General features: G+C 40.5%; 5 protein-coding genes across 5 annotated transcripts in view; 2 read left to right on the forward strand and 3 right to left on the reverse strand.

The window, feature by feature from the left end:
- The first annotated feature begins 3,531 nt into the window (after positions 1-3,531).
- LOC121864686 (proteoglycan 4-like) lies at positions 3,532-6,288 on the forward strand. Its single transcript, XM_042363844.1, has 7 exons — positions 3,532-3,641; positions 3,793-3,998; positions 4,152-4,653; positions 4,747-4,842; positions 5,141-5,233; positions 5,520-5,881; positions 6,029-6,288. Exons 1-7 carry the CDS (start codon positions 3,532-3,534, stop codon positions 6,286-6,288), a joined length of 1,629 nt encoding a protein of 542 aa, XP_042219778.1.
- Positions 6,289-6,928: 640 nt separating this feature from the next.
- LOC121864687 (activating signal cointegrator 1 complex subunit 2 homolog) lies at positions 6,929-8,453 on the forward strand. Its single transcript, XM_042363845.1, has 3 exons — positions 6,929-7,041; positions 7,265-7,379; positions 7,695-8,453. The coding sequence occupies exons 1-3, from the start codon at positions 6,929-6,931 to the stop codon at positions 8,451-8,453; spliced, it is 987 nt and encodes a 328-aa protein (XP_042219779.1).
- A 19,642-nt stretch (positions 8,454-28,095) lies between these two features.
- On the reverse strand, positions 28,096-51,109 carry LOC121864621. The gene is made up of 11 exons (XM_042363716.1): positions 50,987-51,109; positions 50,216-50,417; positions 49,474-49,618; positions 48,028-48,148; positions 47,631-47,761; positions 47,276-47,344; positions 44,897-45,020; positions 38,294-38,518; positions 34,352-34,471; positions 33,183-33,295; positions 28,096-29,186 (listed from the first exon to the last, which is right to left on the reverse strand). Exons 3-11 carry the CDS (start codon positions 49,510-49,512, stop codon positions 28,713-28,715), a joined length of 1,416 nt encoding a protein of 471 aa, XP_042219650.1. The 5' UTR covers positions 49,513-49,618; positions 50,216-50,417; positions 50,987-51,109; the 3' UTR covers positions 28,096-28,712.
- A 2,613-nt stretch (positions 51,110-53,722) lies between these two features.
- On the reverse strand, positions 53,723-69,422 carry LOC121864622 (SMC5-SMC6 complex localization factor protein 1-like). Its single transcript, XM_042363717.1, has 7 exons — positions 69,339-69,422; positions 66,591-66,828; positions 65,624-65,828; positions 62,972-63,128; positions 60,634-60,709; positions 57,494-57,594; positions 53,723-54,861 (listed from the first exon to the last, which is right to left on the reverse strand). Exons 1-7 carry the CDS (start codon positions 69,348-69,350, stop codon positions 54,637-54,639), a joined length of 1,014 nt encoding a protein of 337 aa, XP_042219651.1. The 5' UTR covers positions 69,351-69,422; the 3' UTR covers positions 53,723-54,636.
- Positions 69,423-135,984: 66,562 nt separating this feature from the next.
- The window catches only part of LOC121864689 (motor neuron and pancreas homeobox protein 1-like), a 10,892-nt gene continuing 9,376 nt past the window's right edge, over positions 135,985-137,500 (reverse strand). Inside the window, exon 3 of the mRNA XM_042363846.1 lies at positions 135,985-137,118. Coding sequence (XP_042219780.1) covers positions 136,630-137,118 — 489 coding nt within the window. The 3' untranslated portion in view covers positions 135,985-136,629. The remainder of the gene's footprint in view (positions 137,119-137,500) is intronic.

Here is a 137,500-nt window from a genome sequence, read left to right on the forward strand (position 1 = left end):
TTCACGGTCTCCTACAGAGAGCACGTTCCCACGATCTCCTACAGACACCAAGTTCCTGATCTCCTACAGAGATCAGTTCCCCGGTCTCCTAAGAGAGCACGTTCACGATCTCTACAGAGACCAAGTTCCCACGGTCTCCTACAGAGAGACACGTTCCCAGGTCTCCTACAGACACTAAGTTCCCACGGTCTCCTACAAGACACTAAGTTCCACAGTCTCCTACAGAGAGCAGTTCCACGGTCTCCTACAGAGAGCACGTTCCCACGGTCTCCTACAGAAAGCAAGTTCCCACGATCTCCTACACACTAAGTTCCATGATCTCCGGTGAGGGAGTTCCCACGGTCTCTACAGAGAGCACGTTCCACGATCTCCTAAAGACACCAAGTTCCCAGTCTCCTACAGAGCAAGTTCCACGGTCTCCTACAGAGAGCACGATGATCCACAGAGAGCACGTTCCCACGGTCTCCTACAGAAAGCAAGCCCACGATCTCCTACACACACTAAGTTCCTGATCTCCGGTGAGGAGTTCCCACGATCTACAGAGCAAGTTCACGATCTCCGACACTAAGTTCCCACGGTCTCCTAAAGAGCAAGTTCCCACGATCTCCTACACAGAGAACATTTCCCACGGTCCTCCTACAAGCAAGTTCCCGATCTCCTACAGACACCAAGTCCCACGGTCTCCTACAGAGGCAAGTTCCACGGTCTCCTACAGAGAGCAAGTTCCCACGGTCTCCTACAGAAAACAAGTTCCCGATCTCCTACAAAGCACTAATTTCCCGATCTCCAGAGAGAGTTCCCACGGTCTCCTACAGAGAGCAAGTTCCACGGTCTCCTACAGGCACAAGCTCCACGGTCTCCTACAGAGACAAGTTCACGATCTCCTACAGGCACTAAGTTCCCATGATCTCCGGTGAGGAGTTCACGGTCTCCTACAGGAAACAAGTCCCACGGTCTCCTACAGAGAGCAAGTTCCCGATCTCCTACAGACACTAAGTTCATGGTCTCCTACAGAGCAAGTTCCCACGATCTCCTACAGACACTCAAGTTCCCGGTCTCCTACAGACACTAAGTCCCCAGGGTCTCCTACAGAGAGCAAGTTCCCGTCTCCTACAGGCACTAAGTTCCCATGATCTCTGGTGAGGAGTTCCCCGGTCTCCTACAGAGAGCAAGTTCCCACGGTCTCCTACAGACACTAAGTTCCCACAGTCTCCTACAGAGAGCAAGTTCCCCGATCCCTACAGAGAGCAAGTTCCTACGATCCCTACAGACACTAAGTCCCCACGGTCTCCTATAGACACCAAGTTCCCACGGTCTCCTACAGACACTAAGTTCCCACAGTCTCCTCAGGAAGCAAGTTCCCACGATCCTACAGAGAGCAAGTTCCTGATCCCCTACAGACACTAAGTCCCCACGGTCTCCTATAGACACCAAGTTCCCCACGGTCTCCTACAGAAACAAGTCCCCACGGTCTCCTACAGAGAGCAAGTTCCCACGGTCTCCTACAGAGCACGTTCCCACGGTCTCCTACAGAGAAATTCCCAATACCTACAGACTGAAGTCCCCATGATCTCCGGTGAGGTTCCCAGCTCTCCTACAGAGAGCAAGTTCCACGGTCTCCTACAGAGAGCAAGTTCCCACGGTCTCCTACAGAAGCAAGTTCTGATCTCCTACAGACACTAAGTTCCATGATCTCCGGTAGAGGTTCCATGGTCTCCTACAGAGAGCAAGTTCCACGATCTCCTACAGGCCCTAAGTTCCCGATCTCAGTGAGGTTACGGTCTCTACAGAGAGCACGTTCCCAGTCTCCTATAGACACTAAGTTCCCACAGTCTCCTACAGAGAGCAAGTTCCACGATCTCCTACAGGCACTAAGTTCCCATGATCTCCAAGTTCACCTGTCTCCTACAGAGCAAGTTCCCGATCTCCTACAGACACTAAGTTCCCACAGTCTCCTACAGAGCAAGTTCCCACGATCTCCTACAGGCACTAAGTTCCCATGATCTCCGGTGAGGGTTCCACCTGTCTCCTCCAGAGAGCAAGTTCCAGATCTCCTACAGACACTAAGTTCCTGATCTCCTACAGAGAAAGTTCACGATCTCCTACAGGCACTAAGTTCCCATGATCTCCGGTGAGGGGTTCCCAGTCTCCTACAGAGAGCAAGTTCCCACGGTCTCCTACAGAGAGAAGTTCCACGGTCTCCCAGAAAGCAAGTTCCCACGATCTCCTACAGGCACTAAGTTCCCATGATCTCCGGTGAGGGAGTTCCACAGTCTCCTACAGAGAGCAAGTTCCCACGATCTCCTACAGGCACTAAGTTCCCATGATCTCCCGGTGAGAGTCCCCACGGTCTCCTACAGAGAGCACATTCCCCGATCTCCTAGAACACTAAGTCCCCAGGGTCTCCTACAGAGCAAGTTCCCAGTCTCCTACAGAGAGCAAGTTCCCACGGTCTCCCACAGAAAGCAAGTTCCCACGATCTCCTACAGGCACCTAAGTTCCATGATCTCCGGTGAGGAGTCCCCCGGTCTCCTACAGAGAGCACGTTCCCACGATCTCCACAGACCTAAGTCCCCAGGGTCTCCTACAGAGAGCAAGTTCCACGGTCTCCTACAGAGAGCAAGTTCCCCGGTCTCCCACAGAAAGCAAGTTCCCGATCCCCTACAGGCACTAAGTTCCCATGATCTCGGTGAGGGAGTTCCCACGGTCTCCTACAGAGAGCAAGTTCCCACGGTCTCCTACAGACACTAAGTTCCATGATCTCCGGTGACGGAGTTCCACAGTCTCTACAGAGAGCAAGTTCCCACAGTCTCCTACAGACACTAGTTCCCATAGTCTCCGGTGACGGAGTTCCACGGTCTCCTACAGAAGCAAGTTCCCCAGTCTCCTACAGACACTAAGTTCACGATACCCTACAGACACGAAGTCCCCATGATCTCCGGTAGAGGAGTTCCCAGTCTCCTACAGAGAGCAAGTTCCCACGGTCTCCTACAGAAACAGAAGTTCCACGGTCTCCTACAGACACTAAGTTCCCATGATCTCCCGGTGACGGAGTTCCCACGGTCTCCCACAGAGAGCAAGTTCCCCCAGTCTCCTACAGACACTAAGTTCCCACGATACCCTACAGACACTAAGTCATGATCTCCGGTGAGGGAGTTCCCAGTCTCCTACAGAGCAAGTTCCCACGGTCTCCTACAGAGCAAGTTCCCACGGTCTCCCACAGAAAGCAAGTTCCACGATCTCCTACAGGCACTAAGTTCCCCGATACCCTACACACCCTAAACTCCAGTCTCGTGAGGGAGTTCCCAGTCTCCTACAGAGAACAGTTCCACGGTCTCCTACAGAACAGAAGTTCCCACGGTCTCCCACAGAAACAAGTTCCCACGATCTCCTACAGACACTAAGTTCGATACCCTACACACACTAAGTTCCCATGATCTCCGGTGAGGGAGTTCCCAGTCTCCTACAGAGCAAGTTCCCACGGTCTCCTACAGAGAGCAAGTTCCGGTCTCCTACAGACACTAAGTTCCCATGATCTCCGGTGACGGAGGTTCCACAGTCTCCTACAGAGAGCAAGTTCCCCAATCTCTACAGACACTAGTTCCCGATACCCTACAGACACTAAGTCCCCATGATCTCCGGTGAGGGGTTGTCTCCTACAGAGAGCAAGTTCCACGGTCTCCTACAGAGACAAGTTCCCACGGTCTCCCACAGAAAGCAAGTTCCCACGATCTCCTACAGGCACTAAGTTCCCATGATCTCCGGTGAGGGAGTCCCCACGGTCTCCTACAGAGAGCATTCACGATCTCCTACAGACACTAAGTTCCCAGATCTCCTACAGAGCAAGTTCCCACGATCCCTACAGACACTAAGCCCCACGGTCTCCTACAGAGCACGTTCCCTGATCTCTCCTACAGAGAGCAAGTTCCCCGATCCCCTACAGACACTAAGCCCCACGGTCTCCTACAGAGAGCAAGTTCCCCGGTCTCCCACAGAAAGCAAGTTCCCGGCCTCCTACAAAGAGCAAGTTCCCACGATCCTATAGACACCAAGTTCCCGGTCTCCTACAGACACTAAGTCCCCAGGGTCTCCTACAGAGAGCAAGTTCCCACGATCTCCCACAGAAAGCAAGTTCCCACGATCTCCTACAGGCATTAAGTTCCCATCATCTCCGGTGAGGGAGTTCCCTGATCTCCAGAGAGCAAGTTCCTACGATCCTACAGACACTAAGTTCCACGGTCTCCTACAGAGCACGTTCCCTGATCTCCTACAGAGCAAGTTCCCACGATACCCTACAGACACTAAGTTCCATTATCTCGGTGAGGAGTTCCCACGGTCTCCTAGAGAGAGAAGTTCCCCGGTCTCCTACAGAGAGCAAGTTCCACGGTCTCCTAAGAGCAAGTTCCTACGATCCCCTACAAGCACTAAGTCCCAGGGTCTCCTACAGAAAGCAAGTTTCCACGATCTCCCACAGAAAGCAAGTTCCCACGATCTCCTACAGGCACTAAGTTCCATTATCTCCGGTGAGGAGTTCCCACGGTCTCCTACAGACACTAAGTCCCCAGGGTCTCCTAGAGAGCACGTTCCCACGATCTCCAGAAAGCAAGTTCCCCGGTCTCCTACAGAAGCAGTTCCCACAGTCTCCTACAGAGAGCAAGTTCCCCGGTCTCCTACAGAGAGCAAGTTCCACGATCCTTGGCACTAAGTTCCCATTATCTCGGTGAGAGTTCCTACGATCCCCTACAGACCTAGGTCCCCAGGGTCTCCTAGAGCACGTTCCCAGTCTCCTACAGAGAGCAAGTTCCCCAATACCCTACAGACACGAAGTCCCCATGATCTCCGGTGAGGTTCCCACGGTCTCCACAGAAAGCAAGTTCCCGATCTCCTACAGGCACTAAGTTCCCATGATCTCCGGTGAGCAAGTTCCACGGTCTCCCACAAGCAAGTTCCCACGATCTCCTACAGACTAAGTTCCCACAGTCTCCTACAAGAGCAAGTTCCCACGATACCTACAGACACAGAAGTCCCCATGATCTCGGTGAGGGAGTTCCCACAGTCTCCCACAACAAGTTCCCACGATCTCCTACAGGCACTAAGTTCCCATGATCTCCGGTGAGCAAGTTCCCACAGTCTCCCACAGAAAGCAAGTTCCACGATCCTACAGACCTCGCCCCACACTTCTACAGAGCAAGTTCCCCGATCTCCTACACACACTAAGTTCCCATGATCTCCGGTGAGGGGTTCCACGGTCTCCTACAGAGAGCACGTTCCCACGGTCTCCTACAGAGCACGTTCCCCTGATCTCTACAGAGAGCAAGTTCCCACGATACCCTACAGACACGAAGTCCCCACGGTCTCCTACAGAGAGCAAGCCACGGTCTCCACAGATAGCAAGTTCCCACGATCTCCTACAGACAATAAGTTCCCATGATCTCCGGTGAGAGTTCCTGATCTCCTACAGAGAGCACGTTCCCACGATCTCCTACAGACACTAAATCCCCATGATCTCCGGTGAGGAGTTCCCAGTCTCTCAGAGAGCAAGTTCCCGGCCTCCTACAAAACAAGTTCCCACGATCTCCTAGACACCAAGTTCCCACGGTCCTGACACCTAAGTTCCCCAGTCTCCTACAGAGAGCAAGTTCCCCGATCCCCTACAGAGAAAGTTCCCACGATCCCCTACAGAGCAAGTTCCACAGTCTCCTACAGAAAGCAAGTTCCCCACAGTCTCCTACAGAAAGCAAGTTCCCACAGTCTCCTACAGAAGCAAGTTCACAGTCCTCTACAGAAAGCAAGTTCCCCAGTCTCCTACAGAAAGCAAGTTCCCACAGTCTCCTACAGAAAGCAAGTTCCCATGATCTCAGTGAGGTTCCCATGATCTCCAGTGAGGGGTTCCAGTCTCCTGAGAGGAGTTTCACGGCCTCCTACAAGGCAAGTTCCCACGATCTCCTAGACACCAAGTTCCCACGGTCTCCTACAGACACTAAGTTCCCAGTCTCCTACAGAGAGCAAGTTCCCCGATCCCCTACAGAAAGTTCACGATCCCCTACAGAGCAAGTTCCCACAGTCTCCTACAGAAAGCAAGTTCCCCAGTCTCCTACAGAAAGCAAGTTCCTGATCTCCTACAGAAAGCAATTCCTGATCTCCTACAGAAAGCAAGTTCATGATCTCCGGTGGGGAGTTCCCATGATCTCCAGTGAGGGAGTTCCAGTCTCCTACAGAGAGTTTCGGCCTCCTACAAGGGAGCACGTTCCCACGGTCTCCTACAGAAAGCAGTTCCCCAGTCCCTGACACTTAGTCCCCATGATCTCCGGTGAGGAGTTCCCGGCCTCCTACAGAGCACGTTCCCGGTCTCCTATAAGCAAGTTCCCATGATCTCCTAGACACCAAGTTCCCATGATCTCCGGTGAGGGAGTTCGCAGGGTCTCCTACTGGGAGCAAGTTCCCAGTCTCCTACTGAGTGCAAGTTCCCACGGTCACGCAGAGAGGTGCTGCCACGGTGTCTGCAGATGCTGCTCCCACGGTGTTCTGCGGAAGAGATGCCCTGCAGACAATACCACAGGTTGAAAGAATCTACAAACTAACCACAAAGAGGTGCTCACGATGTCCTGCAGAGGTGCCACCACGGTGTCCTGCGGAGGTGCCACCACGGTGTCTGCGGAGGTGCCACCACGGTGTCCTGCAGAATAGCTGCTCCCATGGTGTCCTGCGGAAAGAAGTACCCTGCAGACCTACCACAGGTTGAAAAAATCTACAAACTAACCACAAGGAGTGCTCCACGATGTCCTGCGGAGTGCCACCACGGTGTCCTGCAGGTGCCACCACGGTGTCCTGCAGATAGCTGCTCCCCATGGTGTCCTGCGGAAGAAGTACCCTGCAGACCTACACAGGTTGAAAGAATCTACAAACTAACCACAAGAGTGCTCCCACGATGTCCTGCGGAGGTGCCACCACGGTGTCCTGCGGAGGTGCCACCACGGTGTCCTGCGGAGTGCCACCACGGTGTCCTGCAGAGAGAGGTGCTCCCATGGTGTCCTGCGGAAGGTGCTCCCATTCACCAACCTGAAATAAAGAATCCAGGAAAATGTGAAGTTATAAACTGCACTGCAGTTACTCCCACAGTGACCTGGAGGTGCTCCACGGTGTCCTGCAGAGGTGTTCCCGGTGCCCTGGGAGGTTCTCCCGGTGTCCTGCGGAGGAGGTGCTCCCATTCACCAACCTGAAAATAAAGAATCAATGAAAATGTAAGTTATAAACTGCACTGCAGAGCTACTCACGGTGACCTGCGGAGAGGTGCTCCCAGTGACCTGTGGTGGTACTCCCACGGTGTCCTGCAAAGTGCTCCCACGGTGTCCTGTGGAGAGGTGCTCCCCGGTCCTGCGGTGAGAGGTGGTCCCATTCCCAGCAATCTTAAAATAAGCAATGGATGAAAATGTGAAGTTATGAACGGCACCATTTCATTAAAAATTACACAAAATTCTGGAAAGAAAACTAACTAGTCACTATAAAAGCACACACAAAAAAAAGGCAGGCCAGGCCAGAAGACCCAAAGTAGGTCCAGCCACAAGACCCAAAGTAGGCCTGCACAAGACCAAAGCAGGCCCAGCCACAAGACCCAAAGTAAGCCCAACCACAAGACCCAAACAGGCCCAGCCACAAGACCCCAAAAGCAGGCCCAGCCACAAGACCCAAAGTAGGCCCAGCCACAAGACCAAAGCAGGCCAGCCACAAGACCCAACAGGCTCAACCAGGAGACCCAAAGCAGATCCAGCCACAAGACCCAAAGCAGGTGCAGGCATAAGACCCAAAGCAGGCCCAGCCAGCAAGACAAAACAGGCCCAGCACCGCAAGACCCAAAGCAGGCCCAAACCAAAGACCCAAAGCAGGGCCCAACCAGGAGACCCAAAGCAGGCCCAACCAGGGGCCGTCAGGCCCAACTAGGAGACCCAAAAGCAGGCCCAGTCACAAGACCCAAAGCAGGGGCCCAGCCACAAGACCCAAAGCAGGCCCAGCCGCAAGACCCAAGCAGTCTCAACAGCAGAGGACCAAAGCAGGCCCAAGCAGGAGACCCCAAAGCAGGCTCAACTAGGGAGACCCAAAGCAGGCCCAGTCACAAGACCCAAAGCAGGCCCAGCCAGCAAGACCCAAAGCAGTCTCAACCAGCAGAGAACCCAAAGCAGGCCCAACCAGCAGAAGACCCAAGACAGGCCCAACCAGCAGAAAACCCAAAGCAGGCCCAACCAGCAGGGGACCCAAAGCAGGCCCAACCAGCAGAGACCCAAAACAGGCCCAACCAGCAGAAGTCCCAAAACAGGCCCAACCAGCAGAGAACCCAAAGCAGGCCCAACATGAAGACTAAAGCAGGCCCAACCAGCAGAAGACCCAAAGCAGGCCCAACCGCCAGGACCCAAAAGCAGGCCCAACCACCACCAAGACCAAAAGCAGGCCCAACATGAGACCCAAGCAGGTCCAACCAGCAAGGCAAAAGGGCCAACCAGCAGAGGACCCAAAGCAGGCCCAACCAGCAGAAGACAAAGCAGGCCCAACCAGCAGAAGACCCAAAAGCAGGCCCAACCAGCAGAAGACCCAAAGCAGGCCCAACCAGCAGAAGACCCAAAGCAGGCTCAACCAGCAGAAGACCCAAAAGCAGGCCAACCACAGGGACCCAAAGCAAGGCCCAACACCAGAGACCCCAAAGCAGGCCCAACATGAAGACCCAGCAGGCCCAACATGAAGACCCAAAGCAGGCCAACCAGCAGAAGACTCAAAACAGGCCCAACCAGCAGAAGACCTAAAGCAGTCCCAACCAGAGGACCCAAAACAGGCCCAACAACCAGATGACCCAAAGGTGCAGCAGTAAAAAAAATCACGTACTGAAAAACGCTAAGTACTACACTGATCCCACCTTGGAATTAATGGCTTCTGTTCAGCAGCCGGGCGAGTACTTCCGATACTGGTGGCCATGCAGATACACGATTCCTGTAAATAAATAAACCAATCTTAATGTGGATAATACAATTTAAACTTGGAATTTCTTAGCATCCATAACTATGTTCATGTGAGGCGGACGTACTTATAAATTAACCCGGGACGTGGCGTGCTGAAAATGGTCTGGACCTGCGCAGTTCTATGGAAACGTTAATGACAGCTTGAGGAGTGCTGAGATTACCTTCCCCATTAAAGATTAAGTTTGGTTATCTTTTGATCTAACTCCACAGGCCCAGAACATTTTCAGCACCTGTATATCACCACATGGCACTAGATCTTGTCTGGTTCACATTTCTTCAGTTTACGAAAAGAAAATGAACGCTAGTTTATATGGATTTTCCCCATACAGTACTGAGGCTCTAAAATGTACGTTATTTTCTTCTATCGCGAATATGTACGAGTGTCAATGCTTGTACGAGCATAAAGAAAATGAAATTAATAAAAAGGTCGAAGATAATTCAAGCTACAAATCCTTCCAAATGAATACTCTAAAATGTAAGTCAGTTTGTCCATCACAAACATGTACTAGTCTCAATACTTCTACAGACGTAAACAAAAATTCAAATTAAAAATTCTAAATAATTGAAGCAACAATTCAATTCATGAATAGTTTAGCTACCACTTATTTTCGTCCTCGTCAACCGTCACCCACTGAACTTCCTCTAAGTGGCTAAGTAAAATTCACTTTTTTTATAACTACCAGCTTCACACGCCATTTAGTTCACCTATATAAAAAATGTCAATTAATTCCAAAGATTTATGCTGGAATTGATGAAAATGGGATAAATACAATAGCGAAAAAGCGGTTCACTTGCAGAGCCTACCCTAGACCGCCAAGCGGCAAGTGCCACCCACTGGGCGGAGTGTCAGCCAGACGCGAGAAGCGAAAAGGGCGGGAAAATTATAATCTACAAATATGTACATATCTCAAGACAATTTGATCAGTTAAATATTAAATCAATTTGATAAAGTATTTTGAAAATAAGTACGAAAGAAAGAAAAAATACGGAACCATAACTTTTGGCAAGTAAATTAACCACAGACACTAATACATTTTGCTGGTCGAGCAAGAATCTCGGTGGAGAGAGAAACGCCAGCCATTACTCTGGTGTTTCATTATCATCGTTGACTTATCTTTTAAGTTATTAGCAAAAAACTGAAACATGCCTTGACATTTTGGCGCCAATTTCTCCAACTGTCAGTGCAGAGAAATTGGCGCCAAATAACTCCACAGAGAGGAACATCAGCTCATGTCCAAAAAATTCACTAAAATTAACTCGTGCGTATAATTTTTGCCCCATACAAACAAAGCTCTAAAGTGTTACGTTACTTTCGCCTATAACAAACAAGTGTCTCAATATTGTACGGGCGTAAATTTCCTTCAAACATTAAATGCCGAATGATAATTGACCGTTGTCATTTTTTCGGATACTTAGAAATTTCAAATAAAAAATTCTACTCAATTGAAGCACAATTCATTTCACATGAATAGTTTAACTACTTATCTTCGTCCTCGTCAACCGTCACCCACTGAACTTCCACTAATGGGTAGAATTTGTATAAGTGCACCTAACTGTTAGAAAGTCAAAATATATTTCTAGTGTATTTAGATAGGTTATGACCTACATTTCCGTTGGAAATTGGCCGGGTTTTTTTTTTTTTTTGGGGCGTTTTCAGAAGAAAAAAATAATGGCTAAGCAAATACGAAATACAAAAAAATGAAAAAACATAACAGCCTGGCTGACCTGACCTGACCTAACCTAACTGACTCTCACCATATGATGGAATCACTTATTTCATACCTTATTGGCCTGGTTCTCCTTCGCCGTTGGATTACCCCAATGCCACATATGTTGGGCGACGATATTTGCATTCGTTCTTGCACTTAGGACACTTTACTGAGGTCGGGAGAACGCCATGAGATCAAAAATGCTAGTTTCTTCGTTTTTCCACAAAAACTCGCAATTAGCTCCGTATAATTGAAGTGACACCCATCGCAAATTCCATTGTCGGAAAAGAATTTGAATTTCTAAATATGACCCAAAATAAAATCGTTTGATTGGGCCACAAATACCGCGAATTAAACCCAAATCATTTTAATTGGTTGCAAAAAAAACGCTTTTGATTGAGCCGTGTGACGTGCAGGAACGCATGCGCGTTATGATTTATGAAGGAGACACACAGCGTGGGAGGTGGTAGGCAATAATGGCGGATTAATGGAAGAAAAAAAGAAAATTTTGGATAAGCTATCTCCGTTATTAAACATTTACGACGGTAATGTAATAGATGAAAATAATCTTATAATTAGACGTCTTATTCGAATATAATAGATTAGTGGTAGAAATGTCGGGTGCGGAAATACAATACCAAATTATTATGTTTATAACTACCAGCTCCCCATTAGCCTTTTTTTTACGGAGATTAGCCCACTCGGGCACAACACTGACCCACATCAGTGCCTGGGGTGGAGAATATAATAATAATAATAATAATACAGTAATAAATGTAATATTGAAAATTAATATCTCGGTTATCCTTAATTTCCGGTGAAAATATATAGAAGTCTTAGAATTGTCTAAACATTAAGAAATACATATTAATAACGGCGAAAAAAAGACCGGTGTAAGACTATAAATTCACCATAATCATTAATAAAAATTATTAATAAATATTAATAAAAAATAAAAATTAAAATTTATAAAATAAAAATACCATAAATACAAAAAAACGAGAGCAAGAAACGATATTACAATATAAATATATATATATATATATAATATATATATTATATATATATATATATATATATTATATATATATATATATATATATATATATATATATATATATATATATATATATATATAATATATATATATATTATATATTATATATATATATATATATATATATATATATATATATATATATATATATATATAATTTTAGTGTTGTCAGTAGTAAGAAACAATTGAGACCCTTGTAAATGAGGCAGAGTCAGATCAGCAACCTGAGACTTGGTCACAATTTTTGTGATGCCTCGAGTTTTGAAACAGTACTTAATTCCCCAAATTTGTTGGAATTGATCAAAATAAAAAATCCAAATTGTAGGAAAGCAGCTCACCTGCACTGCCCATCGCAGACCGCCAAGCAACCAGTGCCGCCCAGTCAGCCAGACGCGGGAAGCGAAATAGGCGGGAATTTCATTTACAAATGTGTACGTATCTCAAGACAATTTGATCAGTTGAATATTAAAAATCGATGTAATAAAGTATTTTGAAAATAAGTTTACGAAAGGAAAATACGATAACCATTTCTGGCGTCAAGTAAGAATTAACCACGAACGTCAAGAATTGACCACAAACGCTAAGTTTTATAATATATATATATCATATATATATATATATATATATATATATATATATATATATATATACAGTATATATAAATATATATATATATATTTATATAACTGTGTATATATATATATATATATATATATATATATATATATATATATATATATATATATATATATATATATATATATATATATATATATATATATATATATATATATAAAAATAATAAATAATATATAATAATAAAAAAAAAAAAAAAATATATATATATATATATATATATATATATATAAATTTTGATAGTTTCTTTTAAACTTACAAAATTAAAGCTACGTCAATATTATTCGACGAGGGAGCAAGTAGGAGCTAGCGGTGGGCGAGCGCGGTGTGTAGACCCCGTAGACTGCGTCACTCAGCGCGAAAAGTCAGTCGCAGTAAGACGCAGTGCCCGCCATTGCTCTGGTGTTTCACTCCACCCTTGACTTATCTCTGATGTTATAAACTCTAGTTCATATGATTTTCCTCCATACAATACCGAGGCTCTAAAATAATTGTATGGGCGTAAATTTCTAGAACATGAAATACCGAATGTTAATTGACCGGGGTTTTTTCAGATTAGAAAATTAATAAAAAAGTCTAGAAAAATTTAAGCCATAATTCATTTCACATGAATAGTTTAACTACCACTTATCTTCGTCCTCGTCAACCGTCACCCACTGAACTTCCACTAAGTGGCTAAGTTAAATTCAAGTTTTTATTTTAATAACTACCAGCTTCACCATTTAGTCATCTAGTTTTAAAACAAGTAAATTAATTCCAAAGATTTCTGCTAGAATTGATAAAAATTAAATACAATGAAAAAGCGGTTCACCTGCAACGCGTACTTTGACCGCTGACGCCCACTGAGCAGGGAGTCAGCCAGAAGGCAGGAAATTTTTAATTTACAAATATGTACTGTACATATTTCCGGACAATTTGATCAGTTGAATATTAAAATCGATGTAATAAAGTATTTTGAAAATAAGTTTACAAAAGGAAAAAATGCAACCATTTCTGGTAAAGTAGAATTAACCACTATCGTGAATAGACAAACGCTAATATATATATATAAATATATATATATATATAATCAAATAAATTTTGAGTTTCATTTAACTTACAAAAATAATACGCTTTTCAATATTATTCAACGTGAGTGGGAGCAGGTATGGGGCCAGCGAGGAGGGCGGAGCACGGTGTGTGGACCCTGTAGATTGCGTCACTAAGCGCGGGAAGACCCAGTCTCGCAGTAAAATGTAGTGCCCGCTGTTGTTACCCTTGACTTATCTCTGATGTTATAAACTCTAGTTCATATGATTTTCCTCCATACAATACCGAGGCTCTAAAATGATTGTATGGGCGTAAATTTCCTTCTAGAACATGAAATACCGGTGTCAATCGACCTTTTTTATAATTTAGAAAATTCAATAAAAAGTCTAGAAATTTAAGCCACAATTCATTTCACATGAATAGTTTAGCTATCACTTATCTTCGTCCTCGTCAACCGTCACCCACCGAACTTCCTCAAAGTGGCTAAGTTAAATTCACGATTTTTTTTTTTATATATCTACCAGCTTTACACCCCATTTAGTTCACCTTGTTATAAAACATGTCAATTAATTTCAAAGATTTATGCTGGAATTGATAAAAAATGGGAAAAATACAATAGAGAAAGCAGTTCACTTGCAGCGCCTACTCTTGACCGCCGAATAACCAGTGCCGCTCACTGGTCCAGATGCGGGAAGCGAAAAAGGCGGGAAAATTATCATCTACAAATATGTACATGCGTCAAGACAATTTCATCAGTTACATATTAAATATCAATTTGATAAAGTATTTTGAAAATAAGTTTACGAAAGAAAAAAAAATACTGGAACCATAACTTTTGGCGCCAAGTAAGAATTAACCACAGACGCTTAATACATTTTGCTGGTCGAGCAAGAATCTCGGTGGAGAGCAACGCCAGCCATTACTCTGGTGTTTCATTATCATCGTTGACTTATCTTTTAAGTTATTAGCAAAACTGAAACGCATGCCTTACCCCGGCGTGACATTTTGGCGCCAATTTCTCTCAACTGTCCAGTGCAGAGAAATTGGCGCCAAAAACCATGGCTCCACTTGAGAGGAACATCAGCTCATGTCCAGAACATTCACTAAAATTAACTCTAGTGCGTATAATTTTTGCCCCATACAAAACCAAGGATCTAAAGTGTTAAGTTATTTTCGCCTATAACAAACAAGTGTCTCAATGATTGTACGGGCGTAAATTTCCTTCAAGAACATTAAATGCCGAATGATAAATGACCGTCTAATTTTTTTTTCGGATATGGCTTAGAAATTTCAAATAAAAAAATTATAAGTAATTTAAGCCACAATTCATTTCACACGAATAGTTTAGCTACCACTTATCTTCGTCCTCGTCAACCGTCACCCACGGAACTTCCACTAAGTGGCTAAGTTAAATTCACGTTTTTATTTTAATAACTACCAGCTTCACACTACATTTAGTCACCTAGAGTTTTAAATCATGTAAATTAATTCCAAAAATTTCTGCTAGAAATTATAAAAAATTGGAAAAATACAATGAGAAAGCGGTTCACCTGCAATGCCTACCCTTGACCGCCCAGCGACTAGGGCAGTCAGCCACACTCGAGAAGCGAAATAGGCGGGAAATTTCTCATTTACAAATATGTACTGTACATGTTTCCAGACAATTTGATCAGTTGAATATTAAAAATTTATGTAATAAAGTATTTTGAAAATAAGTTTACGAAAGGAAAAAATACGATAACCATTTCTGGCGTCAAGTAAGAATTAACCACTAACGTCAAGAATTGACCACAAACGCTAAATTATATATATATATATATATATTCCATATAAATCCACAATGAAAACGTGGATAAGATAAATCTTGATAAAATCACACGGAAAATGGAAACAACGAATACCTTAGCTTTCGTCTTTATTCAAGACATCTTCAGAGCAACTGAAAGATGTCTTGAATGAACAAAATTTCCATATCAATATATATATATATATATATATATATATATATATATATATATATATATATATATATATATATATATATATATACATATACCTAGATCACGCACCTACAGTGATTTACTTGCATATATATATATATATATATATATATATATATATATATGTATGTATATATATATATATATATATATATATAAATTTTGATAGTTTCATTTAACTTACAAAAATAATCGGCTTTTCAATATTCAACGTGAGTGGGAGCGAGCGGTGGGTGGAGCGCGGTGTGGACCCCGTAGATTGTGTCACTCAGCGTGGGAAAACTCAGTCTCTCGCAGTAAAACGCAGTGCCCGCGTTGCTCTGGTGTTTTACTCCACCCTTGACTTATCTCTGTTATAAACTCTAGTTCATATGATTTTCCTCCATACAATACCGAGGCTCTAAAATGATTGCATGGGCGTAAATTTCCTTCTAGAACATGAAAACCGGTGTTAATTGACCGGTTTTTTTTTCAGATATAGTTTAGAAAATACAATAAAGTCTAGAAAATTTAAGCCACAATTCATTTCACATGAATAGTTTAGCTACCACTTATCTTCGTCCTCGTCAACCGTCACCCACCGAACTGATCTGGTCTGACTTTCTGCCTCATTTACACACAATTGCAGGGTCTTAATTGTTTCTCTATTTACACAACACACATACTGTATATCGTTTCTCCCTCTTGATTTACTTTTTCATTTTTGTATTTATGGTTATCATTATTATTTTTTTAGATTTTTTTTATTAATTATTATGATTATAGTTATTATATTTTCGCCCCCAGATCCTGATGTGGGACCAGTTACTTGCGCCCGGGTGGGCTAATCCCCGTAAAAAAAAAATTACGTATATTTTATATAAATACCAGCTTCACATCCCATTTAGAGACCTATAGTTTTAAAACATGTAAATAAATTCCCAATATTTATGCTGGAATTGATAAAAATGGATACAAAATCAAAAAGTTACAAGCGGCCTCACCTGCTGCGGCCACCCTTGACCGCTTCTCCTCGCCGAGTGACTTGTGCGGCTCGTGCCACGGTCACTGTCAGTGGCGGGAGTCCCGGAAAATGTATCATATACAAATATGTACGTATCTCAAGAAATGTTGATCAGTTATATATTAAAAATCAATTTAAATAAAATATTTTGATAACTTGGAAACAAGTTTACTTAATTAGATATAAAAAAACTCAATTAAATGAATATGATAAAAAATGAACCATGATATCAGTCGCCAACGTAATCGTTAATATATACTAATAACAGGGGTACCTAGTGACAGCTTCCTCTATCAAGGAATAAACAATTGAAATTGAATTATACTAATAACAATATATTTTGCTAATTTCATTGAACGCTGTCTCATTGTCATTTAACTTATATTTTTAAAATTAATTGTCAAACTTAAAATGGCCAAATTCTCTCGTGTCAAGTTATGAGAAATTGGCGCCAAATTCACGGTAAAACGATGACACTGAACACATAAACAAATAATGTGGCCCACCTTGATACTACGGCTATATATGCGGCCCACCTTAATACTACAGCTTTATATGTGGCCCACCTTAATACTACTATATATGTGGCCTACCCTGACATTACTACCATAATGTGGCCTACCCTGACATTACTACCATAATGTGGCCTACCCTGACATTACTACCATAATGTGGCCACCTTGACATTACTACCATAATGTGGCCTACCCTGACATTACTACCATAATGTGGCCTACCTTGACATTACTACCATAATGTGGCCTACCCTGACATTACTACCATAATGTGGCCTACCTTGACATTACTACCATAATGTGGCCTACCCTGACATTACTACCATAATGTGGCCTACCCTGACATTACTACCATAATGTGGCCTACCCTGACATTACTACCATAATGTAGCCCACCTTGATACTACGGCTATATGTGGTCCACCTTAATATTATGGCTATATATGTGGCCCACCTAGATACTATTACAGTATATATGTGACCCACCTTGATACTACTATATATATGGCCCACCCAGACATTATTGTCATAAATGTGGCCCACCTTAATACTACGGCTATATATGTGGCCCATCTTAATTCTACGGCTATATATGTGGCCCACCTTAATACTACAGCTTTATATGTGGCCTACCCTGACATTACTACCATAATGTGGCCTACCCTGACATTACTACCATAATGTGGCCTACCTTGACATTACTACCATAATGTGGCCTACCCTGACATTACTACCATAATGTGGCCCACCTTGATACTATGGCTATATATGTGGCCCACCCAGACATTATTGCTATATATGTGGCCCACCTTAATACTACGGTATATATGTGGCCCACCCGGATATTATTGCTATATATGTGGCCCACCTTGATACTACGGCTAAATATTATATATATATATATATATATATATATATATATATATATATATATATATATATATATATATATATATATATATATATATGTGTGTGTGTGTGTGTACATGATGCGGATCTGTGCAGCATCTCTGAATGGGGAGGTATAAAATTGGTTAAATTCAAGAGTAATAAAACTCAATATTTACCAATTACACCTTTCCAAATTAGATGATCTCCCACCAATCACATTTCAGGACACAATCATTCTGCCAAATTCTAAAATGGATATGCTAGGCCTGACCATTTCCTCTAATATGTCATGGAAGCCACACATCCTGAACATTGCTAAAGTTGCCTCCCGAAAGTTGGGAATGCTGTACAGATGCCACAGCTACTTCACTCCTGAGCAGTTGTTTCAAGTACTGTACGTACATAAGGGATTCATTCGCCCTAACTTGGAGTACTGCTCTCATATCTGGGGTGGCTCTTCCTCTGTCCAACTGTTAGATAGGGTGGAATCAAAGTCATTTCGTCTTATTAACTTTCCTCCTGTAGTCAGGGCCGGCGCTACCCACTAGGCGAACTAGGCGATCGCCTAGGGCGCCAACATCTGGGGGCGCCACAAATTCAGGGCAAACTTGGATAAAATTAAAAATGAAGGGAAAACTGTGGTGGACACTGTGGTGGAGCCGTGGAGGGTCGGAGCAGGATGTTAGAAGGGTGGGGGGTCGGAGGGAGGCGAGGGTAGGTAGACGGTAGCCGACTGTGTTTTCTTTTTTAATATTATTCGTTAACCCCCCGGAGGGACTAACCCGGGTCCTTATCTTTGGCGGCCTGGAGAACTGTCGAGCAGTGACCTGAAGGCTGACATCTGAGGAACCCTTCTCCCAACCCCACCATCCCCTCCCCTCCCTTACTGCCAGGGCGGCTGAGCCGCCCCTTCCCTGTCTTTGTCGGGATGAGGCAAGGTTACCTGACCTCTGAAGTTTACGTCAAGGATTTATTGACTTAATGTAATAACAATAATTGGTTATTTGCATGGGTGAAGTAATAAAGCCACAAGATGAAAACAATGTAGTAATGGGTTACTGTACCTACATTAGCTTATCAAAACTTTCAAGGGGGTGCACATCCAAAGGCTTGCCTAGGGCGCCAAATCATCTTGCACCGGCCCTGCCTGTAGTTGATAATCTTTCTTCCCTTCCTCTTCACTGCAATGTCGCTATTTTACAGGTACTTTAACGGGCAATGTGCGGTGGATCTGGCATCCTGTGTACCTCAGGCAAGTCCATAGGCTCGTAACACTCGTCTTGCCCACGGTGCGGTGCCCACCATTTCTCTGTGAATGTCGGTCACACTAGAATAACCTGTTATAGTACACCCTTCTTTCCTCACACCACTAAACTATGGAATGCTCTGCCTTCTTCTGTGTTTCCATACTCGTACAATGTCTCACTTCAAAAAGCTGGTTTTCCGACATCTTCCAGCATTAATATAACCCTTTTCTTCTCTATTTTTAATTTCTTTCTGTTCTTATTTTTTCGCCCCCAAGGCTCCGTTGTGGGTCGTTCGACCTGTGCCCGGGTGGGCTAAAAAAAAAATCACTATGTGCACACAACACAAAAGTACTGTGAATATGGTTATATAATATACAGTAGTTGTTCTATATTGCACAACAACTATACTATGTACCAGTGGGCTGCTTTGAAATATACATTAGTTTGCTGAATGAAGGAGATCCTGTTTTTGATAGTGTATACATATTTTTATTAGTACTACAACAGAATTAACACATAATCACTACACTCAAGAGAACACAAATGAAGTAATTTAAGTACGACTGAGTGGAAATTTCCCCTACAACTACAACTGCCATTTGTCGCTGACTAGTCGATCCCTTTTTGGGTTACCCAGCCAATGCCTTGTGGTCTAAGGTCGGCTACTAGCGACGCCCGACAAAGTGCAGGTCAGCCATCAAGCCACGCCTACCTCCGCTAGATAAGCTCTCAACCTCGTTGTGACCTCCCTTCTTCTACCTGAGCCCAGCAGCACGCAACACCTCCTCCGAGCAAGCTCCTCACCAACCAGCTCTCTCTACTCCACGCTTGTAACCACGCTGCAACTTCCCAGCACCAAGCTGCACTGCACATCCAATACAATATATATATACAGAGAGTGCATTGTGAGTTTCCTTTCTCCAACCCATCCTGAGTGTGAGACAACATCACGAAACCCCACACGACCTCGGATTATCAGCAACGTAAATTGCTGTACAGAATGTTTAGATCAGAAACAGAGAGAATAATGAATAATAAAGTGAGAGAACCTATTTTGATGGTGCTAACACAGTCCAGACAGAAATAAGCAGAGAAGAGTCATAATCTCTCACTTTTTTAGAAACTGAATTCATGTCTATTGCTGAATATTTCCCCTTTCTAAGCCATTTAACACATAACCAAACCTCACCTTCCTTACCCTAATCTAACAGCATTACCTACACCAATCTTCCCAATCCAAATCTAACATCCTAACCTAACCATCTCTATCCTACCTTAATCTAACCTAACCTACCCTAATGTTTCAAGTAGTGTTGCAGTGTTTGATCATCATGTGAAATAAGTTGGGGTCACTAATCTTTTTAAGTGATCAGATATTAGTGCACTTTTACTTGCATACTGTACTCACAGTGTATTGTATTAGCAAAGTTCAGGTTGCTAGGTACTACAGTGGCTATTTATTATGTAAGCGTAAATTAACATAATTTGTTTTCCCCCATTTTGTTGTTTTACATGGATTGCATGAAAATTGGTACTCCAAACTTATTTTTTGAGTGATTAAACATATCAATGTTACCTGAAGGTTGGGTTGGGGTAGGATGGGTTAGGCTAGACAAGGTTGGGTTAGGTTATGTTATAAGTTAGATAGGACTGGGTTAGGGTGTTTAATCATCAGGTGAAATAAGCTGAACTACTAATCCTCATTTGATCTCTCTGTACTAAAGTAATTTGTTAAAAAACAAAGGTAAAATAAAATGTAATGATCATTTGATAGTCTATTTTATCCATTAGGGGAAAAATATTGACAAAAATGTACAATACAGTATATTAACATGGCTGAACAAAAGTTACACATATCAAAGGAAAGAACACAAAAGGAATATTACACAGTACTGTACATGTATACATAATTCTCCTGTACTATACAGTATAATGGGAAATATGAATTATGAATGCAAAAATTATATTGTTATACGTTGAATAAGCACAGTGTGGTGTGGACATTATTGAAATACTGTACGGTAGTTGGAAAATGGTGATGATGATGATGGTACAAAGACTGGATGTGTAGCAAGGGAAAAACAGTGTGTGATCAGAAAGGAAGATGCACGTTTGCATATACAGTGGGGTATGCTATAACGAACGGATTCTACTACGAATATTCCTATAACGAACGATTTTACCTATCAAATTGAGAATGCTATAACGAACGCAACTCCTACAACGAACGCGGATGAATACGGGACTATTTCGTCTGGCGCATGAATATTGTTGTACCGCGGCTCACAGCAAGAGCGTCGGGCGCCATATTGGTTCATTGTGTAGTCAGTGCACCACTGAACTTGTTGAAATTTCGTCTTTTGATGTGGAAATTCGTGTTATTTTTATAACTATTTTGTTATACAAGTGTACAATTATAACACTGAATCGTCAAAAGCAAGTGAGAAAGCTAATAACCCTTAAAACTAAGAAAGAAATTATAAATAAACAGACAAAGTACCTGTAAGACAGTCACCAAAGAGGGCTAGGAAGGATGACTCCTCTCCCTCCACCTCTTCTCCATAATGCTCTCCTCCCCCCTCCTCCTCTGCCTCCTGTCCTGTATGCTGAACAACACTAAGGTAAGATAAAATACCGTATTTTTTACAATTTCCACAGAAATTTTTCAGTGTTAAGTGGTTGTATTTGGGGGCCTGGAACGGATTAATCCTATAACGAACGAATGCTATAACGAACGAGGTTCTAGAACCAATTAGATTCGTTATAGCATACCCCACTGTACAGGTAGTTCTGCTATAACGCAATAATTGTGCTCTTGTAAAATATCATGTTATAGAAAATCGCGTAATAGAAATAACAGGGCTTATGGAGAAAATAGGGTTAGGTGCAGATTACTCGAAATCGAAAAAATTTAGTAATTAGCCTAAAACAAAGGATAGCACAGTCTAAATAAATGTTACATTCATATCTAATAATGAAATCATACAGTAAATGTAACACTTTACTTGATGGGGGAGAAGGGTGATTTTGAGGTTGATAAAATCGAGCTTCTCTTCAAGTGTTATATCCTTTCTTTTACGATCATCACCGGGAATTCTATCACCAGAACGCTTCTTGTTGATATTCTTCTTTACTATATTCACAGTTAATACTGTACCACAAAATTGGTGAAATAGTAAGCAAAAATCGCGTTATAGCAAACAAGTGTTCGCGTTATACAAATATCGTTCCTAATTCATAAATCGCGTTAGAGCAAATTCGCGTTATCAAAACACGCGTTATAGCAGAACTCACTGTACTGTATATACCAGGTAATACCAGGTAAGTGTTTGGTTTTTTTGTAAGAGGCAATCTAATGGTAATATAACCTAATCTAACTTACTCTAATCCCTCCAAGGAACATTTGGCTGTTTAACTCATCAGGGGAAATAAGCTTGGCATGCTAATCTTCAATATGTTCCGTGAGTAGCTTTAGGAGAAGGGATATCTTGGGAGTGGGTGGGGCATCAATGAATAAGGAAGTGAGTACAGTAGCAGATAAAATCACAGAATAGAGGTCCAGAAAGTAATAGGTGCATTGAGATACATCTAGAGTAAGAGAACCACATCAAATGAGACAAAGATGTGCATGTATAGGAGTCTTTGAGCTGTTATTACTACAAGACTAGGAAGAATGATCTTTAGTTAAATAAAAAATAAGCAAATAAAAAACAACAGAAATGATGTAACTGGGAGTAATGTGTCATTTGAATAGGATGTAAATAATAAGAAATGTAAAGTGAGAGAAATTAAATGAAAAAATATTTTGCATGTAGTTATAATCTTTTGAGAGTAGGGGAAAGAAAAGATTTTTATATTTTTTTTTCCTAATGTGGGTCAGTGACCTGTGCCCAGGTGTATGTGTGTGTTATCTCTTGGTTTTAGACATCTCACAGTATAACAGGAATAGGCTTGTAAGTAAAATTAATCTTTGTACTATTCATAATACTGTACAGTAAATTCATATCTTACACATACAATATACTTCTCTGGCATGACATACTGATACATCAAGTCAGATGTATCTGGCAACAAATGTATAAAAAGACAAAATGGATCACCTGAGGCTTAGACACCCAATTTATTTCACCTGATTCTATTTATGAAATGTCTGGTGGAAACCGAAGTGTCCGAAGTGTCAGAAATACCCTTGCAAGACATCATGACTCTACCTAAAGATGTTCCCTTCAATTTAAGACCAAGTGTAAAATACATAATTGGTCAATTTGATCTACTGTATAATTACTGTAGTCTGTATTGTACTGTAATTAACCACCACTACATATGAGGAGCTCCGGACCATAATCTGCTAAGTGCCAAATAGAAAATGGAGGAAAATGCTCAGGGAGGAATGTGTGACATACAACAGTCTTTTCAGACTTACCAAGGGGAGAGAGGAGAGGTTAGGGAATACATTGCAATATATTACACATTTCAGTGACATATGGCTCTTAGCAGGTTATGGTCCGGAGCTCCTCATATACTATACTACAATCTATATGCACAGCTTTGCACAACAGTTCTATAATATTCACCTTCTATAAAGTACAATATAACTACTAGTAGTACAGCAGTACAATGATCTGTACTATGATCTATAACCACAATTCTACTTTGATCTATAACAACAATGTACCATACTATGATCTAAAACCAACACTTTACACTATATAATTTACTGAATATATCATTTTGTACACAGACTGTAGCCATTACTATGTACAGTATTCTTTACTTTTAAAGTTGATGAATTCCAGTTTTGAACACAGAGGGAGTCACAACTTAATGCCTTATACGGTATACAGTCTTGAAATGTGCAACATTAAATTAAATGACACACACACACACACAAAAAAAAAGGAAAAAATAATGTAAATTAAGATTTTTGATCGTGGGAAAATGTATTTACCTCATACAATGATGAAAAAAATCAATTAGGGTCAAACAAACTGTTGAATATTCATGAATGAGGCGAAAATTACTTAAGGTCATCATCATCATTTTGCAGCCACTAATGGCAGTTCTCCATGCTGCTGTAGTCTCTTCTTTTGAGGTTCTTATCTCCGAGGTAATTTCTTACAATCTCTTCCTCTGTTATTCTTGGACTACCATACTTCTCCCCGCCAAATTCACTCGTGCCATCTCACTTTGCCTCTACACATTACATTGTTCATCTATCTTATCATTCTCATTTCACCTCACTCAAGCCTACATACAGTATGTCATCCCCTTTAACTGCCATTGTTTTACTACCATATAACCTCACACTGCTTCTGCTGGATGTGTAAATCTTTACTTTCACACGAAGAGAAGGTCCTCTTGCCATCAGTAGAAGTACTGTAGCAGCTCCCTAACCTTCCTCTGGCCACTTCAGACTTATGCAATTGAGCTAGCTTCAGCACTATTGATTTCACCCAGGTGTCAGAACACACTGACACAGTCCAGGGGTATATCCCCAATACTGACTTTCTCCAACCTTGCTAAGATCACATGATTACCTGCACATAATGTGCACTTTCACTGCTCATTTTTTAGTTACTGCCAACACCTTTCTTTCAGACAACGCATGACCATTTTCCACTTTCCACCACAGGTTCTTCGCCCACACCACAGGTACTTTTGTTTTTGCCACATTCATTGTCATACCCTTTCACTCTATTCCATCATTACATCTTTATTAAAACAATTATTTTAGTGTTCACCACAAGGAAATTAAAAATGTTGAAGTAAAAAGCAAAAGTTTGACAACTTGTCTTGAAGTGTTTAAATTCCTGGTTAGCAGCTTTAACAAACAACAAAAAATTTCAAAAAAACTTATTAAGAATAAGATAAAGTGACTTCTCTGTCAAGAAGCTGTAGCCTGACTCACCCAGCAGTCCAAACACAGCAGATGAGAGAGCAAAATGCACACCCTTGCTCCTATACTGTACACAGCATTACAGTAATGATGTCACAGACATAAAGCTTATTTCACCTTAAAAAATCGTCAATACTAGCTGGTTTGCAAAGATAATAAGGTTTTATTTAACTTCCTTTGTTATTTAATAAGAAATAAGAGAATTACAAAATATAAATTGCTTATGGCTATCTGTTGGCATGGTGAGCTCAGCGACTTTGTTACTGCCCGGCACTTCATACTGTACTTCATATTTTCTTAACATACTGTACATACTGAAATTGTTGTTTGCCTTTACTTCCTTTGTTAAATGTGCAACAACTAGACAATCTACTATCTTTAACAGGAAAAACAAAATAGCTCAAAAAACATTGTCAGAATAAAAACTACAGTAATGTACAGTACTGTACTGTAGTCTGAGTCATTTGGTACAATGCATCATTTAAGAGCTCGAGGAACTGGGAATTCCGGCTAACGGGGAGATTTACCCGGTATGTTAATTTAGAACTACTGTACAGTACTTCAATATTTTATCTCTTTTGGTAATTATGTAATGTTTTTCTGCAAAGCGTGACCAAAAAATTCCCCCTGAAAACAATCGCCATTCACATCGTTTTGCCTTATACAGTACATTGTATCATGTTTTCAAGGAACACATCCATCATGTAAATATAGGAGCTACTGAAATGTGTCGATAAAGACATGGTGGAGGGAATAAGAAATGTGACTAGCTCTGGGCAATGGATGGATGAGCCTCAAATACAGGCAGTCCCCAATTTATGAAGATTCCATATATGAAAACCTGAATATATATATACAGTACAGTATAGTCTCGATTTACGCGGTTGGTCATTTATGCGGCACCTGGCCAGACCAGCAATTATTAGTTACATGGTACATCCCATCATTTACGCGCGAAGCGGCGCAGGCAGGGTGCGCACTAGGTCGCCCAGTCAACAAAACATTACCGAGTTCTTCACCCGCCACCCACCACAGCCAGCCCAAGTCAGTGATAGTGAGGATATGGACTTTGAGGGGTTTGACAAAGAGGCCCTGCAAGCCTGTGGTGGATAGTGATACAGGTGAGGGCCAATAATCTGCCCTCTGCCTCGGAACCAACCCCCCATCCCCATGTGCTCAGCCATCTCTTCTACTAATGTAAGTGTTAAAAACCTAATATTATTGATATTTCTCTTAAAAATTAATTGTGTGTGCATTCCATCATAAAATTAAGATGTTGTTTTTACTACAACGTATGTATTGTGTCGGAAAAAGGGTAGTCTGGGGGTCGGCCCAGTCTCTATTTCAATTAATCCCATATGTTCTGTTATTTCGTTTACGAGTTTCTCGTTTTACGAGGACCTCCACAGGTTTAATTGACCGCGTAAACTGAGACTATATTGTACTGTAGTTAGATTAGGTTGAACTCCATATTACCATTGACCCTGTATTCACAATCTTGTAAGACATCTAAATTCACTTAGCTGCTTGTTAACTGAAGTTCATATTTTTTTTTTCTTTTTTACATAGAATAGTCTAGTAGAATATAAAATCTTTACAATATAAATACTGTACATTTATTTTATTAATGAATTGATTTACACACAGAAAAATAGTACAGAATCCTGTAGTACAATATTCTTATTTACATGTACAGGTAGACCCCAAATTATGAATGCCTGATCTTAGCATTGACTGCAGTAATATCTCCATTAGCCAGAATCCCTCTTAACCAGAACTCTCCGATAGCCAGAATTGAAATTTTCTCAGAAAATCGTTCCAAAAGCCGATTGTTTCTGGAAAATTCCGGCTTTGGTACCAATTATCCGAGGTGTACATTTTCTGAAAAATTCTGAGAAATTTTTCCCAGAAAATTCCGGGGATGAGGGATATTTTTCCGGGTTTGAGAAATGATGTAATGCACAATTTCTGGAACTTTCGAAATTTTTCCGATATACAGAAAATACCGGGGATGAGGGATTTTTTCCGGCTTTGTGAGAGTTGTCTCGTTAACCGGAAATCTCTCATTCCCGGATGTGTTCTGCACCAATTGTTCCGGCTAACAGAGATATCACTTTCACAATAGCTTTACTCAGACTTATTGTTTTCATGAACACTAAGTTAAATAGGCCTTCAGAGCCATTTTACTGTGTTTCAAGGAATATTTTTTTCATGGAATAGTATCTTCCAATATATGATGAAAATTCTGTAAGCAGAAAAAATAAGTTTAAATCATTTTTTTTTATTCAGAAATGGTTTTCAAAAACAAAACCCTTTTGTTATAATGGGGTCTATCTGTATATACAGGTACATAACTTTACCCACGCTTTACCATATAGCAAACCAGGCATGTATGACTGCATTAACTAAAGTTAAAAATTTATACAGTACAGTACTGTATACAAGAATACCCAGGTTATCGCAAGGGATGCTTTCCTAAAAATCATTGCGAATAACAAATTTGCAAATATCGGGGCAATTTGACCCCATGAGAATTAATATAAATATGGGGGATACATATTCAGCCAGCAACTTTCACCACATATTTATCAATATACAGTATAGGTAAAGCTCTATTTCCGATATCCCAATCTACGATAATTCGTGTTAACGATGCTGATATATTAATACCGCTTCCCTCACATGCCCAATCATATAGATTTTTTTTTTAAATACATATACTTATTTAACCAATATTTTAGATAAATTATTCAGGAGTATTTTAGTACAAAAATGGTGTTTTTAACTCAATTAAATTTTTTTTATAGACTCGGGTATCAACATTTCTTATGCTTTTTCATAATAGAAACGAGTCACCCATCATTATTTTGTGTCAAAATATTTTGTTTAACGAACTTTTATTGGAAACATCTAATAGAGAATTTATTCAGAATCATTATGGTGTCAAATTCATCTCTCTAACACAATTAGAAAAGATACTGTAAACAAAAGTTTATAAAGGACATTTTCTTGCTAGGGTAAAGGAGGTGGTGGTGGGATTGAGTGACAGAGGGAGGGGGTGGGGAAGTTTCCCTTGGAGGGAGAAACTGACCACACAGGCACCCCACCTGCAAGGGTCTGTCCCTCCATAAATATATTTGGTACTTAACTTTCATCTTTATTCAAGATATCTTCAGGTCATGAGACCCTCTAATCCCCCACCCTGACAAAGGGTGACCTGACATTGCATGAGACCTCTAATCCCCCACCCCACCCCCAAATTTGAAATTGTCTGGCAAGCATTTTGCTCATCATCTCTAAGGCCAAGATGAAGGATACACCTCCAGTACCCAGTCCTTAAACTCCCTAAAATCTGTGTGGGACTCAGGTTGATGTCTCCACTCCACCTTAAGAGCTGCGTCTAGCCCACCCAGTTTGAAATATTACAGTAGGGTATCATAATTTTTCACCTGCAAATAAGTAGGGAATGCTTTGCAAATATTGAATAGGACGTTAAAATGCCAATTGCGGATAAGCAGGGTTGCGAATAGTGAGGTACTCCTGTATAGGAAAATTGGTAAGGAGGATAAATTATTATTTCTGTTTTAATCACAAAATTCACACAAAAAAGTTTGATGAGAATATACTTGATTAATTCATTCTTTATGAACTAAACATTGTACTGGAAGGAAGTTAATGGTTCTATAAAATAAACAGCAGGTACACAAGCCCTTAATCATAAAACTCATGAAAATAAAAGCTGTAATCTTTCTAGGAAATCTGATTTTTCCTCAGCAGAAAGTTGTCTTTTCTTCTGCTCCTGACACATCAGTATGTTTAATTTTACCGATTGGAATATTTTGTTTATGAGAGCACTTTCCAAGTCAGAAGGCGGTTTAATTTGAGAAAACAAAGGAATGGTTCTAATGTATGAGGAACCTTGAGTTCTGTTATCAGCTGTGGCCTCACCAGCACTACTGGTGTCTGATTCCAAGCATTTTTCTTCTGCTAGACGTCTCTTTTGGGCTTTATAAAGTTCTTTTTCTATTGCAATTTGAATAAACCTGGAGCCAGACACTTCCATAAAGCAGTTAGCAAAAGTAACAATGAAGTTCATGTGACTATCATGGCTGGAGAAGAACCTGTTGGGGATGTTAAGACCACAACTGATAATTGGTAGTTTAATATAAGTCTGGTAGTTCTCATCTCCTTGGGCAATCTATTGGAAGAAAAATAGACATAAAATAAATGTAACGTGATTGACAGGAAACAATAATTTTCATGTGCTACCTGTGAATGAAAACCAGGAGTACTTTGTACAGTAAAAGTCCAAAAATCCGAATGCCAGAAATCCAGACAACCCGAGAATCCGTACTTTTCGAAACTTTTTTTTTTTTTTAATTTAGCGGGCTCTTGTGTGTATGTGCGCATGCGTGAATGCCAGAGCTGCACAGCGACAACAAGCGACCATGCGGTCGCCACTTTAAAACGAGCAATCAAACTGTGACAACATATGTAATTTTGAGTCCTACTCTTTCCATTTACACAGTGCTGTACAAGCCCATAATAATGGCTCCTAAAGTAGATAAACTTCGTTGTGTGAAGAGAAAGAAGAACACGTTGAAATTGAATGACAAACTTGAAATAATTAAGACACTAGATCGTGGTGTGAGCAATACTGTTCCAATGGAAACATACGACATTGGAAAGACTACAATTTATGATATATAAAAGGCAAAGAATAAAATTCTAGTATTCACAGCTTTTTCTTTAAAACTGCTCGTCTTGATAAGTGAAGCATGCTATATTTGCTACTGAATAGACTATAAAAATGTACCTGTTCATCTCTTCTTTATTCCTCCTTAAATTTGAATTTTAAAAGTACTGCCTGAGAATCAGGAAAATCCGAAAATCCGGACTGACCCAATCCCCAAGCAGTTCGGATTTTTGGACTTCTACTGTACAAAAAAGAATATCCTTAAAGTTTTCATTTTTTTTTTTTGAGATAAACCCACCCCACCATTCCTTCTGAATTACTAATATTCTACTGTAACACAAAGGCCCTAGAAGACTGGAAAAATTTTTAGTGACACACACAAAAACTAGGATATATTAAAAGGCCATAACACAGGTTACTATTGAAATAAGACTCAATATTGAATGTTAGTGAGTGAGTTAGTGAGAGACTGGTAAATGTTGGTGAGTGAGTTAGTGACAGACTGGTAAATGTTGGTGAGTGAGTTAGTGACAGACTGGTGAATGTTGGTGAGTGAGTTAGTGGCAGACTGGTGAATGTTGGTGAGTGAGTTAGTGACAGACTGGTAAATGTTGGTGAGTGAGTTAGTGACAGACTGATGAATGTTGGTGAGTGAGTTAGTAACAGACTGGTGAATGTTGGTGAGTGAGTTAGTGACAGACTGATGAATGTTGGTGAGTGAGTTAGTGACAGACTGATGAATGTTGGTGAGTGAGTTAGTGGCAGACTGGTGAATGTTGGTGAGTGAGTTAGTGACAGACTGGTAAATGTTGGTGAGTGAGTTAGTGACAGACTGATGAATGTTGGTGAGTGAGTTAGTAACAGACTGGTGAATGTTGGTGAGTGAGTTAGTGACAAACTGGTGAATGTTGGTGAGTGAGTTAGTAACAGACTGGTGAATGTTGGTGAGTGAGTTAGTGACAGACTGATGAATGTTGGTGAGTGAGTTAGTAACAGACTGGTGAATGTTGGTGAGTGAGTTAGTGACAGACTGGTGATGTTGGTGAGTGAGTTAGTAACAGACTGGTGAATGTTGGAGAGTGAGTTAGTGACAGACTGGTGAATGTTGGTGAGTGAGTTAGTGACAGACTGATGAATGTTGGTGAGTGAGTTAGTGACAGACTGGTGAATGTTGGTGAGTGATTAGTGACAGACTGGTGAATGTTGGTGAGTGAGTTAGTGACAGACTGGTGAATGTTGGTGAGTGAGTTAATGTTAGACTGGTGAATGTTGGTGAGTGAGTTAATGTTAGACTGGTGAATGTTGGTGAGTTAGTGACAGACTGATGAATGTTGGTGAGTGAGTTAGTGACAGACTGGTGAATGTTAGTGAGTAAGTGAATCATCATTAACTGAAGTATGAAATCGTATGTTAAGACTGAAGGGAAGAAACAAACAAGTTAGTTGCGTCAACCATTCCAGTGAAACACCCACTGGGTAAGCCTGTCTTTGCCAGAGAGTCTGATATATTTAGTGCACAACACTCTCTCGATGCTGATGGTGTTTTCATTGTAAGGAGACTTCTTACCAAATGGAATCAGAGTTGGATTAAGATTCAATCCCATCTGGTTGGGTGGTTTTCTCATGATCTGGGACTCCAAAGTACTATGTTCAAAACCAAATACAGTAATACAGAACACAAGCAAGAATACAGATACAGCAAAACCTGGATAAATTGGACTTCAGTATATCGGAATTCACTTTTTCAGACTCTGAGATGCTTTGGTTACCAGTAATACTAATAAAAAAAATAAAATAAAAAAAAGGGGGGAGGGGGAGACATTAACAAAAAAATATCTTCGGATATGAACAACACTTACTCAATACTGTACAGTGGTCTAATCAGATTTGCTTTAGGCCTACTGAGAACGAAGACACTTGAGTACGTAAGTAGGCTGGGGCTGATCAGGTGTTGCCACATTCAGCAGGTTTATTTATTTATTTATTTATTATTATATTTTCATATAATTGGCCTCTTATGGTTAATGGTTCATCATGATTAATATAATATCTTTAATAATAGAGAAAAATACAATACAGAAGATATTGGAAGCATAATGTGTTGTCTATGGTAGACCCTGCTGCCACATGGCATCACGAAAATTGTGACCAAGTCCCAGGTTGCTGATCTGACTTTCTGCCTCATTTACACACAATTGCAGGGTCTCAATTGTTTCTCACTTTTGATCTTTTTTTATTTTTGTATTTCATTATGGTTCTTTATTAATATTTATATTAATATTATTATTATTATTATTACATTTTTGCCCCCCAGGCCCCGATGTGGGTCAGTGACCTGTGCCCGGGTGGGCTAATCCCTGTAAAAAAAAAAATTAAATAAATAAAATATAAATAAATAATAAAAAAAATTGTAATATGACTTGAAAATAAAAGGGGAAGCTGTATCAGTAGGTTATTTTTTCAAGATGCATTCATGTGAGAGCTTTCAGCAGACTAGCTTACAATAGGGGTCACTATAACACACTGTATAGTATTAGATATGAAGATACCTTCTTAAAAATGTCATTTACTACCTTTGAGTGTTGTATGATGACTCAATTTGGCGACTTGTACACTAAGACAAATGATTGATGAAAAAACCAGGGTATATGCAGATAGATAATACTTTACAGTACAATATTACTTATTAAGTGATGATAAATACACTACAATAGTATTTATTAAGTGATGAAAAATACACTACAATAGTATTCATTAAGTGATGATAAATACACTACAGTAATATATATTGAATGGTGACAAATACACTGCAATAGTATTTATTAAGTGATGAAAAATACACGACTATACTGTACTAATTTACTAAGTGTTGAAGACAGACATTGTGGTAAGCCAATCAGCTGTTTGCCCTTTGCAAACAAATGACTCATGGTGTTCAGTGTGGGATTCTTTTTTTCAGGAAAGCTGATTCCTTTATGATAATATATTATCAACTTGGCACCAAATGATCCTAAATTATATGAGAATTATGGAAGAAAGGGGGAAGCCACCCACCCATGCCACACCCCTTCCCCTCTGCCAGCTGCTCCCAGATAAACACTCATCTTCCACACACAATATACTCCTTCTGTTTCATATTTTTTTTATTGTTGATGCAATATTCTTTTAATAACCTTGTTATACACTTAAAGACCTTAGTTGTTGAAGTTCAGTAATAACATAACAACAACTGATTTTGTTTAAACAGTTCAGATAAGCAGTGTTATCTCCAACTCCCCCCCTCCCCTGCGCCCCATATATTAGCTTTTTTTGGACTTTCGCATTTTTCAGACTGGGGTCTGCCCTAATTAGTCCGATTTATCGAGGTTCTGCTGTAATATGCTCCTGCAGTATCTGAAACAAATTTGGCTTATCTGAAGAACATGATGAATGCATTACTTTTTTTAAACTTTTACAAAATAATGTTCATGTGAAATAACAAAAAAAAATTTAGTCTTACCGAGATTGGAGATTTTTCCTGGTAAGATCTCAACAAGTGTCGCATTTCATTATTACTCGCAAAGTCCCTGGGAGTTTTACCATCTTTTGTTTCAAGTTTTAGTAAGCCAGCACCTGTAAGTTATTATATGTCACTTAACATCCTTAACAAATAAATAAACAAAAAGATCATTCATCTATTACTTCTACTCATTACAACTTAGCCATTTAACCTCTAACCACATGTGTACAGGACCCCCTCTGTGCTGAATAAAATTGTCCAGCCACCATCCCAACCGCTAACTTCTACAGATAGTAATGGTCACTATCCCGACAGCTAACTTCCACAGATGATGGTCACTGCCCCTACATCTGTAGTATTCTCTCTATATATCTAATATACTATAGGACTAGCCGTGTGGCTGTCTGTCTGTCTGTCTGTCTGTTCTGGACAGCCGAAACGGCACAATCGTTTTTCATCAAACTTGGTGGAAAAATTGCAAAAAATTCGTAGAATGGAACAAACCTGGTCCCATGTTGATGGTTTCTTTAGGAAGGCATTAATTAACCATTTTATTTACGATGGAAAACGATGCAAGTCTACGGACTTGGTGACCCCTTATTAACCATGCAAGTAGACTTGGCGCACCCTCATTCGCTGTACGCTAGCCAAGCATGAGCGTTCGAACTTTCACTGGGCACGAAGGTGCCCGCGATCACTTGTCTTCTCTATAAGCACCTTCATCACCCTAGCCATCACTATTCACAATCATTTCCCATAATGTTGTCACCTTCATCACCCTAGCCATCACTATTCACAATCATTTCCCATAATGTTGTCACCTTCATCATCCTAGCCATCACTATTCACAATCATTTCCCATAATGTTGTCACCTTCATCACCCTAGCCATCACTATTAACTATCATTCCCCAGCAATAAATGGATTACATGGTTTGCATCTGTTTGATTGTTTTTTTGTTTTGTTTTTGGTATATCTTTTCCATCTATATTTTACTGAATACCTCCATTTAAATAAACTTTATCTGAAAACCATCTACTTTCATATTTGACAAGCTCTTTCTTTTGATGTACAACCACTAAAAAATTATTCGGCACCCGTGTCATATTGTATCATGCCATAAGGGTGCCGAATAATTGTTTAGTGGGTGTACATTTCCAAACTCTTACCTCCATAGTCCAGAAGTAACTTGACTGTGCTGAAATGGTTGTACTGCACTGCATCATGCAATGGAGTTCTTTTGTCTTCTCCACCCCTAGCATGGGTGTTCAAGGTGTGGGTATGCCGAACTGAAAGCAAGATTATATATTGTAAAAATAAAAATTATCAGCAGAGAAATTTGACTGCTCTGGAAAAAAGACTGTGAAGGCACTTTGTAAGGAGCATATACAGTACAGTATCTCAAAAAAGTATCTGCCAGGATGAGTCCAATTACATACGAAATGCTACATGCAACTCGTGGTGATATGGGAGAGTTGGTATGTGTGGCTCTCTGGTATACTGATCCTACTACATTTGGTAATCAAACATCACATTGTTTAAGCTGAAATAAATACACATTGTATTACTTATGTTAAACTACATATCAGAGTTAATGCATGTCCTTCCCTGCTGCCACATGGCATCACGAAAATTGTGACCATGTCCCAGGTTGCTGTTCTGACTTTCTGCCTCATTTACACACAATTGCAGGGTCTCAATTGTTTCTCTTACTTTGACAACACAACACCCATATATCATTTCTCACTCTTGATATATATTTTTTTTTATGACTCATTATTATTATTATTATTATTATTATTATTATTATTATTTTAACAAATTAATAATTTTTATGATTACTATTATTTTACTTTATTAAAATTTTTATTATTATTTTTATTTTTTTATTAATTTTATTACGGTACTATTATTATTATTATCATCATATCATAATTGTTATTATTATATTTTTACCCCCCCCCAGGCCTCGATGTGGGTCATTAAAAATTACCTGTGCCCAGGTGGGTTACCTAATGCCCATTAAAAAAAAAAAAAAAAAAAACGGAATTCTACGTTTCCGGAACTTTCCTATAGCCTGAATTGATGCACAATTTCTGAAACATTCCAAGAAAATCTCTCCAAACCTTTCTGCTCCAGGGCTGGGGACAAAGGTTTCAGGAGTTCCGAAAAATTGCATCATACTCTGCCGCATACCCACGTGCTGGGTGCATGGGTTGGCTAATTCACATTCTGCTGCCATTGTAGAAGGTTGTTCCATTGCTAGCTGCTGTTTTTGCATACAATTTGTGCCATGCAGTACTGTACATACTTTGTTATTGTACCAGGACACAATATGCCAGGAACAGAGAGTTAAAACATAAACCTAACCTAGCCTAAATGCCCTATATACTTCCTCTTCTGTATAACCCATAAATGATGGCTAGCATTTTAAGTAGAGTATATATTGTCTTTAATGGGGATAGTGTACAGTGGTCTTTTCAGATTTGATCTAGGCCTAACGATAGCTAATAAATGATATGACACTTGATGTGTGGGACTGGCCGTGCCACAATCAAAAGTTTGTTTTTATTTTGATTATTATACATTATTCTCTTATTATCGGTCTATTATGGTTATGTTTCATCATAAATAACATACAGTATTAAAGAGAAAATATGATACAGTGGTATATAATTTGACTTCAAAATAAAAGACAAGCTGAATAACAAGGGAAGAGGTTCCCTAACCAATAACCTTCTCCCCATGTTTTGGAGGTGAGGGGTGGGACTGGCCTTGCTGTATTTGATAGTTTTTACTCATATGATCAGCCTCTTAAGATGCATGTTTCTTCATAAATAATATAATATATTATTTGTCATATGATTTCAAAATAAAAGGACAAACTGTATCAGAAGGTAATATCCTGCCAACTGCCATCAAGGCCAGCTTTCAACCTGAATATTATTTAGTCATTATTACATTCTAGTATGATCAGCCTCTTATGGTGTACGAATCAATGGAAATAACATTAAGTCTTCAATAAAATATAATAAATAATTTGTATTTTGACTAGAGAATAAAAGGATACAGTACATTGTATTAAAGGTGACGTCACACTTTATCATTCTCTTCTTCCCCTCACAACATAATAACCTAACAAAAAAATTAATTATGAGAGAAGTCATTTATTATGTCTGCAGATGGCTGTATTTCTCCAGTAACCATATAGAACAGATTTATAGGCATGGGACATTAACATAATGAGAGCATGCATGTGTTGACAGGCCTGCTGAATCTAAAATTTTCCATTAGCCCACAGAAAGTTCCACTAGCCCATAACTGTTTTTGAAATGTGTGGAGATACTGTAGCTCTTAAAACTCTTAATGGCAGAAACAGCGGCAAAAGCATCAGCCAGTCCTTCAGCCAGCTGGCTGAGGTGAGGAATGACGACTCAACGTGAAGTCAACAGTTCAAGACTGGTGAATAACAGTCTCAATTTATGTTTACATTCCTTAATTAATACTATTTATACTTGCTTTATAATTGTTTGTTTTCTTCCTTGCTTGACAGTCTGAACAGCAGAGATATATCAAAGGTGGAAGGGAGTTTTTGGGGGATGGCTGGTCCCAAACCTCCCGAATTAGTTCAATTATTATGGGCTTAATTGCTTCAAAAACTGTTGATTCACTATCCATTGATTTTTCACAGTTCACATATGTGTCAGTTATCAGGATATACATTACCTGTACCGTATACAGTACAGTAGTAGTACAGGTAAACTTCAAATTATGATGGGGTTACGTTCCTGAAAACCCCATTGCAAATCAAGTTCATTCTAATATGGGGTTAATGGAATATGTTCCCAGCCAATCCGACACACAAACGTATCACCAAAAAAATTCCTACACTAATAAAATAAATAGAAAAAAATTAAACAACATTCACCACATCATTTAGAGCTAGGCTGGCCACTTCACAATATCAAGCTTCACCTCCAGAGACAAGGATTTCCTGGGCGCCTTGGCCTTCCCAGACGCAGGTGTCTCAATAACACGCTTGCTAGACATTTTTACAGTTACACTACTCACTTCAGTCACAAAAACAGAGCAAAAGCACTTCCCATTAAGAAAAAAGACTGCAATCTGAATATTAGTGATGTCCTCTCACCTTAAGAAAAAAAAAACACACAAATGACAACTTAACAAAAATGATAATGGCCAACACAGCTCAAATTATATTCATGCAAAAATCACATAGTCACCAAAACAGAGTACAATCTGAACATCAGTGATATCCTCACTATAAGGGAAAAATAAAATAAAAACCAACTGTTGATAAGTTACAATAATGATACTTACAGACCGATAATCATTGAGTTACACGATCACAGGCAGATGCATCACCATGAAACACAGCGCAGGACTGTAGTGTGCCGGGTGACCACATAGTGAAGCGTGGGTAGAAGACACTGTGGCTAACAAGTGCAGCAAGAGATGCGTTCCCTATTCCACATGTCATTGAGTTGGGCCGTACGATGGCCATCGCTAATGTGAATTTTTTTTTCTATCTTAAATAGGAAGGTGGTCTTAAAACATCACCATTGTTAAAGCAAAATATTGTAAACACAGATCATAAATTGAGGTTCACCTGTATTGCATAAATTATTTTGTTTACTCACAATACAGTATATTATACATATACAGAGGTGTTTGTGTAAATAAATATAGCTCATAGTCTGTCTGTGCAAGATGCGTAGTTTAGACTCTCGGAAAACTTTTCCCATTGCAGTAGGGTCAGGATATATCGCGAGATAGGGTCCAAAGAAGGCTAAGTCTACCATGTGGTGTATCCATACTAACCCTAACAAGCCATCAAGTCCTTGGGACCCATTTTTCACATTTTATTATATACAAAAGTAAGATTGTTTATAAAGTCAAGAAAGCAGTACACCTATCAAAGGTAGGTAAGAAGATCATGCAGTTTTAGTTCTTAATCATACATGGAGCTGACAAAAAGAATTTCCTGCGGAGAAAAATTATTTACCGAGTGAGAAATTGATTAAGATAAGTGTAAGAAACAAAAAAAACAGTGACAGTCATGAAGATGAACAAAATACAGTGACTCATACCTCGCCTCACATAGGAGTAAAGACTGTTTTTTTGCCCAAGATTATCGCTACAGTTATAAGTCAGTAGCATCTTCACACATTCATCATAACCACGTATGGCTGCTTCATGCAAGGCTGTCCAACCTAGGTTATCACTCAGGTTGATGTCAATGCCAGGCACAGCAAGAAGGTCGAGCATCCGATCCACATTGTTCTTAATGCAAGCCCGAATGAGGGGTGTTTCTCCTGTTAGGTAAAAGTTGATGTTGGTTGGAGTTTGCTTATAAAAAACAAAAACAAAAGTGGGGGTGCAAGCAAACAGTTTGAATTTCAGTAACTGCAACAAGAATTACAATAAATATTTACACTCATAAAATAAACAGAAACAAACAAGACATCTTAACACACTTGGGATCTTCATAAGCTTTTATGGCTGAACTTCACACATACTGTATATATATATATATATATATATATATATATATATATATATATATATATATATATATATATATATATATATATATATATATATATATATATATATATATATATATATATATATATAAAACAGTATATGGATATGAAGATCCCAAGGGTGTTAAAAAGTTAGGCAGGTGAGGTGGGGTAAGAGTTTGTTCATGTTGGCTGTTACAAGTACTGTCCTGTATAAATGAAGCATCCTTTCACTAAGACCTTTTTAAACATGGGGTACTGTACTTGAAAACTTTATATCATCTTCATGTAGATAACATGCAGTATTCAGATATAACTTTGAAAATTATATGCATACAGGTGGTCCCTGACTTATGAAGCTTCAGTTTATGAAAAATCAAAATTAAAAAATAATGTAGTAGCTCCATGCTTTGATCAATGAATGAAAATCCCAAAGTTATGAAAAATAAAAGTAATTTTCTCTTAGTACCCAGTCCAATAATAAAGATGACATGCTAAATTAATGAAGTTTTTACCAAGATGTTTACTTATTTCACTGACTCATTTCAAATTCAATAATACTCACAATGTGTAAAAGTCTACAAAGAAGCTTTCAATGAATCATAGTCTCCTTCAATCACCATATAATTTACTCCTCAAACTAACTGAAGACAAATAGACTCGGCTCCACCAGTATAGTCACTGAGCCAGTTGCCTCATTGTCCAATTTCTCCTCCATTACATAGGAAATTAAATAAAAGAAAAATTACCTGTACAGTGGTCCCTCAATTAACGAACGGTCCAATTAACGAAATTTTGGTTAACAAATTAGCTCCCATAAGGACTTTCAGTTTGAATAACGAACAAAACTTCAATTAACGAAAGCCTTATGAGAAACACGTTTTGTTGTGCGCATCAGCTGATCGGCCATTCCGCCAATATAGTAATCAGTTCTATGTTTACATTCGTTTCCAGTGAAGTAAATATCAAGAAAGTTGGTCTCTTGAATATTTCTGCATTTTTTATATTAAAATTATTGGTCATTCTGAAATTTAGTTAACATCTTGATAATATAGACAGTACATGTACAGGAACAGTTTTTGTGCACCCATCAGCTGATTGAATCACCGAACAACGCTTCTCAGATTAACTTTGTTTACAGTGGAGTGAACATCGAGTTTGTTGGCCTCTTTAATATTTTTTTGCATTTTTACATTAAAATTATTGGCCATTCTGAAATTTAGTTAACGTATTGATAATATACAGTGCAGATATTATTATGAAACATGAAAAAGGCATTAGAACCAATGCACTGTGTAAAGAATATGGCATGTCATCATCGACTGCCTCTACATTCAGCAGTTTGATATGTAAACATAGCTGCCGGAAATATGACATACACACCTCAAAGTAAGTTAAAATACAGTACAGTACTGTATTCTATTGTTTTTATATTTATTATTGTACAGTACAGTACAGTACTGTATTTAGTTTATATTTAATGTTTAGTTAATTCTATTACCGGTATACAGTACTTTGTAGTATACTTTTTCTGTGAGTTGGAACCAATTACCCAATATCCCATTGAAATAATAGATTCAGTTAACGAACGACTCTGTGGAACGAATTGTGTTCGTTAACCGAGGGACCACTGTATTCTTAAATTTCATATGCTAATTACTTAATGAAGAATGAAGGTGCATAGTTGTAAGGAAAAATGTTCATTATTGGTTAAATATTCACTCCACTGACCCCCCCTCCGAGAACAAATATTCACCCTCTTATCTCATGAATAGACTGTACAATTGCAAAGCTCCTGTGTATTAACTAAAAAATATACGTAAACCATCTTTGACATATCCACCACAATGCCTGGGGGCAGGAACTACATCAACAACCATGAGATACATGGTAGCCAAGGCTGGCCAGCTAAATGCAACGCACCAGCAATTATATACATATGAACCCCACAATCACTAGGACTCACAGACTTTGTAGGCATAGGGCAAGTGAAGTGGCAGCCTCCTCACTCTCAAGCCCACTAATAATTTGTTACTTAAATTTTAGTGTTAATATTGTTATGCTCTTCCTTTTAGAGGCACACAAATGTATATGAGCAACTGGGTGAATGAGTGAAAGACCAATGGATACTATAAACATGACATACAGACTGATTTCAGCATAGATGAGCACCAAATACCTTGTACTCCTGCCCCCACTGTGCACTGCACACCTACTGTACAATGCAAAAAAAAAAAAAAAAAAAAAAAAAAAAAGCTGAAAAACTAAATGTGATACAGTATTGCAAAGATATTCACCCAGAAGGATTAGAATACTGAATATGCAGTACAGTACTGTATACACTGATGTTTATGGCTCTTTGCAGCAACAACCATCTAATTAAACTAAAATCATTCCTTCCTTCTTCATATGGTGTGTAAATACCTCAAACTGTGCCAACAGCAGAACAAATTCTTACCAGTTATCTTGACCTTTGGCCTAACTTGTACAAAAATAAATGACCATACTGGACAGGGTGTTTTGGAAATACTGTACATTTAATAATTCTTAGGGTGTATTCCTGAGACTTACTTACATAAAGATAAGTGACTCCATGAATATAGTGTTAATACCTCACAGTTTTGGAGTTATAACACATGACAGTTGGGGATGGAATGTTAAAAATCGAAGGAGTATAAATGAAATATCCAGCGTTGCTAGAACAATTAACGGTATTTACAATTATAAGTTCAGAGTTCTGGACATAAAAAGATGCAGTGACACATACAGTACAGTCAATGTCAGGAATTCGTGATGCTGTACTGTACTGTATTGTATAGTCAGGCCAGAGGTTGAGCAGGTCGTTCCACCCGTATTTGACGGACTTGTCGCTGTGCCAAACCTTCCCACCAATACACACAGGTACACCACTGATTTTCCAGCACCCTTGGTTCCAAAGCCTTGCCAGATTATCTGGTTTTGCCGGACCAAGGAGGTTATGTAATAATAATTTAACAATACACTCAAATGTACTGTTACACTCGACTAAAAATTTTATCTCTTGTGCAAACTGTGTGATGTTTATAGTCAAATTAATCACTATATTACAGGGATTCCAGCAATGTAATTTATATTCTGCTACGTCTAGTCTGCGATATTTTATAAGATAAAAACTTTAAGCCTAAACTGCCTTCACCCTGGCTGTGAGGAAGGGGGGTGAGTGTTGACAGCTGTCAAGGAGGGGAGATAACAAAGTGTGTAGTTATCAAAACAAATGGAGTTTTAGTTTTTCCCTTATAAAATGTCACTGAATTGACCTGGCAGTATATAATTTGTATTGCTGTAATTCTTGTAAGATAGTGATTATTTGAATATAAACATCACATAGTTTGCACTAGACATAACATTTTTAGTAATTAACTCATTACAGGTTTACCCTTAGGACAATTATTTCTTTTCCTTTTTTCACAATATATATATCTAGGATGGTGCGTGCATGTAAATGACAAAAAATAAATGAAGAAAGTTACATATATCTTCCCAAAAATATGAGTTAAAAAACTTGTACAGAAATGTACTACACTAGACTAAAATTTCTATCTCTTGTGCAAACTACCCGGTATGTGATGTTTATACTCAAATTAACCACTATCTTACAAGGATTCCAGCAATGCAATTTATATTCTGCTATGTCTAGTCAGCTACATTTCATAAGATAAAAACTTTAAGCCTAAAACTAGCTTCACCCAGGCTGGGAGGGAGGGAGGGAAGTTAAATGCCCTCTCATAATTTTGTCCGGACTAAAGGAGGTGCCGGACCATCAGTTCCCGGAAAACATGTGTTGTATCTGTACTGTACTTGAATCATCTAACAAGCATTGTGAGGGACACTACTGTTTGAGTTAATGTAAGAGGTTTATACATTGTAATTGTGAATGATCATTCAGATTACTGAATACTTACAAAAATCAATAGGCATTACTTTCAGCAAATATTATTTACAAACTTCTAACAGCGGTGGTTTGAGGCAATGAACTGCTACTCCTCACAACAAGGTCGGCCCTAGGCATAGGCGGACTAGGCGACGACCTCGGGTCCGAAGCATCAAGAAGCCCCCTGATGCCTCCTTCAGTAATAAAGTTCAAAAGCGCTGAGGCTGGGTGCAAATTTTTCAGTTATCTGCCATGTTAAATACTGTACCCTATAACAAATATTTGCTCCTAATAAAGCATTACACTACTACCCAATGACATAATGCTATACAAAATTATTACATGTTTCCGTTTCCTCGAATGTAAAGACATTCCATTTCTGTTGTTTGAAACTAGTCAGTGCTATTTTTGTATTTAGTGCAAACATTTAGATCAATCTTTAATTAATAACATGGGGAAAGGGCTGACTAGAATGATGGTGTCCATTAACCTAATATTCATCCCAAATTAAACATTGTCATACACTATTCACTTATAAAGCTTGGACAATACTCCTCATAATTTTGGAAATCATTGCTGATGTTATATGTTTGATGAAAATTCTTTTTTTTAAAGGGAAGAGATGTAATACCCAGTGCCAGTATTCTGATAAGTAAACAGTATATTGTCGCAAAATTTACGGTAGATTTCTAGTATGCAGTGCATGATGAGGAGCTCATCCTAGCAGCAATGGATATTACATTTATACTGTCCAGATTTTATCACATTCCAAACCAAGTTGTCGTGATATGTTATAAATCACTAACTATGGAGTATTGACACTGGTCATGAAGTAATTTATCATTATGTATGTCTCAGGAATACAGCCCCGGATTTATGAAATGTATTTCCAAAACACCCTGTGTGACTGGACGTCCTTCAAACCAGGTGACACATATACAGCATTATGCAGCTCACTAAACCCACATACTAAGGCTGTAAGATGACAGTGTGTGTGTGTGTGTGTGTGTGTGTGTGTGATGCTAGGCTGATATATGTACTGACAGAGTGATGCTAGGCTGATGTATGTACTGACAGTGTGTGATGCTAGGCTGATATATGTACTGACAGAGTGTGATGCTAGGCTGATGTATGTACTAACAGAGTGATGCTAGGCTGATGTATGTACTAACAGAGTGTGATGCTAGGCTGATGTATGTACTAACAGAGTGTGATGCTAGGCTGATGTATGTACTGACAGTGTGTGATGCTAGGCTGATGTATGTACTAACAGAGTGATGCTAGGCTGATGTATGTACTAACAGAGTGTGATGCTAGGCTGATGTATGTACTGACAGTGTGATGCAGGCTGATGTATGTGACTGCTAGGCTGATGTATGTACTAACAGAGTGATGCTAGGCTGATGTATGTACTGACAGAGTGTGATGCTAGGCTGATGTATGTACTGACAGTGTGTGATGCTAGGCTGATGTATGTACTGACAGAGTGTGTAGGCTGATGTACTAACAGAGTGATGCTAGGCTGATGTATGTACTAACAGAGTGTGATGGCTGATGTATGTACTGACAGTGTGTGATGCTAGGCTGATATATGTACTGACAGAGTGATGCTAGGCTGATGTATGTACTGACAGTGTGTGATGCTAGGCTGATATATGTACTGACAGAGTGTGATGCTAGGCTGATGTATGTACTAACAGAGTGATGCTAGGCTGATGTATGTACTAACAGAGTGTGATGCTAGGCTGATGTATGTACTAACAGAGTGTGATGCTAGGCTGATGTATGTACTGACAGTGTGTGATGCTAGGCTGATGTATGTACTAACAGAGTGATGCTAGGCTGATGTATGTACTAACAGAGTGTGATGCTAGGCTGATGTATGTACTGACAGTGTGTGATGCTAGGCTCATATATACACCAACAGGGGTGAACCAGATTATCATCATTAGGCTCATCTTGGAAGGGAACACACTATCAAAAGTTTCACAACACACGAGAATGCCAGCTACCATGAATGATAACAAACAAGGGACAATTTCTGTTACTCTTGAACCTGGCTTCCCTGCACTGTTGTGGAAAAAGGCTTGATAGAATGAGAGAAAAAAAAAAAAAAAAATTGGGTCAATGTTTGCAAAGTAGCCTAAAAATGTACCATAAAACAGCAAGCAATAAGAAGTACAAATACAGGAGTCATGTGGTTATGTGTGGACTGACCAGCATTCGATTTCAACACTGCTTCAATATGACAACCTTACCCAACGGGTTTTTTTTATTGATGATTTTAGCACTGAAACGTGTCTTGCGTGTCTTGCGAGATGAAGCTGATGACCAAGACTTTGTGGACACAAATGATGAATGTTCTTTACAATGGAGCAAATTCTGAAAATATGTAGAATATTAAAACACACAAGAGGATAAGAGGCGGCATTGTTGTCAGTGTTTACACCCATAATGTCAGTTATCCACCTGAAACTGGAGAAAATAAGACCCTGGGTGTTGTTGTAAAATTAATGTAAAAAATATATATGTTTTAATTAATGTTATTTAATGTACAGTACAGTAGAAGTAACCACTGATATTAAAGAAAAAGTGAAACTGATAGTGGAACGCCAAAGTATACGTGCGCATTCGAGGAAACATAGTTATTTATCTTAAGAATACACTGTATGTACAAAAGATTCATTATTGTTTATTAATGAATATGTATTTGATTGAATTTATGTTTATATATGTGAAATGAACAATACAATTCATTAATAATATGTAGAATATTAAAACACATCAGGAGACAAGACGGCATTGTTTTCGTGAGTGACGATGGTTCTACATAAGAAACTGAAGAAAATAAGACCCTGGTTGTAGCTGTAGTGAACTTAATTTAAAAAAATTGAATACCTGTATGTGTTATTTAATGTTGATAAACAGATCACTAGAAGTAGCTAACCACTAATGGTAAAGAAATAGAGACGATTGCGAACGCTAATGTATGAACAGTAAGTGCATACATGTGAAAACATATTGTCATTTCTCTACATATGAATATGAAAGCAACACTTATTTACTGTTCATATATGTTCTAAATAATATTTACGAATGTAAAATAAAAATTCTACTCACCAATGGTAAAGTCTAAAACATAAGGACAGCCAATGAATATTGTGCGAGTTTTTACTCAGATGACGAAGTCATCAGGTTCAACTCTGGCTGAAACTGTAGCTTTCCATAAAGCTGTTGCTGAAACTGTTACTGAACCTGAATTTGGTGTAGCTGCTTATGATGCTGAATTTGATGGTGTAGCTGAAGTTGATGGTTTAGGCCTTCGAATAATAAAACTGTTGAAAGAACCTTGCACAGCTGCTTTCTTTTCTCATTATACTTCTTTATGTAGAGGTCATTTGCATTTATTTAAATTTTAATGCTTTGTCCTGTTAATGGATCAACTTCAGAAAATATGTTCATTGCTTGCTACATATAATATCCACAGACCTCTCACCTTTTTCATATCGTTTTAACACACCTAGTTTCTCGGCTAAGCTGGTATACACTTTTTATTAGCTTTTGAAACAACACTACTATCACTTACTCATGTTGAATAGAGATGCAAATATGCTGTAGGAAACCTGAGAAAGTTTTTCTCCTGTTCCTGTTCCAGATGCGTGAAAACAAAAGGCTCGCCAAGCTCCGACCGTTGTTTACCACTCATTAGCAAGGCAGCTTCTTTGCGAAAGGCGCTCTTATTTTTTTTACAGTAATTTTTTTTTATAATACATATCAGGATTTAGTTATTATTGAAATGTAATTTTATTTTGTTTTTATTATGTTTTGGTCGTAAATACGAATGAAATAAGGACGTAAATTGAATTGTGTCCTAAATTAACTAGGGTTTTAAATATGAAAAGTTGTGTCGAACCGTTGTTATCGGAGGCTTTACTGTATTTTTTTTATTACAGTACTATTATTATTATTATTATTTTTATCATCATAATTATTATCTTATTATATTCCCCCCCCCCCACCCCCAGGCCTTGATGTGGGTCATTAAAATTGACCAGTGGTCAGGTGGGCTGATGCCTCTAAAAAAATAAAAAAATAAATAAATAAATTAAATAAAAAAATTAATAAATAAATAAATAAAAATAAATAAAATGCTGTAAATGTAGGAAAAATCAATGTATTCACAGACTGCTTCACTCATATTCTGTTAAATGCCAAGAAACATAAACATGTTACTTTAAAAAGTATTATGGTGGATTTATTTAAAAAATGGGAAAAAGACTGTGATTGTAAACTGAAAATATCGTACGGTGGATGTGACGATAAACTGTTTCACTGTCCGTGCTAATGCGATCGATATAAACATTACTTTTGGGTCAGGTAGGATATAAATTTTTGTGGATTGGCCTGCGGAAAAATACCTAAATCATAATGCGGTCCATGACTGAGGAAACTTTGCCCGTGCTTGCATTACAGTATAAGCTGTTTTATATTTCATGATGGTAGATTCATGCAATTAACTTACAAAACACTATTTTCTGGTGATAAAATTTTATTAATATGAAGCATAAAACCCATGGATATCAAGTAAGAATCTGTAGTTGTCCTTTAAGAAACCAACATGAGGACAGCTAACCAACCTGTTTAATAGGTGTTGACTGTTTGTTCTCAGCCTCTTGACTTACACCCACTGCATAACTGTAGTCCAGCTAAAACAAATGATATAAAAACTCAATGATTTCTTAACTCAACTGCCAAGTCACTATATACCTCAAATATGTTAACTGGTCTTATGAAAAAAAAAATATACAATTTGGGGAAAAAGTGTACAATATATGAGCTAAAAAAAATTGTAATTTAATGGAGTAAAAGCTCCAGAAAACGTGTGCAGTTTATTTTCTCAAGATACTGATGGTGATGACGATTCACTTGTACATTCTAAATTTCACACGGCAAATGAATATCATACCAAAGAAAGAAATTTATGTTACTTACTATATCCCCAAGAGTGATTTCCTGGTTGCTAATATGTGCTATGTCCTGGAAGATGAAAGAACAGATGACCATTCTGGGCCAAGGTGATGGAAGGTCCTGGAGGAGCTGCAGACAGTCCTGGGGATCACAATCTGCCAAACAATAAGGTTAATTCAGCTGGCTATACTGTATATCATATAAGCTGTCTAAGAATTCTCAAGGCATTCCTGTGAAACAAAAAAAACAAAACAAAAACACACAATAAACATACATTTTGATCTCCTCTTTCCTAGATGTGGAGACAATAATTAAAAAATTCAGGAGAACCTCAATCCTGACAAAGGTGTTAAGATATCATTAATAGCTGAAAATAACAAGTCAAGCAAAATCACCAGACAAATACAAAGTAGTAACAAACCTTTCAGATGAACACACAGTTCAGTAGCAATGGCAACAACAGACTCTGTCACTGGAGTCACTGGAATTATGCTGCAACTGTCACATCTCCATGTCACCTCTAGCAATATGGACACAAGTTGCTGAAAGAAGTAAGCACATATTACTTTCAATACAAATCTATGTTAACTGGGACAGTACAGTACTAAAAAAAAAAAAAGTACAGAAGTATAAAGTACTGTATACAATTTCTGTTTTAATGTAAAGATGACCTTTCAAATGTTGTGGTCAATTAAAGTAAGTCATTAAAGATAACAAGCACTACTAATTTCATTCTCTTGTAATCCTTTTCCTATTATATTACATGTGACTGGAACCTTGAGCAAACAAATGCTCTCCCTTCACTTTTTTCTTGCATTTACTCTTCCTGCTGTAACAGATGTGTTCAGCCTTGATGCTTTCACAACAACATCCCACGGTATCTATCCACTTCATTCCTAATATTCACACATCTTGGAACCACCTATCAAAGGCACTCCAATGTTACTCACTCACAGAGGAAATTTGACCATGTTTCATCAAAATTGAATTTAAAAACAAAGAACTTAACCTCTCAGTGCCTTGTGTGAAGTTTTCATAATGTTTTAAAAAAGAGGATATCAGGAGAAGCCTCACCAACATCAGTGTTTTACATCCATTTTCCACACTTGTGGGTATGCCATGGTTACTTAATGACAGCTGTTGTTAAAAACCAGAATGGATGTTCCTCTCTATCCCACTATAAACCCAGGGCACCAGCCAAAAAATGCAGACAGACCAGGAATGGGCAGCAGTTTGCCCCAGGCCACTCTCCAGCCCCCCCACCATCAATGTACCTCAGTTGCTCAAAGAAAGAAATGTAGTACAGTATTGTATTCACATCCCTGTGTACCCCCACCCCAGCCCAGGTGCTACCACCACCACATCAGGCCTACTACTCACCAGGACCCATCTTTGTACCAGTGGACTCCTAAAAGTACAGTGATTTTTTTCCATTATTATTATTTTATTTTATTTTTTCATTTGGAGGGTTGCCAGAAAGAGTGAAGAGCTTCATCTATGATGGTCCATTATGTTACTTAGGTGGCCTTGGTGATAGGACTTTGTCTTGCATTTGTACACTCCATAAACTATTTCCAATGAAACCATAATATTAAAAAATCATGAATGAATTTTTTTTTTACCTTTGGGAAGGAAACAAGCTTGCCGATTTGCATAATTAAAGGGTTAATAACAGTGAATGAAGGGATATGCTATGTGTAAGCTCTATTATTTCAAAAAATGGATTAAATGACTTGGCCAATATACATAAAGAACATAAACACTCCATACTGTATACCAATAAAAAAATAGAAGGAAAGTGATTTAACAAGCTAAACTACAGAAGAATCACAAAATTTCATAGATACAAAACTCTCTGAACACTTACACCTAAACTGTGCCTGATGGCCCGGGAAGCTGAATGCATTGATACCCAAAATTGTAGCAGTTGCCGACAGGGGTGGTTACTGCTACAGATGTTCTTGAAGACCCCCAAAATACCCGCTTAACTCAGCAGCTCATTAACTGCCTCCCTGTAGTTTAAGAATTTCTAATTACAGTTCTATAATTTCAGACCATATTGCTATTTTCTTATAACAGCCATATTTTTTATTTGGTGTCAGCTAAAACTTCAAGAAACTAAATTTTTTGGCAAATCATCTACAGATAGAAATGACTCAGTGTATTCAATGTTAGGGTAGATAATCTTACCTATGAGGCCCCACAGACCAACCCCTACACAATACTGTAAATACAGGTGTCTTCATATATCTTCTCTTAACCTTATCCCTACTCTTGTTCTTCTATCACCCAATTAAACCAATAGGAAGCATTGTGAACCAATATGAAGTGATGTGGACCAATGTGTGAACTGATAGGAAGTTCAGGAAACTCTACAAACTGCATGCAAGTTAAGGATATGACTAAGGATGACTATGCACATCTTGCCTCAGCTTTTTTTTTTACTGCTATTTACACTTGTCTTCCACCACACTCTGCATTATTTCCCATCCTTCTTTCATGGAGGCTTCTGAACCCACTGATTCATCCCAAGCAATATAGATAGAAATATAAAATAAATTATAATCCCAAGATCAACACTAAGAACAGCTATAACATTTGACATTTACCTGTTATTGCAGTGTTTCAAATCCTCCTTGAATAAGACACGAGGAACTGGAACAGTCTGAATGCATGTTCCACTTTTGTAGTGGTTTCCTCCTCATCAGACCCTGTCTGAGAACTGTCAGACTCTGAACTGACATTTTCCTTAAGTATTTCTATAATACTGTGCACAAATTTCCATGCCAGATAGAAACCAGTCTCTTCATTCTGTTTTAAAGAAATTATATTACAATTACTTCAGCTACCCCATACTATTATATCAATTAATATAAATGACCCTAAGTATGAAAAGGGATGAAAGTAAACAGAGCAAAATAAAGTCATTATAATGACCAACAATGCAGACTGCCACATTTGTAATGTTCTATCAGACAGAATAATTACATTATGGGACTATGTCACCTTGAAACCAATTGTCACCATTACTTTACGTCTAAAGACACATCTTAATGTTGAAACCAATGTCTAGCCACCTTCACAACTTTATCCTGGTGGTTTGTAGTCAGAGATGAGTGATGAAAAAGATTAAATTGGCTATGACTTTGACCTTTCTATGGTCAAAAGTCTGTCAACACATCACTGTGAGAGACTATCACCTGTCAAGCAGCCTTCCTTATATATATATTGTGTCTACCACAGTTTCAGATAAAACTGTCATAAAGGAAAGAATACATAGAATCAGAGACCAAAGTTTGGTCCTGTACTGTACTATACTGTACTATTTTCCATTATCAAAATACTGTATATTACAAAACTAATAAAATGCTTCACCATACCTTCATGGCTGACTTGAGGACCTTTAGATAATAGGCTCTCATGCGAGCATTAACGGGAGGATGCAGAATCAAAACACGGTAGGCAAGTCCTAAGGCACGGGAATGTACGATGCTGAATGGGGTTCGTTGAGAGACAATATCAGTAAGTGTCTGTTCTTACTCTTGCTGATGGGACACAACCTGACATTTTAGAATAACAACATGTATAGTAAACACTCTTTATATTGGACAAATCTATGCAAAGCACATTTGATTTTGTTTTTCCCTGGACACCCATAGTGCTATGTGACATTCCCATACAAAAGTTTCCTAATGAACAGGAAATAATATTAAATTAAGAGCTTAATGTTCTGCTTTTTGGAGAAATCCATAAATAAACTTAATGGATTTCTTTCTGACATATGTAGTTATTAACAGTGTCAACAGTGAAAAAAATTCCCCAAAAATTAGCCAATTTGTCGATCTATGAAAATTAGACAAGTGATAGTGTTTGGCGTGGCAAGTCTTGGAAGCTGCTTTCCTTCCGCTCCTCAACTAACTTACTCACGGGAAAGTCACTTGGCCACACCCTAGGTTTCTCTTCTAAACTCTGTATCTCAGTTATTATTTACAGTAAACAGAATTTAAGTGTATCATTGTCTTCTGAAGAATTTTACACATAAACCATATACTGTAATGAGTTTCTGTCAGACCAAAGTTGTCTGAGCCAGAAAATGACACACATACTTAAAGCAGCATAACTCAGGGATGCTCCAGGCATAGACCCAAAGCATATGGTGAAAGTAGGCCCAGTGACCCTGAAAAAGCAATTGTAAGGGCCTCCCTGCAAGCAGCCAAGAGAGAGTGCGAGCCCAGAACTAGAGTTGTCAAGTGAGGAGTGTCAGGGCAGTCACCAAAAAGGCCCACGAAAGGAAGAGTCCCACCCCAGAGACTTGAGATTGAAAGTGAGAACAAAATACCTATAATCAGTGGTCAGCCCAGATAGTTGTAGGCCAAAACTAGAGGTGCCCAGTGCTGTGTGTTTGCCAACAGTCAACGTATAATCCGTGATCAGCCATCAAGTGAGAGTATCCTTACTAACAAGGAGGTGATAGCGAGGTGAAACAAGCTGATATATCCCAGCAACCCGGCGATGTACAACCTACCATATGTCATACCAACGCAGTAAGTACAGTCACTCCTCGACTTACGAAGAGGGTTGGGATCCAAATCCAGGTCGTAAAGCCGAATTGGTCATTAAGTCGAAAATGCGAAGATAATACATAGAAAATCTAAAATGGGTGTCTCTTTTTCTTCTCAGCACCACAAAACTCTCACTTTTAAGCTTACAGCCATTTTAAAAGGAATTACAAACGGGAAATTTGCTGTAATAAAGCGAATCACTTACCGCCAGACTCGAAAAATACGAATTTGAAAATTTTGGTACGACTGGGGAGGTCCTGTGTCCGGGTAGTCGTAAGTCGAGTAGGTCGTAGGTCGAGGAGTGGCTGTACTAACTCTTCATGATGTGGCAAAGTGGAAAACCCAAGGTTCATGGTAGAGTGCCCTTTCTCTGATTTGTTGTGATTAGATGATCGTATTTTTGGTTTACTGAATACTATAACATATAACTATACCATGAGCCCCTCTTTTGATAACTACTGTAGTGTCAAGTATAACTAATGGTCAGTAAAGTGTAGTAATGTAGCTGTGTTTTAGTCTTTTAGAAAATGTCGATATTAGTTAACTCACAAATAACTTGTACTTAGTCTTATGTTTAGAAAATTCTCCAAGAATATATCTTATTAATACACATTATTGCAACGATGCTACATTTCACTTTGCAATCCCTCTTACTGTCAATTCTCACTATATCTTCATAATGAGTATAGCACTCATTATAGCCAGATTCAAATCATTACACTGTACATACAAAGCTACAGAGAAAATAGCACACCAAAAAGCTTCACAGTACTGTACACATATAAAGGAATTTCAATATAGTGATTTCACTTATACTTATCAGTATTCCCTCAGTTTTCAGAGCATTTAATTTCTGAAAAAGTGCCCATATATTTTACAAACTTCCCAGCATCTGATTTTTATTTATTTATTTATTTAATTTTTTTGGGGGTTGTCACCCACCCACATTAAGGCTTGGTGGGTGGGGGCGGGATTGAGCCATAAATAAATAAATAGAAAATAAAACAAACTAAAAGTGAAACTAATGATATTATATATGGTGTGTTGTCAAAGTAAGAGAAACAATTGAAACCCTGCAATTGTGAGCAAATGAGGCAGAAAGTTAGATCAGCAACCTGGGACTTGGTCACAATTTTTGTGATGCCATATGGCAGCAGGGTCTACCATTAAACAACACATTATGCTTCCAATATCTTCCCAGGCGGTAGTACCTCCCTGTTTGATAGCTGCCTACTACCTACATATAATATACTGTATAGAGGTAAAAGCAATTTGTAATGCTTAAACTAGCATAAAACTGTTTTCACTGCCTAAATAGCTGGGAAAGAGGGTGTATAAATTGCTAGGGGAGGGTTGGCAAAATGTTATGGTTCACCTGGTGTTAAACCTGTACTCTTGACGGTAACTACAAATGAGCTGTGTGGAGGAGGTTGTGAAAAAAGCTATAATGAAAGCAGCCCAACACAACACATACAGAAAGATACAAGCCACATTGTGGATATGAATCCATTTAACCATGATGTAAGGTGACAAAATAGTTATTTTTACCTGCAAAACTAATTTCTTCAGAAGTTCTCCAAACAGTTCATCATGTGGTCAAGCATAAGGTGTGATGTTCAAGTACAAAGACTCCAGCCCCTGTACAATAATTTCTTGTTCATTTGTGGTCATAATATCACTCCCATCGTATCTTGATTCTACACACTCGACTCATAATATGAAGTTTCCTGGATCACAGTTCTCTAATTTCTGGAGAGCAAATAGTACGAGAAGGGGAAAAAAACATTTGTTCACTGTCGAATTGTTCACTAATGTGCACCCGATTCACACCTTGAGACGCTCTCAAGTCACTGGCCGACTGGGTAACATTACCACAATAAAAATCATTGTAAGTTTTACTTCTTACAAATTGTACAATAAATCTCTCTAAGTCATCTTTAGTCAGCTTCAGCTCATGAACAGAGGATTCCCTGGATTTTTTAATGACTGGACCTGGTTTAATAACAAATATCCTTGCTGGTGATGGGTGATTTTTTCAAGTCCTCAGAGACATCCAACCATCTATCAATTTTGGGGCCAATATTAACACGAACCTCTTTCGCAAGCCATTCTAGGCAAAAGATGTACTTGTTTAGATGCAATTTTATGTGTATGAGGACTTGTGCCAGACAAGTTCCTCATATACACCTCTGTAGTTCTGGAGTCATTCTTACCTCCTGAATTTGAAATTGATTTATGCTTCTGACACATTGTACACACTTGAACTTCTATTACAAATTTCATTTTCTTTCATCTTTTCATTTTTCACCTTTTCTATTCGTTCTTTCATCTTCTTCTTCATCATTTCTTGTTCACTTTTCAACAATACATTTACCGGTGCTCTCAGTGGTTCACAAATGTTCTTGATCTCTTTGACAATTTCTACTTCATTGTCAGTTTCCACCATTTTTTTATTTTCCCTTTGTGTTTCATTTTGTCCAATATTTCTCAGAGCCCCCCCTGATCTGATTTCCAGCAAAATATTTAATACTGGTTGAATGCTTTTCTGGAGTGAACGGGAAGTGTTGGTATTTCCGATTTTGAGGTTTAGACGATACCTGGCTGACTGGGCAGATGGAAGACAATGAATTTCTAGGAGACTTTTTCACATAACGGTCCAAACTTGTCTGCTGGTAAGACAATGCAGAATGAATCTGAGGGAAAAAATAATAATATTTGTTACTTTTTAATATATTTATCAGTACAGGCACAGACCCTTGAAACTGGATCTCAGAAAACATGAGATTCTTAAAACTTTGACATTTTCTTTCCTGGATTAAGTTAAAATTTCTTCCCTTGCTAAGGTGTTTTGCTTCCACACACACAAACACTGCTGAATGTTTTACTTCTAAATTGATATGTAGTCACTTTGGCCAAAGACAGCTAACAAAGCCAAAAGAAGCTTGTTTCCTTGCAGTCCTTATGCCAGCAGCACTTAGTGTTCTTAGGGCCAGGCAGTTACCCATCCAACTACTGTACTGTGCTAATCAGACCTACTATTGCTTAAATTCAATTGATTGGACAAGAAGGGTGTTTCCAAATATGGTACTACCAACACAAAAAGGAAAGCATTGTTGTATACTATACAAATACATACTTTAAATAAAAAATACATTGAACACATTCTACTGTATACAGAAGTTAAGAGACTCTTAAGTGAGTTACATACATGGGTGTGTGTGTGTATACCTAGCAGCTTCTAGTGAGTCATGACATTTGCTAGAAGTATGAAGTTCATATATAATTATTTATTGTCTGATGGAATAAATGGCCCAATTCCTTTATTTTTTTTTTATTTACAGAAGTATTTGTATTAACCAATTATTTTTACTTTCACTCGTTAAATTAAACCAAAGATTCACGGTACTGTAACTTATGCCAGATGTTAAAGGTACTTGTCACATGGGCCTGTGAGAACATACAGCACCTGCCAGAAGTTATCTCAAACCTTTAATTTAATTTGACCAAAATAATTTCAAAATCTATGTGAAAGTAACAATACTGTAAACATTACTTTATTATGATAGATGAAGATTATTATGATATTTCTTCCATCACACAATAATTATTTATGAACTCTATATTTCTGGTAAATATCAAGGGACTAGAAGCTGCTGGGATGTACACTATTGGACTAAACTCTTGGACAGCCACACAGAATCTACACTAGTGACCTCTAGCAATGAGGAAAATCATAAGTTAAAACTATTATATATGATATAAATAAAATATTAAATTTAATAAGTCTAAAAATCAATTTTAGAATAAAATATTACTTTAAAAATCACATGCAGGTTAGTACCCCTATTGCATAAAAAAAATTCCTCATTGCCAAAGGTCACTAGTGTAGGTTCTGTGTGGCTGTCCATGACTTTAGTCCTAGAGTGTACATCCCAGCCGCTTCTAGTGTAGTGGATATTTCCCCTACAACTACAACTGCCGTTTGTCGCTGACTAGCCGATCTCTTGTTGAGTTCCCCAGCCAATGCCTCGTGGCCTGACAAAGCGGAGGTCGGCTATCAAGCCACGCCTACCTCCGCTATAATTAAGCCCTCGCCTCGCCGTGAACTCCCTTCTTCTTCTACCTGAGCCCTGCAACATGCAACACCTCCTCTGAGCAAGCTCCTCACCAACCAGCTCTCTCTACTCCACGCTTCTAACCACGCAGCAACTTCCCAGCACCAAACTGAACTGCACATCCAATACAATATATATACAGAAAACGTATTGTGAGTTTCCTTTCTCCAACCCATCCTGAGTGTGAGACAACATCACGAAACCCCACACTAGTCCCATGATTTTTAGCACAAATATAAAGTTCATAAATAATTATTGTGTGATGGAATAAATAGCCTAATAATCTTCATCTATCATAATACAGTAATGCATTACATATTGTTACTTTCACATTGCCTTTGAAGGTAAGTCACTGCATGGAACTCTGAATTTCTAAACAGACTGTATTAAATGTAATCTTTATTTAATGTATGTATACTGTACAACAAAGTTTTCCTATTTAAGAAGCACAAAAAAACAAACATTTAGATCTGTCTGTCTGTGTGTGTGTGAGCAAAACTTGAGGTAGTCTACTGGTAATTTTGGGGTAACTTGGATGACCAAGGAAGCCAGAAAATCCTCAAAATCAATTTGGTCTTGGCCCTAAGAGTTCTCATATTTGAGTGTCTACAGCTGTACATTATACAGTACTGCATTACATTCCATATATCATACATTTAAGATGTGGAGAAGTAGAAAGAACGAAACAAAAACTTTAGCTATTCTCCAGCAGTGACCATTCTATACATCATTATCACTGTTTTACAGCCATTTTCCATATTTGAGTGATTAACCAAGATTACCTGAATGGCTGGGTACCCAAATGCCATCAGGTAAATTTGAAGCAAGTTTTACGGTTAAATGCTTTATTATTGCTAAATGATTTTACAGTTTGAACTGATTATTATATTTAGGAATTCCAAGGCAGAGTTGCTACTTCCTAAAGTAATCAAATATTATCTGCCTACCTAGAGAACACAGGAAATTCAACATACAATATATTGAATGACAAATCTTTTATAATGACTTAGGTATCAAGTAGGTAAAGTAGTTTTTATTTACTAAACTTATCCCCTCATATTAACTGGTTAGGGTAAGAGTAACAGTAATAAGATAGAGCACGCAAGCATGCACGCACGCACGCATGCACGCACGCCTCATACACACACACACACACACACTTATCTTTACAACTATAATGGCAAATAAAAACAATTACAGTACAAGGTACCTTTGGTCGAGTGCACAACTTTTTGTTATTATTAATTGGGACCTCAAATATTGGTCGTTTCGTTAGACTGGAATCACAGCGAAGTACTTGGATATCTGCACCTGTTAACAGAGAAAAGAAAAAGTAAAATAAAACTAAGAAAACAAAAAAGTTAGCAAACTATCAGTACAGTAACTATAGTGCGTTTTTTTCAGCTGAGAAAAAATGCCCCGCCCCCTCCTCAAGAGTTACAGCTGATTGGCTGTTGCAACCCTTCCAATTTTGTCCTGAGTAATGATGTACAGTATTTCTAAATGAATTTATTCATAATCGTTGGGATGACCGTTTCTGACGAGAAAGATATCTAGCTAAATTATATAAAGATACATACCTTCATTATTTCAAACAGGAGCTCGAAGGAAGTTTATCAGAAGTATTATACATGAATTAACTGATAAACTCGGGTAACAAATTCACGCTTTCGGAGGATGCATTTCATATATACTGTAATTATTTTTACCTACAATAAGACATACTAAGACAAATTATATATCAGTAATAGTACATTATGCAAAAACAACATTTTAAAAGATCAGAATCACATTGAAATATTATAGGACCGTTAGCAGAAGCAGGAAAAATATGAAGTAGTTCGCAGTCATATTTCCCTCCTCTGCTGAAGGCCATGTAATATTTCAATGTGATTCTGATCTTTTAAAATGTTGTTTTTGTATAATGTACTATTACTGATATATAATCTGTCTTAGTATGTCTTATTGTGGGTAAAAATAAGTACAGCTCCTCCCCGACTTACGACGGGGTTCGGGATCCAAATCCAGGTCGCAAGTCGAAAATGCTTAAATAATACATAGAAAATCTAAAATGGGTGTGTCTTTTTCTTCTCAGCACCACAAAACTCTCACTTTTAAGCTTGCCAGCCATTTTAAAGTGAATTACCAACGAAAATTTTGTCAGTACACAGTGCAGTCACTAACGTTGGGAATCGAAAATACGTAATATGAAAAAATTTTGGTACGGCTGAGGCGGTCGTATGTCCGGGTGGTCGTAAGTCGAGTAGGTCGTAAGTCGGGGAGGAGCTGCATGCAGATACAGTGGTCCCTAGGTTAACGAACACAATTCATTCCAGAAGGTCGTTCGTTAACCGAATCCATTGTTTCAATGGGATATTGGGTAATTGGTTCCAGCTCACCAAAAAGTACATACAAAGTAAAAAAAAATGCAGTAAAGTACACTTGCTTTGAGGTGTGTATGTATAAGGTTCCTGGTTGATGATGATAATGGGAAATAGAAGTGGGGGTGGAGGAGAAGGGAAAAGAGAAGGAAGTGGGGATGTAGGAGAAATCACCTTTCAGTGGACCCATGCTTGATACCGTCATTTCACCAATAAAATTTTAAGTTCACTAGGTGTAATTCAAGATTATTTTCTTTAAATCAACACTGCACTGCACTATATATTATCAATATGTTAACTAAATTTCAGAATGACCAATAATTTCAATGAAAAATGCAAAAATATTCAAGACACCAACAAAATAGATATTCACTCCACTGTCTTCAAAGCCTAACTGACATCATGTGGCTGAGTCAAGCTGCTGATGGGGCACAAAAAAATAGTTCCCTGCACTGCATACATTATCAATATGTTAAATAAATGTTAAAATGACTAATAATTTTAATATAAAAAATGCAAAAATATTATAGAGCACAACTTTATTGATATTTACTCCACTGGAAACAAATGTAAACATAGAACAGATTACTGAATTGGCAGACTAGCCCATCAGCTGATCAGCTGATGCTCACAACAAAATGTGATGTTCGTAAGAATTTCGTTAATCGAATTGAAGATCCTTATGGAAGGTAATTCGGTAACTGAAATTTCGTTAACCGAACCGTCCGTTAACCGAGGGACCACTGCATATTAAATGCATCCTCCGAAAGCGTGAATTTGCTTCCCGCGTTTATCAGTTAATTCACGTATAATACTTCTGATAAACTTCCTACAGGCTCCTGTTTGAAATAATGGAGGTACCCGGTAAGTATCTTTTCATAATTTAGTTAAATATCTTTCTCCTCAGAAATGGTCATTATGAATAAACTCATTTAGAAATACATCATTACTCAGGACAAAATCGGACAGGTTTGCAACAGCCAATCAGCTGTAACTCTTGAGGAGGGGGCGGAGCATCTTTTCTCAGCTGGGAAAAAGCGAGCTATCGCCTTCTTTTTACAAGCAAATAGCACCAATTCAGACTTTACTTTTCAGGCTGAGCCATCTAATTTAACAAATACTCATCCCCCCTTAAGGGGAGTATCTGGTTAAGATACGAGGGGCCTTGAATATTGGCCGAATGCTTTGATATTCCTGTCACTAATTTTGGACAACATGTAGGTCAATTATAGCCCCCAAACTCCCTCCTCTGCCCCCTTCATTTTTGGCCTTTTTCACCCCTTTCTAAATTTTCAAGGTGCTTCTCCTTCACATGACATTGAAAAAATGGCATGTGATTTTCAAAAAATTTGTAGACCTACGTCAAAGCAAAAAATAAACTTATCATCCTATCATACTGAAGGACACCATGGATTCTCTAAACCATATAAATTTCAAGACAGTGGAGCAAATAATAATGAAGGAGAAGCACCTTGAAAATTTAGAAAGGGGTGAAAAGGGCCAAAAATGAAGGGAGCAGAGGAGGGAGTTTGGGGGCTAGAATTGACCTACATGTTGTCCGTAATTAGTGACAGGAATATCAAAGCATTCGGCCAATATTTAAGGCCCCTTGTATCTCAACCAGACACTCCCCTTAAAACACTATCCATCCACATGATTCACTATTCATCCATAAGTTCTCTATCCATCCATAAGTTCACTATCCACCCATTAGATTTATATCTATCCATAAGTCACTATCCATCCATAATTTTGCTATCCATCCTTAAGATTCCCTATCAATCAAGATCATTTCATTTTAAACTAGACAGGGAGGAACACAAGCAACCAACCTCACTGAAAAGGACAAATGAATTCATCAACTTTTGTTAACTGAAATAAAATTGCAACAAGGACATCCACATTATCTGGCTGCATCTTTTATTTTAGTCACTGAGTAGCAACAGTACTCTGTTCACTTTTAACATACCACTGTTTTTGTTGGGTAAACAGCTTTTGCTTTTCTTGTCCAGTAGATAGTCCCTCAGGTCTGATGGATTAGTTTTCTGTGAAGAAAAATCATGTATTAAGACCACAGTCAGGAAAAAAAATTAGTTTATGACAAAGAAACTGCCAAAGCACACACCTAGTACTGTGTATATTAATATTATAGTTTATATATTCTGTTGAACAGTGTGTGTGAGAGACAATAGAGTACAGGGTGTCCATAAATTATCTGACCCATTTTAAATATTAATCTTAAAAACATTTAAGACAACACAGAGCACATGTGAAAGTCTACTAAGATGGGAGAAAACCTTACAAGTTGTTTATCATGTTCAGGTGACTCCAGGTAAGTAACTAAAGCAGGAGAACCACTTCACAGTCAGAGTGAAAGCACCTCACAATCTATAAAATACTCCACAGTCAGGGCGAAAGCTTCTCACAGTTGTTAAAGCAGAGAAAACACCTCAGTCGCTAAAACTGAGTCCAGTACATATACTGTACCTGTACAGTATAGTACAATACATTGTGAAGCTTTGTAATTTCCTGTAACTGTAAAGGGGGAAAACAATGATAACATAAAAATAATGATACTGGTTGCTGCTGCTCACCTCATGTTCACAACAACACAGCCAAAGCACTTTTCAGTCATAAAAAAACATAGCAAAAATCACTTCAGTCACTAAACACATAAAATATGTGACTTTGGTGATGTCCTCTCACTGTAAGGTAAAAAAAAAAAAAGTCTATGCTGAAAAAAAAAAGATGATGGCCGATAAACATTGAGCTGCATTTCTTACACACATGTGACAAAGAAGAAACAATGGTTGGACTGTTGTTCACCAGATGACCACGAGGCAGCATTCGGGTAGATGATGCCTCAGCTGACAAATGAAGTGAGTGATGTGTTTCATATGATGATTTGGCGGGATGACAAATATCGTTCATGCGAGTTTGTTTACACTATAAACAGAGAGCTGGTCTTAATATATCAGCTTCGTTAATGTGAATTAATGTAGAATAGGACATTATAAATAGAAGTTTACCTGTACCATACCTGGGAATCACCATCACTTTAAGTTTTCTTACCCTCTTTGTCTGCATTATCCTTAACTTTCTTACTGTTCATTTCATCCTCCACAAGACAAAACAAATTGGAATGTTTAGCTGCTATACAGTACCTGTCTTCTTCACCACCAGCCTAATCGGGGCACTCTCTTCACTACCGTACTTTCCCCTGGTTGGTGTCTTCATTTTTCACACTCCCCAAGTCTCAGATTTTCCTTCTTCAGCCTCTCAATCTCTCCCTTCAGCCTATAATCTTCACCCATAACCTTCAGTGTGGCATAGAGCTACTCTCAACTAACACTAGATATGGTTACCACCGCTAGTTATTCCCTGGGAGCTAATTTGCCGTGGCCTTACATGGAGAGGTAAGAAAATGATATTCTATCTATAGTAAAAACCCCCAACACCAAACTAATTAAGCCACAGCAATGTCATTAATCAGACGGAATCCGTTATTCAGACGTCCATACAAGCAGGAAGGTACAGTCAGCCAAAGATGCACCGACCCCACCCTGGGTCTCGTACTCGCAATTTTACCTGGCAATACAGTACAGTATTTGGTACAGTAAAGGAAGGCTGTATGTCAAGGTGATTGTGATTGGTGGATCTGTTTTTGGCTGTATCACTGTCAGGATAAATATTAAACAAACCAAAGGTAAAATTTTTATAATAATAAACTATTCATTGTTATTTAAGGTCAAAAGAAGTTTCCAAATGTTCGTATATTTGTTTAAATAATGAAGAAAATTTGATGTGAGAATCTTGTGGCAGCTGTGGTTGTAGTCCACTTGCCAATTCATTAATATAATTTTCTTACCTCTCCATGTAAGTTCACGGCAAAGTTATTAATACAGGTATTATCAAAGTGGGTCAGATAATTCATTAGAACCCTGTACTGTACAGGTATATTTATATGCATACAGGGGGTCTACGACTCATGAACGTCCGACTTACAAACACTCGCCGATATGAACGAGGTTAAACTTTAAATTTACCGTATTTTATTTACTGCATTTGGTTACAGTATTCTATTTCTTCTTTTCTCTTAAATTAAGTGATTTTAGATGTATATAAGGACTTTGTGGGATTTTAAACGTTGTTCTGTAAATACGGTATGTACATAGCATGTGTTCCAACTTATGTACATTTCCGACTTGAGAATGTCCTTAGGAACGGAACCCGTTCATAAACTGGAGACCCCCTGTATACTTGTAATGTATGTATTAAACAGATGGATGCAACCCTACTGTACTTACCAGTATCAGAGTGTCCTTGATGTAAGTAATACTGACAATTGGAGTGACACCTACTAGTTCCCTGATTGTGGGACAAATTGCTTTCTCACTGATCACCAAATCCACTTTTGATATTTCAGACATGGAAACCCCTTCAGCACCCCCAGCTGCTACAATCCTGTCAGAAAGGACATTTTTAATCTCAAAAAGTGTAGAATAAAATAATAATTTCATGTCTAAAACCAGTTTTCACGACTGATGCCTACATAAAAGAATTAACATAGCATCTACAATAGTGTTGGTTGCCCTTCTTGTTTCTGGAAAAAACATCAGAGATAAGCCAAAGGTGGCCATTACAGCATGTCCTTAAAATTTGTGGGGGTTTGGGTCTCAAAATGGCAGCGAATAGCCAAATCTGCGAACATCGTTTGTTTAAAAAGGGGGAGGGGGTACATTTTCAATCGTGTGCAAAACAAATTTATATTCCCTTTATGTGCTTGCCCTAGGACAATTATTTCTTTTACCTTTATTGTATACGTGTATTTGTGTGTAGACACACACAAAAAAAAAATAAAATAAAATAAAATAAAATAAATAATAATGGGAAAATCCTCACAAACAACAAAATGTATCGAAATGTAGAATAAATGTGCGAGTCTACCCTTAAGTCAACATCATGCTTTGTTATCAAAGTTGAGTTGGTTGGGTTGCCATCTGGCAATTTTTCCTCATAAAAATTACTGTCACTCGAACGAATGGCATCTAAACGCCAGCTGGGTTGATACGTAGATCAAACTTGCATTATTTCTTTAGTAGTTATCTAGCCAGCTCAGCAATGCAGGCAATACAGGGTAAAGAAACTACTTGAGACAACTGTACATATCATTTAAGGTAAATGAAAATAAATCTTTATTTTGTATAAATTTATTGTTTTTGTCCTTATTTGAGTTATTTAGACATCATTTAATCATTATAGCAGCAGGATATAAAACTTGTTTGGGCACTTCAGGAGCTCAGGAACGGAACCCATTTTCCCCATAAGTTATTAATAGCAATATACGATCAATCACTTATTGATAGTTTTTTAAGGTCCCTAACCCCATTGTATAAAGGTCATTGCATGTACTGTAATTGAGAAAAATATTATACAGTATTATGCAGGTATCCTAGAGAACACTCACACATTGCTCCCCTTTGATAACATGAGATCCCTTTTTTATACAATTATTACAGTACAGTCAGTTCTGCTATAACGCGATAGTTGTGTTCTGGTAAAACATCGTGTTATAGAAATTCATGTAGTAGAAATAACAGGGCTTATGGAGAAAATAGGGTTAGGTGCAGATTACTACTCGAAATCGAAAAAAATTTAGTAGTTAGCCTAACACAAAGGATAGCACAGTCTAAATAAATGTTACATTCATATCTAATAATGAAATCATACAGTAAATGTAACACTTTACCTTGAAAAAATATGAATATAACTTGATGGGGGAGAAGGGTGATTTTGAGGTAGATAACATCGAGCTTCTCTTCAAGGGTTATAGCCTTTCTTTTACGATCATCACCAGGAATGCGATCACCAGAACGCTTCTTGGAGATATTCTTCTTTACCATATTCACAGTTAATACCACAAAATTGGAGAAATAGTAAGCAAAAATCGCGTTACAGCAAACAAGCGTTCGCGTTATACAAATATCGTTCCTCTATTCATAAATCGCGTTAGAGCCAATTCGCGTTGTCAAAACACGCGTTATAGCAGAACTCATTGTATATCGTATGGCAGTTACAAAGTACAAGAGACAGCAAATGAGGGCCATTCTATGTAGATTTTCACTCATCACCCACACCAAGATGTTGAAAGTTTGCAAGAGCATTATAAAAAATACATCTGTGAAGTATATATGGAATTACTGTACAGTACTCTGAATTTTATGCTTGATAAACCTGTACATTGGTTTCCAGAAGAGACTGTGAATATGTATTAGCAGCCAGTAGTGTGAGGTGAAAACAATCACTACCACACAATTTTTGACACAGGGTTGTACTTACATCAATGTGCTTTATCATGACAAAAGAAAATATTGTACAGCAATTATCAAGTAAATACAAACAATAAATACAGAGAAAACATTCAGAATATAACCCTACAGTCACCATAACTCTGACTTATAGATGCCACACAAAGTCTAGAATTTTTGGTGTAATAATTGAATTCCTACTCTTAAGTTTTTTAGATTACTACTACAGTTAACCCTCACTTTACGCGGTCCCGCATTCCGCGTTTCCACTTTTACGCGGTGCCTTGCCAGAACCTCACGTGCTCAAATTACGCGGTCCCGCATTCCGCGTTTCCACTTTTACGCGGTGCCTTGCCAGAACCTCACGTGCTCAAATTACGCGGTACGTGAACCCCATTACGCGGAGAGTGTCCGGCGCGACGCTATTTTTAGATTCGCCCCACCCGCCACCCGCCCGCCTGCCTGCCTGTGCTCCTCGCCTCCTCCCTCCGCTTGGGCAAGCGGCGCGGGACCCTCCGGGTTACATTAACCGCGTAAAGTGAGGGTTAACTGCATATTTATGGTTCATGAGTTAAGATATGAATTAAATTAAGAGCAACTTTTCCAGGAAGCACAAGCAGTTACTACCAGTACACATCTTTAAAATCTTACCTCTGAAATGCTTTTGTCATTCTTGGATTTTCCAACTCAATGTATACAGTCCATCCTGAGTAAATTCCAGATCCACGTTTCTCCTTCCACTGCCGGCAATACTTGGCCACTTCACCATGGTGTTTTAACTCGTAAGCATTCTCCTTGACCCACCGACCTTGGTCAAGACTCGCTTTGACATATGCAGGCTGTAACAACCACTTCCCTTAGGTAAAAAAAAAGAAAACATAATCTCGATTTCTATCCATGATCTTACAGACACAAATCAATTTTTCTGTAAAGGTAAAAACATACACCGTGCATATCACAAATAAAATAGTGAACATTATATCTTCAGCAAGAAAAAGATATAAGGGCATGAATAAGGCTGATATTAGTGCAACATAACAACAAACTGACAGCAAAAATATGAAAATTACTGTAAATTGTGAAGTGTAAATAACATTGAAAAATACAAAGACAACTACTAAAGAAGTATCGACATGTTGAATTACTAGAAATTGGAAGGGTCTTGAGTAGATACAAAAAAACATGGAGAAAACTACCTAAGTGATGGATAATAATCATACAAGAAGTGTCTTGATGGGGCAACTACCTGTACGTGAAATACAACTACCCTGTATTACTGAACATGGTGTAAGCTCCCTGCACATTTTTTTTTCTAAACAAAACAATGGCCATACATCTGACAATAAGGATGAAAAATCTTCATTTTAATCCTCGACCCTTTTCTCAAGTTATTGAATGGAAACAAACTTTCATTCAAAGGTAGTGTACAGTACTGTAATGTAATACCATATTGCCCCTCCCACACATCAAACCTGTGCACTGTCGTGGGTGCATAAATACATGAAAGGTTTTGTTCCAGAAAACATTTGTACATCGACCATTCATAAATGGAAGGATGCCCATACAGTGCTGAAATCCATCACTTTAATATGAAAAAATAAAAAACACTCATAGTTACCTCCTGCAAGAGCACCGAGAACTTTTTCGGTAGCACATACTTCTTTGGCAATAACATGCGTACACAACGATGTGAATTTGTTCTTGGAGCGGTCCTCTATCGTGCCGCCCAAAGACTCTATGCTTCTTCGAAGAGCATACACCTCTTCTTCGTTAGTAATCCCCGAGATGAGGAACCTACGAAGGTTCTTTGTTACAGGAGTGACTGCAATGATGTCCATTACAGTGCCTAAAGTGACCTGAAATATAAAAACAATATAGTAATATGAACATACAGCATACAGCACTGTACTGTTAAATAATTATACACTGTGAATCTTTTTCATGCATGCATGCATCCCACCCACAGACATCCAATGTACTATACCGATAGTCAATTTTACAAAGTCAATAGTGACATGCTACAGCAACACTCACTAAAATGTTATATACATGGTAAAGACTTATAATAACTAACTTAAATCCCAGAACTTTAGCCTCACCTAGAGTCAATACAGTTGTTCGATTCCTCATCATCAATAAAGTTATAATAAAAAAAGTATCAAAAAGCCTGACAGTTAAGACCATTGGTGACCACGGCCCACATCCTACGTGGGCCGAAATTACTGAAATGGGCTGAGATCACCACCGTAACTGGGCCGAGGTCACTGAGCCGGTCACCAGGGGCCGACTTCACCTATATCCCAGGTTAATTTATGAGTTAATCAACAAATTGTACCTTAATATTGAGGTTCATATACATCAGCAATGGCGAGGAGGAATTTGTGTAAGCGTTCACCATCATTTAGGAAACGTCTCTTGAAGAGGGATTCAGCGAGGTAAACAACAAAAATGACACCGGGAGGAGCATTGTGAAGTGGGATAAAGTAAGTAAAAAAATTCCTAAAAAAATACTTAAATTTTAATAGAAAGTTGTTGTTTCTTTTAATATACTTAATATCACCAAAACAATAAGTAGAGCAAAAATAAAGAAAATCAACAAAACTTCTGGTGGTAGCGCTTTCGTAAACCTTTACCCATTATGCGGTAAATATTTACGAAACTGTTGTCATTATAAGTTGTTTGTTGATTTTCTTTATTTTTGCTATGTACATACTTATTATTTTGATGATTGTAAGTACATTAAAAGAAACTACAACTTTCTATTATATTGAATTTTTTATTTTATTTTTTTTATTTTTTTTTCATTTACTCTATCCTATGATCTTAAATTTCTTGTTAGTGGGAAAATTACTGGGTAAAAACACTGATGTTATGGCATTAAAATTATATCTCTGGGTGCATTTCAAACACCAAAAATCATTTTCTTACCCTGAGACGGTCCATTTCACAATTCCCGTCCCGCCGCCATTGATCACTTCCTCTCCAATTGTATAAATTTTGGTCCATTATTACTGATCCTTTTAATAAAATAATTATGCATCTTTATTAAGTTCAGAATTATGTAAATGCCACTTTATTCTTCTTTTGTTTATTTATGAAATGCATTTTCTGTTTTCTTTCTATCATCTATAGTTTTTCTCTTTTTTTATTATCAAGCAATAAATGATGTAATTGTGCCATATTTGTACTTTTACACGATCTTTTAGCTGATTGAATTCTCGTCATCGTTTTCTACGCCGTTAACATTCGTCACAATTCTCTATGAACTGTGTGTCCTCCCACTTAAACGGTTCCCCCAAGGGAAGGGTACATGACGTGATTATTGCGTGTTAGAGCATCTCGTATACATAATGTTGGCCTGCGGTGGTTGTGATTGTTCTTAACGTGATTTATCACACCTATTTCTTGACAATTCTCATTTGTTAGCTTTTATTTGTGACCATGTTTTAATTAAGAACATTTGTAAATGTTCCAAATGCAGAAGGAACTTACACATTAACAAAAAATACCAGTTTGAATGTAATAAGCGCTCCTACGCATTTGTCCACAGACACCATAAAATTAATCAGTGTATAAGGTAAGGTGTTTAAGATTTTTTCCTTCATGACAATAGTTAGGTATGGTGTTCTAGGTTCTTTTCCTTATGATAGGGTTAGGCTGGTTAGGTTAGGTTAGGTAGGCTTTCCTAGGTTCTGTGGCTTAGTGCGATTTGGTTTATATTTTTGTACACACTATTAGCATAATATTAAACACATAAATGCACACGATAATGCATAGTCCGGTTTTCCGGGCGTGGGTTAGAGAAGAGGCTATTGAGCTGGAGTCACCTGTGAGTATCTGTGAGTAGTTTGTTAGGTCAGGTTCTAATAGGTTCTATGCTTTATCATTTTCATTCCTGTGTTTAACATCATGCTAACAGTGTAAAAAAAAATAAAGCAAATCGCACATTTCCTTCAGGTGATAAGTTTTGTAAACCTTTACCCATTGTGCTTTGTTTCAGTAACATAGTTGCATTCTGTACCTTAACACAAACTTTGAATGTACACTTTTATACATAGCAGTTCACTACAGTATGCAACATCTAAAAATATGTATAAGCTACACCAATGCCCAGCATAAAGTGCTACCACAGCAAGGAAATTATCCCCAGGAATATCTGAGTCAGGTGTAAGTCCCGGGAGTTACATTGTAGTTAATGGTAAATTTTATACTGTACAGTATAAGGAACATATACTCTACATCAACCTCCACTGGCCAACAGCCTAATGTCTTCCAATAATACCCATTTTGCAATCACTGAGACTATCTAGAGTCTTGAAACATTACTTTAACATACTTTAAGAGATACATAAGCCATCAACAATACCTTATTCACCATAAAATGTCATTATCACGAGGAAATAAACAACCTTGAAAAAGCATCATCCCGCCAGTTTGTTTTCAATTCACACCAACAGTCACAAGGTTACCACACCGGGCTGCCCACCAATATTAATATACAAGTTTTTATATCAAGTTTCTTTGTGAGATGTATCGATTTTTTTCTTCAGTATAATATATTCAAAATCTATCCATTTCATTTAATATGTTAAATACTTGGGGCCCTTAAATATTAACAGAACTATCCACTTTCATTCTAGTGAGTGATGTTGGCAACAGTCGCACGAGTGGAATGGGCAAGTAGATAAAAACGTTCAAGACAGATTGCCACGAAATTTAAAAAGCGCGTTTTTAATTGCGTTTTTTTATCAAAATCTCATCACCTATCAGCTCTCTAGTCATTTGGGTGGTTGGTCTGGTCTTTGTTATGAGCTTTATTATTCAGGAGGAAACCAGAAAAGTGCGATGTTTGGAAGTGACAGGGCGGCACTGGGCTTGGTGCGTTAGCACACAGGGTGGTGAAATGAGTCTATTGTGGCATCATTAAGGTGTTAAGGTACAAGCACTGCCTGCTCCCTTTCGCTTTCAGCTACCGCTGCTGGCTAGCCCTCGTGGCGAACAGGGAAGGAGCTTGCATAAGTCTTCCCCTGCCAATACACAGCCTCTCCACCATCGACCAGAATCGACCCAGAGGAATGTGAATTCAGTATTGCTGGATATGACTCATTTACGAACCTTTCTCAAGAAACTTGCAAGAGGGGTGTGGTTATCTATGCTAGGCAAGACCTTAGAGCCAGCCAGGCGAGGGTACAGGGAGAGAATGTTTTTGAAGAGTCCAAGTGGTGTAAAATTAAATTAAAGGGAGGGGACTTACTTATCGTCGGGTGTATCTACAGATCCCCAAACTGTGGCCCACTAAATCAAAGGAACTTAAGAGCCTTAATCGACAACGCGGCAATGCTCAACCCTAGCCACCTCCTTATCATGGGGGACTTTAACTATGGCGACATCGACTGGAGAAACGAGTCCACCCCAAATGACTTGAATAACCCTGCTACTCTTTTTGTAGAAACTCTGAGAGATAATTTTCTGTTCCAACATGTTAGAGACCCGACACATTACAGAGGGGAGCAAACACCCAAGCCACTTGACCTCATCATAACAAATGAGGAGGGTATGGTGGCCAAACTGGAACACCTTGCCCCAGTTGGCACCAGTCACCATATAGTGTTGTCATTCAGATTTAACTGTTACCTAGTCCACGATAAGGCCAGGCCAAGGTGCAAATATTACAAGGGAAATTACAATGGGATGAGGAAAGAGATGAGAGGTATCAACTGGCCTGATTCTAGGTACAAGAACGCAGACACTACGCTGAATATGATAACTAGTAAAGTGACCGATTTGATCGATAAATATATACCCGAGACCAAACCCAGTGCTTCTAGGAATACGAGGGGATCCCTACACATGAACCATGCGGCGGTCGACAGAATTAAGAAGAAAACCCAAAAATTCAAGACGTGGGTTGGGTCAAACGATGAGCAAGACAGGAGGATGTATGCAAGAGCCAGAAACCAAGCAAAGATAGAGTGTAGAAGGGCTGAAAAGGAGTTCCAGAGGCTGGCTGCAAGCGAGGTCACGTCAAACCCAAAGGCGTTTTACCGCTATGCAAAGTCGAAATTGAAAACGCGAGTAGGAGTATCAGAACTGAGGCTTGAGGATGGTAGTTACGCAGATTCTGACCAGGATAAAGCTGGGGCATTGAACAGCTTCTTTTCCTCGGTGTTCACAAGAGAGGATGCAATTAACCTTCCTGCGTTTGAGGACAGACGGTTCGACACAGCACTGACCCACATTGTGTTCACAGAAGAGGGTATTAGAAATAAACTATCCAGACTAAAGGTCTATAAGAGTCCCGGCCCTGACATGGTGCATCCTAGAGTGCTAAGAGAGTTGTGCAATGAGCCTGCCGAGCCCCTGAAGATCCTGTTTGTAAATGCCTGGATGAACAAATGGTCCCCAGTGAATGGAACAACTATAGACCGGTGAGCCTGACCAGCATAATATATAAAGTACTTGAGAGTATTATCAGAGATGCTGCAATGGAACATCTAATACGAAACAACCTTGTAAAGGATTGCCAACACGGTTTTATGCAGGGGCGCTCCTGCTTAGCACAATTGCTCATTGTGTTGGGTATTTAGACCCATATTCTGGAACGGGGTGGTAATATCGACAATATTTACCTAGATTTTGCCAAGGCTTTCGACAGTGTACCCCATGAAAGGCTGAAAATCAAACTGGAAGGGTACGGAATTCGGGAAAATGTCCTGAAGTGGATAGAAGACTTTCTACATGACCGCAAGCAGTGTGTGGTGATTAATGGCACGAAATCGTCATCCGTACCTGTCACAAGTGGGGTACCACAGGGCAGTGTATTGGGCCCGCTGTTGTTTGTTTGTTTCATAAATGACATGCCTGACGTTGTACACTCCTCCATACAAATGTTTGCCGATGACGCCAAGTTATTTCGAGAAATTAAGAACCAAGCTGACTGTGAAGAGCTGCAGAAGGACCTCTGTGGGCTCCAGGAATGGTCGAAGAAATGGCTGCTGAGATTCAATGTCACGAAGTGTAAGAGGATGCACTAACGGTAAGGAGGCGTATCATATGTCCCAACGGGATGAAGAAACTGCACTAGTTGAGACTGAATGTGAGAAGGACCTAGGTGTGTATGTTGACAATGAGCTAAAGGTCTCGGGCCATTGCAAGAAGAAGGTAAACCAGGCAAATAAATTATTGGGTCTTATAAGAAGGTCGTTCAGATATCTAGACGGTCCGTCCCTCGTAACGATCTTCAAGAGTGAAGTGCTTCCCCATCTGGAGTACTGTCACCCCGTGTGGTCCCCGAGATATGCTAGGGACTGTCAGTTGGTTGAAAATTTTCAAAGGAGGGCCACTAGACAGGCGCCTGCACTTCGGCACCTCAGCTACCCTGAGGGATTGGAGCGCCTGAACTTGCCTAGCTTATACTACAGACGGGCAAGAGGTGACCTAGTTGAGGTGTATAAGCATCTCAGGGGGCACTACTCAGTTGAGTGTCCTTACTTGGAGCTGGTGGACGCTCGCCCCACAAGGGGTCACAGCTCAAGATTGTAGAAGCCGCAAGTCCAGAAAACTGTGAAGGCAAACTTTTTCGGAGTGAGAGTTGTAAACTCTTGGAACAATCTACCAGAGAGTGTTGTGACGGCACCGAGTGTGAGCTCTTTCAAGACAAGACTTGACCAACACTGGAGCGGGTTCAGGTACATTCAGGAGCCGATGCATGCCCAGTACTTGCCAACAGTGTGTGACAGAAACGTGACCGATCGCCCAAGCGGCTAAAGAGCCGATCAGTGAAGAGGATAAAAGTAAAAAAGTAAAAGTATACAACCAAGATTAGTACACCAGGCAAGACTTGGTTACACTGGGCTGACACTGCTGGCTCTGGTGTTTGTGTACTACGCAAACAGCTGAATCTCGTTCGCTAGTATCGCCGGGGTAGACTCGGTGCAGTATGTCTTAGCACTGTTTTCCCTGGGTGCGCCTGTACTCAGATTTTAATCTCGCCATATTAAAGACATCCTTCAGTGAACATCTTGGGTGTAGGCAGCTACCGATCCCCGGTAGCTGCGGAAATTCATCTACAAACACTGTGCCTGGAGATTGGAGGAGGGACGCGTCAAGAACTCGTTTAGAAAACCAAACTCAATCACAAACAATAATAAGTTTGGCAACGACACAGACAATATTTACGTTACGTTAATTCTTACTTGGCACATGAGAATTTGACTATGTTAAAGCATGAACACTGATATTCACAAAATTCAAATGAGTTAAACTGACTTAATATGGCAGCATGAGACATATCTACAAACCTGGAGATACGATGAGGGATACGTCAAGAGTGACGCTGTCCCTCGTGCACGCGGTTATATTAGAGCTAATTGGAAAGTCAGGCATGCCAAACAGGGCAATTCACGCATTGACACAATTTTCATTTAAATCAGTTGCTGTCCATTCGGCTATGAAAATCAGTGTTCTGGGTAGGATGATTTTTATCTGTCTATTGTTACAATATAATCAGGGGTTGAGCTTGCCAGTCAAAAGTGAAATGGACGCAGAATGTCCAAGCTGACAACGTCTTTCTCACAACATAATCAAAATTTTAGACAAGGGCCCTCTATGGGTATACGTTAGATCTTGGAGATAAGACTGACACATTCTTTTCAGGAGATTAATTACTTCCTAAAATATAAAACTGACAATAATTTCAATACAAATATCAGATTCTGTGATGATTGGGAATCAAAATGATCTAACTTCAGTATCAGTTGGCAACTCCTGGCATCTCTACGGACGGGTTCAGGTTATTTCTCACTTTTACGGGCAAACTCTATTCAAACTGATTTGACAATTTTACTAACAGTAAATACAGTCGAAGCTTTCAACATCACTCACAAGGGCTCTTGAATGTTTCATCTGTAATCTGACATATCTAACTTAATCTAACATGTACGACTTCAGTTGCAATTTCTAACTTCATGACATGATATGAGATACTAAGGAATATCAGAGTCTCTAAGGTACATGACACAGAAAACTAAGAACTCAGGCGTCCTGAAGCGATAAGAAAATGGAAGTCTAAACTGGGGGACTCAATAAAGAAGTTACAGCAACATGTTTTATGGGCTATTGAGCGCAATGTGAATCGTCTGCTTTTACGTTAACTAACATGTACGACCGTGATCAGTGCATGGTGTCTCCGTCCCATGTACCTTACATGCCATACAACAGCTAACCCGCCAACTCGTAAATGATTGCCAACACAGTTTTATGCCGGGGCGCTCCTGCTTGACACAATTACTCAGGATATTGGATATTTGTACCAAAATTCTAGATCAGGTTAGTAATATCGATAATATTTACCTGGATTTTGCCAAGGCTTTTGACAGTGTACCCCATGAAAAGCTGAAAATTAAACTGCAAGGGTACGGGATTCGGGGAAATGTCCTGGCGTGGGTAGAGGACTTTCTACATGACCGCAAGCAGTGTGTGGTGGTTAATGGCATGAAATCATCATCTGTATCTGTAACAAGCGGGGTGCCACAGGGCAGTATATTGGACCCGCTGCTGTTTGTTTGCTTCATAAATGACATGCCTGAAGCTGTACAAATGTTTGCAAACGATGCCAGTTATTTCGGGAAATTAAGAACCAAGCGGACTGTGAAGAGCTGCAGAAGGATCTCTGTGAGCTTCAAGAATGGTCAAATAAATGGCTGCTGAGATTCAATGTCACGAAGTGTAAGAGGATGCAGCTGGGACGTACCAACGGTAAGGAAGCGTATCATATGTCCCAACGGGACGAAGAGACTGCCGTAAATGAGACGGAATGTGAAAAGGACCTAGGTGTGTACGTTGACAATTAACTGAAGTTCTCTGGCCATTACGAAAAGAAGGTAAACCATGCAAATAGGTTATTAGGTCTTATAAGAAGCTCGTTCAGATATCTAGATGGTCCGTCCCTCGTAACGATCTTCAAGAGTGAAGTGCTTAACCATCTGGAGTACTGTCACCCCATCTGGTCCCCGAGATCAGCTGAATGGAAATGTCCAAAGGAGGGCCACCAGATTGGTGCCTATACTGCAGCACCTCAGCTACTCGGAGATTGGAGCGCCTGAACTTAATTGCCTAGCTTGTACTTCAAACGGGCAAGGGGATATCTGAGTGAGGTGTACAAGCATCTCAGAGGGCACTACTCAGTCGAGTGTCCTTATCTGGAGCTGGCGGACGCTCGCCCCACAAGGGGACACAGCTCAAGGTTAAAGAAGCCGCAAGTCCGGATAACTGTGAGCGGTAACTTTTTCGGAGTGAGGGTTGTGAACTCTTAGAACAATCTGCCAGAGAGTGTGGTGACGGCGCCGAGTGTGAGCTGTTTCAAGACCAGGCTCGACCAACACTGGAGCGGGTTCAGATACATTCAGGAGCCGGTGCATGCCCAGTACTTGCCAACAGTGCGTGACAGAGACGTAACAGATCGCCCAAGCGGCTAACGAGCCGATCAGTGGTGAAGAGGATAAAAGTAAATGTATTGACAGACTGAAACCTCTTAGAAGTGTAACCGGGTACAGCCCACATTATGGTGATAATATTACAATTGTTAAAACATTGTACCTCGGCTATATAAGATCTCTGATAGATTACCACGCACCGGCCCTGGTCCTTCGTGACGGGAAAGGCACTGACAAACTTGAAAAAATGCCATTTAAAGCCGTGACTGACGGTCATTCAGCTGTTTTCTTAGTCATTCGGGAGCGGTCATGCAGCGAATTTTTGGATTTTAAGTTTAGGTTAGGTTAGGTTAAGTTGATATTATGGTTTTCCGATGGGTTTTGGTGGGTTTTTAACGACTTCCAAATAGGTGTATAACTGAAACGATAATTTTACCTTCTACTGCCTAATGTCATTATTTATAACGAAGGTAACTATTATTTTTTGTTTGTTGTTTGTAGTTATTGAGTGAAAGTTCGTTTCGACGGAAATATTATGGGAGGTTTTCTGAGTTTATGACTGAGACTGGTGTACCCATTAAGTCAGTTACTGATATGAAATCTGAGACCTAGTGGGCGTCTGGATGAGTTGCGTTGCTCCTTGTTTGTTTACTCTGAGGAACCGGTTCCGGAACCCGTTCGAGCAGTTTTACTAACACTGAGACTGAACCGCGAGCAACTAAAATACCGGTTCTTGTGAGACATGTTTCGTTTTTTGTGAGCGGCCAAAATCAAGGAGAAACAATATAAAACCAAGGATCCTTGACCCAAGTCAAAGTGCCTCCAGAGGTACTTTGATTTTATCCTTGACTTATTACTTTATTTTATGCAGGGGCAAGTTCAGCTTGAGCGGTGCCATGCAGGGCACATGCTGAGTTGCAGGGCACCTTTAAGTTCTAAGTTAGAGAAATGTGTCCGTGTGTGTGCGCGCCAACTATCAACAGGTGTATATTAGTAGTAATGTCCTCTTTGCTAGTAATTGCTACACTACCACTATAACAACGTCAACAACTGCTATTGCTACTAATAATAAGTTAACGCGAAGAATGAATATGACCTATATGTTTGTTAAGCTTGTTTTGATAAAAATACAGCAGATATGTGCCTAATGGAAAAAAAAATTCAGGTTACAGACAGTTTCCTCTGCAAGTTGCCATACTCATTACTGATTTTCATTATGCAAATCTAACTACTCAGGTGGATTATTGAAACTAATTTTGGTTTACATTAAATGACAAATTTTATTAATCAACTATTCATTGTAAAAGAAGATTATGCAATATTGTTATGAAACATTCTGATCAGTAGGGCTATCTGCAAAGTCAAATTCATAGAGGTACAACATGTCAATATTCCATAGATACGAGTATATTCTTTCATAATTAAAGGAACCTATCAGAAAACAAAATAATCTGCATCCATGTTTGTACAAAAAGAAAAACGCTTTTCCTTGACTAATCTACCTGGAGGAAACTGTTAGCTTTCAAATATTAACCGCCTTGATATGTTTGTTAAAATTAAATTGATAGGCAGTGTATGAGTGATGCAGTACTTACTGGCAACCTGGCAAATATTATCATGTGTTATAGACTAATTCTAAAAGTAACTTTAAAAATAAAAAAAAACGAAATATATTCCTTATGAGTGAACATGAAAAAGGAATTTATTGTCAAAACTAATAATGTTTCTCACTTGCATTAACTTAAGTGATTTTTCCTTGACCCTTTTCGAGGGAACTGAGTCATTATGTCTTCAAAGCTTAGCCTCCGTGTGATATCCCACTCAATACTTAGTACTGCCAAGACTCTGAGTTTTTCCTAACCTAAAATTGATCCCGCACCACCCCGCCCCTCCCAGCGCCACCCCGCCCCTCCCCGCGCCACCCTGCCCCTCCCCGCGCCACCCCGCCCCTCCCCGCGCCTGTCACTCAGCATCATCAACCCCGGGGCAGCCACGCGTCTTGTCACACCACATCTGTCTCGTATCATCATCCCTGAGGCTTCATCTCCTCCTAGTCACTTAACCATCATCAGCAGTAACTTAGATAGATAGATAGATAGACAGGTAGATAGATAGATAGATAGATAGATAGATAGATAGATAGATAGATAGATAGATAAAATCGAAGTGCAGGTAAGCAAACAATTATACCCGCATACCTGAACCATCTTTTAGTGACTTCTCTATTCAGGAGTACTCGGACCAAGAGTTTTTCACTTATGTTTTGAGTAAGGAGTTCTATATCTATGTGAAGTTACCTTAGGTTAGGATAGATTGGGTTAGGTTAGGTTAGGATAGGTTGGGTTGGGTTGGGTTGGGTTAGGATAGGTTGGGTTGGGTTAGGATAGATTGGGTTAGGTTAAGGGGTTTAGATTGGGTTAAGGTTAGGTTAGGTTAGGTTGGGTTTGGTTGGGTTGGGTTGGGTTGGGTTAGGATAGGTTGGGTTGGGTTAGGATAGATTGAGTTAGGTTAAGGTTAGGTTAGGTTAGGTTAGGTTAGGTTAGGATTTAGGTGGTTAATCTTTAAGTGAAATAGGTTGTTGTGGATAATCTTCAGGTGATCCTAGTGAAGACTTTTCTATTTATTATATTTTTAAACTATTGGTATGAAGATGTTGAGATCAGTCCTTAAAGATTCTGACGATACGCATTACCAGTAGCTGAAGACGTAAGAAAAAACCCAACTGGTTGAGTGAAGTTAAAGAACAAACATTATACCCAAATTACACTGAAAATATATTATCTACCTAACGTTCACTTAACACCAGTTAGGAGACATAATTAAGGAATAATATCTTTTGGGAACGATTCTTGAATCTTATTATAGTCTCCTAACTAGTGCTAAATGATCGTATCTAGTTAAGGTAGATTCTCAGAGTAATAATTCTGACATGTCGGCAGATTACATATAAGAGTTCCCCCTAATCTCACCGTATAGAAAACGTGGATAAATGTAACTTCACTCTTCCCGGGCGGTCTTATAGGGGCGAGATAACATTACAACGTCCAAAAGATGACCACTTAATCACTGAGCCAATTATTTACAGGAGCTTCTACCTTGATTTGATATGAACCTCTAAATCTCATGCAAGAAGGGCGTCATCCAAATGTATCAAAGGTATCGAGCAGTTCTGCGGTCTCCTGAACATTGTTAAACTCCCCTACTCAGTGAAAAGGTATAATTATGTACCGGCATTTTGAGCGTAAGAAAGGCATGAGCTTAATATTGATCACCCGATAGAAATACTCAGTTGATCCTGGGGTTGAAAGCCTGGCGGCCATTTGTAAACAAGGTGGTACTGTGTATCTCTTACGGCTAAATTGGCAGTTAAGTCGACAGTCAATAGGTGGGATAAGGATCAGGTTTCCGATTGGCGGATACAGTGAGAGGGGAGAAGGGGGAGGGAAAGAAGAGAGAAAAAGACGCAGAAGAACCATTTACCCGCAAATTTAGCCCTGTTTGATCTGGAATTTGGCGGGAAACTGGTGTGGGAGACATTAAAAAAAATGTATCCATGTCCAATTATGGTCAAATTCATTTTATAATTTATTTGTAATTTGTAGGTTTGATATAGAAATAGATGGAAGATATTACTGGATAACTTGTCTAAAAGTTAATAATAGTGAGAAACGAGTTTAACTAGTAGGTCTGTTTACTTATTAATGCATGATGGGTACACAGTAGTGTGTGTGTGTGTGTGTGTGTGTGTCAAGCATCCTATTCACACGGCTACTCCCATACACATTACACATTCCATTCCGTTACAAAATCTCTAGTTAATCTGTTACTGTTCATATCTTGTCCTCTGCATATATATCACCTACTTAAGCTCTCGTTAAGTGCACCGCCAGAGGTATATTACAGTTATCTCAGTCATGTTTTCTACGGCTTCATTATAGTAAGTGCGTTGCTATCTAGACCAAATCATATCCCGTAGATGCACAGGTTTTACCATGCAAATGTCGATAATTTCTGTGATTGTAACCTACGTATTTTTAACCCGTAGTTTCTCACCATCCTTCTGTTAATATATAGTCTACAGTATATATTTGATTCTTGTTAAATATTTCCACACGCCATTTTGTAATAAGTAATTTTCTTCTCTTAATTTGTCGTGGAAGTCAATATATGCCGAATGTTTTGTTAGATTGCTCAACTAACGCAGCGGTAAGAAGACGTCAAGCACCACTGACTCTAAGGTCGAAATCTCTCCTCAATGAGAAAATACTTTTAGCTGTATAGCCTATAAATTATATTTCAATTAGGTTTTCAATCTCAATGGGTCAAATGTCGGGAGAATTTGTCTACTCATGGCCAGCTGGATGGGACCTTACTGCTGATGGTGTAGAGACTGACGAGCCAGTACTGATTGGTGAGTTTTATAACTATTGTAAGAGGTGGCATTTGGAAGAGAATGATTTCATCGCCCTGGTCCCCACACTCGCAAACATTAGTATATTACCATTAGTCATTAATCTGCAAACGGAAAATATTTTAGTCTAACTTTCCGTACTTGGTGGTATTAAGTCCCTTGATGTTTGTCAGGGTCGGATATAAATATATACAGGTATATTATATATGGGTAAATGAAAAAATTATTAAAACCTGAAAATAAAATAGATCCATTTTCGAAAACGATAAATAGGTTATAACTTTATCAGATATAGAGAGATTGAATAATGACTTTGGCAATGTTGTCCAAATTGGCAACATTTGGAAGCTCCCAGATTGTAACGAACAAATGGGAAAAAAATATCTTTAGGAATTTGGGCGAAGTTGATAGAATGGATACCGTTATACGAAAAGTATAATATTGCCTAAGGCCCACAACATGAGCGCTTGCCCTGGGCCCCTTTTGTATTATATTCGGCTCTTCATGTTTGTTAACAGTCCTCCGTTTTCTGTATTTTCAGATGGTCATTGTGGTATTTTCTCTAGTGACATGTTAAGATTTTTGATGTTGTCCTATAGGGAATTAAAAACTTAGTACTTTACTTACAATGGGTTTCTACTAACTTGGTAATGATAGAAATGTATTTGGAAATGTTAAATTACATTCTTCTAAATAATACTACATGTACGACTATTGCTACTACTTCAGTCATTATTATTATTATATATTATTATTATTATTATTATTAAAGTTGGAGAAAAATTGACTCACCGAGAAAACAAAAACATTTACGACTTTCCAAAGATGACTTTTTTATGTATATTTCAATAGTACATTTCTATAATACAGTCCAAATAATATAGAAAATACCTGAGTAAAGGCATATTAACCTTATATTCAGTATTTTTCTTCCTCCGTAAGAAATAAAGGAAATACGAACAGTAAATGATATAGTAGGTAAAAATGTACCGGCGACCACAGCGTAAACAACCAGTGTTGTATTAGTGTTCGAGAGTGATGACTTTATCTTTAAAATTACCTACATTAACAGCCCTGGTGATTTTTCTCAGTGTATTATCTTGCAAGAAGAGCAATTGTAGGTGTTTGTGAGAGGAAAATGATACGGCCAAAGGATGTAAAAGACCATTTTAAAAAGTGAAGAAAACTGTCGTCTCAAAGTGACTTGATCCAATCGACCTTTAACTTTCATCGTACTGAGGAAATATAAATTAAGTGTTTTATTAAGCAATTATTGGTACTATAAACAAATAACCATGTATTGATTACGACAAGTAAACTGAAAAGTAGCTTCTTGATAGATTGATGGTACTTTAAATGTGTTAATTATGGTAAATAAACTTTTGGGGGAGACGAGGCTTGAACATTACCAGGTCATGACGTCACAAAACTTCGACGCAATAGGGTATGAAGTCATTAACGGTGAGTACACAAACATCTTTTCATACCAAATACCTAACATAACCTAACCTAACCTAACCTCACCTAACCTAACCTAACCTAACCTAACCTAACATAACCTAACTACCAGGGCTGAATCTCGGAAGAGTTAGTTATGAGTTATTTGGAAAATGGTTCTCATGAAGATTAGCCCCGAGCTTATTTCACCTGATGATTAAATGCCCTGGAATATTAGGTTAGGTTGTTTTATGTTATGTGATGTTATGTTTTACTGTAGGTTTGGTTAGGTTAGGTTAGGTTAGGTTAGGTTGGTTGGTTGGTTGGTTAGGTTTGGTTTGGTTAAGTTATGGTTATGGTCTGTTAGTTTAGGTTAGGTAATATTAGGTTAGCTTAGCGTTAAGGTGTTTAGTCATCAATTCAAATAAGCTAGGGGTTAATGTTCATGTGGTCACGGGAAACAAACGGCGTCATCACCTCTACTGTGTGTGTGTAGGTACCCGGAAATAATTATACATATTCTATAAAAAATATCCTGTAAATTCATGTTAAATATTAGAGAAATCTCTCATTATTCTTTAAGAAACATAAGGCGTATTTATGAGGTGCGGGCGAGACAAAAGTGAAGCATTTAAAACTTATGTAAAATTTCCCCATTGTTATCATATATCTTACGCCATACATCCTACACCATACACCGCATACAATATATGTAAGTATACAACGTACAGTTCCGTTCAGAAGTTCGTGGTAAGTTTCGTTCAAGATTCTTCGAACACTGCTGGAGACAGCTGGCAAGTTAAGGCCGTTTGTTTGTTATAGTACGTAGTATAATATAATACGGAACAACAAAGCTCAACCATTAAATAAGCTACGGGGAACTTAGTAACCAATCACCGATTACTTTTACATTCATTCATAATTCTTACAACGTACTATAACAAACAAACGGCCTTGACTTGCCAGCTGTCTCCAGCAGCGTTCGAAGAATCTTGAACGAAACTTACCACGAACTTCTGAACGGAACTGTACGTTGTATACTTACATATATTGTATGCGGTGTATGGTGTAGGATGTATGGCGTAAGATATATGATAACAATGGGGAAATTTTACATAAGTTTTAAATGCTTCACTTTTGTCTCGCCCGCACCTCATAAATACGCCTTATGTAGCTAGAGGAATCCTAACCTAAGTTTATGAACAACCAAATTCAGCATCACTAATTGTGGGTAGTTATGCATGGGTAAGGCTACATTTTGATATTATTGAAATTGGTGATCTATCTGGGAATAATAATCACTGCTGTAACCTTTTCATGTTGATACTATTGTTTAGATTCTGTAGTAGAGTTATGGAAGCTGGCATATAATTTCTAACCATGTTTATATTTGAAATGTAAGTTTACAGTTTAGGTAACCTGTCCTAGAGTGTCCAAATCATTCTGAATATGAGTGTGTTATATTGTGTTAGCAGGAGAGCAGCAGCCCCTCGGAAGATCACCCCGGCAGATGACGCAACAATTATCGCGGCGGCCGAGCCAACCCCCTCTAACCAACGCAGTGGCCATACCAAATAGCCTGCATACATAAGGCGATTGTTGCCATTAATCGTTTTCGTTGTGCTGTTGCCCTTAATCATACATAAGGTAATTGTTGCCATTAATCGTTTTCGTCATACTGTTACCATTGATCATACATAAGGCGATTGTTGCCATTTACCGTTTTCGCCCCACTGCTGCCGTTAATCACAGGTAAGGCGAGTGTTGCCATTAATAGTTTTCGTCGTACTGCTGCCGTTAATCATACATAAGGCGATTGTTCATTCGAAACTAATTTCCCTATTGCATTCTGATATTCGAGTGGATACTCCTATCACTAGAGAGTTCTGCTCTCGTAAACAATATATTAACACATCCATCAGCAGTAACGTTGGCCGATGCTCACATTAATATCCTTCCAATCTCTTTTTCGATAAATATTTGTTCGAATCAAACTGCTCCGTTGGCAGTTCCACTGTGTTGGGAGGGTGTGGGTGTGGGAGAGGTGTAGGAGGGTGTGGGTGTGGGAGAGGTGTAGGAGGGTGAGGGAGGTAGTGGAAGAAGTGTGGTAGTGACGGGAGGAGTGGGAAGGGCGGCGTGGCCATGCTATCTCCGTCTGATTGATGGTAAATAAACAAACATCCTCAGTTGACTCGAGATGATGGATCGATTTGTCCATCCGTCAGACACAACCTACGGGTCTACTGTTGTGTGTGTGTGTGTGTGTGTCAGGGGCGTATCCAGGAATATCAAAAGAGGGGGTCCAAGAAGTTGTGGGTGGGGGAACATGGCGAGCAAAGCGAGTCCATCCAGCTGGGGGTTTGGGGAAGCGCTGGGCCCCCTCCCCCCTCCCCCCCCCATCCCCCGGATTGTTTGTTTTTTATTCTGATCAATGTCATGGGCATTTTGAGGCCATTTTGAAGCCATGTGCACTTGATATTAGGAGATATTCTGAGGTCAATAGTAATTACTTTTTACATTACAAAAAATGCTTGAGTACAATATTACATTAAAGAAAAAGTTTTGTTATTTTCTGTTGACAAGGGAGAGGCACGGGGGGGGTCCGGACCTCCAGGACCCCCCTGGAACCGTCACTGAGAATATCCATCGATCATCAGCAACTTTCTCCCCAAACAACATTTTAAAGGCAGTTTAAGTATGTCAGTAAAATACATGTTTATAGAGTGATAAAGGGGTTATTTATCTCTATTATTAAAGGGGTGAAATACAGAACAATGAATTTATACATTTATATTCACTACTGTATAACATATACATATATTTTCACAATTTACGCAACACTGAGTCTTACATCCAACAAGTCTTCCAATATCAGGAATAATTATATAATGCTCCTGATGCCTTTTTTAATATCACAGGATAATAAACTCTCGGCTATTATTTCATTCATTATACACGACATTAATAATATTCCTTCATGCTGCTGCTTCATCATTACATTGTTTTATGTTACTCCTCATTAATATTTGTCTGTAATTTCTCCAATATCGTCATAGTGATATAATGAACACATTGTGGAGTGACTCAGGGAAGTAGAGAGACACAGAGAAGGAGGGAGATAATGGAGGAGAGGTGGAGTAATAGTGTAGAGGGGGGTGTGTACTGTACAGTGCCAACACCTACAACTATCCTTAACTTACTTACACAGAAGGAATGTTATCATCTGCATCAGGAGGTGGTCGTTAGTGTTATCATCTGCGTCAAGAGGTGGTCGTTAGTGTTATCATCTGCGTCAAGAGGTGGTCGTTAGTGTTATCATCTGCGTCAAGAGGTGGTCGTTAGTGTTATCATCTGCGTCAAGAAGTGGTCGTTAAAGTTATCATCTGCGTCAGGAGGTGGTCGTTAATGTTATCATCTGCGTCAGGAAGTGGTCATTAATGTCTTTTTATCGTAAAATTATCACCTACAATTATTAAATCGCCCTTTGAGTCAGTAAAATGTAAAAGCGTTTTATGTAATTTGTGACATTATTTCTGTTTTATTTCTCTCTTCCTGTTTATCGTCCATCTTTATCGTTCTCTCTGTCTCGTGTTTTGTGTTTGGTCTTTATATCAAACACAAGATTAAATATTCGGTAAAAGGATTTGAACCAATTCCTTCGTTTATAATCCATTATATTATATGTCTAACAAAGTATAAGAACTATTAGCGCGTTAAATCCCGTCCATTAATACTTCTCCGTAATTGACGTCTCTAAATGATTCCCGGAATATTGTTTAAATATTTACGGATGGGAATTTTCCAGCAAATTATGTCACACACACACAGACGATTAGCTCACACTGGATAAGCACTGATATCCGTAAGTCATGTAGTGGTTCTTTCTCGCCCTCACCTTCCGGATTGTGACGTCATGTTGGATTAGCCAATGGGTTGCCGGGGTAGTCATCTGGTCGCTCATTCAACCAATCGCGTTGTATTTACTCCGTTTGTTTGTGGAGGCGTCACAGAAGGGCTAAGGAAGTGTGGCTAATGCCATTCATACCAACTTTTATAAATGTTTTGGTAAATAGTATTAAGTACGCACACATATATTCCCACTGCTGGTAAATACTAGTAATTTACACAACATTCACCTCCACTAGCCGATGAGTGGTAGGTAGATAGTCTGAATTAATACTTCCACTAACCTACAACTGCCGATGATTGAAATTATTATGTAAATAAATAAATAAATGCGGTCTTGGGAAAATTATATATAAAATTGATACACCGACACAACCCTGAGGGACGGCGACCGACGCCTCGTAATGAAACCCATTCATAAATGAAATTAAAATTGGGACAAGTAAAAGTAAATAGATAAATACTGTATATTGATAGGTGTATAGATACAGACTAGTGAACATGGGAAATAGAGGAGGTACAGCACCTCTGCCTTGAGGAACACCACACTACGTCTCCACTTGATATACAGTAGTAGGTGAGGAAATAGAAACTGGGATGGTAAAAACACCCAATATATAGTGTGTGTGTGTGTGTGTGTGTGTGTGTGTGTGTGTGTGTGTGTGTGTGTGTGTGTGTGTGTGGATAGGTAGGAAATGGAGAAAAATGAGTGAGGTTCTCCACCCCCACCTACGGTGGAGTGAGGCCACTCAAGGGCTCCCGGCCGACGATCATTATAAGTGTGTCAATAAAGAGACTCCCGCTTGGCCATCTTGAGTTGTGTGTGTAGCCGGACGCACGTGCCGGCCCTCATTAATCACGGCCGCCATATTGGATTCGTCACGTGACTATACCATTATCCTTGTTTAAGGGCCACGCTTTGTTAACCCCGGGAGAGAGGGGCGTAACCCACCCTCAGGAGCGAGGATAAATCCAGCCTTTAAGGGTAGATCACTTTGGTCTTAAATCCGTATCTATGTTGCCGCGGTATTTACGGTACCAGACGTACGACACAACGGGACTAAAACTCCTTAATGTGCTCAGTAATCGGAAAATACGAGAAATTCATTAGCAAAACTGGTGAATACATCTCGTCTTGCTGGTGACAAAGGCCCCACCCTCACCCCGGGAATCGTTGTCAACAATATAAATCAAACATTATTGATGATCTCCCTCGCTCACACGTTACCAACAACAGCTCTCTACTGTACTGTTGTGTCACCATCTCTCACCACACATCCCTGCAGAGGCTATTGGACTCATCATAGTCTCAGATATTCTCGCGCTAAATTATCCCAAGGTTAGGATTCCTTAAGATTCGTAGGTCAATTTTTATTCCCAGTGTAATCCTGATGCTATTTTTGCCGTCGTCTATGTGAACGACTTACGAGTATTGTCGATCCTACATTACTAATCACAAGGGAAAATAAAATACCCTAAGAGCCTTTGAGAATACGACTTTACGGTCTGTAGTACTAGACATTCATACACGGTATATTTTCCCCTATATACTTGGATATAATTCAAAGGCAAGGAACTGACTCACTTAATCCAGGTCACAAATATGTATAAGTTATGATGATATTGAAATTGCACTGAAATTCAACCTTAACCAGATAACGTTTACTTTGTCTCCAGTTAAGATGGATACGTTAACGTGACAGTCTTTAGGAATATGGATTTATGTTGGTCTGTTGTTCCTGTTAGTCTGTTGTTTCTGTTGGTCTGCTGTTCCTGTTGCGTGAGAACTGTTGGTGGTTAGTCTCGTGGGCCCCAATCTAATCGGAAGTAAGTCTTAATGGGCCCCAATTCTAATAATTTATGGTTGGGTTAGGTCAGGTTAGGTTGGAGCCTATTGCGACTGAAACGTATTGGGGTCCATTAGCTATACGGCCTTATTATAATGGGGTCTACTAGCATTTGGGTCCACAAGCACTTTAGTCTACCAGGACTGGGGTCTACTAGGACTGGGGTCTACTAGGATTGGGGTCTACTAGGAGAGGGATATACTAGGCCTGGGATCTATAGGTTGGGTCTACTAGAGCTGGGGTTAGATGTACTATGATTGGGACTACTTAAACTGGGTCTTACTTGGACTGAGGGCTACTAGAACTGGAGCTTACTAGGACTAGGGTCTACTAGGTCTGGAGTTTACTAGGGCTGGGGTCTACTAGGTTTGGAGTTTACTAGGGCTCGGGTCTACTAGGTCTGGAGTTTACTAGGACTAGGGTCTACTAGGTCTGGAGTTTACTAGGACTGGGGACTAATAGAACTGGGGTGTGTTAGGGCTGGGACCCATATGACCAGCGAGCAGGCTTAACCCGCACCGTGTAGTCCTGTAGAGCCAGTCGATGCTGTTGCTGGTCACGAAGCTCTGATCATTGACTTCTGATCACAGGTGGTTATGATGGTAGAGCTGATGAGAGAGAGAGAGAGAGAGAGAGAGAGAGAGAGGGGGGGATGAAAAGAAGCTGCGAGACTGAGAGAGAGAGAGAGACGGGAGGGTTAAAATCACCGAGGGTTTTGTTGACATCACGACCCGAAGAGAAACAAAATCGCATCACATCAATGGCATGAAAGAGATGGTAGAGGGTAAAGGGGAGGATTTGATACTCTATTTAAAGGAGTTGATGGCATTTCTGCTACGCTCCTTTGGCTGTGTGTTTAACCCCCAGCTTTTTGCATATGTTTGTGTTTTTTTTTTTATTATTTACCGTTTTTGTGTATGTTTGAATTTTTTTTTTAAACTTCCATCCTCTTGGTGTGTGTGTGTGTGTGTGTGTGTGTGTGTGTGTGTGTGTGTGTGTGTGTGTGTGTGTGTGTGTGTGTGTGTGTGTGTGTGTGTGTGTGTGTGTGTGTTAACCTCTAACTCTTTGTGTATATGTTTGATTGTCATTTTTTCAATCCACTTTAGGATCTACAAATGACTGGTAAAAACTCATGTACAGAGAGAGAGAGAGAGAGAGAGAGAGAGAGAGAGAGGGAGAGAGAGAGAGAGAGAGAGAGAGAGAGAGAGATAACACCAATATCAGACAGGTCACGTTCCAAACCAGTTTTATGAGGGGAGGGGGGCAGTTGTATCTATCACCTCTCCTGACCTGCCACCTCCCCCTCCCTACTCTATGCCTTCCCCTTCCACCTCTCCTCCCTACCCCTCTTCCCTCCCTTCCAGCTTTACCTTCCCCCCCCCTTCCCCAAAATACTTATCTTTGACCACTGGATAATTGTCGACCATACAGGATTTTTTTTATGATTTTCAAAAGATTTCGTAAGATTTTTTTTTCGTTCTCGTAAATGTCGGATCTTAGAGACACTCAGGAAGTTCTGGTTACTATATTGTCGTAGGTATTGTAGTAAGATTAATTAATAGACTCATTCAAATTCCAGATAAGACGGCAGAGGACTTGGTATATGGACGAAACTCAGTGAATTTTGGTCACATAATACTGAGAAAAAAAACCCTCACACAGGCACATTCAAGACACATTCAAGTCTCCGTGTAGTTTTGACGCCATTTTTACCCGTTTGGTTTTATCGTGGTAACTAATAAGACAGACACGTTTATGACAGTCACAAGTTAAAGATGATAATAGTTCATGTCTTGTGGACCAGTTTGTCTCAGGTGCGTCAGCGAAAGTCCATGTGAGGCGGACACCAGCAACACCTGAAGGTTATAGGTACCTCAGCTTAGTTCAGCTGATGATTAAATATCCTAACGTTACCTGGCTCTCTTAGGTTAGTTTGGGTTAGGTTATGTTAGAGTAGGTTATGTTATGTTAAATTATGTTAGGTTTATGGTAATTAAAGTCAGATTTGGTTAGATTAGGTCAGGTCAGGTTTGGTTACTGTCACAAGATATATTTTGTGTGTCTTGCCGTAGAGTTTCTCAGTTACCTTAACTCTGTACACTATAACCAGGGAGACTATATAATTATGGTGTGTCCTACGCTGAATTTCACTCTACTTTCCGGCATTTAATAAATCTCATTAATTTCCAACATCCAGTTCAGTTATTGGTTATAATTTTTCATAACTAATCGGTCATTATCTTTACTAATTAGATAAGGATCACATGCACGGGCAGATAATTTACACTTACATTCATTTGGCAGAGTTCTTACACAGATTTATAATTTGCATGGACACATGAGTCATTCTCGCCACAATATAAGAAATTTTGTTAAGAGAGAATTTGTCAACCTGGGGAATTAACTGCTTAGATTTACTAGGCCGGCCTGGAGTGCTCTTGTAGTAAACAGGCCTTCACCAGGATCACTTTGCTTCACGGGGAATAATTAAGTTAATCATTTACACTCGGGGTCTGTACACACAGTCTCGTATCACTGACAGTCTCTGGACGGTGTCGTGGCAAGAGGGATCTGTATAAGTAATATAACTCCCTGTTTCTTATGTTTACGGAGCAGGTCTTAACAAATTCACGGTCTGGGGCCAACTGGCTGGAATGTGATTGTGTCGGCACTGCCCTACTGGGCCCCATAGCTTAGCTCATATACCTCGCTAGTGGAATATAGATAACGTCGTCATGCCTCGCCTGCAGGATTATTTTCACAAAGCAAACATTTGAGTCTGGTTGACAGAGGTAGGCCTAGTGCAACCCATGGCAATTATGTTACGTGAGAATAGATTACCTTCGGTTAGGTTAGGTTAGGTTAGGTTAGGTAAGCGTTAAGGTTGTTGAATCACGAAGTAGAATAAGCTGGGGTGCCTAATCTTAAGGTGATCAGAGAAAACTAAACCAAACTTTAAAAAAATCCTAGATGGTCTCATCTTTATCGTCTTACCTGTAACAGACAAGATAAGTTTGGTGGAGGTAGAGTTGTGGTGCCATCTTGGTGTCTCTGGGTTCAGTGGTCGTTAGGATGATAAATTCTGACTTTTATTATATTTCCTTTACATTGTATGCGCGCGTGTGTGTGTAGTAATGATAAGTCGAAATCTTAAAACAAGACAACAATGTGTATTTGCTTGAAACAAGGCTAACAAAGTTCTTGGGTTCATACAAAGGAGTGTTAGTTACAAGACTAGCGAGGTTATCCTAAAACTATATCTTGCGCTTGTGAGACCTCACTTGGAACACGTGGTTCAGTTCTGGTCACCGTACTACAGAATGGATATAGAATCCCGAGAAAGAATTCAGAGAAGAATGACAAGACCAATCCCGGGTTTAGGAACCTTGAGTACAGAGACAGGTTAAAGCATCTTAATTTGCACTCCTTCGAGAGACGTAGAGTGAGGGGCGATATGATAGAGGTGTATAAATGAAAGTCAAGGCTAAACAAAGGTGATATAACAAAGGTACTCAAACATATCAAATAGGAGCGAACTCATAGAAATGGTTTTAAATTAGACAAAATTAAATTTAGGCGCGGGATAGACAAACATTGGTTTGGAAATAGAGTAGTGGATGAGTGGAACAAGTTACCAAACATCATCATTAACTCGAACACGCTGGATAGCTTCAAACGTAGGTTGGATGGATATGAGCGATAGGGGTTGGGTGTAAACGGGACTGCCAGTATGGGCCATTGTATGTGTGTGTAACGTGTATCCAAGTTAAAGGGGGATATTTAACTTACAAACCTTTGAGAATCCGTTCATAACTTTCTCTTTCTCTTACCTGTATTTAATTACGGCAAGGGAGAGTCGCAGGGCAACATAGACGCCATATTTGGTTGTAATATTTGGGAGTGAGGTTAGTCAGTATGGTGAATTTATTTAATACCCCCTCCCCCCCCCCCAAAAAAAAGAAATTGTTAATTAACTCTCAATAAACATATTTACTAAGAATAGAAAAGAGTCTGAGGGTGATTTAGTAGCCATTTTGTAAGGAGTTTGTAGTTCGGTGTGTTCTCGTGTGGTGAGTTTAACCTTCTGGCTGCGGGAGGTTACCCTAAGCTGAATAAAATCGTCTGGCGGTATAGCCAGAATAAAATGGCAAGTGCGGGAAACGCAGCGAAAGGGTTGAGGGCGAGTGAGAGAGTGGAGGAGGGGGGTGTGGAGGGGTAGGAAGGAGGGGGGTGGAGGGTAGGGGGTGGAGGAAGGAGGGGGGTGGGAGGGGTAGGGGTGGAGGAAGGGGGGTGTGGGAGGGGTAGGGGTGGAGGAGGAGGGGGGGTGGAGGTAGGGGTGGAGGAAGGAGGGGTGTGGAGGGGTAGGGGGTGAGGAAGGAGGGGGGGGTGTGGAGGGTAGGGGGTGGAGGAAGGAGAGGGGTGTGGAGGGGTAGGGGCGGAGGAAGGAGGGGGTGGGGGAGATGGAGGGGGAGGCGGATTTAAATTCACATACTGTACTGGGCCTTTGGGTATTCAATCATTCGTTGCCTCACTAGTTTTTGTTGGTGACCACGACGGGGGCCAGCAGGATTACCAACCACCTGAAGCTGTTCTGTAGTGACCACTGAGATGTCCTGAAGTCATAATAAGGTTTCTGTGTATTCACCAATATGATGTTCTGTTGTCAGTCGATGTTCCACAGATATTTACTGATTATAAAGTAAACCATTAAATGATTGTATACAGACTGTTTACACGACCTCGACATTTTATACATCATCATCATCATCATCATCATCATCAATATCATCATCATCATCATCATCATCATCATCTCCATCATCATCATCATCATCATCATCATCATCATCATCAATATCATCATCATCATCATCATCATCATCATCATCATCATCTCCATCATCATCATCATCATTATCATCATCATTCTTAACATCTCCATCAGTATCACCATATCATTATCATCACCATCGTTACCTTCAACACTAATAACACCGTCAACACCACCACCACCACCATCACCACCACCAACCACCACCACCACCACCACCACACACCACATACCACCACCACCACCACCACCACCACCACCACCAACAACAACAACAACAACAACAACAACAACAACAACAACTACCACTATACTTACCACTGCCCCCTCCCACTATCACCAAAGCTACAATAAACAATAACAATTACAACAATAACAACAACACCAACTACTACCACTATCATCACCACTACCCCCCATTCCTCCCCTCTCAATAAACAACAACAACTATTATCACCACTACCCACCACCACTACCACCATCACGACACGGAAACATTAATCCATTAACTTTGAGAAAGGGATTTAAATTACTACCAATAATACTTATAACACCACGATACTAATTACATGTTGACAATGACCAACCTAGATGGCAGCACCTGGTAACGTGTAATTTCGTCATTAATCCGGGTTTATAATTGTTGATGTAAAGGTTTTTGCCTGGGAAGCGAAGCAATATAAACCGGAGTGGATAACCTTGACTTATATATCCGCATGTTGTAAATAATGAGTTTCACGAACGACGTTGGTTAATCCGGATTTATTAATATGTGTATGGTGAGAGGAAGAGAGAGAGAGATGGATGCTTTAATACAGTGGTAGGTAGTTTGGTAGAGGGTAAAGGTGGTATAGGGTAGTAGATTGGTAAAGTGACATTAACATATAAGATAGAGAGCAGTGGAGACAATATTGTGAGGGTGATTTTTGTAATGCTATTACTAATAATAACAACAATAATAATAATAATAATAATAATAATAATAATAATAATAATAATAATAATAATAATAATGATAAAATTACAATAATAAATGAAAAAATATCTATAAAAAGGATTCAGTTAAAGCTAACATATATATATATATATATATATATATATATATATATATATATATATATATATATATATATATATATATATATATATATATATATATATATATATATATATATATATATATATATATATATATATATATAAACAGTAAAGCAAAAGACGAGATGTACCTAAAGTATATAACCGGGAAGTAAGTGATTTTTTAACCATAATAGATCACCTGGTATCACCTGGTCACCGTTCTCCAGATAGTGTTATGTGTGGTGAGGGCGAGAACACTTTGCTGGGGGCGTTAACACCTGAGGTGTACGGGCCAAACAGGTGTGTGTGTGTGTGTGTGTGTGTGTGTGTGTGTGTGTGTGTGTGTGTGTGTGTGTGTGTGTGTGTGTGTGTGTGTGTGTGTGTGTGTGTGTCATGTATGTGTGTTATATAGGAGAAACACGATTGTGAGAGTGAATTGAGAGATAATTGAAGAAATTATATGAAATCTACGACTGGACACAGTCCACTGTGAAAGTAAAAGAATTTAAAGTGACGGGAAGTAGGTAGAGATGAGAGGTAGAGAGAAGTGGGGGATAATCGAGCGAAGGACAGACAGAGACAGACAGACAACCGGATAGATAGATAGTGTTTCTCTCTCTCTCTCTACATCTCGCTCTGGCAGGCAGGACAAACCTACTCCGTAAGGTGAGGGAATATTTCTAAGGTAATATCTATGACTATATCTAACAATTAATTAACGGGAATGAGAAGACATATATTATACCTATAGATAATATAACGTAGAAATATCCACCATTTACCAACAAAATATATATTGTATAATAATAATAATAATAATAACAATTGGAATATACAGGTAACTACTGCTGCTTCTTTTGCCAATAGTAGTAGTTGTAGTAGTAGTAGTAATGCCGATACTAATACTACTTATAATAATAATAATGGTAGTAGTGTTTCTCCCTGGATTCTCTTGAAAAATATTTTTAACCCTAAAATAAACATGTTGAGTAAACACCAAAAAATTGTACATCGCTAGAAAGCAAAATACTTTCTCTTGATTTCATGAAATTTATCCTATGTAAGGTTTGAAGACCAAGGGAAGTAGATTATTATTTAAGATGTGTGTGTGTGTGTTTTAGTAGTTTAAAGAAAGTACAGTATCGTATCCAGAGAAAGTATTGGAGAAAGGAATTAACCCCTTGAGTATGATGTCTTAACCCCATTGAGTGCGATGATTTAAGCCACTGAGTGCGATTATTTTAACCCCTTCAGTACGATGTCTTAACTTCTTGCGTAAGATAACCTAACCCCTTGAGAGCGATTTCCTAACATCTTGAGTACGATTTCTTGACCCATTGAGTGTTCGTACTCATGGGGTTAAAAACTCCATTGAACATTAGACAGTAAGAAGACCCAAGACAGCACGATACTCTAGGTAAGGTAGCCTCTTTTCCCTTTAAAAATAAAGACTTTCTTTTTATCCCTTAAAAAAGAAAGGACTTATACCAAAATAGATCTACTAAAAGGGGTTACTTAAAACATCAGAGAAATAACCCTTAAAGGAAAAAAGATACCTTAAAAATACAGTCCTTTAAAATATAGTATACCTTAAATACTTAGAGTTAAATAAGGTGTACCTTAAAATACGACAAGAACAACGCTCTACTTTTCATTAGTGACAAAAAATTACGAACATCCCCTAAAATGAAGTAGAAATAAATAAAATATCCTTTAAGAGAATGAAAAAAATTATCTTACCTAAAAAAATCAATAGGATGTAGATATTCTTTGAAATCACTAAAAATAAAAATAGGAAATATTTTTTAAGGGAACTGTACGCTAAGGAATTAGTTAATTATTGAAAATAACCTAAAATAATCATCCCTATAAAAAATATCACACCTAACATCGTTTCCTTTTTCATGGGAAAATATGTTTTTTCCTTAAATCTCAAAAAATAACACTTTTTTTTTAACTGAACTAAATAATAAGGAAGAATCAAGTCATGCGTGAAACCTAACAATAAAAAGTTTCATTATTAATCATAAATTAATTTGTTTTCCTTTAAATCCCTAAATATACACTAAATCGTATTTAAGGGATCTTCACTATAAAATTGCCAGGTGAAACTTGTAAAAAATATCCCAAAAAATAAATCGTATATAAAAATGTTTGAAAATTCCTTAAAAATACGAAATCATACTTATAAATACCATAATTAAATGAATATCATCCTAGATCTGAAATTATCATCCCTAAAACACTACAATACACACCACCTACACTCATACACACCACACTCAGCCCCACACTCATACACACCACACTCAGCCCCCACACCACACACACCACCTCACCCCACTCCACACCACACTCAGCCCCACACTCATACAACCACACTCAGCCCCACACTCATACACACCACACCTCATACCACCACACTCAGCCCTACCTCATACACACCACACCCACACCAGCCCCACACCCACACACCACACCCAGCCCCACCCCACACTCATACACACCACCCAACCCCACACCATACACGTTCAGCCACACACACCATACTCAGCCACACACCTCATACACACCACATTCAGCCCCACACTCATACACAACACTCAACCCCACACTTACACGCCACACTCAACCCCACACCACACGCTACACCCCACACATACACCACGCTCAGCCGCACACTCATACATACCACACTCAGCCCTACACTCATACACACCACACTCAGCCCCACACCCATACATACCACACTCAGCCCTACCTCCACACCACACTCAGCCCCTCACCCCACCCCTCAGCACACCACACTCACCACCCAGCCCCACACATACACACCACACTCACCCCACACTCATACACGCCAACCCAGCCTCCACACCATACACTCACACCACACTCATTCAGCCCCACACTCATACACGCTACTCCAACCCCCACTCTTACACCTTCAGCCCACCTCACACACCACACTCAGCCCCACACCATACACACCACACTCAGCACCCACATTCAGCCCCACACATACACACACTCAGCCCCACACTCATACACCACCTCAGCCCTTACCACCCCACACTCAGCCCCACTCATACACACCCAACCACCTCAGCCCCACTCATACCACACACCCCACTCAGCTCAGCCCCACACTCATACCACTCACCACACTATACCTACCACACTCACCTCAGCCCTCAGCCTTCATACCACACTCACCCCAACCACACTCATACACATTCCACCCACACTCATACACACCACACTCAACCCACACTCATACACACCACACTCAGCCCCACACTCATACACACACACCTCAGCCCCACACTCCACCACACTCAGCACACCCACCACACTCAGCTCATACACACACACCTCAGTACCTACCCCACACTCAGCCCCCACACCTCAGCACACCACTCTCAGCCACACTCAGCCCCACCTCTTACACACACTCAGCACACTCACCCACCTCAGCCATCAGCCACACCACATAGCCCACACTCAGCCCACCACACTCACCACACCACACTCAGCCCCACACTCAGCCCCACACTCATACACACCACACTCAGCCCCACACTCATCATTTGAAAGTAAATAGGTAGATCTCATATTTCGTAATGGGGTGATCAGAGCGGGAGGAATTGGTATGTGATCACTCTCAGTCTCCCCCAACACCCAGCACAACACGAGGGCGGCGCCCCCACAATGGGTCCTGGTTCTGGCCGTGCTCTAATTGGGTGAAAGTAGGTCCGCCTCACAAGAGCAGGGGGTGAAAAGGGGTGTGATTATTAACCCCCATTTTTACCTTCGTCCATAGAGATCTTCAGCTTGCCTGTCTCTCTTCAACGTCTCGACTGTCTGTCTGTCGTGTTCGTTGCTCTGCGTTCTGTCCTTCCTTCCCCCCACCCCCTCCCCCCTGTCTCTCTCTCTCTCTCTCTCTTGTTTTAAATAAATGAATATGATGGTATATAATTTCTCGTGTTATTGTTCCTTTCGTGTTATATTCAGCAGTGGTTTCATGTGTAAAATTGCCGTGTTTTGCGCGATAAGTATTTTCATCTGTTTGCGTTTGTCTCTCTTTATACTTTTCTTTATTTCATAACGGAGGTTCTTTTTTCTTATTAATTTTACCTTCTCGTATTTCTCTCTCTAAATATTTGTTGAATTTCTCGATAGCGAGGATTTATGGATCTTTAACTCATGAAACAACTTATACGAAAGTAATCAACGTACTTCTTGGTGTTACGAAATTCATAACGATTATGGCTGTTATTGGCCCAGAGAAAACAAAAGGATTTCACGTGATGATAATATTGATGTATCTCTAAGGCGACGCCGTGAAGTCAGTAAGAAATTAGTTTGAATTGTCTTAGTTCAGTTGATGTACAAACGAGAGATGGAAAAGTGGAGTTTGTACAGTATATCACTTCCATGGTCCTCCCTCTTCCCACACGTGTTTACCAGGGGCACAAGCTTCCCGTGGCACCCTTAGTAGTGCCCCCTCTTTCACATTCAAAAAGTCGCACTTGGCATTATTTCATCATGGGTAACTAGCAATCAGTTTACTACATCATTAACGACATAGCAGAGAAAAACACGGAGCGATCTCAGTGAGTGTCTTGTGATGACTGAAGAGGACTTGCTGGAGACGCAGGCGGGGTAGGATTCCGTCGCGAGGGGGCGCTGGAGGAAGAGTAAGATAGTACTGGCGACATCTGGATGAGATCGATGGAGGGGCGGTGACGTGATGACCCGGCGGCGTGGCACAAAATGTCACCTGAGGCGCATCGGATGAGCATCTCTGTGACGTTCTAGACAAGGGGACGTCAGGGGGACGTCCCCGACTTGTGGTCTGAAGTTGCCGACAGCGCGCTGGACTGGATGTTCTGTAACTGAATCAATTCCTCGTGTATGTGACTAGGAGGCCCTATGAAGGGCTCATGGATAACGTTTTAAAATGTTTTCCGTCTTGTATGGACTTTAGGGAAGCTATAGATGAGTGAAGGATGACGACAAGTAAAACCGCCCTGAGAGGGACGACTCTAGCCGTGCGTCGCAAGGCATATGGCGGACACGTGGACCTCAAGTATTGCACAAAGCGGCTGACGTCAGGTCACGTCATCCGTACAGCGGCACACATGCTGGCAGATTGATGAAGTTTGCAATGCAATTCAATTAAGCGCAGTAGATAGGGTTAATGGTGGAGTAACTCAGTAGATCTTAGAGGGCCCCATGTCGCATCCCTGACGCCACGGTCAACACTCGACAGCTGGACACACGGGCTTGGCTGCCATACGTCATCCCAAATGGAGTGCATCCTTAACATATGTTTCTTATACATCTAAATAATCTATCAAAACCTACTTGCATGCGATCTAGATACTGACAGCAGATACTGCAGCAGCCAGTGATCTGCAGTTTGATACAACAACAACAAAGCAAATAGCATGTGGTCTGAGTTTTCAAATTATTGCATTCGTGATAGCACCTGGTGCACAGCTGCTGTTTTCGGCGTTCACCCTCAATTTGACTAGATACTGCAATATGGCTAATTGCTTTAAAGCACAGTATCACACAGTCTGTGTCTCGGAAAACGAACATCATTTGAGTGTTGTGTCACTGGGGGTAAATGTCACGTGTTTACGAACACCCTTTTCCAATTAATTTACGGTTAATCCAAAGTTCTACATAATCACCTCGTTATCACCTCTGGTGTCCCTTATCCAGACAGAAGGTCAATATTTGCTGTCCTTTATTGGCTAAACCCCCAAAATGAAGTGCAAGTTGTCACTCATTCTCAGTCACTGTTATGTTTTAATGAGTTTCACTTCATTTTGTGGCACTCGTATCACACAGCATATCGTTTCCATAATTAAGCTCAGCCATATGGTACTTGTGAACAGTAAACCGGGACAGTTGGTAATCGAGAGTGGGTGGCAGACGTGGGCGAGGGCGGGAAAGTGGTAGGCTCGGGAGGAAGACGAGGGCGTGCGGCGTAGTCTGTTGCCTCTTCCAAGGTCCAGCCTAGACTGGCGCCTTGGTGGCCGTGTGGCTACCTTCCTCACTCATTATCCAACATTCCATAACAAGAAATCTACACCATAAGGGCTGGAGCGGCGCCTCTAGCCACAACGGACCTGTCGTAATAGTCAGTGGTCAAGGTCCCTCTCAGTATCACCACACTGCACATTACCCTACAACCTCCAACATTTTTGCGGCTCTCTAAGATCCTATCCATACTGTGTCCCGACAATGCAGCCTGACAAGCGGTTTGATAGGCATTATGAGGCACTCAAAGCCACATATGTGTAGGAGGAACATCAAGGGTTGAGATGATCGCTGGAGGCAAGTGACGTCGAGGGGTACCCCAGGGGGACATGTTTATATCTCCTCTGCTCTAGCAGTAAACATATATTTTAAGGGATCTTCTGGCAGATTTTCCTTTTCTCTTGTACCGAAAAAGAGGATAAGAACATTATCATTCACTTCAGCTAAAAATGAAGAAAAATATATTAAACACAGGAGCAATGGGGTTAAATAAAACGAAGATAATTGGACAAGTGGCGTGCAATTGCCTTGTCACTCAGTGGGCGCCGGGCTGCATCACTGGCCGCGTCACCCTCCCTCCCTCCCTCCCCCGCCTGGGTGGTGTGCGGGGGAAGATGGTTCACTGGACTCAGACGGCTTTAACACTGGTAACATTTGTTTCGTAAATATTTAATATAATAAAAAAAATTATTTGGTGTATATAATTTTATTTTTTGTGTGAAGATAATGAAGTAGACTAGTGACTTCATCACCGTCTGTGCCACCACCACCACCACCATTATCACCTTCCTCACCATTACCACCCTCCACACCACCACCACCATTATCACCTTCCTCACCATTACCACCCTCCACACCACCACCACCATTATCATCCACCACCACCACCACCATTATCACCTTCCTCACCATTACCACCCTCCACACCACCACCACCATTATCACCTTCCTCACCATTACCACCCTCCACACCACCACCACCATTATCACCACCCACCACCACCACCACCACACCACTACCACCACCACCACCCACCTCCACCACCACCACCACACCCCCACCAACCACCACCTCACCCACCCACCATCACCCCTCCCCCCACCACCACCACCACCACCACCACACCACACCACCACTCTCACCACCACCACCCTCACCGCCTTCACTACCACCACTAGCACCACCACATACGCCCTCACCTTCACCACCACCCTCACCACCACCACACTCACCACCACCACCACTACCACCACCGCCTTCACCACCACCACCAACCCCACCCTCCTGCCAGTTGTCACCCTGTTAATAAGACAAAAAAAGTTTATAGAGTTTTCTGATGTCATTTTCGCTCCGTTTAATGAGAAGGTTCACATGTTTGGGACAAAAAATTATGAGTATATGAAAAATACGTCCAGTACAGTACAGTACAGTATAGTATAGTATAGTATAGTATAGTATAGCATAGTATAGTAACAAGACAAATGACGTCATCACCATGGTCAATGATGTACAGTATAAGACCAAACGAAGCAATTTTATTTTCCTAATATTGGGATTAGCTCGTCGGTGACCTTCGTGTTGGTACTTGACCCTGGCACCTTTAACCCTTTGAGGATGATGGTTTAACCCTTTGAGGATGATGGTTTAACCCTTTGAGGATGATAGGTTACCCCTTTGAGGTTTATGGTTTAAGGGATATTCACGCCACTTCTTCCTCAACAGTTTCGACGCCTACAGTTCTATATATGCTCAGCCTGACAGCCCATTAGGGACAGTGTGTGTACAGCACATTGTATACTAAGATTTGTTTTGGCCGACAATGCACTCGATCACCTGCAGTTTCATTCTCTGTATAGTTAGTTACCCATTCACAGCTGAGTGGACTGGGGGGGGGGGGACCTATGGAACAAACCAACTACTTCTAGGATAGGAAGTGAGTTCTGTATCCACTCAGCCACCACATCCTCATTAATATTGCTATTTACGAAGTGTATATTTAAGCACGCTCTTCAAAAGAATTATTAGGTTAGTTTAAGTTATTTTAAGTTAGGTTAGGTCAGGCTAGCTCAGGTCAGTTTAGTTAAGTTTAATTTAGGTTAGGTTAGGTTAGGTTTGGAGAGGATAAGTTAGGTAGGTTTGGTTAGGTTAGGTTAGGTATGACAGGTTCACACTGCAGTCTCAATATATGCGTCAAGAAACTCTTTATGATTATATGCGAAGCAGATACTTATAGGGCGTCTGAGTGTGTGTGTGGGAGGGGGGGGGGGGCTTGTACATGGCTTCCATCGACCTCACCAAGGCCTTCGGCTCGGTCAACAGGGAAGCCCTCTGTCGAACCCTCAGCCGTTTTGGCTGCCCACCAAAATTCATCGCCATTGTGAAGCAACTCCACGATGGCATGAACGGCATTCCTGCACAATGGCACCCAGTCTGAATTCACTCCATCCAAACAGGAGTAAAACTAGGATGCGTATTGGCACTAACCCTCTTTCATTTTCTTTGCTGCCTTCCTTACTCGTGCCAGTGCCAATTTAACCGGTGGGGTGGACATCTAGTACCAGATGAAGGTTTTTTTCAACATAAGATGACTCCAGGCAGGAACAAAAATGTCAACAGCTTCCATTACTGAGTTTCAGTATGCAGACGACCTCACCCTTGTCGCTCACACTGAACGCGACCTACAGGAGTTCCTGAACACCTACACTGATGTGTATGGACACTTTGGCCTTGACGTGAATGTATGTAAGACTCAGATTTTCTTTCAACCTGCCACGGGTTCATCCACACCTCCACCATCCATTCAGCTTAACGGTACTACCCTCTATAATGTTACCCACTTTCAGTATCTTGGCTTCCACTCTGTCCACCACCGCGTACGTCGATGAAAACTTTCAGCACATCTGATCTGATCTGATCCGAACCCGTGTCTTTAGCTGTTGCGAGCTGAAATTATTTACAAAGTTGCACGTATATCGAGCAGTGGTCCTCCCCACCCTGCTATATGGCAGTGAGACATGGGTCACATACAGGAGGCACCTCAAGACACTTGAAAACTTTCACCAACGTAGTCTACGTTCCATCCTCCGAGTTTACTGGGAAGACAAGAGAACAAATGCCAGTATTCTTGCTGACACCAACTGTAGGAGCATTGAGGCTACCATTATCCATGAACAACTACGTTGGACTGGCCATGTTACCCGCATGGATGACAGTAAACTGCCAAAGCAGCTACTTTATAGTCATCTAACGAATGGTAAACTTAACGTTGGCGGGCAACTGAAAAGGTATAAGGATAGTCTTAAGACAAACCTGAAAAAGTGCCAAATCGACCCCCTTACCTGGGAGACGATCATTCCACACCGTAACGCTTGTAGGGGCACCTCGCGTGAAGGTGTCAATACTTTCGAGTTAGTCCGACTGCATAACGAGGCAGACAAGCGCCAACGCCGGAAGACGCTGCCACCGCCCCTTCCGCACTAGATGTAGCCTTCCACACGTGCAATAAATCTGGACTGGCCTGCCGGTCCCGTATCGGCCTCTCTTAGTCACTTCTGAGCTCACCAACTCATATCATTTTATCATAGCTGGATGGTCGTGAATACTCGATCCCGAGTGACAGCAAAGTAGTAGTAGTGTGTGTGTGTGTGTGTGTGTGTGTGTGTGTGTGTGTGTGTGTGTGTGTGTGATTAATAGAAAAAAACTCCAGATCAATGAAAATATTAATGAACTAAATAAATAGATAACTAGCTAAATAAATTACTAAAACAAAGCAATCAGTTCAACTCATCTTATTGATTTAATGATAATTAATGATGATATCGTATAAACGTCCGGAACTGGTCTGAAAACCTCAATTTCCATCGTTTATAAATCCGATATGAAAACGACCCCACCTAAAGCGTGATGATCAAGAGCAGGGGTCATAACATAGTAAAACCGAGGGTGAGGGGTCTGATATTTTGGTCAGGAATATAAGTGCGAGTACAGATACTTCTATTACTACTACTACTACTTTGTTGTCACTCGGAATAGATTATGGCAATCAGCCAACGATGAAACAAAGAAATGAATTATTAGTGATGCCACCTTCGTTGGTGAGCTCTGGGGTGGGTCGAAAGGCTGACACGGGACCGACAGAGTCGTCCTCCGATGTTTTACGTGTGGAGGACTACAACTAACCCAATCCAACCCAACCTAATCCATCACAACGAAGCACAACCTGTAAAAAAACACTATTTCCACTCTAACTTGGCCTGTTAGCCACGCCCCTCTTCTATAAAAATAGCTGATTGGTTCATAGAAAATGTTCGTTAGCTGTCCATTTATTCAAATTAAATGTGTTCACAATTGGTAAGCAGATCTGTTATTCTCTTAAATAATGTTAAATATATGGAATATCAAAATGCAAATGCTATCAGGAACACTCAACCCACGCCCCCCCCCCCCACTCAGCTTTTATGATAAATGATACAGTTATAACGGAACCCTCCCTCATTACCAACCACTTCAATGATTATTTTATCAATGTTTGCAAAAATCTTGCATAGAGCATCCCTAATCACCACGAGGAATTTAAAGCCTACCTGTAAAACAGACAGCAAAATGAGCTGTTCTTATCACCTGTCACGGCAGATGACTTACTGACCATCATAAAAATGTCCAAAGATGCTGCAGCAGCCGACGTCAAAATACCAATGAGCATCATTAAGAGAGTAGCCCACCTGTTCTCCTACACATTTGTAACTCCTCCTTCACTAGTGGTGTCTTTCCGGATAAACTGAAAATTGCTAAAGTTCACCCAGCATATAAAAAATCTGGGGATGAAGGCCTTTTCAGGAATAACCGCCCTATAGCAGTCCTACCAGTCTTAAGTAAGATACTGGAGAAGCTAACATGTAGTAAACTAAATTCCTTCTGCAGTGTTAATAACATCCTTACAGACTCTCAGTTTGGATTTACAGCTAGGAGGTCGACTGAGAGTGCTCTGCTATCCTTTACTAATGACGTCTTAAATGCATTTGATGACACTCAGTTCACAGTAGGAATCTTCCTGGACCTCTCTAAAGCCTTTGATACTGTCCACCATCCCATCCTCCTGTCTAAGCTTGAACATAACGGCGTTAGGGGCTTATCCCACAATTTGTCTACCTCATATCTGTCTAACAGGAAGCAGTATAATAATCTGCTATAATAATCATCAATCTGACTCCTCACCACTTTTGTATGGCGTCCCTTAAAGTTCCATTCTCGGTCCTGTACTGTTCTTGTCACCTACAACTTATTTGTAGACGATAGTAATCTCTATACCAGCAACTCAGACCCCCATTTCTTAGATTAGGTAAGCTTATATTAGGTTAGGTTAGGTTAAGTTAGCTTAGGTCAATTAGGTTAAGTTAGGTTAATTTATGTTAGGTTAGGTTTTGAGCCAGGTTACGTTAGGTTAGGTAAAGTTAGATTCCACAATGTAACCTAAACTAACCCAATTCCAACCGAAAACCAAACCTATTCTAAACCTTAACCTAACCTAATCTATACTACTGGAGCACAACACAACACAACACAACATAATGTAGCATAACGTATACCAGATTTGAAGTGATATCTGAACAGGCGAATCTAATTATTTTCCTTTTACGAATTATTGAATAGAAAAGCGAATACTCGGCTTGGTTTGGTTTGGGTAGGTACGGTTAGGATAGGTTAGGTTGAGTTAGGTATACGTATTCTCAATAGAGCAAGCCAGGTATGGGGAGTGGGTTCCCTGGATGCGAACTAGCCAACTTCAGGAATGAGACGAGACGCTATGTCCTCTTGACCACCTATTACTACTACTTTGCTGTCACTCGAAATCGAGTATGACGATCATCCAGCTATGATATAATGATATAAGTTATTAAGGATGTCTCCTTCGTTGATGAGCTCTGAGGTGTCTCGAGAGGCCGATGCAGGACCGGCAGTGTTGTTCACAGATGTTGCACATGTGGGAGGCTACATCGAGTGCGGGGCGGTGGCAGAGTCTCTCTGGCGTTGGCGCTTGTCTTCCTCTCTATGCCGTCGGGTTAAATCGAAAGTATTGACACCTTCTTTTATGGTGCTCCTCCAAACATTAAGGTATGGAGTAATCGTCTCCCAGGTGAGGGGGTCGATTTGGCACTTTCAGGTTTGTCTTAAGACTATCCTTATACCTTTTCAGTTGCCCGCCAGCGTTAAGTTTACTATTCGTTAGATGACTATAAAGTAGCTGCTTTGGCAGTCTACTGTCATCCATGCGGATAACATGGCCAGTCCAACGTAGTTGTTCATGGATAATGGCAGCCTCGATGCTCCTACAGTTGGTGTCAGCGAGAATACTGGCATTTGTTCTCTTGTCCTCCCAGCGAACTCGGAGGATGGAACGTAGACTACGTTGGTGAAAGTTTTCAAGTGCCTTGAGGTGCCTCCTGTATGTGAACCAAATCTCACTGCCATATACAGTAGTAGGTGGGGAGGACCCCTGTTCGATATACGTTTAACTTCGTAGATAATTTCAGCTCCCTACAGCTGAAGACACGGGTACGGAGTCTGCCAAAGGTTTGAGACACACATCTGATCCGAAGTTGAATCTCTTCATCGATGTCTGCGGTGATGGACAGGTGGGAGCCGAGATACCGAAAGTGGGTAATATTAGAGAGGGTAGTACCGTTAAGCTGGATGAGTGGTGGAGGTGTGGCTGTACCAGGGACAGGCTGAAAGAGAATATGAGTCTTACGTACAGTCACCCACAAAAGTTCTGTCGCCTCTCCTCTTGAGCCACGAGCCCCGAGATTCAGACTCATAAATCCTAATCATTTATGGACAGAATAATGCATCAGTATCTACTGCTTTGGGTTCACGAGTCTGAATCTCGAGGTTCGTGATTCGGGAGGAGAGGCGACAGGACTTTTGTGGGTGACTGAACATTCACCCCAAGGCCGAAGTGTGCATATACGCATCTGAGTAGGTGTTCATGATCTCCTGTAAGTCCACCAAACTCTATCCAAACGAGATCGGAACGAAGGGAAGAGTAATTTAACACATTGTATGATGGTTTTATCACTTATGGTAGAAATCGTGTGTTTCTCGTCAGCTCCAAGGGTTCACTACCACCCTCTCCTCCTACACTAGTAATTTGCGCCACTGTAATTTCCGTCAAAATCGTAGCCTTGTATGATGAAGCTGTAGATACCGTGTTATAGTTGACTCGTAGCTTTAAAAAGAAGAAAGTTTATGTGATCACCTGAACATTAGACAGGCCAGGTTATTTCACCTGAGTATTAGGCACCCCAGCTTATTTCACCTGAGGATTAGACACCCCTGATTATGTCACCTGAAGATTTATCGCCCTAACGCTAATGTAACCTAACTAACTTGACCTAACCCAACACTAAACTAATCTAACGTACCTTAATGTTTACCTAACTTAACCTAGCCTAGCCTAACCTAACGCTAGACTATTCTGACGTAACTTAATGTTAACTTGATCTAACCTAATCAAGCCTAACGGTAGCCTAACCTAACCTAATCTTAATCTAACCTAACTTAACTTACCTTGACCTTACCTAACTTAGTCTAACCTAACCTAATTTAGCTGACCTAATCCCCCTAAGTAGCATTAGGGTGGTTAATCTTCAGGTGACATAAGCTAGAGGGTCTAATCTCCAGGTGATCCCATTCGCGTGTTCAATTTCCTGCAAAACCAAACTACAGGGTGACCGAAAAAGAACGCCCTGCTTTAATGTGGTTGTTTATTAATATATGGACATTCTTCTTTGATTACTCTGTACCGTATCCTCTCTCTCTGTCTCTCTCTCTCTCTCTCTCTCACCTCCTTGTTGTTGTTGATGAAGTTGTTGTTGTTATTGTTGTTGTAATTGATTGTATTGTTATTGTAGTTGTTGTTGTTGTTTCTACATGATTGAGGCTTAACACACTCTTGACTCTCCCTGTTGTTGACACCAGATAACACACCTTTATCAGGCATTAATTAACCTGCCTCTCACTCGCTCTTAATTATGAGAGAGAGAGAGAGAGAGAGAGAGAGAGAGAGAGATTTATCTACTTTCTTCTCCTTTTTTATCGTCTTTTCATATCACCGCTTCTCTAACCCCCCACCACTGACCCCCAACCCCCCACCACTGACCCCAACCCCCAATCCTGACCTAACCCCCCAACCCCCTGACCCCATCCCCACCCCTACCTTACCCCCACCACACCCCCTAATCCCTTTCAACAAAGCAGAAGAAGGGGTTGATGGGGGAGGGTTGAGTGGGGAAATGTTAAGAGGTTGATGAGAGGGTTAATTGAGAGGAATTTAAGGAGTGAATTGATGGTCTTTTCCTCCTTAAGACATATGTAATCGTCTCTAGCTGTCCTCGTCTACACACACACACACACACACACACACACACACACACACACACAGTCATTACCTCATACCTGTAATTTCATCTTTGTCTCGTATATCTTAACATTATTTTTTGTACTCGATATAGCACAGGTAAAGTTTGTAAATGATTATATGCTAAATTCCTTCGCATTGTGTTATGTAGTGTTATTTTTATTATTATTATTACCACTACTGCTACTACATACATACATACATACATACATACATACATACATACATACACGGAATACATAGACTACTAAACAAAAGTACACAGAATTGACATCCAAATTCTTAGTACAGATTGTACCTTGATGGTCTCACATATTTTACGTGAAATAGATTGATAAAAAAAAAGGTGTAATTCTTGATAAAATGACGCTGGACGTATATTTATGAGAAAATAACTACAGAAAATACAAAAGAAATATAAGTTACGCGTTTAGTTAACTAGCAATTTAAAAGGTGTGTTTATAACCCTCGTATATATTTGTTTGAGTTGGTGTTTTATTACGAGGTGGGTGTGTCCACTCTTTTATTAAGGGGGGAGGAAGGTAACCAACTTTTTGTCTTCTTTTACGACTATGTCTCTATTTCACAGCTGGAAGGCTCTCTCTCTCTCTCTCTCTCTCTCTCTCTCTCTCTCTCTCTCTCTCTCTCTCTCTCTCTCTTTGTCTACCAACAGAGTCAAAATTACAGGTGAGGTTTGGTTAGATTAGGTTACATTAGGTTAGGTTATGCAACATTAGATCCGGCTAGGTTAGGTTAGGTTAATATACGTTAAGTAAGGTTGGGTTAGGTTAGGTTAGGTTAGGTTAGGTTAGGTTAGGTTAGGTTAGGTTAGGTTGGGTTTGGTTAGGTGTGGTAACTTCATCAAGTCATCGTATCTGTTACTGATATATCTGACTACAAATCTTCAACTCTAAATACCTTGAATTGTTATTGTTATCGTCATCTGGTGAATGAGTCAGGTGTCAGGAGTAGAGGCTTTCATGGAGGCAGATTAACTGTATACAATTAAAAAAAGATTTAAAATACAAAAGAATATTATTATTATTATTATTATTATTATTATTATTATTATTATTATTATTTGTCGTCTTCTCCTCTCTACTCCTCCTCTTCTTCCCCCTCCCTCTCCTTTTCCTCCTTCTCTCCCTCTTCCTCTCTTCTTCCTCTTACCTCCTCCTCCTCTTCCCCTTCTCCTTCTCTTACCCCCTCTCTCCTCGTACTCCTCCTCTTCTTCCTCCTTCTCTTCCCCCCTCCCCTCCTTCCCCTCTTCCTCCTCCTCTCTTCCCCCTCCTCCTCTTCCTCCTCCTCCTCCTCCCCTCTTCCCCCTCCTCCCCTCTTCCCCCCTCTCCTCCTCTTCCCCTCTTCCCCCCCTCCTGCTCCTCCTCCCCTCTTCCCCCTCCCCTCCTCCCCCCTCTTCCCCCTCCTCCTCCTCCTCCCCTCCCCCTTCCCTTAACCTATCTCCCCAATATCAGGTCCCTAACATCTCTATTTTAGTTGCTATTTTTTGTTCACCTATTTTTGACATCCTATGTTTGTCCTCCAAATGCCCATCACTGTCTCGATAAATGACAGCCTCTCTCTCTCTCTCTCTCTCTCTCTCTCTCTCTCTCTTGTGCTGTTTCGGTCTGTCTGGTTGTCTCTTATCTTTTTTATTGGCCATTTCTGGAACACGGTCGAGCGATCCTTCCTGAAAAAAAAAATATATATATATATATTTCCTGCCATTGACTTAACACTTTGTTGCCAAGTAGATTTTGGAGGCAGCCTTGTCCCCAGATAACCACCGCGTGTTTTATCCCACGTCTTTTGTTGATAAAGTTGGTTTGCATTTTGTTGCTTCACGACTATGGCGTCTGGTAGGGGGTTTATTTATATATTTTACCTGTTAATGAAAATGTTGTGTTGTAAGTTGTTGTCTGTTGTCTCAGAAGAGGAGAGAGTACTAGAGAAAGGCCTAGTAAGAGGGAGGGACGGAGAGAGGTGATGAGAGAATGAGGGAGAGTAACATAACGAGAGAGAGAGAGAGGGAAGGAGGGAGGGAGACTGGTGTGTGTGTGAGAGAGAGGGAAGGAGGGAGGGGGACTGGTGTGTGTGAGAGAGAGAGGGAAAGAGAGAGAGAGGGGGAGACTGGTGTGTGTGAGAGAAAGGGAAAGAGAAAGAGGGAGAGAGGTGGTTACATTTTACGAGTCACTCACTGCCACTCAGAGTACCACTGACCTTTATCACTAGATGCTTCATGTCGACGGCTCCTCCTGACGTAGTGGGACCTCAACACTCAAAAGAGGTTCCTGGGCTAAATTTTCTCTCCCTAAACTGAACGTGTTATAAGGTATCTAACCCACTCACCTAACCTAACCTAACCTAACCCCCACTCACTTGAAATACCGTAAAAAAAAGGGGGGGGGGACAGATTCTCAAAGGTTCGTCGACCGTAACTAGAACAGATCATAACACATTTCACACTCACTTAAATTGCTAATTCTCAAAGGTTTCTTGGGGTAGATTTTCTCCTCCAACAGATCAAGTCGTAAGATAAATTAAAACACTTAAGATACCGTAAAATAAAGGATTCTCCAAAGTTCTTATAATAGATCCATCCAACGCATCCAACAAACTGCCTCACTACGGTCCTAAAAAATGGATTCTTTAAGGTCCAAATATGATTTTCAGAGGCTCGTATGTTAAAATTAGCGTTAAACTGGAGAGATATTACAAAAGCTTTATCTTACTGACTTAAACTACGATATGGATTGAGAATCTTGAAGTTTCTGATCATAAAATTTTCCTCTTAAGAGATGTGATATTGACTGACTGACTCACTTACGACACTGATGATAACTTGGAAAATAATTAACGTTGGGATTTGTAGGAATTTTATCTAGGATTCTAGGACACTATGTTCTTTAATCCTCGTGTCTCTCTCTCTCTCTCTCCTATCTCTCTCTCTCTCTCATTTTTTGTCTGTTGGTCTTTTCTCTCTCTCTCTTATACTGCCTGTCTCTTTCTTTTATTCTCTTTCTCTTTCTCTTATTCTGTGTCTATCTCTCTCTTTCTCTTATTCTGTCTGTCTCTCATTTATTCTTTGTCTTTCTTATTCTGTCTCTCTTTCTCTTATTATCTGTCTCTTTCTTTCTCTTATTCTGTCTGTCTCTCATTTATTCTTTGTCTTTCTTATTCTGTCTATCTCTTTCTCTTATTATCTGTCTCTTTCTTTCTCTTATTCTCTGTCTGTCTCTCTCTTTCTCTTGTTCTGTCTATCTCGTTCTCTCGGTCTTTGTCTGTCCCTCCCCTATTCTCTGTCTATCCCTCTTTTTCTGTCTCTCTTTTATTATCTCTCTGTCTTTCTCGTTCTGTCACTTTTTCTCTTATTTTCTATATCTTTCCTTCTCTTCATCCCTCTTCATTTCTTTTATACTCTTCCCCTATCTTTCTCTCACTCTACGTGTTGTTATAGTATGCAATTCCTACTGGAGACAACAACCGTATATAAGTCTTCAATATTCCTCTAAGTTAATATTAAGCAGAATTTAACACAGAGAAGAAAACTCATAAGTAATAGGCCCCCCCGTCCCTTAGGTTGGTCTTAGCCAATGGCGTGTCTCTCTCACTATTATGTGTATGTTGTCAAGATTTGGGGATGCGACACAGAGTCCATACGAATCTTACGTTAATTTCTGCAGATGGTGTTATTATTTTCACACACACACAGACACACACACACACACACACACACACACACACAAAAGGATCGTAAAAAAAATGGCGTAAAAAATGGACCGAGACTGTACTTAAAGTAGATGTCCTAAGTTAGCTGACCTGACCTTGATACTTCATAAGGGGAAGATTATGTATCTAAATATCAACACCCAAGAACCTGTGTCACATAAACAAACAAACAAACACACGGACAAACACACTAACACACGGACAAAGATTACTATTCACGTGTCTTGACTTAAAATATATAAAGAACAATTGTACTAGTAATTATAATAATGTACGTGTGTGTGTGACAGTATAAAACAAAGACACTGAGATAATGTGACCGTGATATAGTACATGTGGTGTTATCTTACAGTGTTGGCAGGGAAGACGTGTGACGCCTGCATGGTAATTATGGAGAGGGAGAGAAGAAAAACGGTCACAGATAAAGAGATACAGATAGAAAGACAGAAAGAGAGAAAGAGAGAGAGAAACTGGCATAAAGAAAGAGAGAGAGAGAGAAACTGGCATAAAGAAAGTGTTAAACAGTGAGAGAGAGAGAGGGAAAGATCAAACTATCCCTGTGTGTTCAATATACCCATTAAACGTCTACCAAACTAATACCCCATAGAAGAACAAGCATCCCGAGGTACACTACTTCAACATATGTTAGTGGACGGTGAAGTGAGGATGTGGCAGCAAAGAGTGCCAGATGTGGAGGTCCATTGTAAACACGGGATGGCGGCGTTCGTCACAGGCGCGCGGACTATCATAATTATTCACGGTAGTTTCATGCCGGTTAATGGCCTTTTAAGAATAGAGGTAATTATTTTATTTAAGGTTAAGGTATACAGATTAAAGTTGGAATCACGCTAAGTCTATCATGTTAGTGGACGCGTCCATTTTACCCAAGTTGTGAGGCAGATGAAAAAAAAAAGACGAACGAATCATTGAGGACCAGGATTCACGGCGCCACAAAGGTAAATAAAACCCTAATTAATATTGCATCCTGTACAATATGCAAGTCATTTGTGAATAATTGGGCAAACATATCCCTTTTCTTGTGGGTGAAGTAGAGAGGGAGGGAGACGGGGGTAAAGAGGGAGAGAATAGGTGGAAAAAGAGACGTGTATAGGAGAGGAAAAAGAGAAGATGAAAGAAGAGGTAAGGAAAATTTAATACTAATTTTAATAATATTTTCCATCTTTTTGTTTAGTGTTAAATTATATGGGGTAATTTATTTTTTTAATTATTTATTTCCTATTGAATTAACAGTGTGGTAAAGACTGGACTTTATAATTATACTCGATGGAGAATTAATAATTATAGTGAGAATTATGTGAAAAATAAGTTGTGTCGTCATAATTTCTATTAGTTAAGGGGAAGGGCTGACGGAGGGAGGGAAAATGGAGGTGTTGCAGGGAAGGGGGAGGGTGGAGGGAGGAGTTGGAGGGAAAGGGAAGGGTGGAGGGAGGAGTTGGAGGGAAAGGGAAGGGTGGAGGAAGGAGTTGGAGGGAAAGGGAAGGGTGGAAGGAGGGGTTGGAAAGAAGGGGAGGGGTGGAGGGAAGTGGAGAGATGGAGGGAGGGGAGAGATGGAGGGAGGGGTTGGACGGTAAAGGAGGAGGGAATGGGAGAAATGTAAGGAGGGATTGGGAGGAAGGGGAGGGGTTGGAGGGAAAGGTAAGGATTTACAAGTGGCAGAAGAAAATATTCTTCCTCCTCCTCCTCCTCCTCCTACTCCTCCTTTATATCAATGTCCACGTCACATCTATCTTAGACAAACGACCATAGGAAGGTAGTTAGAGGTAGTTAACGTAAGTCTACCGTCTAAACTTTCAAGAAACTCGTCCAGTGATTAAGTCTTACCTGTGTTGCGGCCAGGTCATAACAGGGCGTGGGCAAAAACTGTGCCAGAATTATGGGTAATGGTGGCCCTTAGCATCCTGAGAGAGTGGAGGAGGAGGAGGTGATGTGGGTAGAGAGGGGCATGTGTTAAGGGGAGGTGGATGGGGCAGGTGTGAGAAATGGGAGGAGTGGAGAGAGGAGGAGGGCAGGTGTGAAAGGAGGAGGGTTGGAGGAAGAAGGAAGCCATGTGAAGGAGGAAATGGTGGGGGGAGGAGAAAGGATGAAGGAGACAGGGGTTTGAGGGACGGGGCTGGATTGAAAGGGAGGAGGACGGGTTGGAGAAGGGGAGGGTGTCAGAGAGGGAAGGGGAGGGGGTGTTAGGGAAGGGAGGGGTGTTAGGGGAAGGGGAGGGTGTTAGAGAGGAGGAATTTGGTAGAGGAAGGGAGGGGTGGTGTTAGAGGAAGGGAGGGGTGTTAGAGAAGGGGAGGGTGTTAGAGGGAAGGGAGGGGTGTTAGAGGAAGGAGGGTGTTGGGGAAGGGGAGGGGGTGTTGGGTGGAAGAGAGGGTGTTAGAGAAGGGGGTGTTAGAAGAGGGAAGGGGAGGTGTTAGAGGAAGAGGGGTGTTAGAGGAAGGGGGAAGTGTTAGAGGGAAGGGGAGGGGTGTTAGAGGGAAGGGGAGGGGTGTTGGGTGGAAGTGGAGAGAAGTTGGACTGGCCACATTACCCGCATGGATGACAGTAGACTGCCAAAGCAGCTACTTTACAGTCACCTAACGAATGGTAAACTTAACGCTGGCGGGCAACTGAGAAGGTATAAGGATAGTCTTAAGACAAACCTGAAAACGTGTCAAATCGACCCCCGTCACCTGGGAGTCGATTACTCACACCGTAACGCTTGGAGGAGCACCACACGGGAAGGTGTCAATACTTTCGAGTTAGCCCGACTGTATAACAAGGCAAACAAGCGCCAGCACTATTTGTAGCCCTCCACACGTACTACATCGGAGGGTGACAGTCGGTGCCGTATCAGCCTCTCGACCCACCCCATGCAGAGCTTACCAACGAAGGCGACATCACTAATAATTGAGGCATCTAGCGTAGGAGGGACGAACTCGCCAAATCATAGTTTTGAGTAAACGCACAAAAAAAGTTTTAGAACTGTAAAATCACAGCGCCATACGAGAACAACGGGGAGTAGAGACGAACTCGCCACTTCCTGTCATCACAGTTGGAAAGATAAAGCCTCGAAAATTCCGAAACCATAGAAAACAGATTTTGGGGGGACTGGCGAGTTCGTCCCTCCTACGCTAGACGCCTCATTATTATTCATATCATTGTCATCATCATACTCTATTACGGGTGACAGGAAAGTAGTGTGTGTGTGTGTGTGTGTGTGTGTGTGTGTGTGTGTGTGTGTGTGTGTGTGTGTGTGTGTGTGCTGTAATCAGTCATTCATTCCTTCAGTCTGTCAGTGTCTGTCTCTGTCATCCCGACAACAGTGACATATGGAGACATTTCCCGTTAGACACGTCGTCTTTTATCCAGGAGATTCTTCCTCGTGGTACATCAATGGCGGTGTTCTTCCCCTCTTGTTAATGACCCTTCCTCTTGTCTTAACTACCTGTCATCTTCCGTCAACCCTTTCTGGTCTGGGATTATTAGCTGTGATTAATCTTCTTACTTGATTGAGAATAATCCATCTGGGTGTCAATTTGTATTTTTTTTTGCTCTTGGCTATGATTGGTCTCCTCCCCATCTTCTATTCCCTCTGTTCTCCACCTTTTTTCTTCTCTTCTCCTTTTACAATATATTCTACCCGCTCCCTCTCCTCCTCCCTTTTCTACTGCCCTTCTTCTTGTTCCTCCTCTCCCTCTACCTACTCTCCACCTTCCCACTCCTCTTGTCCCTCCTCATCCTCTCTCATTCTTTCTTTTCTTCCTCTCCTCCTCCTCTTTATACCACATGACGCCATCGTAATGAAACTCTTTTATCTCCAATTCACCAACATTTCCTTTAATATTGTTTTACTGACACTGATATTACTTTCCTGCGTCTTTCCGCTTCCGTTTTTAATTACTTGTTTCTGTTTGTTCATCCGTTCTTTCATCCTTTCGTCCGTTCTTTCATCCTTCCGTCTGTCCGTCTGTTCTTTCATCCTTCCGTCTCTCCGTCTGTTCTTTCATCCTTCCGTCTGTCCGTTTGTTCTTTCATCCTTCCGTCTGTCCGCCTGTTCTTTCATCCTTCCGTCTGCCCGTCTGTTCTTTCATCCTTCCGTCTGTCCGTCCGTTCTTTCATCCTTCCGTCTCTCCGTCCGTTCTTTCATCCTTCCGTCTGTCCGTCTGTTCTTTCATCCTTCCGTCTGTCCGTCTGTTCTTTCATCCTTCCGTCTGTCCGTCTGTTTTTTCTTCTTTCCGTCTGCCCGTCTGTTCTTTCTTCCGTCCGCACTCATCATCTCAACTTAAGTCTGTAGGGAACTTTGTGTACTGTTTAACTTGTAGTCTGTCTGTCTGTAAGTCTGTCTGTCTGTCTGTCTGTCTGTCTTTACCTCATCATCATCATCATTCTTTCCGTCAGCTGTCTACCACCCGACACAGCCTCCGACATACAGTACAGTATATGTATTAAAACAATGATATACAGATACATGTATACAATATACATACATACTTTGTACACATCTCACTACTTTAATTTTATGGGCGGGGGAGGTGGGAGACACAAAGACTTGGAGATGTGTGTGTGTGTGTGTGTGTGTGTGTGTGTGTGTAATAGCCAGTTGTCCCTCGGTTCGACCTGGGCAGGGTGAAATCTATGGGCAAGTTTTGCCATTTTCTCTGTCTAACAGCAGTAACTGGTAACCTGGATGGATTGATTGTGAATCGTGTTCCGCGGTAATGGTTAATAGTGCATATGACTTGTCCGGTCTTCCTGGATTATTTCTTAACACTGAGTCAGGCAACTCGGAACGTAGGGTGTGGTTGTTGTGTTGGTGACAGCTTTGCTCCTTAAATAAATTCATGCCGAGGTGGCCCGAGGCCGCCATCCTCCATATATATATATATATATATATATATATATATATATATATATATATATATATATATATATATATATATATATATATATATCCACAATACAAAATATATGACCATGTGCTCCACAACTCGTCTCATATTTTAAAATGTCAGTAATAGTGGAGCCGTCTCATCAAACGTATCATTAACTAATAATTTGCAGGAATATTTAAGTCAAAATATATATATTTATTTATTTTTTTATTCTTACGCTATCCATCCTCCTTCTATTCATATCCTCTTCCATCCTTTCCTCATCCATTCATCTCCCTCCTTCCTTCTTCATCCACCCCTCCCTCCCTCTCCCTTTCCTCTCTTTCTACCCCTCTCCCTCCCTGCCTCCCCTCCCCCTCCACTCCCCTCACTCCCTCCCACCCCTCCCCACCCCTCCTTTCCACCCTTCCATCAGCTTTCTCACGCTTCCTGTCTCCTCTTGTTAACATCAACTTGTACCCAATTTGAGCCATCAATTCCGCCAATCAACTGTCAATCAATACTAGGGTAGTGAAATGGTGATGACGTGGTGATGACGTGGTGATGAGGTGGTGGTTTGGTGGTGATGAGGTGGTGATGGGGTGGTGATGACGCGGTGATGACGTGGTGATGACGTGGTGATGAGGTGGTGATGGGGTGGTGATGACGTGGTGATGACGTGGTGATGAGGTGGTGATGGGGTGGTGATGACGCGGTGATGACGTGGTGATGACGTGGTGGTGAGGTGGTGGTGAGGTGGTGATGGGGTGTTGATGACGTGGTGATGACGTGGTGGTGAGGTGGTGATGAGCTGGTGTTATTATTATTATTATTATTATTATTATTATTATTATTATTATTATTATTATTTTGTTATCGCATGGTTGTGGGTAAGTTAATGTTAAAGCTACGTTATTTTTAAGTAAAGTTAACTTAGGTAAAAGTTAAGTAAGGTTAAGTTAAGGGACCACTACAATAACCAACTCATGAGCTATTAGTAGGGATAAAGACCTCCAACAGAGAGAGGTAAACGGTGGGTGGCTGACACACTAACCAGCGAACAATAGCCACTGAGAGATGACCGCCAGCAAGGGTTAAGGCCGCAGGAGGGAGGAGGGGGGGGGGTAGTCTCACACATCTACTGGGACCATCTCACACATCTACTGGGACCATCTCTCACATCTACTGGGACCATCTCACACATCTACTGGGACCATCTCTTCAAGGCATCTACTGGGACCATCTCACCCACTGGGACCATCTCACACATCTACTGGGACCATCCCCACACATTCATCAGGGACCATCTCACACATCTACTGGGACCATCTCTCACATCTACTGGGACCATCTCACACATCTACTGGGACCATCTCTCACATCTACTTGGACCCATCTACATCTACTGGGACCATCTCTCTCACATCTACTGGGACCATCTCACATCTACTGTGACCATCTCTCATGACCCACGAGACCATCTTCACATCTACTGGGACCATCTCACACATCTACTGGGACCATCTCTCACTGCCGGGATACATAATTGTTCTCTTTCTTTGCATCGTTTCTTCTGCCGTACTGTGGGTTGTGGCCTGGGATGTAAAAGGATATGGGGGTGTTGTGGTGATTGGTTGTTGGTTCTTGTTGGGTTGTTATGACCAATGGTAAGGGGGGGGGGTGTTATAGTTGTTGGTTGTTGTGTGTTGTTATGGTCAGAGTCTTAATAGGAGTGTTGTAGCGGCGGTGCTCGTGGGTCGGTTGTGAGTTGTTAATATTCAGCGTCAAGGGTAGGGTGAAGGATGTTGTAGTGATGGTGGTTGTGAGAGATGGTTCAGGATTGTTGTTATTTTTGTGGGCGATTGACTGACTTCCTTCATACCTCTCCTACCTCTCCCTCTCTATCCTCACCCCATCCACCTACACCCTCACCCCACCCTCTACACCCCTGATCCACACCTCACTCATCTCCCCCCACCCCACACCCCACCCCCATCCCCACAGTCACACCCTCACCCCACCCTTACATCCACACCCTCACCCACACTCTACCCCACACCCCCACCCCATCCTCACAGCCACACCCCCCATCCCACACCTCACCCCCATCCTCTCACAGCGCTACACCCTCACCCCACACCTCACCCCACAACCACACCTCACCCCTTCTTATGTCACCCCCAAATAGTTATGATGCCACTGTCAGCTGATTTTATTTATTCAACAAGGAAATATGATTAAATTATCAAGGCTTGCGGAGAGAGGCACAAGAGAGAGAGAGAGAGAGAGAGAGAGAGAGGTAAAGATAATTAGGAAAGAAAATTAAATAGAGAGATCGATAGATTTGTATGGAGAGATGAAAGTGACATTTCAGATAGACTATTGATAGAGCAACATACACACATACTTCCTTTATCCCCAGCCCCAGAACTCCCCTTCCCACCTCCCTCCTCCCAAGTACCCTCCTCCTGCACTTCTGTAATGCCAGATTTTCTTTTTGGGTACTTTAATTAAAATGTGAAGTGGCTTTTACACGATCTAATTACCTGTGATTTTAGGATTATCGATTATTGGGACGATATTATTATTATTATTATTATTATTATTATTATTATTATTATTATTATTATTATTATTATTATTATTATTATTATTATTATTATCGTCGTCGTTGTTGCTAAAATAATTATAATACTATTAATCGTCAAATCACTTACGCAACAAAACAAAAAAGCAGAACTCTCTCTCTCACACACACACACACACACACACACACACACACACACACACACACACACACGCGCACACACAATAATAATGATTATAATAGTAATGACAGAGATGATGATGTTCATAATGTTAAAGATAGTAATGTTGCATTGTAGTAATGAAAGATCATTATGATATTTTTAGTTGATGACAATGATCATAGTATTGATGATCATAATTATTATAATAATGATAATAGTAATGATGACGGTAATAATACTGACGACAATAACAATAATAATAATGGTAATAATTATAGTAATGATGATAATAATAATAATAATAATAATAATAATAATCATAATAATAACGATAGTAGTAATGACAATGATAATACCAAACTAAGGACATAAATGGAGAGAAAATACTGAATATTGATGAAAATATAAATGATAAAAAATGACAAATTAACGTGTATTAATCGTTTTCTTTTTTCAGGGATTAGGCTCAGGTCACTGACCCACATCGGGCCTGGGGGGCAAAAATGTAATAATTATTCATAGTAATACAATTTATAATAAAAATTAAAATACAATAATAATGATAATGATAGTAATAATAATGATAATAATAATAATAATAACACTGTAATAATAATAATAATAATAATAATAATAATATTAATAATAATAAAGAACTATAAAGAATTAATAAATAAATCAAATAGTAAGAAACGCTATATGTATGTTGTGTTGTCAAATAAGAGAAACAATTGATACCCTGCAATTGTGTGTAAATGAGGCAGAAAGTCAGATCACCAACCTGGGACTTGGTCACACTTTTCGTGATGCCATACGGCAGCAGGGTCTACCATTAGACTACACATGCTTCTAATATCTTCCTCGGCTGTAGTACCGTCCTGTTTGGTAGCTACCTGCCTACTACCTGCTACCTGTATATCTATATATATATATCTTGGTGTACTGAGCGTCCTTATCACTGGTGACTCGTGCGTGTTATTAGTGCAAGTGTGTGTGTGTGTGTGTGTGTGTGTGTGTGTGTGTGTGTGTGTGTGTGTGTGTGTGTGTGTGTGTGTGTGTGTGTGAGTGTGTGTGTGTGTGTGTGTGTGTGTGTGAGTGTGTGTGTGTGTGAGTGTGTGTGTGTGTGTGTGTGTGAGGTGTGTGTGTGTGTGTGTGTGTGAGTGTGTGTGTGTGTGAGTGTGTGTGTAGAGTGTGTGTGTGTGTGTAGGTAGGTGTGTGTGTGTGTGTGAGAGAGAAACACACACACACACACACACATACACACGCGCACACACCTCTTTGTGCGTGAACAGGTAAGGAAGCCTTCATTAATTACACGTGTGTCCTCTCCCCTCTCCCGTCCCCTCCCCTCCCTTCCCTCTACCCCCTCCCCCTCGCCAGGTAATCACCACGCTCACCGTCACGTACCTGTTATAAATCAGTGTCTCTGTGGATCCAATCATATGCAAAGTTGTTGTCGGGTCAATCAGATGAAAGTTCCCACGACCACAAAAAATGTACACGAGACCCCCCAACACCTCTCCCCCATCTGTCCCCCACCCACCTATCTCCCCCACCCACCCATCTCTCCCACCCACCCACCCATCTCCCCCATCCACCTACTCCCCGCCACCTTTCATTATGTTCGTGTTTTCGTTTTGATTACGATCACATAAAGTTAAAGATTGTCCAGACTGGTTAAATGGTCCCCAGGTGAAATGGTCCCCAGGTGTAATGGGCTTCAGGTGTAATGGACCCCAGGTGTAATGGGCTTCAGGTGTAATGGGCTTCAGGTGTAATGGATTTCAGGTGTAATGGGCTTCAGGTGTAATGGGCTTCAGGTGTAATGGGCTTCAGGTGTAATGGGCCACAAGTGTAATGGGCTCCAAGTATAATGGGCCCCAGGTATAAGGGGCCCCATATTAGGGTGGGTTGAGTTGGGACTGAAGTCATTTAACCTAAACTCCGACCTTCTTGGTTAAACTTCCCTAACGTGTAAATAGGGAAGGACAGTTAATAGGGACGAAATGTAAATCGGAGTACATCATTAATAGGGGACAAGATAACTGGTTCAGGTCCTCAAAATAGGAGAGCAATTTTCCAACTCTTACGTCCCCCCCCCCTCCTCTCCCCCCCAACCCCCTCACCCCGATAAAAAAAATAGGACATTAATAGGAAGGAAATATCAGATCTGAAGTAGGTATTCCTCCTCGTACATATAGGAAAAAGACCAGTAATAGGGACGAAATATCAGGTCTATTTTCCCCTTGAAATGCAAATGAGGGAAGACCATTTAAGACCTAAGCTGGGCAATAAGAGTCATCATGTGTTACGGACCGAACCAGGAAGCAATTAGGATAAAGAGATCAGCTGGTAGCGTATGTTGACCTTTCCCATGCGGTTAAAAAGAGAGGGATGGAGAGGGATGTCATCTTGATTGTGTTTACACCCCACTGTTGGCCGGCTTTATCCTGAGTGGGGGAGATGAGAGAGAAGGGGAGTGAGACCTGGGCCTTTGTGGGGTGTGGGGAAGGTGGGGGGGGGTAGGATTGTGAGGGGGGTGAAGGTAAGGAGGGTGCATGGGTAGAGAGGGCTCGAGTGGTGGCGTAGGGGAGGGAGGGAAGATGAGAGGAAGAGTGGGAGGCGAGAGATGGAGTGAAAACGGGAGATAGTGGAGATGAGAGAGAGAAGTGGAGGGAAGGAGGGGTCGAGTGGAAGTGAAATGGAAGGAAGAGAATAAAGATGAGACATAGGAGTGGAGAGAGAGGGATGGAATAGGAGGAGATAGAAGAGAAAGAGGAGGGAGAATATGGGGATAAGAGAGGGAATCAGGGAGGAATAGAAGCACAACACAAAAAGAGACAGACAGACAGACAGACAAAACATAATTGACGGCAGACGGAGAAAGAGAGGGACAGATAAAGACATTCACACGAGGAAGAGGATAATACCTGACACAGGACGTGGGAAGGAGGAGAAAGAGAAGAGGCAGGTAGAGGAGAGATAAAGGTGCACCACAAACACACAAACTTCCAATAATCCTTCCTCCCTTCCTCCTCTCTCTCTCCTTCCTTCCCTCCCTTCCTCCTGTCATTCTCTCTCCTCTCTTTCCTTCCTCCTCTCTCTCTCCTTCCTTCCCTTCTCTCTCTCTCTCTCTCCTTCCTTCCCTCCTCCTCCCTCCTCCCTTCATACTCCCTTCTCTCTCCCATCTTCCCTCCACACCCTTTTCTCTCTCCCCTCCTTCTCTTACCCTCCTTTCGATCACCCTACCTCCATCTTTCTTTCTCCTCCTTTCTGCATCCTCCCTCCCTCCCTTCCCCTCTTCCACCCCCCCTCATTCTTCCATTACCCACAGTGTCCTTCCAGTTAACCCAGACGTAATTTCCTTATCCATTCTTCTTATTCTCCTCCTCCTTTCTTTGCCTCCTTTCTCACTTCCTCTTATCCATGTGCCCTACTCTTACCCTGCTCTTTCTCTACTCATTACCACCTGTCTGGCACTTCCTTCCTTTATCACCTTCCCTCACCACTTTCCCTTCCTTTGTCTAACTATTTATCTCTCATTCCTTCTAAGCTTTAATCCTTCCCCTCTCTCTCTACCTTTTCCTTCTATCCTTTCCTTTTTTTTTCACTCTCCTTCCAGCCAACCTTCCTCACCCCCACCCCACTACGGCACACCCCACCCCACTCCCCACCACGGCACACCCCACCCTTACCCCACCACGGCACACCCTCACCTCACCTCACCACGGCACACCCTCACCCCCACCTCACCACGGCACACCTCACCCCACCACCATGGCACACCCTCACTCCCACCACCATGGCACACTCTCACCCCCACTCCTTACCACATGGTACACCTCACCCCTACTCCTCACTACGGCACACCCTCACCCCTTACCCCACCATGGCACACCCTCACCCCCATCTCACACCATGGTACACCCCTCACTCTTTACCCCACTACGGTACACCCTCACCCTCACCTCACCATTGGGTACACCTCACTCCCCACCTCACTACGGTACACCCTCACTCCTACCCCACTACGGCACACCCTCACTCCTTACCTCACTACGGTACACCCTCACCCCTTACCTCACTACGGTACACCCTCACCCCTTACCTCACTACGGTACACCCTCACCCTACCTTTAAACCTCATCACTACGGTACACCCTCACCCTACCTTTAAACCTCATCACTACCCAAACCCCTCACCTCCCCCCCTTGCCTCACCCTTCAACACTATACCCTCACCTTCTCCCTCACATCTTCGCCACTATACCCCCTCCGCACCTACCTCTCCTCACCATCACCTCTGACCATCACCCTTGTTCCCTTTCTCCCTCCCTCCCCCACCCTTGTTCCCTTCTCTCCCTCCCTCCCACCTTGTTCCTTTCTCTCCCTCCCTCCCCACCCTTGTGTCACCCGGGGCTGCAGGCGTTACCTCATAACTCTGCCTTAATCACTAGTTGCTCTCTCAGGCTACAATTGCACTCTGCAACACTGCCGTTAAGGGATTATACATTAACCGGCCTACCTTAACTGATATCAATCGTGGTATTATGACTTAGCCAATACAGGTACTCGGCCATCTTAATACAGGGTGATGAGGTTTACCTTCCCGGGGTTTTTGACTTAATCCACCCTCGCGTTTTTGACTTAATCCACCAAGTCAATACAACATTTTTCCATATGTTACTTCGACTGATGATATGTGCGTGTATTCCTTCACTTAATTCTGAGTGATTTGCTTGTGGTTCCCAGACGATATTTTAGGGAATAGGTCGTAGAGATTTAATGTGTTGATACCTTGACTTATAGATCGATTAAACCAATAAAGGTGTTCCCCTTCTTAATGCAGACAGTGATATTTGTGTTATTTTGTAAACAAGGAGATCTGCTGTGGCGATGAGTGTACGTGTGCATAATTGTTTATATAAAGTACGATAGTTTTGGTCTCTTTTCTATCCAAATATTGTTCGTCTCTCTCTCTCTCTCTCTCTCTCTCTCTCAATAAATCAGTCATACAGGTAAAGCGTTCATGGAGCTAACTGATGCATCTAAAAAAATTGCCGCGCTACCGGTCGTCTTTTACAGGTGACGTCATTATTATAAGTGTCGAAACCTTCCGCTAGATGGTGGGTCTGTCGTCTTATATAAACCTCTTATATGGAGTGATTGTTCCCGCCTCGCTATAGAGACCTTAAGGCTGTGACCTGAACCACCTCTCCTTTTGTTCTCATGGCGCGGCTAACACTACTACCGGCAGTTCCAAATATCTGACACCATAATCAGTCAACGAATCAACCAATCATCGGTTCTGTACTAATATCGGTTAACCAATCATCCAATCATCCGGCTTGGCAGTCTTCGGCCAGGTAATCGGCTCTGGTATGGATTGTAAAGGGGATTGGCGCCATTTCTGTGTGAGGATTCGGTACCTACCATGGATTCAGATCCCTTGATAGCGATGCTACTTTCGTTTATGGGTTTTATTGTGCCTCGCGTCCTTATTTTATTTATTTTTTAGTTATTGTTGTTTAGAGAATATGTTTACCCTAATCACTATTTGTTCATCTTATTGTTTTATCAGTCACAATAAAGTTTATCAATAATACGTACAAATTACTTACTGAATAATCAGGAATGTTTCACTGATCAGTTAATATATACGAAATAATCAGGTAAATCATCTTAATAAAGAGTTAAGGATGCGAGGACCTAACTTGTGGCCATCCTATATATAAGGAGGGCTGCTTGATCCCATCCTCCGAGTATCTTGTGAGGAGGAAGGATTATATATCTGACCATCCAATTATCCTATACTGGAAGACTTGAGATCTTATACTTCTATCATCCTACATGGAGGCAGGAGGTCACATCCTATCCTCCAACCATCCTATACTGAGGAAGGACTCCAGATCTTATCACTCGAGTATTCTGTGAAGAGAGAGAGCGCCAAATCTGATCCTCCAAGCATGCTTTGAAGAGGAAGGACTTCAGATCTTATCCTCCAAGCATCCTCTACGGCGGCAGGACGCCAGATCTTATCCTCACACAGGACCGCACATCAGTAGGACTCCGGGAGGACCCAGCCATCTATGTCCTTCAAGGTCCGGAAGAAAGAGAGTTTTTACGTGTATGAAGGAGATGGGATGAACCGACTGTCAGAATTATCGAATATGTACATGTAACAAGATTCTCTCTGTGTATACTGATTGTATACCTACACTTTCTATGTACACTCTTTGTATACCTACACTGTCTATGTACACTGTTTGTATACCTACACTGTCTGTGTACGCTCTTTGTATACCTACATTGTCTATGTACACTTTATACCTACAGTGTTTATGTACACACTATACCTACACTGCCTATGTGCACTGTTTGTATACCACTGTGTACGTTGTTTGTAGACCTGCATTGTCCATGTACTTTGTATACCTGTACATGCAATGACTATATACAGCTAAATACATATATATATATATATATATACACTAACTGCGGTATCCGTGTTAATCCAAGTACTTCAAATATATAGACCAAATATAAATAATATTAACACGCAAATATAAATGTATGATTATATGTTTTGTACTCTTAACGCAAGGGAAAGAACTCGCGGGAAAGTACAATAAAAGGTCGATACGAATAAACAAATAAACTGTAAAAGAATAAATAACCACGAATAAAAGTATAAACAACAAAAGGTAAATAAACACGATTAAATTCCCCTCCCAAACCAAAATCGCATCACCCAAGCCATCATGTGTAGAGTTGGACCACGTGCCTCACCTTAATGTCCTCTCAAGTGTCTATTGTCAGAGAGCCTTTATATTATCCCTGAGCTACACCACATTCTTAAGCACGAGCTAGATAGATAGATAGATCGATAGATAGATCGATAGATAGATAGGTATTTATTAAGTAAAATAGTCATACAGATTTACATTGATACAGGTATACAAACAATGCAGATATACAGTACAGGCAATGCAGTTATACACACTATGCAAATTTACAAGCAGTGTAAGTATACAAACACTGCAGGTATACAAACAATGCATGTATATAGTAATTGCATTCTATCAGGTGTTAAGGCAATGCATCTAGTTGAGGTATAGTCTCAGAACAGTATGGATGTCATGTTGTGAGTGTTGTAGCTGATGTGATCCAGTTCAGGTGTTTTCTCATGTCATTAAGTTATCAGTCGTTATGGTCGAGTTTCAACACCGATTCTGCACCATTTTCTACGGTATATTCTGTAGGTTTTGCGAATCAGGCAGCTGAGTATCCAGTCTTAGTGTAATTTTTAATGTTATATTTAGGTGTTATTTTAGTATTTTATCTTAAGTTAACCATTTAGGTGTAATCAGTGATCTTTAACTCAGAGAAAGATTCATGGTACGAAGCTTTGTGAATATTGGCCCCAAATGGCATCGTGCGACTCCTCAACGTTTTGATTTAAATGATTCCCTTAGAGTGACTCGTGTATGAGGGGGCGATACCACGCTCGACTGGATGTCTTTCGCCCGACATAATATTCCTTTACAATCCATTGAGTCGGGAATCAATAAATCAGTCGGTGTCTTCCGTGTTGTGGTGAGGGCCGGAGCCATTACCGACGCATGGCCATATTGTTTTGTCAAGTGTACTGTTTTCTGTTCTTCCGCGGCGCTTTTGTCAGATATTTTTTCGATCGATCGCCCTCATTTGCTTACGCGGGCTCTTACCTCAATGACAACTGGCGAACCACATCAATAACACCAATCACGCGCATAAATCACTTGAAGTCGTCAATTGGCTTGATTGACAGATCAGTCGCGCCTTTGTCAACATCTTTATAGTGGAGCAGCGCTACCAAGACCGACCCAAGAACCTCCTGCAGTACTTTCCCCCAGAACCTTTCGTAGCTGCTATAGTTCTTCCTCAGCAACCCCAGAAAACATCTGTTAATACTAGGAAACAACAGTTTAATATCCTGTGCATAGATTATCTCAGTATTTAAGTAAAGTAACGAGGTACATAAACATCCTCATCCGATTAGTAACGCTGAGGCATGAGAGGAAGTCACAGCCAAAACAAAAACAAAAGAATGAGGAGAGGCGACGGGAGGCCGCTGTTGTATTAATGAATTAACCCTTTATAGAGATATATATTATATACCCGGCTATTGTGGCCCAGCAGCGAGGGGCAGGCTGACCCGGGCTGAGGCTGTCAATGGCCGCCCCAACACCCACATAACTCCATTTGTCTTATCTCTCAATACCTTACATAATGTCTTGGACGCTTAATGGTTCACAGATGTAGCCCATCACGAGGAAATAATCGATCCTATTTGACTAATCAGTCGTCAAAATGTCATTCGAATCTTTTATTGAGAAAAATTAGCGAATCTGTGAGGTAGGAGTCATGTTCTGTGTTTCCATGGTAATTTTTTGTATAATATGAAAGTATAACAAACATCTTAGTGAAGTTTTCAAGGATTTATAAGTTCATTTCTTTCTTCCAGAACTAAGCAGAAGAAAATTCATCCTCAGTAGAATCTCTCCACCGCTCTTTGCCATGTGTGAGTGAGGTAGGTACAGTACAGCACATTTTCTGATAACTGTTAGCGGGTAAAACTAGTGACGTGAACCTTTGGGAATCCATCGTTGTGGCTGGAGTACTTCACTTACATACATATATTTAACTAGTTGAGGTCCTCGGCTTCACCCAGGTTACTGAAGAAACAAAATACCGGACAGAAGATAATGTTACCATCTCCTACCCCAGGCCACCTACTCCTTCCCACCAAATTTCAGTTCCCTATCTCAAAACTGTGAAATGCATAAGGAACATACAGGCAGACACAGGGACAGAATGTATCTTATATAGAGAAATTTCTAGTTAGGAGGATTATTTTGAGATACGATTATTTGAGAATCCATCTCTGAGTTATATCGGAAGTGGATTATTTAGATACATTTTCTAATCTCTACTTAGGTGGGAAATGTTAGGCACAAAAACTCGATGATCCGTCGCTACAGTAGTTAGTTACATTCTCTAGTCTCAATTTAAGGGGAAAAAATCAACACACGAACCATTGAGAATCAAGGCCCAGCAAGCGGGGAGTCGCGTGTCGTGTATCCATCACTTACACGCGGGAGCTTTGGTTAAATACACATTTCCCCGATGATATATGGACGTTAGGCAAATGAGTACACCTAATGGAGTGTAATTGACTGACACTAATCGTTCTTTATGCCAATCTGACATTATGGCCTCAGGTAAACACAATTTTGGCGGGAAGACTCATAGTAAACAATTTAGGCAGGAAGAGTCATGTAATCACATTTTTTTTCTGGGAAACGTCGAAGTAAATAAAATAATCGTGGGAAAAGTCGTTTTGGTAATGCTTTTTGTTGGGCATATTTAGATAAGTTTGGCGAGAGGCTCAGAGTAAGCAGAATATTTGGCAGGAAGCACTCAGTCCACTGTTTTTGACGGAAATATTCACAGCTTACAGAACTTTGGCGGAAAACCCACATAAACAGCTTTTGACGGAAATCGTCTAGTAAGCATTATTTGTGGCGAGAAAATGCGCGCGCTTTTCTTTCTTCAGGCACAACACAATCCTGTCTCACTCCTTCACACCCAAGTTATTGAAGATTGATTAGCTAACCCGGGTTATACTCTAGCCTGTCCTTCATCATTGTTATCATGTAATTAACCTGTTTATCATGATAATTGTGCGACACGCGTCAATTAGGCACGGTTGAAGGTAATTATGCATTCGATGATTACAACGCCAGTGAAGTTTTTATACTCACCTGCTTGTCGCCATTACTCAACACCAAGCCACTCATCATTACATCTCGTGATCACTGCTCGTGTTTAGCGCATTAATCATACCATTCACTTCTCCTTCTCTCATCTCCAGTTGTTATTAAGTCTTCTCCTTATTGTGTTCTTTTTTGTTTTCTGTTTGTGTTGGAGTTGTTAATACTACTACTACTACTTTTTTTTTAATCAAATTGGCCTCCAGCCTCCCCCAATAGCCACACCTTCGCCACTATTTTATAACCTTAATATAAATATCCTAATACATAAGTAGTTATCCTAGCTGTGATGAGTTAGTTGAGCCGCAGATCTATGCGGCATTCTGTGACTGTTGCCTCATAGTCAATATCTGCAACTGTTGTCGGCTTTGGGGCCGATGCTCTCGTTCCCCTGAGGCAGAGCAAAGCCGACCTAAGGAGAGAGAAGGACAGGCGACATCTCATCCAGGCTGTAACAAAACTTCTGGGCTGCTGCTTCTGTTCGGAGAGCACCTCCGCGAGTCTGGCGAAGAAACATCTTGCACTTGGTCCCATCCTACCAGAGGTTGTGAACACTAGAGGAGTAAAGCTGCCTTGATCAACGTTCTGAATTCTCTCCCCATATGCCCTAATCTTGTCGTTCTCGTTCCTCCTGTGTGCAGTATCGAGAGCCAAGTTACGGTGACATGCGGCCATGGGATCAAAAATCCTGATGTCGAAGAAGGCTCGCGTCTCCCCGCGTCCAGAATCCTCGAGCACTGACGTCAACACGGGCTTTGTTGGATGTGTTTGAAGTCCTGTGTTGGAAGATCTCACCGCCCAATGGAAGGATGGTCGGTTCTACCATGACATCATGGCAGATTTTCTTCAACATGCTACTACTACTACTACTACTACTACTACTACTACTACTACTACTACTACTACTACTACTACTACTACTACTACTACTACTACTACTACTACACCATCATCAACACCACCAACAGCACCCCAACTACAACCACCACCACAATCACCAGCCTACCACAATCCCATTCACTAATTATTCATTCCCACGTTATGCACATAGTTATTATCTCTCACCTTCTCCTTCTTTTCCTTCACATTCATAAATCCTACCTTTACTCTCTTTATTATTTACACTTTCACTCCATTTCTTCCTCCTCCTTCTCCTGCACCTCATTTTCTTTCGCCTCCTCTCCCCCTACTCATCCCCGTCCCCCTCTTCTTCCTCCCTTTCTTCATCTTCCGCCTCCCCCTTCTTCTCCTCCTTTCATCTATGGCTTCTTTAAGCTCCCGTTATACTCCACACTCCTCCTCCTCCTCATTCTCCTCCTCCTCCACACTCCTCCTCCTCCTCCCCCGCCTCCATTCCCCAATAGCGGCACCTTTAAGCTCTCTGCTGTTATACTCCACGTTAGTCTTCAGTAACTTAATCATGAACAGTAATAAAGGAGAGGCTATTAATCTAGTACGACCCCCTCACACCACCATCTATAACCCTCCTGTTGCCTATAATTCTCCTGTTGCCTATAATCCTTTCTGTTGACTGTTTGTTATATCCCTGTTGGTCATTTGTTATCTTTCTGCTCGTCGTGTTTACCGGGTGAGTTCTGAATACATGTTACTGGACAAATTGATAATGTTCTTGAATAAATGATAATCCGTTAGTGAGGCATAATTAACGCGATGGAGGGGGGAGGAGGGTGGGTAGATGGGGGAGGAGGGTGGGTAGATTGGGGGGAAGAGGGTGGGTAGATGGGGGAGGAGGGTGGGTAGATTGGGGGAAGAGGGTGGGTAGATGGGGGGATTGGAGGAGGGAGGTTTGGGTGGGAGGTAGGGGGGATGGTGGGGAAGGGGGGGGAGGTTTGGATGGAAGGTGTGGGGTGTGGATAGATAGATGGGATAGGTTAGAGGGAGGCTTGGGTGGGGGGAGGTGGGAGGGTGGATAAGTGGGTGAAGTTGGATTGGGTGGAATGGTGGAGGGAGGGAAGTGATGAGGAAAGGGGTTAGTTAGTGAGGGTTAGAGGAAAAGTGAGATAGAGAGGGAGAGAGAGAGAGGAAGGGAATGGATGTGAGAAGGAGAGGGGTTAGTTATGCAGGTGGGAGGGAAGGTGGATGGAAAGGGGGAGGGTAGGAGGGATTAAGGGAGTGAGAGAGAGCTAGGGTGAGAGAAAGGGAGGGTGAGAAAGGGACGGAAGGGAGAGAGAGCGCACCTGGGACTCTATTTTCTCTTGCTCAATTCCCATGCTTGGTTGACAATACATGAAGGCTGTGTGTGTGTGTGTGTGTGTGTGTGTGTGTGTGTGTGTGTGTGTGTGTGTGTGTGTGTGTGTGGTTATTTTTATCCGCAGTGCGAGTGTCTTTTCCCTTCCTCACCCCCTCATTGATCAACTCTCTACCCCTTCACCCTAAACCTACACCACATCACCCCATACGTACACCTTCCACACCTCTGCATCACCTCACCTACACCCCATTACCCACCTACACCCCTTCCCACACCCCATCACCCCTCACCTACACCCCATTACCCACCTACACCCCTTCCCACACCCCATCACCCCTCACCTACACCCCATTACCCACCTACACCCCTTCCCACACCCCAGCAAGTTGTCACCACCACCACCACCACCACACCCTGATGGAGTACCCGAAGCAGTAGTACGTACAGCGTCACCTCTATCAGATAATGAGTGGGGCGCCCCTGTCCACATGTTTGACCATTATACTGAGGAACAAAAGGCGTGGAGTGGGCGGTGAGTGGGGGCGCCCCGTGGAGAGGCCTGGGAACCCTCTCATTACGCTATGATACCCACTCGGGCGGCCGGGCGGCGGGTGGCGGCCCTTAGTGGCAGGGGGCCGTTCCCAGGACTTGTTCAGGGCTAGGAGGAATAAAGGTAAGGAGTGTTTGTAGGGGAAGGGGTGAGGGTAGGGGGTGTTTTAGGGGAAGGGGTTAAGGTAGGGGGTGTCTCCTGGCCTATTAGGGGAGAGCGTTATCTGTCTATCTATCTATCTATCTATGTATGTATGTATGTATCTATCTATCTATCTATATAACTATCTATCTAAATTTTTATCTGTGTGTCTGTCTGTCTGTCTGTCTGTCTGTGTCTGTCTGTCCGTCTGTCTGTCTGTCTCCATGTAATAGCCTTCGTCATTTCAATAATTATATGTTATCTTCAGTTATCTGGTTGTTTCCAATTATGTTCTGCTAACTCTCATTCATCTCTCTTCACGTCTAACCTATCATTTATTGCCTCCTTTCTTGCGTCTCTTCTTATTCTTTTATTTCTTATTATTTTATTTTCTCTTAATCTCTTTTGGCTTTTGTGTGTTTCTTTGTGTCTTTTTGGCGTTTTGTTATGTTTTTTTAAATAAACACACACACACACACACACACACACACACACACACACACACACACACACACACACACACACACACATAGGTTCAACAAATAACACCAAGGTATATTTGAACCCTAGAAATTACCTTTACATCTTAGGGGTTCAAAATGGGTTCAGTATTGACCTTTGGTTTCCATAGACACATTATGAACCTCGACTTCACGCTCACAGGTTCAACCAAGCAATGTCAAGCCATCTCTTAACCCTAAACTGAGCTTTGACTCAAATTAGTAGTCACCAGAGATATTTTGAACCCCTGAAATGAACTTTATGGGTAATCGAAACAGTGAACTAAACCTCATGAGTCATGAAAACAGTGAACTGAACCTTGGGAGTCATGAAAACAGTGAACTGAACCTTAGGAGTCATCGAAATAGTGATCCGATTCTTAGGATTCAATGAAACAGTATCAAAACAACATTGAACCCTTGAACTGAACCTTAGGAGTCATCGAAACAGTGAACCGATTCTTAGGATTCAATGAAACAGTATCAACACAACTTTGAACCCCTGAACCGAACCTTACGAGTGCCCAATATTAAGTTAAGAGTGTGAGAGGTACATTTCTACTTTAACTCGCCTGAAAACACGTCTGGGATTATATTAACCACAGAGATGTCTGAATCAAATCACCATAGAGTTTCCTCACGAGAAAGAAACTGTAGAATTAGTGGTTAAATCAGCTGAAAGGAGATGTGTGTTTGGGAATAAGTGAATTATACAGAGTTTTAATGGGGTGTGAGGGTCGGGGTACGTTATAAATGCAAGAGGTGGGGGGGGGGGTGTTCCTTAGGTGGGGGTGATGGGGGTTGAGGGAGGGTCCTGTGTGAGCATCTTATTTTTCTTTTTCTCCCTTTATTGTGTTAGTCTTCCTCCTCCTCCTCCTTCTTCTTTTCTCCTTCCTCTTCTTGCTCTGTTCTTATTATTATTCTCCTCCTGTTCCTTCTCCTCTTCTTTCTTTTTCTTCTTCATATCTACTTTTTCATCTTCTTCCTCTGTTCTTTTCTTTCTTATTCTCCTCCTCCTCTTCTTCCTTTTCCTTCTCCTTTTCTTCCTCTTCTTCCTCCTGCTTCTCTTCTACCAGATTACCCGCCCAATGGGGAGTCATGATTTCTTTTAATAAACCTGTAAAAAAGACTAATATGCCTTCATCCAGGACTTGTAACAAAAATCAACTGTTATTAATAGAGTCTACATAATATACCTGATTAAAAGTTATTTTCTAGCTACAGAAATATACATATACTGTATGTATTTACTGTAGATATATGTTGTTGTAGAATATTTTATCCACAAACCTTTGGTGCTCGAACATTATAAACAGTAAATAATTATCTTTATCATGACAACTCTGAACCTTTGAACTGAACCTTGAATGCATTACGAACCATCAAAACAGTATCGTAACAACTTTGAACCTTTGAACTGAACCTTGATGCATTACGAACCATCAAAACAGTATCGTAACAACTCTGAACCTTTGAACTGAACCTTGAATGCATTACGAACCATCAAAACAGTATCGTAACAACTTTGAACCTTTGAACTGAACCTTTAATGCATTACGAACCATCAAAACAGTATCGTAACAACTTTGAACCTTTGAACTGAACCTTTAATACATTACGAACCATCAAAACAGTATCGTAACAACTTTGAACCTTTGAACTGAACCTTTAATACATTACGAACCATCAAAACAGTATCGTAACAACTTTGAACCTATGAACTAAACCTTTAATGCATTACGAACCATCAAAACAGTATCGTAACAACTTTGAACCTATGATCTGAACCTTTATTAGCTTCATATACGTGTTTAAGGTCTGTTTACTCCTCTTCATGAACATTTATGATGGTGAACTTGATTCTCTTCTAAATGATGGTTCTCTTTTCCTGTCCATTCTCTCTCCTTTCGTTTTTATTTGTGTCTTGAAATCTCTCGCTGTCTCTCTCGTTATCAGTGAAATATTCTACCGATATAAACAACTTTCTTACGTGTTATTTCTTCTTTTCTTTTGACTATTATTTAAGTTACCTTTTTCATCTTCTATAACTAGACTTTTTTTTTTTAGGCTTCTTTATTTCTTGAATCGTGTTTATTTTATTAAACTAAGTGTATTTATTTATTTTTTTTATTGTTATTATTATTGTTTTTATTGTTATTATTATTATCATTATTATTATTGTTGCTGTTGTTATTGTTGTAAGTTATCATCACCATCTATTTGTTATAATAATGGAACATGAGTTTGTGTACAGTAAGGTCGCCAACACAGTATAAATAACACAATAGGAATTAAGAAACAAACAGCCATGTAATATATATAATAATATACTTCACAGTATTTATTCACCAACTGCGAGTCACAAGCACAAAGGCACCAGGACCTCTTGGCCCACCAGGTCAGTCAACAGCCATCATCACCAAAAACACAACCAAACATCGACCTTTCTGACCCCTATAAGCATGAGGGCGCCATTCGGTCACACTTAATCCTAATTTACTGCAGGTTTTGTTACACTGGTAAACAACTTTGTGACTAGAGTACAATATGGGGGCAAATATTCGCAGGAAAAATATCTCCGTACCATAAAGAAGAATAAAGACTACAATAGCCAAGCCTCGCTAAAAGGGATGGGATCAAATGTATAAGGGATTAGGTCTGACCCGGGTAAAGGGATCGGAACCCATAAGTCGGCGCCAAATGTCAACATCTCGGAGCTTATAGTCAGTGGACGGCTCTCTTACGCTCTTATTATTCCTTCATTTCCGCTTCTTTACGTTCTCCTTATCTCTGGATCATTAATAAATACTTTTTTTTATTGGCCATTTCATAAATTTTAGGTCTTAGGATGCTTAAAAGGTCATCATTATAAATACCTCAGAGCTCAAAGGATCACACCACCGAACGAACACTTATGTAATGTATTATTTCTCCTGTCCGATGAATTGTGGAATACATCGTAAGTCATCAGTTAAATGTAATAACTCGGATTAGATGTAAAGTTTGTTTATGTTTCGTGATGTAACATAATATATTCACGGCTTATTTATTTATTATTATTATATGATTTAATATTACCAAGCTAAGAATGGAGAACTTGTATTCTGAAGGTAAAATTATACGTTATTGGCATATGTATTATGTTAGGATATATAGATAACTGGACTACCGTATGTATGTATGTATGTATGTATGTATGTATGTATGTATGTATGTATGTATTCCTTTTCACGACCCGTAACACAATAACGTCATAGATCTATGCAAGACCATTAGACAGTGTTCACTATAGAGGCATAAGTCACTGTAGAGGTAATAGGCACTGTATGACATTTAGAGGCACTGAACACTATATAGAGGCACTCGACACTGTATAAAGACTTGTTAGAGGCATTGGACACTGTATAAAGACTTGTTAGAGGCACTCGACACTGTATAAAGACTTGTTAGAGGCACTCGACACTGTATAAAGACTTGTTAGAGGCACTCGACACTGTATAAAGACTTGTTAGAGGCACTCGACACTGTATAAAGACTTTTTAGAGGCACTCGACACTGTATAAAGACTTGTTAGAGGCACTCGACACTGTATAAAGACTTGTTAGAGGCACTCGACACTGTATAAAGACTTGTTAGAGGCATTGGACACTGTATAGAGACTTAGAAGTAAGGAACTAGAGGCACTGAACACTGTATAGAGGCACTCGACACTGTATAAAGACTTGTTAGAGGCATTGAACACTGTATAGAGACTTAGAAGTAAGGAACTAGAGGCACTGAACACTGTATAGAGGCACTCGACACTGTATAAAGACTTGTTAGAGGCATTCGACACTGTATTAATGTTACATATGCCTTTGTATAGAGAGAGAGAGAGAGAGGGAGAGAGATAGGAGAGATAGAAAGAGAGAGAGAGTAAGGGTTGAGGCCTTGTTTGTAGAGAGAGAGAGAGAGAGAGAGAGAGAGAGAGAGAGAGAGAGAGGAGGGGCTGAGAGAGAGAGAGAGAGAGAGAGGGAGAGAGATAGAGAGATAGAAAGAGTAGAGAGAGTAAGGGTTGAGGCCTTTGTTTGTAGAGAGAGAGAGAGAGAGAGAGAGAGGAGGGGCTCAGGCCTTTGTTAGTAGAGAGACAACAGACGGACAGACAGACGCATAATAAAACTAGATATATTATACAACAAAATCTTTTACACTCAGTTATACATCTCTATGACTATGAAAAAATATATATACATCAATCTGAAAGGCAATAAATCTCGAGGCACTCATGTTGTCTGAACTGTGAAGGAACCTGGAAATACTCGAGTTTCTGGTTGTTGTTTTGTTGCGAATTTTCTATATTTTAAGTATAGTCTATTACAGGTTTGGTACTATAGTCATTTGTATTACTGTATCTCTGTTTATCTTTGTTTTATTGTCTGTGTTTTATAAGTGACTTAGGAATAATAACATTTGTGTTATCCGGAAGTTCCAGGAGTTATATTGATATGTTCTATCTATATTCATTTAGTTTTAGTATCATAAATTTTCATCGCATTTGACAGCCGCCTCAGTATGATTAAGTTATCGTTAATAGTTTGTCTCTAAGTAAGAAAGTGGTGCAATCCTCTCTTCCTGTCTAGTGAGAGCGCGAGATAAGCCACTTGTTTTTATATCACTTTTTTGGGTGTCTCTGGGGGTGAATTTCACACTACGTCTATGTTTTCGTTGCTATCTCGGTCGTAATCTGACTCAGCATCTGACCCGTATGTAGGAGGCTTGTAGTCACCACTCGGGGACTTGGTGTCAGTGCTGGTGACGGTGGCATCATGACAGTGGACGGCGGCTTCCTGTCGGGGACATCCCTGTTCATCTGGGTGCTGGGGCAGGTGATGGTGATGGTGATGTCCGTGATGGTGAAGATGATGGTGATGATGAGGCAGGTTGCCTTTCTTGTCACAATCAACATCACCTTTGAGGTGGTCGTCTCCAGGGTCGACGCTGAGGACCTGATGGTGGATGGAGTCGTCGACGTCCTCGCCTGAGCTGCGACTGTCACAGCCCTGAGAGCCCTGCTGGTCCTTGGAGCGGGACCTGGAGGCCGTACATGTCCTCAGACACGAACACTTCTCCCTCGACTGGCCTCCCTCCTCCTTCTTGTATTTGACGCGGCGGTTTTGGAACCAGATCTTCACCTGTAGGGCAAAAAGGACCAAGAAAAATTTTATTGTGTTATCCTTGGCGGTGCAAGTTGAGGATTTTAACAACAGTAATAGAAACGTCGAGAAACTGGTGCAGTAAAACAACTAAATTATTGTATGATTATACTGTATTACAAATAAGACATTTTCTGTTCTTCTTCACTAGATGAAAACTGTGTTTACGTCTTATATATTATATGATATAAAAGGAAAAGGCTAACCAAGCAACACTAGCAGTTTGGACGAGTTAATTAACGGAGAGTTTTTCTAGACGTGTAAGACAAGAATAAATAACAGAGGACTTATTCTCATCTAGTCCCAAAAACGTTAAGAGAAGGAGCTATTATTATCCTCCAAGATATTGACGTTAAATCCT

This window comes from Homarus americanus, unplaced genomic scaffold, assembly GCF_018991925.1.
Source record: "Homarus americanus isolate GMGI-L3 unplaced genomic scaffold, GMGI_Hamer_2.0 scaffold57965, whole genome shotgun sequence".
Taxonomy (NCBI): domain Eukaryota; kingdom Metazoa; phylum Arthropoda; class Malacostraca; order Decapoda; family Nephropidae; genus Homarus; species Homarus americanus.

Excerpts from the sequence above, each read along its gene's own strand:
- LOC121864686 (XM_042363844.1), top strand. The coding sequence starts at position 3,532 with ATGATCTCCGGTGACGGAGGTTCCACAGTCTCCTACAGAGAGCAAGTT. Across the intron at positions 5,234-5,519 it reads CTAAGTTCCCATGATCTCCG|TTCCCAGTCTCTCAGAGAGC; the intron begins GTGAGGGGTTCC and ends TCCGGTGAGGAG. Across the intron at positions 5,882-6,028 it reads TGAGGTTCCCATGATCTCCA|AAAGTTCACGATCCCCTACA; the intron begins GTGAGGGGTTCC and ends GATCCCCTACAG.
- LOC121864687 (XM_042363845.1), top strand. The coding sequence starts at position 6,929 with ATGTCCTGCGGAGGTGCCACCACGGTGTCCTGCGGAGGTGCCACCACG. Across the intron at positions 7,042-7,264 it reads CCCATGGTGTCCTGCGGAAG|AGCTACTCACGGTGACCTGC; the intron begins GTGCTCCCATTC and ends ACTGCACTGCAG. Across the intron at positions 7,380-7,694 it reads AGGTGCTCCCCGGTCCTGCG|GCCCAGCCACAAGACCAAAG; the intron begins GTGAGAGGTGGT and ends GACCCAAAGTAG.
- LOC121864621 (XM_042363716.1), bottom strand. The coding sequence starts at position 49,512 with ATGCATTCAGCTTCCCGGGCCATCAGGCACAGTTTAGGT. Across the intron at positions 47,762-48,027 it reads ACTGTGTGTTCATCTGAAAG|ATTGTGATCCCCAGGACTGT; the intron begins GTTTGTTACTAC and ends ATTGTTTGGCAG. Across the intron at positions 38,519-44,896 it reads CAATAAAAAAAACCCGTTGG|GAGAAACACCCCTCATTCGG; the intron begins GTAAGGTTGTCA and ends TTTACCTAACAG.
- LOC121864622 (XM_042363717.1), bottom strand. Across the intron at positions 65,829-66,590 it reads TCTCGGTGCTCTTGCAGGAG|GGAAGTGGTTGTTACAGCCT; the intron begins GTAACTATGAGT and ends TTTTTACCTAAG. Across the intron at positions 63,129-65,623 it reads ATGACAAAAGCATTTCAGAG|GATTGTAGCAGCTGGGGGTG; the intron begins GTAAGATTTTAA and ends CCTTTCTGACAG.